Consider the following 116882-nt stretch of genomic DNA (forward strand, 5'->3'; position numbering starts at 1 on the left):
GCACAAACTGGCAGGTAACATATTCTGCCTGGATATTGATCCTGCCTTCCAGAGGCACATGAGCAGGCACACAAGGCACTTTTTATGGCCTCCGTTGCCTCGTGGTATTATCCCTGGCCCCACTGGCTGATCACATGAACAAAGGTGTTGACCTTCCAAGACAATAAAGACACGGAGGAAGCTGATTTTGCCACAAAGGGCACGCGAAGACATGGGCGTGTTTAGGACAGGCAAAGGCCACGCCCAGAACCCCAGGAAGCTTTATACCCTCCCCTCCCAAGATTGGAAAGCTGAGGATGCACCCAGGCAGGTGGAAAAGGTGAATTCGCACACTGAGCTGGTCTGCCAGCTGGGGGAGGGAATCTCGCTGTGGGAATCTTCTGAACCAGACGCAAGAATTACCCACGGGTACGGGCAGGTAATGGAATTATAACCAAAAATGCCATAGCAAAAATCTTCTTTCAGATAAAAATCAAATTCTCTTTAAGAGCTAAAGTTGTAGTCAGAGTTTCTTATAAGATACAGAATGGGCCAAAAGATTTTTTTTTTTTTAAACCAGTTTCTCCAACACCAGGAAAAACACACCAGTAGGATGGATTTCCTCCTGGATATTTTCACCAAGCTGCTAAAATGGGCAGAGCTTCAGACCCATGGCAAAAGACTCACCTTGACGTGACTGCTCCCCTTACGCTCCAAGTCAGAACCTTGGTTTGTTCAGAGGCTATGGAGTATAAGCACCATCTCCAATCTCATTATCTTCATAGGAAATGGAAGAGATCACAAGGACTGGGGGGCACCTGACACTTTCCCCCACAATGTACATGAAAGGGCAGAGGGACCCAAGCTCCTAAATATATGCCCAGCCAGTTCTGGAGCCAAGGGCGGGTGAGAGAGATAAACAGCAAAATACTAGACTTACTCTGGCTTTTCTCTGCTCTGGACACTAGAAGGCCAGTGGGTACCAAACTTTTTTTTTATCAGAATCACCAGGGCATTTAGAAATAACCCTGACCAACTGAATTAAAATTTCTAAAAGTAGAGTCCAGAAAATGTTTTTAAAGTAAGTTCCCCCAGTGATTCTAGGCAGCCGATTTAAGCACAAGAGCTACAGCTGAGGGCACCTGGGTGGCTCAGTCGGTTGATTGTTGGACTTCGGCTCAGGTCATGATCTTGCAGTTCACGAGTTCGAGCCCCACATCGGACTCTGTGCTCTTCAGCATGGGGCCTGTGCTTTAGGTCTTCTGTCTCCCTCTCTCTCTGCCCCTCTCTCTCTCTCTGCACGCCCTCTCAAAAATAAATAAACATTAAAGAGCTATAGCTGATACAGGAAGGAGGGAGGAATGCCAGAGACAGAAAGGCACCCTTCCAGATCAGTGCCATGGACAACACAGGTGGATCAGACCGTGGGTGGGGACTGATTCCTGGCTTCATGCAACTACTGAAGCTTCTAAGATGCCAGATGCTGCTGCCCTTCACCCTAGCCTCCACTAGATATGTCTCTTCTCTAACCGTGAAGTCACCCACTTCATGCTTTTTGTCCTTCCTGGTAAAAGAGTGAGCAATTCCAGCTGATGGGCGTCTCTCACACTTCCTGTTTGCTTCAGAGACTTCCTCTAGCTGACAGTCCTGGCACAGCCTGGACAGTGAGCTGATTAGGGAAACCAATCAGACTCCGTTGACCAGAGGCTGAGAAGGGCTCACTCAAGGTTAGCCCCTGGGGGGGGGGGGGGGAAGGACGGAGAACCAAGTGACCCTGCCCAGGGCCCCCTAAAAGGTGGTCCTGGCCAGTGACTCTTCAGCTATACCCTAGATGAAAGCATTCCTGAATATCTAACACCACAAGAGCTGGGCAAGAAACGATGAGAGCAGAAGCAATGTGTTAGCCTGCAGAGAATGAAAAGTGGGGCACAGGAGAAGAGGTAGTTAGGTTCAAAGGTGAAGCTAGAAGACACTAAAAAGCTCGAGTCAGCCAGGGAGATGATTTACCCACAGGCTCCAGAACACAGGCCTTCCTCAAAGGGGAAAATCACCACTACCAGCACACAGGACCAGAGGGCAGACTCACAGAAGGACTACCGGGCCTCTGACTGGCTGCAGACTCAGAAGGAAGAAAAATCTGAAGCAACACAAGCCATGAGCCACATGAGGTACCCACTCACCATTCCCCAGCACAGCTCACAGATTAGGACTTGGGAGACTGGTTTACTTAGAGCCTGGCTCCACCGTTTACTAGCCGAGTGACCTTGGCCAAGTCAGACAGGCAACTACTGTCAGCTTCAGTCTCTTATCTACAAAACGGTATTGTTTAATACCAATCGCATGGGGTTGTTGTCAAGGTTAAATGAAACAATGCATAGTTCGAATAACACAGTATTAGGCCGAGGGCGAGGCTCTAGCAAATGACAGGTTTCTTACAGTACTAAGGGCCTAAGTAACTAGTTTTGACTCATTGGTTGCCAAAGCTCGAGGTCCTTGAAGACCTCATCCTCCTCTTTCCAATTACAGAGGAAATGAAGTTGAGGTGAGGTGGCCTGCCTGCAGTCACAGTCAGGTGGTGGCAGAACCCAAGCCCAGGACTTGTAATTCTAGCAGGGCTTCCTCGTCACAGATAGAAAACCCGAGAATATTAACAGTGTCATCACAGCCACTACAAATAACAGGGATTCTATGTACAAATAACAGCCTTCTATGTAGGCTTTAATGGAATATGGCTTTTAACAATGGAAAAATGAGTTTGTATCAAACTGTAAAAAAAAAAAAATACTGCTAGACAGGAATATTTTATATCTTGATTTGGGAGGTAGACACACAGATGTACACAAATGTAAAAATCTATCAAGCTGTCCAAGTGAGATGTATAAATCTTACTACATGTAAGTTACACGTCAATACAGAATGTTTCCGGAATCCAATTTTGCATACAACAGTGAGAAAGTAAAGCTTACAAATGCTATGAAACCATTCTAGCTTCCTTGTATAGAAGATATTTTCTGCCTCCTCTTTAGTATAACAAAATTCAGAATAATAAAGACAATCAAAAAGATGGATGCCTGAATTAGAAGAGGACTAAAAGAGGGGAGCCTGGCTGCCTCAGTCAGAGGAGCATGTGACTCTTGATCTCGGGGTTGGGAGTTTGAGCCCCATGCTGGGTGTGGAGATTGCTTAAATAAATAAACACAAAAAAAAAAAAACAAAAAAAAAATAGAGGGGGTGTCTGGGTGGCTCAGACAGTTAAGCGTCCGATTCTTGGTTTTGACTCGGGTCATGATCTCACAATTCATGAGTTCAAGCCCCGCATCTGGCTCTGTGCTGACTGTGCAGAGCCTGCTTGGGATTTTCTCTCTCTCCCTCTCTCTCTGCCCCTCCCCAACGAACGCATGTGCTCATGCTCTCTCTCTCAAAATAAATAAACGTAAAAAAAAATATAGAGGGCAGAGAAAGAACAAAAGTACCCAGCTAACAAGGCACAAGCTAATAGGATTCAATACAAATAGGACTGCTACACACATACTAAGAATATATTTGTACTTAACTGTGGGCTGAAGAATTTTAAAGTTGCTTAAAGCTTCATAATAAAAAGGGAAGGTGACATTTATGTCTTTTCAGTGAGCAGAAAGGTTACCACAGTGACGCTGTGCACTCTCCAATCAGTCCAGAGGGAGTCTGCAGAGTCTGCAGGGTTTAGGGGGTGCAGGCTGGGGGATGGAATCAAACAGAGGGGCATCTTCCCGTGTGACCAGTACTATGGGATTGCAACACAGAGGACCTGTGTCCCACCTGGAGGATAACAGAGGAATCTTGGCCCTGGAAGCCAGAGGCTTAGAAGGCCAGGTTGAGATTTGGGGAGAACGCTGATGGGGTGTGTCAGGCCAGGGCTGGGGCCCCTCATCCCACCACAAAGTAGGGGATTCAGGATCAGGAGAGCTGGCAGCAGGGGAGGAAGGGGTGCCGCGTTTACATAGTCACAGTAAGAGGACTGCCTTTCCAGGGGGAAGGGAAGGAAAGCATCCCAGAGAGCTGCCCAGGGTGAGCTGCGCCCCCTACCACTGCAAGATGCCCTTGAATCTGCCCAAGCCCTTAATCCATCTCCCTTAACTGGGATCAGTTTCAGCTCACTCCCCTTTCAACGAGAACTCTGCTGGGGCTGGCTGCCTGGACTTCCCCACCACAACGGGGCCCTGACACTGTCCACAGGGGCTCCTACTGGAGCCACTAACAGCACTAACATCTGCAAAAGGGGCCAGGGTGCAGGAGCTCCAGGAGTCTGAAACGCTAGAGGCACATGACTAAGCGGTCCTTTCCACTCTCCAGGCAGAACCGGGCTCCACAGCCCTTTCTCCTGGGCAGGAAGATGCCAAGGTGAGTGAGGCGGAAGCCACCCTTGAGGGACAGATCCCCAGCTTCCTAGAGCCCTGCCCCATTAAGAACATCAAGAAAGCCTTCCCTGAGCTTCGCGCTGCTTTCTTGGCTCTCGACAACAGACGATCCTGAGAAGCTGACAGAAGCAGACTCAGCGCTAACTTTCAGGCAGAGGATGGAAACCTCCAGCCCCTGTGCCTATAGGGAGGATGACTGATGGGGGCCGGGCCGGGGGGGGGGGGGGGGAACATCACATATCTGCTGACACAGCTTGGTCACTGTGGGCTGCCTGTACTGTCCACAGAAGGGCCCCAGGAATCATGGGTAGCTCTGAGAGCTACCCATGGGGAGCTCATTCACTGGTCGTGCTGGCCAACAGAGCCAGACTTTCGGGCGGCAGGTAGTGAGGAAGGCCAGACAGACAGGGGACCACCTGCGGCTGCACCAGGCAAAACTCGTCCTGTCTCCTGACCCTAAGAGGCACTAGGGGCCCTAGGTGCTGACACTGACACTCCTAAGAGACTATTCTCCCTAAGGGGACCCAATCTCCCAACTCAGCACACCCCAGTCGGCAAGGTTGCGGTGGACCCTCTGGCCCCAACGGGGCAGCTAAGAAGTCTCAAGCAAAAGCTGGATTGAAGTTTGGTACCTTCTGCGACACAAATCCACACGCAGCTAGCTACAAGATGTGGTGGGAAAAGGACTGAAGCAGAGCAGTGGCTCACGGGCCACCACCCTGCTCTTCACTTGCTAGTGCCAGAGAGAGGATGCGAAGAGAGCCCGCCAAGGCACAGGTTCTTCCCTGCTGTGATCCCAGGACAGAGAGCGAGTTACGTCAAAGCCAGTGAGTTCAGACATGGGAGCCCTGCTGACCCACAAGCCTCACAACTACCCTGTATTTGTTCTGCTGATGCAGTTACTTAATTAATCAATTAATTAATTAATTTACTTACTTATTAATTATTTAAAAAAATTTTTTTAGTGTTTATTTTTGAGATTGAGCAGGGGAGGGGCAGAGACAGAGGGAGACACAGACCCGAAGTAGGCTCCAGGCTCCAAGCTGTCCGCACAGAGCCTGACACGGGGCTCAAACTCACGAACCATGAGATCATGACCTGAACCAAAGTTGGATGCTTAACTGACTGAGCCACCCAGGCGCCCTCATGCAGTTACTATTTACTTAGGACAGTTCTAGCTGGGATCTCAGCAACGCAGAGCCCGTCTTCCCCTCTGGCTCTGGAGGGTCTCTTCGGGGGCCAGGAGCACCAGCCGGGCCAGCTGCCACTTCTGCTCCTGCCACATGCCCAGAAAGATGCCAAGAACCTCTGCTGAATGTCAGGGTCATCAGCCACACCTGTTTGTTGGGCTACTCATACCAACAAGTGACCAGCAACTGACATCCCTCACAAACCCTTCCTGTCTTTACCAAAAAAATGAAAACAAAAGAAAGGCAAGTGAATTCACTGCCCTCAGCTCCTAAATAGACAGCAGAGGGCAGAGACCGTGTTTGAGAAGTAAATGGGGAAAAGAGAATCAGGTATCAGACACCAGCAAACCAAATTCCTCTTGCTCAGACACCACATACACTGTGGTTCAGAGGCCGCCCAACTAACAAGAAACAAGGTCAAAGTTCCCACTGTGAGATCTGAGGGACGAAGGCAACTCTCAAGAGCCTGGATACAAAGCACAGTATTTTAGGCGGGCTTTTTCTTTCTTTTTTTTAAACATTTATTATTTTTGAGAGAGAGAGAGAGAGAGAGAGAGAGCAGGAGAGGGGCAGAAAGAGGGGGGGTAGAGAGGATCCCAAGCAGGCTCTATGCTGACGGGAGCAAGCCTGATGCGAGGCTCAAACTCAGGAACCCGAGATCATGACCTGAGCCAAAGTCGGACACTCAACCCACTGAGCCACCCAGGCGCCCCTGACTTTTTCTTCCTTAATCTTTGCTGAACAAAATGCAGAAAGAGTGCCAGGTGAAGAAACCAAGCAATGAATGAGTCTAAACAAGTTTCAATGAATGAGTTCTACTTCTACTTCCATGGCCCCAAATTATCATAAGACTGGTACAGGTGGCAAGAGGTTGGAGAACTTGGGGGCTTGAGATGAGGAGTGAAGAGGGTAGAGAAATTAAGGGCACTGTTACAGATGAAAAGGAGCACACAACAACATTCTCCAAGGCTGCACTACGGGTTTCCTTTGTTTTAACAGCACATGATATCAAGCCAGACACACAGTAGGTGCTCGTAAACACAGTCTGCAATACACACACAGTAGGTGGTGAACGGAGCTGCAATACAGGCCTGGTTGGGTCTGGCAAGTGATGCGGCAGCCGAAGGCTTAAATCCACATCCACCTGCCAGGCTGCTCACACCCCATCACAAGCCACAGCCCAGCCCAGCCCAGCCAAGGAACCTCTTTACTACCTCAGACAGGACCTCTTAGGTTCCTTCTGCATAGGGGCTAAGAGCACAAGTCTTGGAGTCAGACCAACTCCAGTTCAAGTCCCGGAGCCACCACGTACTGGGGTGACCTGGTGTTGTCACTGGACCCATTTTCCGATACATAAGCTAGAAAGACTAATGCCCATCTCCCAAGGCTGCTGGGAAGAGGATACACGTGAGACTTGGCAGAGGGCCTGGCTCCGAGCAAGCCCTTCATAAATGTTCCTGGGGCGGGGAAGCCCCTGACCCTGGAGTTCCCTACGAAGGAAGGAGATCCTCAATCAGTATGTTCACTCCCTGTTCACACGTTCCTTCTGCTTACAGTCTCCTTGGACCCCATTCTTCAATGTCCCTCATTTGGAGAGAATGCTGAACACATCGACTACGGTCTGAATGTCTGTGCCCCCCCCCCCCCACCGCCGTGTTCATACGTTGAAATCCTAACCCCAATGTGATGGTATCTGGAGGTGATTAAGCCATGCGGGCAGCACGCTCATGATTGGGATTAGTGCCCTTTTAAAGGAGGCTCCAGAGAGCTCCCTTGCCCCTCCAGCCATGTGAGGACATGGAGAGAAGCTGGCCTGGAAGAGGGCCTTCACCACAGCCCAACCATGCTGGCTGCCCCTCTAATCTTGGACTTCCGGCCTCTAGAACTGTGAGAAATAAATGTCCTTGTTTATAAGCCGGGCAGTCTGTGGCATTTGGGTATGGCAGCCTGAACAGACTAAGACGGCGACTTTTAACAGTGTCCTAGAAAAAGGACCAGTTCACCCTTGATGTCCTGTGTCCTGTCAATAACCCTCACCCTGTATTCTCTGGAGACTGGCTTCCAAAGCCACAAGAATGGAGAGGGGACCACCACTATCCGGAAAAATCAGCAGGGTTGAACTCTCAAACAGGTAAACAATAACCCCTTAAAAAAAAAAAAAGAAAAGAAAGAAAAAGCCCCACAAGAGAAAGCATCTCAAAGCCCAAATGCCCTTCCTTCCATTTCAAAGCCTCTTTCAGGAAAGGGAAGAAGTAGTTCAGTTGTGGAGGGGGGGGGGAGGGGGCAGGACTAGGACAGCTGACAAAGAAACCAGAGTTCCTTTTAAAGAACCAGGCTGGAAATGCTAGAGGTTTGGAAATTGGCGTCATTAATCACCACGGCCTCTGAGCAGCTCAGAGAGCAATGTGATGACTCGGAGAGCAGCCAGGGTGAGGAAGGCCACCCACGCCCTCCCCCACTCCCGGGATGCTCTGACAGAGCCACCTGAAGAGGACACACAGGCAGCTAGGAATAGAAGACTAGAGGCTTGTAAACCAACTCCTGTTAAGATCCCAAGTTAGTGTTGCCTGGCTCAAGTTACACATCTTCAGAGGGCTGACAGTACAACAGAAGGATTTAAGCAAGCTATTCAATGATTCAGGATCACAGCTCAAAGTGACAGCCTGCCCTGGGCCTGCCTAGAGCCACAAACCCTCCCAAAGGGGAGGTCTGTTCTTGAATGGCAGCAAAACAACACTGGCCCAGGCCACAGGGACTCCCTTCTAAGGCCGAGTTCTGGAAGGTCTGGCTGGAGCACTTGGCACCTGAAATAGAGGACAGTCTTGTATCTTATCTTCCTAAATGGATAGTGAACTCCGGAGCAAACACCAAATCTGACCATTCGGGGATCAGTCAAGTTGTTGGATCAGTCAAAACATCAGGCAGGGGTACAAGAAGTATGAATGGGTGAGTCGAGAAGCAACAGCCTGCTCCTGGGGTCAACTGCCAGGAGTCTCCCACACACATTTCCCAGGGGCATCTTCACCTTGTTGAACTCTGGTGTCTTCAGTGACTAACCAGCAAGACAAGAAACGAATTGAACCCAGCCACACAGGTCCATATCAACATACTTAGAGGAAACAGGTGCTAAAAAAAAGGCAGTGGTCTTGAAGAGATAGCCGATTCTAGGACTGGGGCAGGAAATATGCAAGGTGAGCCTGGAGCATCTAGTAGTGGCGAAAAATAAAGAAGTGCTCAAAAGGGGCACCTGGGTGGCTCTGTGGTCAAGTGTCTGACTTCGGCTCCAGTCATGATCTCGAGGTTCATGAGTTCGAGCCCCGCATCTGGTTCTGTGCTGACAGCCCGGAGCCTGGAGCCTGCTTCGGATTCTGTGTCTCCCTCTCTGCCCCTGCCCCACTCCCACTCTGTTTGTCTCTCTCAAAAATAAACATTCAAAAAAAAAGTGCTCAAAAAATGAACCCCCCCACCCCAATGATGGGGTGGGTCAAAGGGACCTGAGAGACCTCCCAGTGACCAGACCTGGAACAATCTGAGCAATAAAATAAAGTAGTACTGGATTACAAACCAAAATATAAATATCCATGAGTCCATACTGTTATAAATAAATGAATAAATGGGGGCGCCTGGGTGGCTCAGTCGGTTAAGCATCCAACTCTTAATCTCAGCTCAAGTCATGATCTCACGGTTTGTGGGATCGAGCCCTGCATCGGGCTCTGTGCTTAAGTGCAGAGACTGCCTGGGATTCTTCCTCTCCATTACTCTCTCTCTGCCCCTCTCCTGCTCACTCTCTCTCTCTCTCTCAAAATAAGTAAATTAATTAAATTTAAAAAAAAGAATAAAGAACTGAGGGACAACAAACAAATCTCTCCTATTCCAGAATTCCAAATAATTCACGTAGATACACTGCCCTCGAGGAGAGAGGCACAGTCCCCCACTCGAGTGTGCGCTATACATAATGACCTCCTTCCAAAGAGGACAGTACAGAAAGGGGAGGGGAGACAGCGACTTTCCAGTGGAGAGACCTGACGAACATCACCTCAGCCAGGTGACCAAGGCTGACATCAACAGAGATAAGTCACGTTAACTGCATGTACTCTTGGTGTGTGATGAAAGCAGCACTTTACCTGTGTGGTCTTCCTTCCCCTGACTCATAACCCCAGTATAATCATGAAGAAAACATTAGACGAATCCCAACCGAAAACACACTAAAAAATACCTGAGCAGTATTCCTCAAGATGGTCAAGCTCATCAAAAACAAGGAAAGCCTAAGAAACTGGCTCAGCCAAGAGGAGCCTAAGAAGACACGCCAACTAAATGCAATGTGGTGTCCGGATGGGATCTTGGAACAGAGAAAGGACCTTAGATAAAAGCGAAAGGAATCTGAGTGAGGTGCAGACCTTTCACGAACAATTACGTATCAAAATTGGTTCACTCAGTGTGACAAATGTGCAATACTGATGTAAGAGGTTAATAGTAGCAGAAAGTGAGCATGAGAAAACTGAAAGCTGTGCTACCTATGAAGTTTTTCTAAAACTATTCTGAAATAAAGTTAATTAAAAAAAAAAAAAAAAGGCAGTGGCTCTTATTGTGGCAAAATGAGATCCAAGGACACCAGTGACCATGAACTCATGTTCCTAAGACAAGTGAACTCTCCACGGAGCCACACTGAGGGGTGCATGGGAAGAGGGGTGGCAGGAGCCGCATCAGTGGTCCCGAGGTGCCCCACCCCACAGGCACAGGGCCTGAGAGTTTGAAGGCCATGGGAGTAGGTCACAGAGGGAAGGCTGCTCTCACCACTCCTGTCCACACAGCTGCTGGTGCCACTTTCTTAAGATCTCCCCCCTTCACGAATGAGCCCATGCAGATGTGCAAAGCAGCAGCCCCGCGTCAGAGGTGAAGTCACCCCCAGTGATCTTGCTGAGTCCCAGCCTGCCATTGGTGCCACCTCGCCACAAGCAGCCACCGAAGCACAGCTACTGGGTACACGTGCTGCAGAAGGTGGCCAGCGGAACTGTGGATGGCCAAAGCCATGGCCGCCTATCCCCATGAAACCCTTCACTGGAAAGGTTGGAGACTGGGAGATGGCAACCCTCTGGAAATTTAGTCTGTGACCTGTCCCCACCCCCATGTCATCTGCACTGTAACATTCATCCCATTCACCTGTTTGCTCTCCTGCGTGTGAGCAACTTGTTGGAGGACAGGCCAAAGATATGGGCCAGGCTTCGGGATCCACACTGTGTGAGCTCAGAAAGTGTGTGTTAAAAGACGTGGGCAGACATGTGCTTCAAGGGCACCTATGAATGTCTGCCCTCTTCTTTAACAACCCCAGCAGGGGACCTTCCATGATGGGGACCATGGGAGGCCTGGACACACAGATAAAACAGGACATGACCCTTCCAGGGCTCAGGCACTAGACAAGGGGTACTAAGACCAAAGTGCAGGGAGGGGAAAAGCCCTCAGCCTAGAGGAAGGGAAGGCTTCACAGAGGAAGTGATGTTCCAACGGCCAACTGCGCTTTAAGAGGAAAAGTCAGGAAATGTGCCTCGGAGGCAGGTGAGGTGGAGAAGAGCCTTGGAGGCACAGGGAGGAGCACACAGCCCAGAAATGGGACAAGAGGGGTATCCAAGCACAGACTCGATTCTGACCCGACTGGGAGTTCCCCACCATAACGAGGGGATTAAACACAGTACCACCCTCCTGGGGTTGTCAGGAGGATTAAGGAGTCAGGACATATGAATGGCTAAAAAGGGCGTAGCAAAGCTCAAAAAGTTGCGTTTTTACTTGTATTATTATTCCAATATCAGGAGACGGGGTATTTAATCTGAGAACTACTCTCTTAAAATACCAGGCTATTAATGTGGAAGACTCCTTAAGATATATTCCAATTCTCTGCCATGACTCTTGGAAGCACTATTACCTGGACTTGGTGACATCCCAGTTTATAAATCCTATCCTACAAGGCACCTCAGGTCATGATCTCAGGTCAAGATCTCAGCTCAGGTCATGATCTCAAGGTTATGAGTTGGATCCCTGCATCAGGCTCTGTGTTGATGGCATGGAGCCTGCTTGTGATTCTCTCTCCCTCTCTGCCCCTCCCCTGCTCATGTTCTTTCTTTCTCTCTCTCTCTCTCTCTCTCTCTCTCTCAAAATAAATAGATAAACTTAAAAAAAAAAAAGTATTATAAATCCTACCTGAAGCAGTGCTTCTCAAATAGCCCCAACAAAAGCACCCCTGATTAAAGTCAGGGGAGAGGAAATGCAAAACTCCAGGAATCTGGGAATCGAACCCAAAGCAGCCTGCCACAAACAAAATATTGTCTTTAAGTTTCTTGTTAGCTTAAACTCATGTAAACTTTGCATTCCAATCTGTAATAGATCCATGACTGTTTTAATACAAAAATGCTTAAAACTAAGATGGAAGTGCTTAGAAGATGCAAAGACCCCTCTTAGTCGGTGGCTTGGACTACCCACAGCACAGGACCCCTGCAGGGTCCAAGAACCCCAGATGAAGAAGCACAGTCATGGCCTTAGCATTCTCTTCTGCAAAATGGGATTCTGACCGGTATCTGTGAGATCAGACAACATGTGAAACCATGAAGCAGAGCGCCAGGCGACACAGCAACACTTGGTACAAATGCTGAAGCAGAATCTTCGGGATGAATTATAATGTGCCTTCGAAACCCCACTGATCCATAAAATTGCTATTTGTGGGTATCTGGCACTCCTGTGCCAGGCACCGGACTAGCTCCTCTACCCTGTTTCTAATTCTGCAAAATACTTCGTATCCCCATTTTACTGGAAGAAACAGAGGCTCAACAAGATCAAGTCACAAGTCCAAGGCCAGGCGACTGGTAAGTGGGGGAGTCCAGACAACAACTCAGCTCTGGCTGACTCTATAAAGCTGTGCTTTCCACCCTACCGTAACACCTCTCTGTTTACTGGGCAAGGCTCAGAAGAAGGATGTTTCTAAGAAGGACTTGCTTCGTGGGGCTGAATTTGAATTTTGACCTTGCTGTTTCCATGTAAATTCTAGTGAAAGGAGCTACTGGTGGACAGCCACATTCTTCCCACCCGCAAGCAGAAAGGGGAATCAGGGGGTGAAGCAGAAGCCGCGCTGCTGGCTCCCAACACCCATAACCCGGCCCAGAGAGACCCCTGAGCCCACTCACTTTTACTTTCATTTTCTAGCCATCACGACTTTCCCAGAAGTGAATGCTACAGATGTCAGCAAACTCCCGCCCCGAAGAGTACTGACTTGGGACTCATAACTACCATGGTCCCCAGAGGCCGAGGAGATGGGGGTCATGGAGGATAGGAAGGTGGTGTGGGGGTGGGGAAAAAAACAGAAGCAGAGGAGGGCATCAATGAAACGGACGCTGAAGGGTCTGCAGTGGGACCCCTGCCTGCTCACCCTGCGTGCCCATTCCTTGAAGCAGCCCGAAGAAGGGCCCACTCTTAGGGAAAAAGAGGCACGTGGATTCCTAAATCCCAAGCCCCGGTTCTACCACCTTCTAACCAGATGACCTAAGGCTAGCTACTTTAAATTCCTTCAGCATCATCTCTAAAATGGAGATACAAAATCTCATGATCTCCCAGGACTCTTGTAAGGAACAGGTATGAAAAGAACTTTGTTTCTTGGGAGGATCATGTGTGAAAAAACCCTGCAGCTTTAAAATGATTTCTAAAAATCCATCGTTCCCACCTCTCCATTGCATGAAGGCAGAAAAGGCCAACTAGTTGAAAGAGGCAAGAGAGGAGAGGCTTCTGTGGCACACAGAGCCCTTCCTCTTTTTGCCAAGCAATGTCAGATCTCTGCTTGGACTCTACAATCCCTGGATACCGGAAGCGGCTGCCTGACTACCGGGGGCACTGATGCCTTCCACATCTCTCTGAAAGGGAGAGCTTCTCCTTCAAAAACCTGTTTCAGAATTCTGGCCGGGAGAGCATGTCCAGACAAAGAGGGTCCCCTCAGAAGGCTGGCAGCCTCATCCTGTGACTCTCAAAGAGTTCCAGAAACCACAACCCTCGACAGGCGAGATAAGTTTGGTCAGAGACCGATGGCCAGTGAGCAGTCAGGCCTCTCCAGCCCTGCCCCTCAGAGGCACAGGCTGACCAGATTAGAGAAACTAGACTGGCCACAGAAGTCTCCAATAACCTTCCAAAGAAGACCACACTAGTGGTCCAACTGTTGACCCCAATAAGGTAGGCTTTTTTGTTGTCCAATAAAAAACGAAATGAGTGCATCCCAGGTCTAGCTCAAAAGTTTGTAGGAGTGAGACACTGGTGACTGACTGTCCAGAAGAAGTCAGAAAAGGTCTCAAGGCAAAAAAAAAAAAAAAAAAAAAACAAAAACGATTAGCACCTGTAAGGGCAGTAAAGACGGTGCAGAACACTGAAGAGCTACAGAAATTCCCAAAGACTGCATGGCCTTTCCTCCCTTCCTCGGATGTGATAGCAAGGGTCAGTCATGGCCTCAAAGAGTCAGGCTACTCTCGTTAAGGTACAGTCTTGGCCTGTACTTTGGCCACATAACAAAGAACCTCCCAGGCTGGTCTGAGACAACAGCCATTTCACACACCTAAGTCCCAAGCACTAGACAAGGATCAGATGTCAGTACAGGCTGCCTCTTGGAAAGGCTGGGGGGAATCAGCCCTTTCTGGCATGTATGGGAATCCCTTGGGCTACAAAAATCAGCACATCAAGAAGCCAGAGGTGCCACTGTGCTCTCACCTTGCTCCTCTATAATCTACAATTTGTCCAAGCCCAGAAGGGACTAGAGAGGCCCTAGGACTAGAGTGGCATAGACCTGTTGATCAAGGAGATGTGTGTGTGTTTGAGAGTGGGAAAGAGATGAGCCAGGACCCTTTGATTCCAGATTCTTAATTTTTGGTCTTTTCCCTCCGCCCTAAAGACCAACAGACAGCAGTCCTAGGAGGAGCAGTCCCTCTGAAGCAGCTTGGAAACCACTCACGTGCTCTGGGAGGACAGGGCTGAGCCTGGAGCAAGGGGGAGGGGGAGAGGGGGGAGAGAAAGAAGATAATGAATGGGCAGATCCACCCAGATCTGTGATCTGTAGCTAGGATTAAGCAAACCTCAGCTAAATTTTTCAGAGGCAGGAAGAGAAATACACTCAGAAAACACAACTAGGGAACAATATAACTAGAGGACAGATATGGGGGTGGAGGGGGCAAGACAAGAAGGCAGTTCATCCCTAAAAAGTGGCCAAGACTTCAAATTCTGCTGAGATCCTGGCTGGCTCCCTGGCTCGAGGAAAGAGGGGAAGGGAGGAGCTATGGGAGCCTGTGAGAGTGGAACGCTGTCACCCAGGACCCCTCCGCCCCCCCCCCCCCCCCCCCCCCCCCCCCAGGAAATCGAGATAAAATTTCCCTAGGGCTGGAGGGGACAACTGTTTTTGTGGGACGGTGTGGGCCGGCGGGGAGGAAAACCGCGACAGACAGCACTCCTCGCCACCTCTATAGAGAAGGAAGACCGCCTCCTTCATACCTAGCAAAGATTCCTCCAGTTCTGGGAGCAGAGGGAGCAGAATTTGGGGTCTCTCTCTCCCACAACTGGACTGGACAGGCCAGAGGAGAGCCCTGGGGGTGTCCCAAGGCTCATAAAGGGCCGGTTAGAGTGGGTAAGAAGGGCCCCCCTTTGGCCCGACGCCTGGGGAGCCCCTTAAGAGGGGGCTACGGGTCGGGGGAGGGGTCACTATCCCCCTAAGCCGGGGTTGGGCGGGAGGAAGTGCTGCCCCGAAGAGGGTTCAACGCGAACGAGACACTGGGTCGCGGGACAGGCACACTCACGGCGGCTCCGGGGCGGCGGCGTTACTTGGGGCCGGGGCTCGGACAGGCTCCGCTCCTCTCCCCCCGGCGGTGTCCCAGGCTCCGGCCTCCACTTCCGCCTTTCAGCCGCTCCGGATCCGGATCTCCACCTCAGACCCGCCCCTCAATACTCCTAGGTGACTGACAGGGCGGAGAGACCAATGGGAGGCACTCTTGACCGATTTACAGGCGACGCCTGTGGGGGGCACGGGCGAGGCGGGAGAGCGCGCGCGAGGGACGGCGGGACTTGTAGTTCAGAGAACTGGGAGGAGCCGGTGGCCGCCTGGGACTTAGGGTTAGGGTGGAGCCCGCTGCCGGCGAGGCGGAGCCCGGCCGGGAAAATTTTAAAGCCAGGGCTGCCAAACGCGTCACCCTGGGTTCCAGGAGCCCCGAGGGGAGGCGGGTGGCAGAGCGCTGGAAGAGGGCAGACGACTGTGTGAGCAGAATTGGGAAAGGAAAAATATGGTGTGAATGAATAATGCACATGAGGCCGCAGTCCTGAGCACTGGCTAAACCGGAGAAGCCTCTGTCTGCACAGAGCTGCCAAGTCAGCTCTGGGAGCCCGACTGTTGGGGACATTCTGTAATGAGGAAGGTGACGGAAGTGCTATAGGAAGGGTTCTCTGGAGGTGAACCAGAGAGATCAAAAGGAGAGCTCCTGCCACTGCTCAGCCGTAAGCCAGGACCCTCCTCCTTTGGCTGAACATCAAGACACACCAGGATCACCTCTACCTCTGCCTCCCCCGACCCCGACCCCGACCCCGACCCCAAACCAGCTCCTGTCTCTGATGCCAAATATGGAGCCGGACTACTTCTGCTTTGGCTCTCCCCATCCATAAATACAGATTAGAACCATTTCTGTTTGCCTCCCCCACCTTGACCTCCATATGGATCAGGACTATTTCTATTTTTCTTTTTTCTTTTCTTCTTTCTTTCTTTCTTTTCTTCTTTCTTTGCTTCCCTTAATGTGGATTAGGACCACTTCTGTCTCCGCCCACCCCCCTCCCCCAACACGGACCCGTCTCTCCTCTGCGTTTGCATCCCACTCCCAGGAATACTACTCAAAACTTGTATGGAATCAAAGCTCAGTCCAGAGACAGCTGTGGGCGTTGTTCCTGTGACACCTGCTGACACCAATCATACTTTGGAGCCTGAGCTGAAGAATCAACCTGTCTGGGACCGCCTGCCGCAAAACTGCCCACACCTAGTTCCATCTGGTCACCAGAGCGCCGCTTTCTAACAATAGCCGTAACCCCCATTTCCCCACCCCTGCATCCCTGCAGTGATCATCTGAGAAGTGAAAGCTAAGAGGGAAGAGAGGACTTAAGAGAGCAAAGGAGACGGGCAGAGTGGAATTCCTAGCAGGTTCTTGGCTAGTGACAAGCTTTTCCCCCCAGACCCTGCTGTACCTAGCCTGTAACAGGTACAGGGTTGGTTATACAAGATCAGTGGGGCGTCCCACTGGCTACCTTTCCAGAGCTGGAGGTGGGTCTGAGTCAGGACTCTGTGCCTCTCGCACACTGTGTCTGAATCTGTGGCTGTCATGGGTGGGAGGAGGAGGGGTATAACGGGCCCGCAGTGACTCATTAAGGTTTCTACCTCATCCCTGGGGCTTCTGGTGGCGTGAATGTGGTGCCAAGTTGATTGCTCGGCGCCTTTGCCCTTCCTAGAGACAGCAACAGGGCCCTGGGGTGCGGTGGGGAGTGACTGCCCTGTAGGCTCCTCCAAAGCCCTGGAGCTCTCAGACCAACCCCCAGAAACAGCCAGAGCCAACAACTACAAAAATAAAGCATTTATTTCCTATCCAAAAGTGAGCCTTGGGTGTTGGGTGGCAAAGGAGAACTGGAGAACAGGGTGGGTTTGTGAGAAGTCAGGGCCCTGAGTGAGACCGTGTTGGGTGTGGGGAGAACAGGCTCGGAAGAGGTCTGGTGAGGGGAGGGGTAGGGAGTGCCGTGGGGACTGTTTCAAGTTGCTGGCAGCAGAAAAGACCACCTTCAGGGACAGCCTGCAGAAACAGAAACAGAGATGTTGACAGGCCCAGGCCCAGGGGTAGAAGCTGACATTTCTGGGCCCAGAAAGCACTCTCTGGAGCACAGGAACCCAGAGAGGACACTCTAAGGCAGGAACTGCAAATCCAAATAAATACCTACAGAGACCAGACAAAGAAGTCAAAGGAGGGAAGCCAGCTAAGTGTCAGGAGATGATCCAGAAACGTGGGGACTGTGAAAAAGTGGCGGGCACAGGCCCCATCTCAAGAGGACTGCGGCCACTCGACACCAGTGGATTATCGCCAGGGGAATGTTGGCCCAGGGTTGCCAGAACGCCCCAAGTTTTTTAGAGAAACTGGAATATCTGGATATTTGTGTGAACTCTGATTTTTAGTGTCGGCAACTCATTCGTATTTTACCGCGCGCGCGCGCGCGCGCACACACACACAAATCTGCGAGAACCGAAGAATACATATCTGGGGGCCACCCGTTTGTTTCTTGCGTGGGCTGAGGGATGGGCTGAGCCCCTCCAGCCTGGGCTGGTAGGGGGAGGTCTAAGGAGTCTTGGGCTCCTCGGATGCCAGCTGCGATCTCAAACCTACCTGTCTCAAAGTGACATCGCTTCCAAGGTGTCCAGCAGAATCCAGGGGCTGGGATAGAAGGCCTCACAATATCACTAAGCTTTCTCTGCTGCAGAATCTGCAATCTGTCCCTCTTGCCTTAGACACCAAGATCCTGCCTGCTCTTGCCTCAGTCTTCGTGGGCTTGATCTGGGACCCTCCCCCAACCCCCGGTGCTCCCTGGTATCTACCTGCCTCCAGATCCTGGGGAGAAAGCAGGACATGTCATCTGCCCAGCCGGATCGGCACTGCATTCTGTCTCATGCCTGTTGGGTTCCACAGCCTCAGGCGGCTCCCCCTCACAGAGGGGAAGGATACGGGAGGGTTTAGAAAAGGGAAGAGGGTCCGAAGTAACCAGGCTTTGTTAAAAAGTCCAGAGAATGCAGAGCCAACCAGACCAGCCGGTGGCTGTTGACCGGAGGCAGGAGGCCAAGGGGCCCAGTCCCTCCCTGGATGGCAAGCAGCAGTGCCCACCCCAGACGGGCCTGGGCCCAGGGCCAGGGTCAGTGGAACGTGTCTGACCTGGACCGAAAGCTGTGCTGCATGAGGCTTGGGGTCGGGGATGGGGCCTCTGGCACTGGGGAAGGTCCCAGAGGCTCAGGCTCTGAGGGGAAGGGGGACAGCACGGAGAGCCTCAGGTTGGAGGGGGCGGCCCCCATCTCTGCTGTCCCCACACTGGCTGGGCAGTGGACCTCAGCAAAAGTAGTATCCTGGAGGCTGGGCGGTGGTCCAGATAGGCAGGGTGAGATGCGTGGAGGCCTCAGCTGGGGACCACGAGGGTCTGGGAGCCGAGCCGAGACTACTGGGTGGACTGGGGGACCCAGCCTAGCCTGTAGCAGGCCCATGATGTGTCGAAGCTCCCGGCTCAGCTGAGACACTTCCTGGTTGAGGCGGGAGATCTGTTGAAAACACAACAAATCGTTTCCCAGATGCCACAGCAATCACCGATCTCCCGGGTGCGCCCCCCTCCACTGTGTACAAAACTCTTTCCCAGCCACTCCTGCTCACGGCCACTGCGAGAAAAAGGCAGGGCAGGGGTTATCTTTGTCTAGATGTAAACACTCAGCTTGTTTCCAAAAAGGCTTTGGGAGAGCAGGTATTGCTATCCCCTCTCCTCCACTTTTACAAGAGGCAGAAAAATAGGCTCAAAGAGGCCACAAAGCTGGAAGTGACAGACACAGCAGCCTTACTCTCAGGTGACCCCCGCACACAAGCTCAAGCATCTATTCAGTGTTTTGCAAACTTCAGGGAATACGAATCAACTGAGAAACTTGTCAGAATGCAGATTCCTGGGCCCCGCCCCAGCCATTCCAAATTGGGTGAGGCTCAGGAGTCTGCATCTTAATGGTGCTGACAGACACTCCAGTGTGGGAAACACCACCTAGAACAGTGAGCCCAAGCAGGACTGGCCCTCCATCTGGCCCAACAGGGCCTGGTCCCGCCCCCCAGCCCCAGGGGCTGCCCTCCTGGGATGCAGATGATGTTTATCAGAACCCAGGGAAGGCCCACTCCCTAAGGGTTGGGCCTGACTGTGCCCTGACGACAGCTCAGAGATCCCCTGGGAGGAGGCAGACGCAGAGCCTTGGCATACAAGATCTGGGCTCTTCCTGACCAGGGTTTAGACATGAGGATCCAGGTCTCCCAGGGCTGAAGGCCTCTCAGCCTCCCTGTCCTCTGACCCCTAAGTTTGCTGAGCATTCCCTTCCCAGGGCTGGGGAAGGAAAAGGACTTGGTAGGGGGCAGGTCCCTAAAGGAGAGAACCCCACAGTGGAGGAGGGAGGAGAGGCTGTCTTTGCGGGCTAGATAGCCTGAGCCAGCCGGGAAAGGGTGGAGGCAGCAGGCACTGAGTACTTACCTGTGCCAGGGGCTGGGCCAGGCATGTGAGCACTCTTATATCATGCTCAACAACTCTGGCAAAAACAGGTTATTTTTCCCATTTTTCGATGAGGAAATTGAAGTTTGGGGTGGTTGTGGGACTTGCCCAAGGTCACCCGGCTAGTGTGAATAAGTGAACTCAGGACTCTGGCTCCAAACCCTCAAATGCTCTTACATACGAGGCACATCGCTGATCCCAAGATGCTATCTGCCAAGGTTGGAGGGAAGGAGTCAACCCCAACCTACCTCCTGGTTTAGCCTGCAGACCTTTTCCTTCATCTCCTGAGCCTCAGTGGCCAGTTCCTGGCTGGGCCTGGTCCCTGCAGCCAGAATGGGGTGGAAGGGTGCAGGGTGAGTGCAAGGAGCGGGAGTCTACGGCTTGGACTGGGTCCCCTCCTCTTGCTGGGCAGGCAGAGAAGAGAGGAGAAGCAGCTCTGGGCTCAGGATGATGGGAAAGCCAGACTCTTCCCTGCCCCTTCCCCTGACCCCTGCCCCAGCTGTACATGCAAAAGCTTCTCTTTAGCATCTGAACACAACATGCTCTTCTCTCCTGCCTTTATCCCAACAACTGCCTTGCTCCACCCCTCAAACTCCTACCCAACCCTTAAGACCCCCTACAAGTGTCCCCTCCTCTAAGAAGGACAGTTAAGGGTGCCCTCCCCTCCTACCTCAGAGCCTTGTTCCTGTCTCGGTTGTGGCACTTGACACCCTGTTCTGGAATCGTTTATCTGAGGACACAGGTGTGTCCCCCACTAGACTGGAAGCTCACTGAGAGTGCAGGCCAGGTCTGACACATCTATGCTTTCCCAGCACAGAGTCCGGCACATGGTCAGCCCCTACTACACATGGGATGGACGGCTGAAGGGACGGACGGGTGGACGGATGGCGGGTGAATGCGTGACGGAGAGTGAGGTCTACGGCTGGCCCTTACCTGAAGGAGGGGCCTGTGAGCAGGGCCTAGCGTGCTCATGCCTCCTGCTGAACCGAAAGGTAGGGGCCTCCGCTGTGCTGCCAGAGTCCTCAATGCCATCCACTATCCTGGGATGGGGGCAGTGATCATCAGTCCCATGCGGAGAGGGCAAGGGCCAGAGCAGAGCAGGCGGAGGGTAACTGGGGACAGCAGTGCCAGGGAGCTGGGGAGGAGCAGCAGTCAAAGAGGGGTGGGGTTGCAAGTGTGGTGGATCAGGAAGGGCGGGTGGGCAGATGGGGCAGAGATAGGAAGAGCACTGGTTGGAAGGCTGGGGACAGAGCCCAGAGAAGGTTCTGGAAGCCAGCAGGGGTATGGGGAAGGCAGGGGAGGCTGGCGTCTCACCGGGGACTGAGGTCCGGAGGTCCAAAGGTTCCCAGTGGGGGAATGAGAAGCTGGGGGGGCTTCCAGGCAGCAGAACCCCTGGGGGGGCCATGAGGGGAGGGGCTGTGGCCCCGGCCAGCCAGGGCAGGGGAAGGGAATGGGGACAGGGAAGGGGAGGAGACAAGGGCTGAGAATGGGGGCAGCTCCTCGCCCAAGAGGCTGACCAGGGAGCCCCGGGGCCGCGCTGGGCTGAGGTTGGGCAGCAGGAGGGGCCGGCGGGGCCTGGAACCACCCCCAGACTCCACCCCAGTCTCGGCCTCTGTGATGGATGGTAGGGTCTTGTCTGAGGAGGAGCCAAGGCTTTCAGAGCGGGGCTGTGGGCAGAGGGCAGCTGATGTCAGGACAGTGAACAATAGGCCCCTTCATTAAGCAACAGCCTTCACTGGCAGATGCAGCCACCCATCCCCCCCCGCCCCTTGTCCCTGCAGCAGAGGAGCCACGGAAAGGTGCCTCCAGCTCCCAGACTCCCCCATGCAACCTCAAACCCCACCCCATACCTCCCAGGACGATGGTGTTACCTGGGAGAGGCGAGGAGATCTGGAAAAGCGGCTGAGGCCCTGCGGGGACATAGGGGGGATTCAAGCTGACTCACACCTCCCCCCTCGCCTGGTGCAGCCCTTCCTCCCCATCAGTGCTGTGGGCTTTGAGAATGTGGGGCCTTTTTGTGGAACTGAGTCAGAGATACTTCCAACTCCAACTCAGAGATGTCTGAGTGGCAAAGTAAGTCTGAAAAGCAGTGAAAGACAAAGGCCTAGGGTGTAAACTGTAGACCTGGCCCAGAGGCTAAGCCAAAATGGGGTCAGGAACTATTTGGTGAGTGCCGAAGAGGAAACCCAGGGGATGATGCCCAGTTCAGAGACGGACTTGGAGGAGGAGCACGCGAGGGGGACTCTTTCCAAAGTGAGGTCCCTCTGAGGGGTCTGAGGGGGGTGCTGAGGGGTGGCCAACAGGAAATGATGGGTCAGAGGAGTCGGAAGTAGAAGTGGTGAGAGATGGTCCATGGGGTTGGGTGATGGCCAATGAAGAAGGGTCAGGTGGGGGTGGAAGATGTTAAGCGTGGAAGGGACAATGGAAGGGGGTGCCGGGGATTGAGAAATGATGTTCTCCGGCTGGAAGGAGATGCATGAGACTCTCTCTTGGGATGGGGAGGTCTGCCCTGAAGGAGGGGACCTCGGAGGAGGTGGAGGCCATAGGGGGTCTACATACATTGGTGTCAGAGCCCTGGCGCAGGTTGAAGGTGAGGTCCCGGGGCAGGCCAGCCCGGAAGGCAGCCCCGTACTCAGGATAGAGTCTCAGGACCTCAGCCAGCCCTCTGCTGCTCAGCTGCTGCAGGCCACAGTAGGTCAGTGCCTTCACGTCAGCGCTGGTCTTCAGCACGCAGCTTGGGACTGCCCCTGACCCAGGCTCCTGCCCCGGCTCAGGGATATCTGCCCCAATCAGGTCCCCCTTCCCTGTGGGTAAGGGATGGGGATAGTCAGCCGGGGCAGAGGGACCAAGAGGATATCAGCGGGAAGTGGTCAGTGGAGCTGGGGGATGGTTAGTGTGTTTGAAGGGCGGTCAGAGAAGGATCAATCAATAGGATTGGTGGAAATAATCAATGGAGTTGGGAAAAAGTCAGTGGAGAGTGACTGATGAAGTTGGGAGACAGTCAATGGGAAATGTCAGTATAATCAATGGAACTAGATGATCAGTAAAGAATGGCCAGAGGGGTCAGCTAAAGGGTAAAGGTCAATGGAGTTGAGGGTCAGTGGGGAAGAGTCAATGGAGTTGGGAGATGGTGCAGCAGGAAAGGATCAGTGGAGTTGGGGGAGAGTCACTGGGGAAGGGTTGACGGGTTGATGGCCCATAGGATTAGGGGAGAATCTGAGGGTATGGTCAAAAGGGGATGGTAGTGAGGTGAAGACACCAGGAAAGAGGACCCCCTCAGCAGGAATTCCACATATCCACTAGGGTATCCCAGGCCCTAGATTCCTGGCCACACCCAATGCCTCTGGGGGTAGGTAGTAGGTGGTGGTGGGATCCTCACCCAGGATGGCCAGCACCATGTTGTCTCGAAGCACCTCAAGCGAGCCGGAGCAGACGTAGTAGTGTGCCTGCAGGGCGTCCCCACGGCGCAACAGGTACTCGCCTGGAGCGCAGAACGAGGTCTTGATGTGCAGGGAGAGGGCCCGCAGGCAGCCTCTGCTCGCTGCTGCAAACAGCGGCAGCTGCAGGATCTCCCGATTCAGGTGCATAGCGATGTCAGCTCTCAGCTCGTCTGGGAAGTCACGCAGTAACTGCATAAGGGGCATAGGTCATTCTGGCCATCCCCCTGCAGCTGCTACTTGAGTTCTATAAATGTGCTGAGCTGTCTCCAAGGAGAGAACTCCAAAACTTGCCTTTTGCTTTGAAGTTACCTGTGTTTGACCTTCAAGAAGACCTCTGTGTATCAAACCTCAATTCTGCTTGTGTGTGGACCTCTCAACCCAAGTTCAGGAGCAGAGACTAGGCCTTTTCCTATGTGCCCACTGCCTGTGACTACACACGGTGGTCACTCACACATGTCCTTGGTTACTCAACCCCGTACAAGGATCGGCCCTGGTGGGTCAGCTTTCAACCGGGAGTCAGGAAACTAGAAGTCAGCTCTGCCCCTAAGTCCTTGTGAACCTTGGGCAATCCGTTTGCTCTCTCTGGGCCTCAATATCCCCATCTGTAAAACGCAGGGTTACACAAGACCTTGAACATTACCAATGATCTCTGAGGAGCCAAACAATGTTCATAGTTCTATCCTCATCTTATGGAGCCCCTAGGCCACTTGGGCTTGCCGACCTCTCCCTCTTGTCCCCATTTCCTCCCCAGGCTCCTCTTCTAACTTTCCACACTCTGCCCGCATCATGGCAGCCAGCTCCATGACTTCCCTACTCCCTGTGAGCCTGGAGCCCTACCTATGGGTCTAGACCTGTATTTTCAACTACCGATGGAACAGCCTCCACCTGGATCTCCCATAGGCACCACACCCCCATCATGGCCTAATCCTGGACTTTCATTTTCACACCTTCCTCCTGTGATGCCCCCATCATGCCCCTTTGCCCAAACCAGGGACCTGGGGCCCATTCTGAGCTCCTCTCCTGCAACCAGCCGATCACCGGGTCCTCCGGCTCCGGCTCTCAGAGATACCTCCTAGATCCTCAGGTCACTGCCCAGCCTAAAAGTTTTGCAGAATACAATCTAAATTCAAGACCACCCATGAGCTGGCCTGACCCGCCTCCCCAGCCCTGTCTCTTGCACTCCCGTCTCCCTCCTCCCCTCCACAGCACTCACACACCCAGTCCTGAAGGCTCACTGACTTGACTTTCAGTTCCCTGAACTCCCCTGCTCTTTTGTGTCAACATTTCCGGGTCTGTGTTCCTACTCCTCTTTCTGCCTGGAATGGCCTCTGGTAGCAGGCTGATTTCCTTCTTGCCCCTCACGATGTCCCCTCTCTGTGCCACCTTCCCTGACTCCTCTAGGCCCAGGCACAACGTCCCTTAATTGCTCTGCCATCCCTCCAGCAGAGTCCTATTCACTGCGTAATTATTTGTTTACCTGTCTGCCTCCTTCACCCAACTGGTGTCTCCCTCAGGACAAGGGCTGAGTGTCATCATCTCTGAGCTCCCTGTGTCCCGCACAGAGGCTGGCCCAAAGCGAGCGCTCAGGAAAGGCTGGCTGAGGGGGGTGGGGGTGGGGGATGGCATTAGCTAAGGCCTGAGCTCCCTCTCAGCTCCCGTGTTCTAGTGCCAAGGAAAAGGGATGTGGATGGGGGTCGGTGCCGTGCCCCTTTGAGCAGGGCTTCGCCTCCCGGGACCCCAGGTGTCTCCATCCCAACCCCAGAGAGACGGCGACCCCTCTCCCACTCTGACGCCACGCGCCGGGGTCCGGGCACACTACCTCGTTGGCGTCGATGCCGCTGTTGACAGCCCACGTGGTCTGGAAGGACTCGAGCATGCGCTGCTTGAGCGGCCGCGGCAGGCGGTGCACACGGATGAAGTCCTTGAGGTCCTTCATGCGGCGGTGGTAGAGTGAACGGCGCGAGTACATGCGCTGGATGATGGCCGTCACGTTCCCGAACACCACGGCGTGCATCAGCGCTGCAGCGGCGGCAGCGGCAGCGGGTTAGGGACGGCCACCCCTCCCGCCTCCTCCCCCGCCCCGGGACCCACCCTGCCTGTGGACGGCTCTGGGCGCCTGGGGAGGGAGGCGCAGGAGAGCCAGTGGGCTTGGGTTGGCGCAGGGAATAGCCAGACCTGATGTTCCTCTCCTGCCCTCCAGCTAGGTCATGAACTTGGGTTTCCCATTCCCTTCGCAGAAGGCCAGCACGGCCCCCCCGGGGACCAGCATGTAGTAGATGCTGAGGAAACGGCTATGAATGAATGCACGACTGTCTGGACGTGGGTGGACATCTTGCCTTCTCTGAGCCTGTTTCCCCATCTGCACGCTGGGCTTAGCGGGGCCACCCTGGGGCATGGCGGGCCCGGCCTCACCGCCTATGAGCATGGTGCAGATGGAGAAGATCTTCTCCGCGTCGGTGTTGGCGCACACGTTGCCGAAGCCCACGCTAGTGAGGCTGCTCAGCGTGAAGTAGAGGGCAGCGATGTAGGCACTGCGCCGCGATGGGCCGCCCGCCGAGCCATTGACGTAGGGCTCCTCCAGCCGCTTGCCCAGCTCGTGCAACCAGCCTGGGGTGGGGGGGGGGAGTGGAGGGAGGCAAGGAGCGGCGGCCCAGGCAGTGGAGAGCTGGCCTTCCCTGAGCTGCCTGCGCTTGACTTTGGGCAAGTGTTTACAGAGGCGAGGGGAGGTTTGCACCCGCAGGGACAGAAAATGTCCCCGGTGGTCTGGGCCTGGGACTCCCCACAGTGAACTGGTTACAGCTGCAAACTTCCTAAGCTCCTGAATGTTTGGGGGGACCCTCCTCCCTCTAACAGTTTACTGAGCACCCCTGTGCACAGGGTGCTGGCACTTGACCCCACCATTCTCCCTGCCCTGATGGAACCTACCGTCTGGAGGGGAAAGACACATGAAATAAATGACAGGTGGGCAGTGAGCTACTAAAAGGGAAGTACGGGGCGTCCTAGGAGCCATAATGGGTTAGGGAGAGTTAGCTTAGTGGTGATTGCAAGGAATAGAAAAGTCACTTAGGGGAAGAAGGGAGGGAAGACAAAGGGAGAAGATTCCCAAGAGGAAAACAGGTTCAAGGCCGTTGTGAGAAAGCAGTGCATCCCGGGGAGCTGGAAGGAGGCCAGCGTGGCTGCAGCACAGGGCACAGGGAAGAAAGGGAGACCAAGTGGGGAGAGAGAAGGCAGCAGGGCTATGCAGGGTGTGGATTGAGTGGGGACTTTTTTTTTTTTTTTTTGAGTGTGGACTTTATTTTGAGGGCAGTGGAGAGCCACTGAAAGGGTCGGGGGGAGAAGGAGCACTACCTCTGCCCCAAACACCCTCCTGACCATGAGAGTGTTTCCAGTACTGCTTTGATTGCCTGTCACCGGTCTTGCTCCCCTGCTAGGCTGTGAGGTCTGCCCAGGCAGACCCCTGGTCTTCACTTCACTTCAGTACCCCCGTGCCTGACCCAGAGGGAAGAATGTGGGGTGGTGGGTGTGGTGCCAGAGGAGGCATCAGCCCGGGGGCCTGAGTGGACAGGGCAGGCGGACGGATGTCAGCAAAAGCCTGGGGTCGGTGGCTCACCGATGTCCCAAAGCAGCGGGTCATTGGCTTCCATCTCCCGGCGCCCGATGACGTACCAGATGCAGGCCATCCAGTGGGCGAGGAGCGCGAAGACGGACATGAGCAGTGTGAGGACCACGGCGCTGCACTGTGAGTATCGCTCCAGCTTCTGCAGCAGCCGCAGCAGCCGCAGCAGCCGCACCGTCTTCAGAAGGTGCACCAGCGATGTCTGCAGGGGTGTGGTGGGGGAGGCTGGGAGCAGGCACGCCTCCGCCTCCTCGGAGCCCCTGTGTCCCCTCCCAGATGCCCTGGAGCCAGGGGAAGCTGCAGCAGGGGAAACCGTCCCTGCTGTCCTGAGAAAGTGACCAGGGAATGTGGCCAGGAGAGAATAATACTAAAACCAATAAAGGCTAACACTTACTATCTGTGTACTTGCTTACTTATGTAAGTACTTACTATATGTGTGTCAGGCTCTGGGCTAAGCACTTACGATCCTCATGACACACTCATGCCTTCAGTTCAGTTATCATCATTGTTCCAGTTTGCAGATGAGTAAACTAAGGCTCAGAGGCAGGGGAACAGACACAATGATCTCTGGCCCCTGCTTGAAGCCCTCAAAGTCTTAGGCACAACCAGCTGTGGACAAGAGCTGGTTGTTGGCGATGACAGCAGTTGTGATGGGAGCCGTCCTCAACCCACAGAGTAGCAAGGTAAGGCGCGAACAGGCAAGAGGCTTGGGGACAGGGGGAGGTTAGGGGCCATGGCCATGGTGGGTGAGCTGCTGATGAGAGGCGCATACCGAAGTGCTGGGGGAAGGAGAGCAGAAAGTGAAGGAGCCTGGGTTTCAAGGTCTTAGCCATTGTGGGGCTTAGGTGGGGGTTATGGAGCTGGTGGCACCTCGTAAGCATCCTGTGTTAGCTAATATTACCACCACGACTGATGTCATTGTGGTCACCAGTGCTTCAACTAGCCCTCCAAATCTTGGAGACGAGGAGCAGGTACGGAAACTTATCCTCTCACTACTCTGGGAGGGGGCAGCTTGGAAGCTAGGGCTGGGGGCTCTGGGGCAGCGCCGGGGGAACTTGGTATGAAGGCCCTCTCAGAAGCCTCCGCCAGCATCCCCCACAGCCCTGGCCCGGCACGGCTCCTGAGCCACCTCCTGTCCTTTTCTCTAATTTTAGGTGAAGGAGCTGGAAAGGAGGTGGCCCTGCTTCCTCCACATGGACCGTCTCCAGGGCTTAACGCCTGCCTCCAGCTCCCAGAGCTTCTGCTTCCAAACTTGAGTCCTTCAGAGCTTCTCCTAGTCACCTGCCTCTGAGCTCCACTCCCTTGGGGCCCTCCTCTCCTTCTCCTTGGACCAGAGTGTCCCAGGCCTGGCTCCTTCAAGTCCACAGCTCTGCCAGTGCCTACTCATCCTCTATCTTTGCTCTGTCTCCCTCCAGCCCCACACTGCTCCTCCTCCCCCCTTCTGCCACATCATCGAGTTGGGTGCATGGGGTTCCTGAGAACCAGGGTGGTACGTTAGAAAGAGGAATAGACTAGGAGTCTGGAGGCCTGGTTCCAATCTCCTGCCTGCCGCTGCTAGCTGTGTGACCTGCGGCAAGTCGCTTAACCTCTCTGAGCCTTTGCAGCTACCTCTGAAAAAGAGAATCTGCCCTGAAGGGTTACTGTGAGGCTCCTATGTGATGATGTGGGCGAAAGGACTTAGTAAATGTAAGATGCTCCTTAAGGTATCAGAGGAGGGGGACTGCCTGGGAGGAGAGACAGGGGATTCTCTGTAGCTCTCCCCAGGACAGCTGTCCGGCTGGCTGACACAGCCTGGTGGGCACGGGATGGGAGAGTGCAGTCACAGGGAGGGGTGGGAGCTCTGCTCGGAGTGGCCGGAGCCTCAGGGCAGACATACACACATGCACGTGTGTGGGAGTGTGCACACACGTGTACCCAGCCAGGAGAAGAGGCCCACAGCCCGTTGGCGGCTAGTTAAATCCGGCTGCGTGTAGGTGGTTTCCCACTATAGCTGAGTGTGGCAGGGAGAGGAGCGCACAGGGAAACTGCTCTCCACCTCCCCACCCAACAGCCAAGGGGGTCTGGGGACACAGGGTGGGACTCCCTCACCCTGGACTCGAGAGCACCTGCTATCTGCTGGCTGGGTGCAGAGCTGACCACTCAGGGCACCTCCGGGCAGTCCCCGGGGAGCTGAGAGGGCCCAGGACCTGGCACTGTCTGCCTCCAAATCCACCCCACAGCCTCTGCCTCCTTGTCTTGGCTTACAACGCTCCCCCCAGATGCTCTCTCCCCATCTTCTGCCAGCCAAATCCTGCTCTCTGTCAAGGGTCTAGCTCTGCTCTGTCTCCTGCAGGAATCCTTCCCAGACCACCCCTGGCCTTTTTCCAACTGCAGTGCTTTGGCCTCCCAGGTGCTGGCTAGATTTCAGATCATTTGTACGTACGCCCACTTTCCTGCCTGGAACTCCAAGGTCGGCTAGCTCCTGCCCAGCTGCCAGCAACACCTGGGCCCCATCTTCCTCTCCATTCACCTCTTCTGTTCCTGCTGTCCCCTCCACCAGTCCTGCCCCCTCACCAGCTTAGCTGCCTGGAGGCTGAATCCTTGTCCCTTTTCCCCACCGTGACCATGCTCCACACAGTGCTTTGCAGACAGCTAAATGCTCATCGGTTGTTTGTTAAATAAAAATGTGAAAAGTACCACTCATTTGGCATCAGACCAATGCCGCCTTGGTAGCCCTAGTTAGCTTTTGATTTGTCTCAGCTTCCCTCAGTGATTGTGAGCTGAGCTCCCCGAGAGCGCAGACCCTCCCAGCTCCTTCTGAGCAGCCCACGGCAGGTGCCTGACAACTACATGCAGATGGATGGATGGGAAGGACTGAGTCTGAGTTGGGGTCGGTGCCTTCATAGGAGATGCTGGGCTGATTTGGGAGGCTGGGCTGCAGGGTGGCCTGGGGGTCACTCACCACGGTGATGTTGAAGACATAAAGCAGGTCAAAAGGCAGAGCAGCAATAAGGTCAACGAAGAACCAGGTGGCCAGGTAGTGAAGACCGATGGAACGAGGAGCAGAGACCACCTGGCCGGACTGGGACACATAGGTGGTGCGGAAGTTCAGGATGATATCTGGGGGGTGCAAGAGGCTGTTGGTTACTAGGGGGCTTTGTGCCCAGAAACTCAGGCCGAGGGGCCAAGGAAATGAGTAAGCTGGGAACAAGCCTGAGGCCCAGAATGGAGGTGGGGGCAGGGAAGAGGAAGAGAGCTCGGGCTTCTGGCTGGTCTCCAGGGAGGAGTGGTCTAAAGGTTGAAGGCTGAAGGGGTCAGAGGTCAGGGCACATGGACCATTAGGACTTAAAGACCCAGAAATGGTTGGGCTCTGAATGCCTGGGTACTGCAGGCCCAGGATCGAGCAAAGGTTGGAGGAGTGGGGCCCTCCAGCCCGCCCACCAGGGTATGTGGGGCAGAAGGTCTAACCCAGGATGAAGAGCATCTCCACGGCGATGTCGCTGACAAGGGTGTGTCGGGAAGTGATGGGGGTGTCATCATCGCCCAAGAAGCAGACATTGTAGGGAACGGTGACCGCAACGTAGAAGGTGGCGAGGAGGATGAGGCCGTCCCACACGGCCTTGGGGACGCTGTAGTGGAGGAGGAGGCAGCGGGACCCCCCCACGGAGGCCACCTTGTACTCGGGCACTGATGGCTTTGGCTCAAACACGTTCTAGGGGGAGAGGGGTGGCGGTTGGGGACATTTAAGGGAAAGAGGAGCCGAGGCTTGGGGAAGGGAGAGGCAGCGGATGGGGAAGGGGGGAGTGGGTGCTGCAGGCATGACCACGACAGGAGATAGAAGGTGCAGGGGAGGGGGCCAGGGGCTGGCACCTAACACTTCCTTCCTCTGCCAAGCAACTGCTCAGGCCCCCTGTTGATCAATCATGTTTTGAGAGGGCGGTTTTATAAGGATGGGCCTTCCCCCTACTTGAGAGGGAGATTACGACAAATCAGGCACACGCCTTAGCTTGAAGGGTCACTAACATCTCCCTTAAGTTTCTCTTGGTGTTTGGGGGCCCTGTGGGGGACGGGGATATCCCAGAGATGAGGGGAGGCTGGCACGGCGCACCCCATTCCCTGTAGCCCTCAAAACAACACAGAGGGTTGGACAACTGATCCCAAGGCTTTATCAGGGTCCTAGGGCTAGACAGCAGGACCCCACTGGGGGCTCTCTCCCTAGGACCACAGCTTGTGATTTCACTCCTCCCCCGCAAAGGTAACTCTATCATCCAGAGGTAGGTGATGTAATTGCTGCTAGGTCCCTGCCCTTATGATATCATCATAGTAGAGTAACGTCAATCAGAAGGAAGCAAGGGAAATGGGGTTGGAAGATGTGAGGGGACACGATGGGACACAGCAGAGTCATACATGAGAAACGGGTGGACAGAGGAATAAGCCATGGGAGGGAGATCAGATAGGCAGGGAGACGGGGAGACAGTAGCAAGGCTGTCTCAGAATCACAGCTGGGAGACGTTGGGGTGCAGACAGGACTCACATTATTGGTTTTCATGCCTCCCTGGCCCCGGCGGCCAAAATGGCCAGTCAGCCGGTGTAGGACAGTACGGCTCTGCCTCCTGGCAGATCGAAGTCTTGAGCTGGCTCTCCTCCTACCAAAACCGCCCGAGTTTTCTGTTGGGAAGAAGGGTGCAAGATAAATGGGGGCGCATCCCGTGAGGCCCGGTAGGGAGAGGTCTTGTGTGACCTTCAGCAAGGACCACTGACCATTAATGCCTCCTCCCCAGGCCTGCAGTTACCATGATTACTGTCACCATGGCCTCCTGAGGGGCCAAGTCCTGGGCCTCCACTCTGAGTGATGTCCTTGAAGGAAAAGAGGAAAAGCACGACCTCTCCCATCTCATTCTTGATGGGCATCATGTCCAAGAGGCACCAAAAGGCTGAGCCTGTAGATGTGGAGAGGTGGAATGGGAGGGTGAGCAGTCCATGGCACCCCTTTCCCCTTAACCTCCCATGGTTCCTGAGCATAGTCAAAGGGCTTGGCAAAGGTTTAGATCTGGAAAGAACCCCAGAGATTATGTTAGCTGACTCCTTCCCTTCCAGATGGGAGAACGAAGTCCTCGAGAGGATCAGGGATGTACTTGGCGTCACCTAGTCAGCCTGTGGCAGTGGGTGGACCAGCACCCAGACTTCTGCCATGCCAGGCAAATTCTGGGTAAGGCACCTAGGCAGGGCTGCGGGGCTGCAGGACTGCAGGGCAGGCCAGGCCTCCTTACCATCCTTTCGATAGAAGCAGATTTCAGCCCGGTGCTCCTGATGGCCCTCCAGGGCCTTGTGCAGCCTCTGCAGTGCTGGCTCGCTGGTCTCCGGACCATAGAGGAAGCGGCAGCTGCAGGTTTTCTGCATGACCTCGGTACGGCCGTAGCCTGTGAGCTCACAGAATCCGTCAGAGCAGTACACAATGGGAAAGCCCCGTGGGCCCTGTGCGTTGGCCAGCAGGAAGTTGCTGTCTGTGGGAAGAAGAGGTCAAGGTTAGGTCAAGGCCAGGAGGGGAGCTTAGCTTCAAGGTGGGTAAGTACCTCCCCCAGGCTGTGGTCAGAAGTCAGAGCCAGAAGCTTCCCAGGCTTCATTTGATTCCTGGGTCCCCTTTGGGATATTCTGAAATGAGAGTGCGAAGAGATAGAACAAAAGGACAAGGATGTAAGGGTGGCCCAGAACCGGCACAGGGATCACTGGGGGGTTGGATAAGGTCATGCAGTCCTTCTGCCTGCATTCAGGCTGGTGAGCTTATACAGAGGACCTATAGTAGTAAGAGCATGGGCTCCAGCACCACATCCCTGCCGCTTTCCAACCGTAACCTTGGACAAGTTAATGAGCTCTCTTCTGTGCCTCAGCTTTCGTATCTGCAAAGTGGGGGATAATATATCTTGTTCACATGGTTGTCGTGAGAGTTATATGAGTTACCTGGGGAAAACAGATCCTAGCACTCACTAAGTGCTACACTGACAAGGTACGACAATACCCCCCCACCTCCCACCGCCCGCCGCATTCCCACAGCCTGCAAGACACATGCATAGCTGCTACCCTGTCATCCTATTAGAGAGTGGACAGGGCAGAGATTCTGGTGATATCACACCCATTGTATTGATAGGAAACCAAAAGATGGAGATTATCCAAACTCACAAATCTCCTTTGTTGGGGGAGAGAGACAGTGATGAGTAGTGTCCTCATTCTCTGCCTTCCAGGAAAGGTCCTCTTTTTAGCATCTCTTTAGGTAATTTCAGGGGGTCTGTCCCAGTGCTCAAAGTCGGACAGGACTGGGCGCTGAAGTTTAGTCCAGCAACCCCAGCAGCAGAACCTGAGCTGGCTCCCTATGGCTCCAATGGGTGGAGGTCGAAGAGGGGCTCTGTGGGCCATCCAGGGGCAGAGTCTCCACTGAGAGAAGGGGCCTGAGACACAACCAGTACTGGGAGCTAAGAGGGGTGACTGTCTGGGGGTGGAGTGGCTGATGGGGGCTGAAGGTGTCTGGGAGGCTTTGGGCCCTGGGCAGCAGCCTCCCTCTTCCATCCCAGGGCCCGTTGCCCGGGTGATGGGAGCTATGGAAACAAGGGAGGTGTCTGTGGGGGGAGAGTGGGGAGGCGGCTGAGGCCCCGGCGGCTCGGTTTCCGCCCGCGGGTACCGCTCCCGCTACCTTCCAGATACTGGCTAGGGTACCCCAAGGGGGCAGGGGGAGATCTCTCAGCTCCAAAGTAAGAAAAGGGAAAGGCGGGAGAAGTGGCAGAGAAGGAGGAATGTGGCTGTCCAAGGTGCTGAACCTGGAATCCAAGCTGGGGGTGGGTGAGCAGAGAGTTCCCTCCGTCACAGGGACCACCCCCTCCTCCTGCCTCACCTCCCTCAGATGCAGACGCGCCAAGATTTGGGGGCGCGTGACCTTAATCCAAGCAAGGTGCTGCCTAAGTCTGATCTTTTCTCTTTCTGTTTTCTTTTTTTTTTTTTTCCTGGGGAAGGAGATGCTGGAGCCTTCTGGAAGTAGACTCCAGAGCGCCTGACCGCTTCGTTCCACCTCTGCGTCTCGGATATCCCCCCATACGTCCCCAGCAGAGCTCTGCCCCGCAGCGGGAGGCTCCCACGGCCCCCTCCTCCGTTTTGCGGCACAAAAAGCATTTCCTGACTCAGTCACACTCCCAGTCTTAGCCCCCTGCACTCTTGGCCCTTTCCTCGCCTCCCCTCACAGGGCACTGCCAGTCCTGTTCCTTTCCCGGCGACTTCGGGAGTTCCTAGACCGTCAAGTCCACTCTCCCCGCCTCGGGTGTCACCATATCCAGGAGACCCGGCGCCGGCGCCGAAGCCAACTTGGCCCCAGCTCCAACACCCAGCCCCAGCCTCGCCCCACTCACGAGTGCCGTCGAAGCGGGTGGCGATGGTGTCCAGAAAGGTGTTTTGCGGGGCCAGCAACCCCTTCATGACCGGCATGGCCTCGGGGCGGGGGTTCGAGGCGCGGCGCTGGGGGGCGTTCAGCGCGGCGGGGCCGGAGGGGGCGCGCTGCCGGCGGAGCCGGGGCGCCCCATGCGCCCGCCTGCCTCCTCCCCTCCTCTCAGCGCCGCCGCCGCCGCTGCCTCTCGGTTCCGAACCTTGCAGCTCTCGGCTAGGCTTGGCGCCGCCTCTGTCCCCCCACCTCCCCACGGGCCAAGTTCTTTCCCCCGGGCTCGGCCCGCACCCGCCACGTGGCCGGTACGGGGAGGGGCCGCCAGCGACACCCTCACCCTTCTCCGCGTTGCTCCTCCCAGGGGGGAGCGGCCCACGCGTGTCTCTCCCAGAGAGATTTCGGGACCCGCCCACCTGGAGCAGAGACCACGGAGGTGGGGCGGGGCTTGGTTGGCAGACACTCCCCTTTCCGGGGTGACCACGCCCCCACGCGTGGTTCCCAGGCGACTCCTTGTGGCTCCGCCCTACGGGTTTCCCCGCGCGCCGCCCACGCTGCGGATGGTGTTTGGTTCACAGTGCCGCCTGCTGGAATTGGGATATTTCAGTTCCCTGCGCTCCAAAGTGTGATAGCAAGGTTAAAGAGATTCGTTTGGCCGGTGGGGGGTCGACGGGACGGCTGGAAATGAACTTCTAGAATAGCTTAACCCTCACTCGCGCCCCAGTTTAGGTAGGGAACCTTGGCGAGCTCTGTCTCTGAGTGCAGCCTGGTGGATGAAAAGAGCTTTGGAGTCCATGGGGTAGAATCCCAGCTTTGCTACTCACTGATTGTGTGATTTAGCCTCGTCAAGACTCCCTTTCCTTATCTGTAAAATTGAGCTAATAATTTTCACCTCATGCGGTTGTGAGAATTTAATAGCATAATGCATGTTTTTGGTACACAATAAGTGTGCTGGACAGCAATTGTCTCTCTCTTCCTGTAGTCTTGATTTAACCTTCCTTCTCTCAGCTGCCATTCAAGTGGAAGAGAGGCTGGAGGCAAGTTGGGGGCTGAGAAAGATAGTTTCAAGTTAGGCAGAGTCAGTTTGCAAATCTTTAAAGGTGTATTGGTGGTCTTTGAGCTCCATCTTCTCCAAGAGGGAACCAGTGCAGCAGCAAGAAGGACCCAGGTGAGACCAGACATCGGACTTTTTCACTACAAAAGCAGAAAAATCACCGGGCGGGGGTGGGGGGGGTGGGTGGGGGGCAGCTGAGGGTGGTGGCTTAGGGTGGCTGCTTTCCAGAACAAAGCAGCTAAAGCCAGTGAGAATGGGAAGATAGGCTGGTGGTCATCTCAGGCCCTCACCAGTGCTCCTCATCCCCAAGTCTGACCTGGGCATTATCTGGAATGTTAGATTGCTTAAAAGTCCCACATCCTTCTGTGTCTCTACTTTTGGATGTTATATTAGTTTCCTAGGGCTACTATAACAAAGTACCACAAACTGGCTTAAACAACAGAAATTTATGTCTCAGTTCTGGAGGCTAGAAGTCCAAGATCAAGAGAAGGCAGGGCTGGTTCCTTCTGAAGGCTGTGAGGGAGAATCTGTTCCATGCCTCTCTTCTAGCTTCTGGTGGGTTGCTGACAATCTTTGGTGTTCCTTGGCTTGTAGATACATCACTCCACCTCTGTCTTCATGTTCACATGGGTTCCCCCTGTGTGTGTTTCTGTAAGTCCACATTCCCCCTTTTTATAAGGACACTGGTCATATTGGATTAGAGGTCCACTCTACTCCAGTATGACCTCATCTTAATTATATCTACTATTTCTATATAAGGTCATATTATGAAGTGCTGGGGGTTAGGACTTCAACATATGAATTGGGGGTGAGGAGGTGCATTCGGCTAAAGTTGCAGGAAAATCTTGCCCCATTTCTGATTAAGAACTCCTGACTCCCAGGTACCTACAGAATGAAGTATAAAGCCTTCACAGTCCAGGCTGCAGGAACCTAAGAGCCTCCCCTCCAGCGTCTCCCCGCGCCCCACACCGTCAACCCCGTGCTGCAGCCACTCGGGAAAATTCACGTTGAATCTCAAATTCTCGGTCTTTTGAGCAAGCTTGGCTCCTCTCCCTTTCCAGCCAGACTCCGCTTCTCTGTGCAACATTCCTAGCTACCTCCCATCCCTGTCTGTCTGTAAAGGTGGAGGTACAGAATGACGAGGAGAGAGCATTGAGAGATGAGTCTGCCCCCCCCCTCCTCCTCCTCCAAGCGTGCACACGTGCGTTTCTCTCCGTACCACTGGGCCTAGCACAGTTCCTTGCTCTGTGTTTTGTGTTCTACCAGCCAGAGCTGAGGTGCTCCAGGGCCGGGCTGCCAGGCCCTCGGGCTCTTTACAGACTCTCACGCCCCCTGCAGGACGGGATGCGACAGCAAAGGAACAGAGACCAGCTTCACTAACAGAGACTCGTCTTTATTGCCCTTTTTCTGAGGGCTGACACCCGGCGGGCAGCGAGGAGAGGGCAGGGTCAGAACCCGGCCAGAGCAACGGCTCAGACTCCAGACCGTCCCCCAGGCGCCGCAGAGGGAGCGGCCAAGGCAGGACATCTACGCCCGGGGCAGGGGCGCGGCGCTGGCTCTGCGCCTGCGCGGCGGCCCATGGTCAGGATGCCGGCTGCGTGGTTGCCGCTGGCCTGCAGGAGGCGCTGCAGCCGGCCCTGGAGGCCAGGGGGTCCCGGCCGCCGCTTGCCCAGCGTGAGGATGCCGGCCGCGTGGTTGCCCGCGCCGTGCAGCAGCTCGTAGAGGCGGCAGGAGCACGTCTTCTGGCGGCAACAGTCGGGCAGGGGCTGCGCTGCCGCTCCCGGCGACAGGAGCGCGGGCGGTAGCAAAAGCAGCAGCAGCAGCAGCGTCACGGCGGCCCAGGGGACCTAGGGAGACGCGAGGCCAGGTGCTGGGGTGGGGGGAGGGCGGGGGGGGGCGGCGGGTTTCCCGCCGCGCCCACCTTCAGCCCCCTGGCCCAGGCCCCGCCCACTTGGTTCTACGCCCCCTCCCTCCTGCGGTCCTAACACTCTGCGTTCCCTAGTTTCCCGGCCTCTGTCTGCAAGACTGTATTGGAGGGCTCCTCTCTGGCTCTTTTACCTGCTCATCTCCTAAGCCCCAGCACACCATCTCCTCCAGGAAGCCCTTTGAGACTCCTGGGCAGAGTGATTCCCTCTTTTCTGGGTACCCTTAAGTCTCTCGTTACCCCCATTAGAGCGCTTACCACTCCACCTGAAAACAGGGTGTGTGAGTCTGCACCGGAAGTTTGTTCACTCAGGGAAACAGACCCAGTATAGCCCCAACATGGGCAAACCAAGGACTGGGGTGCAGTCAAGGACCGGCAGGATCCAGGTTGTCTTGTCTGCCTGTTCCCTCACAGGGGAAACTGCATTCTGTGGCTTCTGCACCAGTTTCCTACCCTCTTATGGGCACAACTTCCTCACTTGTAAACGGGTTAAGTAATTCCTATAGTGCAGGCTGCCAGGAGGAGGACATAAGAGACTGCAAACAGCATCTGATACATGAGCTCTCAGGAGCTGGGCACAGTCCCATGCTAGCAGAGGTCGACCCTCCGCCAAGGCCCCACCCAGTCCCCTGCCTCCGCGCCCTGCCCCCCCCGCCCCCCCCCCCCCGGGAAAAGACCAAGAGTAGAGACATCTCAGACTTCTTTCCAGCCCCCTGAGCAAGCAGTCTCATTGCCCCCCTGGGATGATGAGTTACCCCTCCATCCCCAGGTATCTTTACCTTTGTAGAGGGAGGGTTCATGGCGTCTGGAGCTCAGAGTGGGGTAGCCAAGAAAGGTGTTGTCTGCAGTGGTCCAAATAGCCAGGAACTTTGAGGCCGTTGACTGTGACCACTGATCAAGGGCCTGGGGTTTATAGCGCTCTGAGGTGGTGCAGGACAGACGGGTACTTGCGTCTACTCTGGGGCCAGACAAAGGCAAGTCTAAGATTAGCTTCCCACAGGGCAGCCGTCTCCAGGTTGGGCCCAAAGAATGGCCACCAAGGCTCTCAGAAGCGGGAGTTCGATCACTGTGCCCAGGGTCCCCCCCTTGTCTGTCTGGCTGCTCCCTGGAGATGGGGCGGTCTCCGGGCATTAATGAGGCCACCTTGCACCCAGGAATCTGGGAGCACAAAAGAGGCCCTGGCTGGGGCGCTGGCCTGGGACAATGTATGTGTGTTTGGGGCGGGTGGGGGGGGGGAACAACTGCTAATTAGGGCAGGAGAGAAGGCAGCTGTGAGACCCACTCTCCACATGGTGTATGTGGTGGGGGGAGGGCAGCTAGGCAGCAGGCCTAGCTCCTGGTTGCTGTCCCTGGGGTCTGTCAGGCTCCACGGCCCTCTTCCTTAATGGAAAAGTCTTCTTACACCTCTCCCTTCCCCCAGTTCTCTCCTTCCCTCTGCCCCTTCCACGAACCTCCGAGGGGGAAAAGCTTGAAAACTCAACCTGGGTAGGGGGAGGAAACAGCCAAACCTGGTGTTGTTCTTGGACCTGCCCAGTTTTCCTCCTGTTCAGGTGGCCTGGAGTAGGGGATAGAGTCCCAATCCCACCATAGGAGAGAGTGAACGACCCGGGGCGGGGAGGACCGCGCCATCTCCAAGCCAGAGTCTCTTTTATTTTGGGCATGTCCATTATGCACCTGCTCTCAGCCAGGCCCTGCACAGCACTGGAGGGACAGTGTGCATCAGACATGGCCCAATTTTCCAGGAGCTCCAAAGTCCAGATGGGGAGGCAACCTAGCATAATGATAGCTTCATGGGAGAAAGGACCCCAAAAAGGCCTTGCATGCCAAGTAGATTTCCATCAGCTAAGACAGGGGAGGAGGCATTCCACAGAAGTCACAGCTTGAGCAGAGACCTGGAGGTGACAGTGCTTAGCTCATGCAGGATAGTAGGGTGTGGTCATCATAGCTGTGGCTTCCTTCTCAGGGGAGAGGTAGCTGGACAGGTAAGTGAGGGCCAGGGTGGGTCAAAGGGTCTTGCAGGCTAAGCTGATTGGTCTGAATCCTGTGGCCACTGGGGAGCCACAGGAGGGTTTTACCAGGAAGAAGTTGTGGGGTTGATGGGGGGTTGGGTGGCCTGGATGTGGGGCATGGAATCCAGCAGTAATTCAGAGGTAGAACTGGTGACTTGGCAACTGATCAGGAACAGGGACTGTGTTACTTAAGAGGAGCCTGTGGGGCCTTGGGCAAGCCTCACAGCCTCAGGAAGCCTCAGTTTCACCACTGCTAAGATGGACAGTTAACCCAAATGGTCTCTGAGATTGCTTCCTGTTGTGATACTTCCTGACTTGCAGTATAGCCCCTGCCCATGGAGGTGATTTGTGGGTATTGGGCCAGACAGGCACCTGTGCTAAGCCAGCTAAGTTGAGGAGCAGTCCTTCCCCATTTACGGTAAGCTTGGAGTGGAGAGAGGGAGGAGGCGTGGGCTCTGGGTCTTCTGGGTTGACCTAGGCCATGGTAGGGGTCCCCAAGACCTACCCCAACCTGGAGTGGAGCGTGGGGGGAAAGCCTTGGTGTCCAGAGCTGAAGGTGGGGGAAGCCAGCCTGCAGCAAGAGCAGGACGAATGAGACTACTACAGTTTCGCCAGAAGCAGACCCTGAGTCCAGAATCTGGGTGCAAGTGGTTTATTTGGGAGGTAATCCTACAAAGCACATGAAAACATGGGGATGGGCAGGGTGGAAGGAAAACCAGTAAGAATTGTGTTAATCAGAGGGTTACCACTACGGGCAACCGGTGCAGAAGACACTTGAGAATTGTACTCAGGGACAGTGACGCTGAGGTCTCTTTCTCTGACTCCTGTCTCTTATTGACTGAGGGCCGCTCCTGGGGAACATTAACGGTTAACACGTCCAGCCTGCCCAGTGACTGGGCCTGGAGACACAGGAGACATCGGCAGTATGTGGGAACTCTAGCAGTGTCCTCCGGAGGGCGCCACGGGACTTCAGGGAGGGCACTGCAGGGGCCAGTTGACGTGGGCTCCTCAGAAAGGGCTGAACAGCTTAGACCTCCCTCAGGCCTGGGGTTCTGATGGGCAACTGTCACGTGACACAGAGTCGAAGACCCTGGCCAAGACTTCCCATCCAGAGAGGCCACAGAGGAATGTACCAAGTGGCCTATGAGGGGGATGGGGCAGTGGGCAGGCCTCTCAGCTCAGGACACCACCCTTTTCTGCAGACACTGGGCCAGGTGCCTGTGCCTAAGGACCCGGGGCATCTCAGGAGGATAGAGGGACGAAGGGCAGGCTGCAAGGGCCACCCGGAGTTCTCTGAAGGCCCCTTGCCCCACCAGGTGGACTCTGGCAGGGCCCACGCTGCCCCAGAACCGCAAGGACTTGTAGCGGGGAGAGACTTCCTGAAGGCAGTGGTCAAGCTGGAAACAGAACGGCCTGAGTGAGGCTGGTGTGTAGCTGTGTGGCATGTGGATGAGGGATGCCTGATGGTGCCCAGGGTATGTGTGGTAGGTGTTTCATGTGTCCATATGTGTCTGTGGAATTCATCTCTCCCTTCCCAGAGCCTCAGGGAAGCTCTCCTCCCCACCCCCCTCCTCCCCATCACTCCACTGCGCCCAGGGCACCTGGAGTCATGCAGGGTAAAGGAGACACGCAGTCCCGTCCTGTCCTATCCCTGTCTTGTTTACCTTGTCTCGATTTTCCTCTGACAGGTTTCTCAGGCCCCTCAGCGCCACAAACACCTCATAGTGGGGAGCCGAGCCCTCGGAGGAATCTGCAGACAGACCCCCATGTTCACACACTTTTGTCAACAGGGCAGCTCCCAACGCCAATGCCGGTGCTCCTACCTGTTCCACCTTACTCTGAGGTTCATGGGAGAAGAGGAATCCCTTGGTAGAGAGGAGGGTAAATGGAGAGGAACCCAAAACCTAATCGTAAATATGAAGCAGGCCGGGAAGGGAAAGGGGGAGAGACTGCAGCAGGAGGGATGGGAGTTAGACCTGAGTGAGCTAGGACTTGTGTTAGGAGCAACCAAAGAGGCCACGTCTTCTGACGTCTTTTCTAAAGTTCTTCCATCCGCATGGAATGGCATGGGGGGCAGCCAACTCAAGAATGGGGGGCAGGAGCTGATGGAGAAGCTTACCCAGAATGCTGCTCTCCACACAGCTGTGGTCCAACAGTTTCGCCCCTGGCCACTGCCCGACAGCCCGGCCCAGGGCCTCAGAGAACACATCCTCTCGAATGTCTTCTCCTCTCACACTCAGGGCCTGGCCCAGCCTGGGGAGGAGGAAGGAGACAGAGGAGCCTAGGGCACAAGGACGGCCCCTCAGCTCCCCAGGGGGTCACGTACCTGCAGACGAACCTGACGACTGGACACCGATTGTAGGCACCAACCACCTGTACTACATCACCCAGGCAGCACCTGACAGGTGGAGGAGTGGGGGGCGAGATCAGCCCCAGGGGCCCATTCACTCATATCCCTGGCCTTCGATAGGGTCCCAGAGGGGTGGGCAGGCCATCACCTGGTAAGGCTGATGTGGTCGGTCAGCACCAGCTCATACTCCTTGCCCTTCTGGGCCTCGGCCAGCAGGACGGTAGAGGCAGCCTCTTCCTGGGCTCCTTTGTTGACTGGGAGCAGCTCAATAAAAGGAGCTCCAGGGGGCAGAAGGTAGAGCCCGCGGGGCTGCTCTGGCCACAGGTTCAGGCCCACCACCCCTGTGGGGAGCAAGCAGCCCTTCAGTGGCCAGTGCCCTTGCTCTCTGCTAGGCAGTAGCCCCTCCCCCGGGCCCCCAGGCCCCAGTTCTCTGAGCAGCTGTTCCCACTGCTGCCCTCCCACCCCTCCTTCCTGGCTCCCCCAGGCTCAGTGTGCCGTCTCTGAGGCCCTAGTTGGGAGGAGGCGGTGGTTCGGCGGGTGGCAGACCTGGCGCCAAATGCTGGCGCCGTGTGAATTTGTGCAAGTTTCTTAACCTCTATGAGCCTCAGTTTCTGCATGTGTATAAGCGGAGCTGTTGGTGTTGGGGGGATTAAATGATTAGGTAGGGCTCAGTGTTTCGCAGCTAGCTGTGTGACCTCTGCCCCCTGCCCCAGCTCACTAGCCTTGAGTCCCGCTGACCTCCAGAGGCAGAGTAAGCCGGGGAGAAGAAGGCTAGCCCCTGGCACCACAATGCCTCCAGGGCAGCCATAGCCTCGGCCTGGCCTCCTGCGTCCAGAATCACCACCACCTGTAGCTTCGGCCAGAGCCGAAGGGCCAGTCCTCGGGGCCCCTGCTCTAGGGCCTTCCGCAACTCAGCTGCCCGTCTGGGGAGAGGCACCCCCGGGTTCCCGGCAGCTATTGTCTCAGCTAGCTCTTCGCCATCCGCCTCCAGGCCCACAAAGACGTCCAGGAGTTCGGCTGCTGTCCCACCTTCCAGTGCCCGCAGCCCTGGGGACCTCAGTGCCTTCAGCAGCAGGGCCCCAGGGTGCTTGGCTCCAGGGGCGCTAACCTGGCCCAAGGCACGCCAAGGCCAGGGGAGAGGGCAGGGCCAGGGGGACGTAGGGGTCACACAGGCAGTGCCTCCTGGAGCCAGCACTTCTGGATAGGCCTTGTTTAGGGCTGCCAGACCCAGCAAGGTGGCCTGGAGGGAGACAAGAGAGGGTGTTGGCCCTGGGCCTGAGCCAGTCCCTGAGCCCCCAGTTTGGGGGTTCTTTGCCCACCCTGCTGGGAGGGTTGGGCTGCAAGTAGGGGTCTCTAATGGGGCTAGGCTCCAGCCTTCTCCGTTTACCTGCAGAGAGGCCTCCCCGTAGTACTGGGTTGAGGTAGGAGGCGAGAGCTGCCCCTCACTTTCTTCCTCTTGGGCCTGGCTGGCCTTGGTCAGTGGGAGATGGTTCCGGAAGGTGCTTATATCTGTAGCCCAAAGACATCATAAACTCGTCCTGAAGCCACAGGTTCCCAAGAGTTTCAGGCAAGATGGGTGAGACCCTTAATAAGGAACCCAGCATAGGCTTAGGCTGGGCGGGGCTACTGGGGCCCAGGAATGGAAAATTCATCTTGAACAATCCTGAGCCTGGGTAGGGTCTTTGCGTTGGGCCCCTCTGTGCTGGCGGTAGAAGGTGAGAGGGAATCCTTGGGTTCTGAAATCTGACTATCCTGTGGGGTTTCTATCTGTTTGGGGCCACCTCCCCAGCCCCTTGGAAACACACCTGTGTTCCCCCTGAGGGGACCGCGGGGCCCCTGGGCTCCCTGCAGACACCACTTCAGGGCCTGCTGCTGGCTCTGGCCCGCGTGCAGTGTGCTCTGTTCTAGTCTCCACTGCTGCCAGGCGGCCGCCCAGCACAGGGTCCCTGCTGCCACACGGTGCTGGAGGCCAGCAAGCCAGGACAGCCTGGCATCTTGGGGCTGCCGCTGCCAGAGCACGGCCAGCAGTGGCAGCAGCAGCAGCAGGAGAAGGAACAGCAGCAGCAGCAGCATCTCCAAGCAGCTCCTGGGAGGAGGAAGGGACCCAAGTTCTGGTCCTGGAGGGGAGGAGAGGATAACCCATTTCTCCCTCACCTTAAGCCCCCTGTACCACACGAGAAACCCAGGAAAAAGGAAGTCTGGGAAGAAGCCAGGACCCATCAGGCAGGTGATGCAGAGGAGACAACATCAAGGCCTTGGAGTCACACTGACCTGAGGTCGGACACTGGCTCTGACACTTGGTTAGCCGTAGGGCCCTGGGTAAGTCAGCCAGCTGCTCTGGGCTCCGTTCCCCTGTCTGTAAAATGGGAATAATAACAGCTTCGCACAAGATATAGACAGGGTTTGACACAGTGCCTGGCACACAGCGGCTGCTCAATGACATGTCCTGCCCACTCCTGGGTGGCTCTGCTGCATCCCAGGATCCACCCTGTCCCCGCTCCGGGCCCCTCCTAAGCCCCGGGGAAGTGGTTCCATGTCCCACGTGCACCTGTCATAGCCCACTTGCGCAGACTCTCAGCACCCAGGGCCCCCTCGGCGGTGGGTACTTGGGTCTCTGTACACAGCCAGTCAGAAAGATGGAGCCGTGGCTTTAAAGGGAGGGGCCCTGATGGGGAAATCCGGTCACGGGCCTGAGGGAGGAGATGGGGGGGGGGTGCTCTTAAAGGGACAGCTTGCCTAAGGGTCCAAGCCCAAACTGGCAGGTGGGAGGAAGCTACCACGGGAGACTTCAAACTCCTGCTGTCTTCAAACTCCTGCAGGTGAAGGAAGAGAAAGCTGAGTGTGGGAAAGAGTTCAGGAAGCAGCTTGAGTTGGGAGAAGGGCGCACCCCAGGAGAGCAGGTTCAAGCTGGAGAACTGTTAAAAAAATTTTTTTTTCTCCCAATCCAGAAACCATGTCCACAAAGATCTACCAGCTTTCTCTCACAAAGGTGGTAGAGAAATAAATCCCCACCCCTGGCATAAGCAACCACAAATCTAGTTGCTCTCCATATAGATTTGTCTGTTCTGGACATTTCATATAAATGGAATCAGAACACGTGGTCTTTTGTGCTGGCTCCTTTCACTTAGCATGTTTTCAAGGTTCTTCCACTTCGTACCGTGTAGCAGTAGTTCATTTCTTTTTATTGCCAAATGTATTTCATGGTATGGATATGCCACACCACATTTACTTATCCGTTCATCAGTTGATGGGCATTTGGGGTCATTTCCGTTCTTTGGCTACTATGTGTAATGCTATTACGGATATTTGTGTACAAGTTTTTCTGTGGATATATGTTTTTATTTTCTTGCATAAAAATGTGATGAATGCAAGGGATTTACTGCATTCCAATGAATAGAATAGCTGGGTTGCATAGTAGCTCTGTTTAACTGTGTAAGGAACTGTTAAACTGGTTTCCATAGTGGCTGCACCATTTTACATCCCCACCAGCAGTATATGAGGGTTTCAAATTCTCTACATCCTTGCAAACACTTGTTATTACCCAACTTTTTTATCACAGCTATCGTAGTGGGGTGTGAAGTGACTTGAGTCTGTTTTAATTTGCATGGTCCCCCATGACCAATGACCAAGCATCTTTTCATGTATCTATTGGCCATTTATACACTTCTATGGAGAAATGTCTTTTCAGATCCTTTACCCATTTTTTACTGGGCTATTTGTCTTTTTATTATTAAGCTGTAAGAGTTCTTTATATATTTTGCAGTCAAGTCCCCTGTCAGATAGATGATTTGCAAATGGATTCTTCCATTCTGTAGGTTGTCTCTTCATTTTCATGATAGTGTCCTTTGAAGCACAAAAATTTTAAATTTTGATGAAGTCTAATTGTCTACTTTTTCTTTTGTTGCTTGTGCTTTTGGTGTCATATCTAGGGACCCATCGTCAAGTCCAAGGTCATGAAGATTTACTCCTATGTTTTCTTCCAATACTTTCATAAAATTAGCTCTTACATTTAGGTCTTTGATTTGTTTTTTCTTGTGGTAAAATATGCCGAAGATTTACCATTTTAACCCGATCAGGTATCCACTTCAGTGGCATTAAGTACATTCACACCATCGTGCAACCATCACCACCATCCATTTCCAGAACTTTTTCTTCTTCCTACACTGAAGTGTGACTCATGAAACACTAACTCCCCATTCCTCCTCTCCCCAGCCTCTGATGACCATGATTCTATTTTCTGTCTTCATGAGTTTGACTCCTCCAGGTAGCTAACATAGGGGCATCCATACAATGTCTGTCCTTTTATGTCTGTCTTATTCATTCAGCATAATGTCTTCAAGATTCACCCATGTTGTGGCATGTGTCAGAATTCCCTTCGTTTTTAAAGCTGAATGGTATTCCCTTGTATGTCTAGACCACATTTAGTTTACCCATTCACCCACCGATGGACACTTGTGTTATTTTCACCTTTTGGCTTTTGTGAATAACGCTGCTATGAACACGGGTGTACAAATATCTGTTTGAGTCCCGCTTTCAATTCTTTTGAGTATATACCCAGAAGTGCTGGATCACATGTTTAACTTTTTGAGGAATCTCCATGGTATTTTCACAGCAGCTGCTACTTTACATGCCTACCTGCAACGCGCATGGGTTCCAATTTTTCTGCATCCCCTACAACAGTTGTTTTTTTGTTTTGTTTTGATAACAGCCAATCTAATGGGTAAGAAGTATTTCATTGTAGTTGTGATTTATATTTTTTTTTTTTAGAAAAAATTTTTAAGTTTCTTTTTATTTATTTTGGGAGAGATACAGAGAGCAAGCGGGGAGGGGCAGAGAGAGATGGAGACATAGAATCTGAAGCGAGCTCCAGACTCCGGGCTGTCAGCATAGAGCTCAACTCGGGGCTCCAACTCACAAACGGTGAGATCATGACCTGAGCCAAAATCAAGAGTCAGATGCTTAACTGACTAAGCCACCCAGGTACCCCATGATTTGCATTTCTAACGACTGAGCATTTCTTGTGTATTTATTGTCCACCTGTATATCTTTAGAGAAATGTCTACTCACATCCTTTTCATTTAAAAAAGGGGCACCTGGGTGGCTCAGTCGGTTTAAGCGTCTGACTTTGGCTCGAGTCATGATCTTGCAGTTCGTGAGTTCTAGCCCTGCATCGGGCTCTGTGCTGACAGCTCAGAGCCTGGAGCCTGCTTTGGATTCTCTGTCTCCCTCTCTCTGCCCCTCCCCAGCTTGTGCTCTTTCTCTCAAAAATAAGTAAACATTAATTTTTTTGTTGTTGTTGACTTGTAGGAATTCTTTATATATTCTGGATATTAATCCCTTATCAGACATATAATTTGCACATATTTTCTCCCAATCTGTGGGTTGTCTATTCACTCTAACAGTGTCCTTTGATGCATAAAGGTTTTTGTTTTGATGAGGTCTACTTTTTTTAAAAGTTTATTTATTTATTTATTTATTTTGAGTGAGAGAGAGCACGAATGGGGTTGGGGCAGACAGAGAGGAGAGAGCGAGAATCCCAAGCAGACTTTGCACCAGGGCGGAGCCCAATGAAGGACCCAACCAACCAACTATGAGATCATGACCTGAGCCAAAGTCGGATGCTTAACCGACTGAGCCACCCAGACACCCCGATGAGGTCCAATTTATCTTGTGTTGCCTGTGGTGTCATGGCCAAGAAATCATTGCCAAATCCAATGTCATGAAGTTTTCTATGGTTTCTTCTAAGATTTTTATAGTTTTATCTCTTACATTTAGGTCTTTGATCCATTTTAATTTTTGTACATGATGTAACATAAGGCTCCAACTTTATTCTTTTTTTTTTTTTAATGTTTTTATTTTTTTGAGAGAAAGAGTACGCCCACGTGCATGGTCAGGAGAGGGGCAGAGAAAGAGGAGGACAGAAGGATACAAAGCGGGCTCCACGCTGACAGGCTGACAGGCTGACAGCAGCAGCCCGATGCAGGGCTCGAACTCCCCAACTGTGAGATCACAACCTGATCGGGCACTCAACTGACTGAGCCACCCAGGCGTCCCTCTCCACCGCCCCCCCCCCCAACTTTATTCTTTTGCATGTGGCTATCCAGTTGTCCCAGCACCACTTGTTGAAAAGACTATTCTTTCCCCATTGCATGGTTTTGGCACTCCTGTGAAAAATCAGTTGACCACGGACACATGGGTTTCCTTCTGGACTCTGAATTCTATTCTATGGATCCATACATCTATCCTTATGCCAGTATTACACTATGTTGATTATTGTTGCTTTGCACTAAGTTTTGACCTACTGTGACATGTGACTACTTCAACTTTATTCTTTTTCAGTTGGTTATTTAGGAGTATATTGTTTAACTTCCATATATTTGTGAATTTTCCAGGGCTTGTCTTGTTATTGTTATTTGGGTAGTGAGTGGCTGATCATTTTAGTGAGTCCATATACTTCCCACCCCCCACCTCCCTACAGTGCAAAGCCTCTGCTATTGCTCATTCAGGGGGTGCAGACTTGAGTATGCCCAGTCACCCTAGCATGACAGTGATTTTCACCTCTTTCCCTGACCACACCCAGCTGTTAAACTACACGAATTGTTGGCTAATTGCTATATATTTTCCAACAATGCTTTGGGGGAAGAAATGGCTCCACAAACTGATCCAATCAAATTCAGGTTTCTTTGAAGGGACAGTTTCACGGCCAGTGTTTGAGATTTGTTCTGACCCCGAGAGAGCTCCTCCCGGCCGTCTCTTTCCCCATCTTTCTCTAGCACACTCGCTAGCCCAGCTCAACCTCTACCTCCGATAAAGCTATCATTCTCCTGCCACTTGCCTTTCACAACCTCCAAGGTTTCAGAGAGCACCCTTAAGTTTGAACTTCCCTTGCAAATGAAGTCCGTTCTTTTGAGGAGAGATTCGAAGTTTTCTGTTTCAGAGCCTGCCTCTCTGTCCCGCCCCCCTCCCCTCCTCCTCCTCCGTATCTCTTAGCCCTGATCATTCTTAAGCTGCACACCCACGTCTCCTTGGACATTCCAACGTATCCGGATTTGTACTCAATCTTCCTCCCAACCTGCTCCTCTCCCACATCTTCCCCTCCCCATCTCACTGAGGAGCATCTCTATCAATTACTTCCCAAGCCAGAAACCTGGAATTACTCTAGACTCCAATCCTGCTCTCCAGCATTGGTCACAATGTCTGCATAGTAGGCCTCAGGGCCACTGCTGTGGTATCCTCATCTAGAACCTCCTCTCCTCTGACCCACACTGTTGAAACAGCCTCCCCGGATCCCTGCCTTCCTGTTTTGCCTCCCTTCAATCCATCATACACAGTGTCACTATAGAATTTCCTAAAATGAGACTCTGGCCATTCCTTTGCTTGAAGTCTGGTAAGGTTTCACTTGCCATCATGCTCAGGTGAAGTTTAAACTCTTAGCCTGGCACACTAGGCTTCATCACTGGCCACAGTTCTCAAAGTGTGGTCCTTGCCCCCGTATCACCTGAGAACTTGTTAGAAATGCAAATTCTGGGGGCGCCTGGGTGGCGCAGTCGGTTAAGCGTCCGACTTCAGCCAGGTCACGATCTCGCGGTCCGGGAGTTCGAGCCCCGCGTCAGGCTCTGGGCTGATGGCTCAGAGCCTGGAGCCTGTTTCCGATTCTGTGTCTCCCTCTCTCTCTGCCCCTCCCCCATTCATGCTCTGTCTCTCTCTGTCCCAAAAATAAAATAAAACGTTGAAAAAAAAATTAAAAAAAAAAAAAAAAAGAAATGCAAATTCTGGGGCACGTGGGTGGCTCAGGAGGTTCAATGTATGATTTCAGCTCAGGCCATGATCTCATGGTTCGTGAGTTTGAGCCCCCAAAGGGCTCTCTGCTGTCAGTACAGAGCCCGCTTTGGATCCTCTCTCTCCCCCTCTCTCTGCTCCTTTCTTGCTCACTCTCTCTCAAAATAAATAAATTAAAAAAAAAAATGCAAATTCTGAGGCTGAACCCCAGGCCTACTGGCTGGGACACTCTGGAGAGTCGTCCAGCGATCTGCACTTTAGCCAGTTTTCCAGGAGATTGTGATGCAGGCCTGAGCTGAGAAGCAGACATCACCCTCTATCCAGCCGTATCTGGCCCTCCTGCATCTCCAGCCTCTGCCTGTGCTGGTGTCTCCACCTGAATGCCTCTCCTAACTCCCATGTGTTCTTTAGGGGTCAGCTCAAGCTAACTGGTGCCCTTCTTCCATGTTCTCTTGTATTCCCTTATGGCCTCAGGACAGCTTTATTGCAGCGCGAGCCAATCTCCTATCATGTTTGGTTATGTTTGTCATCTTTCCTGGGCCACGATCCTCTTGAGGGCAGAACAATTTCTCCTCCCACTCACAATGCCCAGCTCAGAGCAGGCAACTCGAAATGTGCTTGAAATTTAAGGGTAAGCTTTGTAATGGGAACAGTGTGGAATCAGGAGGCTAGGAGGTACAGACGATTACTCTAATTTTTAAAACATCATATGAACAGGAAGGTAAGAAATGCCCCCTCTGCCATCAAAGCTAGGACACACTCTCGAGGCCACCAGTTCTGTTTTTCACAGTCACACTGATGATCGCAAATATTTCCCTATCAAAGCCACCCTCCCTCACCACCTCGATGGAAAAAAAAAAACAGAACTCAATATTGTCCCTTCAGAGGAAGCCTTTATTGTAACATAAAATACACAATTTTGTGACTGCCCCAGATTGTACACAATACTTTTTTGGTGGCTACATACTAATCTGCCTCAACACTAAAATATGTATCTGAATAATTCACAAAGTTTTAAAAAGAAAAATTATAAAAAGTATACTTCCACTTTAAGTTCTATTCACTTTTAGTCTCCCCACCCCCCTACAAAAACCCGGCACATACCACACATTGAAACATTTGATGACTTATGTGTGTGCGTGTCTGGGGGCAAGTGAGAGGCAGAGGAGGTCAAGACTTGCCACTGCCTCTTTTGTGGTTTGCAGGAACAGGGAGAAAAGAGAAAACACAACGCAGATAGCGAGCATACCTTTCAGTCAAACATCTCTCCCGTCTATCAGCGCAGCCTCAGGAAAACGGAGGACAGGTCAGCGACCGTACCAGCATGGGACCCCTCTGCTCGGGGCAGCCACGCTCTTCGGCTCCTGTCCCCCCAATCTCCAGTGCCAACTGTCAAGGGCAAGCTCTGCCCACAGCACACCCTGGGGCTGGGTCCCTGCCAACGTGAAAGTGTGTCAGTCCCGCCCCGTCAGGGCCGCTGAGCTCCCGGCCGGCCTGCCACGGCACTCAGGGCACTCAGGGGCCGGTGCTGGTGAAGTCCAAGGGGCAGGCAGGGAAGGGCTCTTTATGACTGGGTCCGAGAGTGGTCAGGCCGCCTCCTCCCGCTTCCCCAACACTCATCCTCATGGGTGGAATTTTAATCAAATCTTGAGGGGTATGTAAAGGGCTTAGCGACACCCTATGTCACCGCTGGTATCATGGAAGGGTCGGCCTGCTCCTCAGAGGCAGAGAGATTCTACTGCCTGGCATAGAAAAATAAATCAGTGTATGAAACCAAGCCAGGGCAAACAGCAGCTTTTAAAAAGTCATCTTCCAATAAATAATTTACCACAGAGGAATATTTTCCTTTAACATCAAAACACTGATAAATTCAGAAGTCATTTTTGTAAAAAAAATATGTTTATTTACTCACATGTATAAAAATAAGGTTTTTAGGGCCATTCTCTCCTGGTGTGGTCATTCCTTCTTTTGGAGAAGGGGGCCGGGGGTGAGTGACCTTTAGGCCTACCCCGAAAGCTATACCTGCTTCCCCCTCTTCCCACCTGACTGCGATAGACCGTTCCTTCCTTCTGGGGTAAAGCTACGGAAGAAATCGTGGACGTTGTACTGAAGCTGTTTTGTTTGGTTTCTGCAGCTTACCAAACTTCCTAGGAAACCCACTGACTGTGTTGCCCCAGATTACCAACGCTGACACCCAGTGGCCCGTACCAAGTGGGCAACAACGTCGCTGAGCACGCTGGCCCTGGGTTCGAACTGCACGCCCACCGGCCCCTCCCTGAGATGGCCCGTGTGGACAGTGAAGGGAATCGAGGTGACCTGGGTGTGAATGGCACAGGACCTGCCACAGGAAGAAAGGGCTGTGATATCAGATTAGGGTGGGAAGAGCAAAACAAGAAGTCCCGATTTAGAAACAAAACACCAGTCAGCCTGTGCGAGTGGCCACCATCAGTAAACCGTGGGGTAGCCGCGCTCGGGCGGAAGGACGGGCAGACCAGAGGGCAGCTGCTCCGGGTGGCAAGGCAGCTTTCTCAGCGCCTGTGGGCCACGGCCTGGCCTTCCACTCTGGCTGCGACACAAAGGACATCAGCACTGTAAGCTGCGGTTATGTGACCCTCTTTTCTTTTCTCTGGTTCATCAAACGTGTCTGTGCACGTGCACACACACAGAACTGAGGGGCAATTCACACAGTGGATGGAAGGAGGGGGAAGGAGAGAACATGTAGATGGGTTCAGTGTTACTTAAAAAGCAACTACCCATCAGACAACCCGTGACTTCCCTTGCCCCAACAATCACTGTATGTCCCCGCTTTTTCCCATCCCTACCCAGGAAAATGGGAGTCAGGGAGAGGGAAGGAGGGAGGACGGCTTTCTTTTTCAAAAGGCAATTTGTACATTTCAGAGGAAAGCAGAGACAATCACGGTTATATATCAGTTGCTTGGTAGACACAGTGACAAATCTCACAGGAGAGGTGCTTTCTCCTCCCTTTGTCCTTCTCTGACTTGAACAGCCACATGTCAAAGTTCAGCCACCCTCTGGACACATGGCCAAGTTCCAGGGTTCATGGAACTACTGCCTTTTACACAAGGTTAAAACAACCACAGCCACTGTTTATGGCCCCAGTGCTGCAACTAAACTCTGGACAGCAAGGGGGAGAAACAGCCCAATGTGAAAACTCACCCACACACACACCCACACACCCTCACACTCACACACTCACACACGTTCCCTTCACTGGTGCCACCATGCACAGAAACACTAAAGTCACAACTAGTATTAACACTTCACATTATGAGTATTGTTTCCAAAGAGAAGCGATTCATGGAATTAAAACATCCACAAGAGTAACTCCTCTGGCGAGGACGAAGAAGCTAAAGATGGAGATGGAGGCGTCATGACTGCGCGTGAGGGATCCACTGACTGTCCATAGGTCGGCCCAAGAGCTCTTCCACACGCCGCGCCACATCCATTGTGTCATCCAGATCAAAGTCTCCATCATTGTCAAGGACAGGGTCAGGGCTTGGGAGAAAAAGATAAGAGATAAAGGGAAGGGGAAGGTTGCCCAAGGCCAATGATGAGCCACAGAGACCACCCCAAGCCCCACACCCCACTGGGTGAACAGCCCAAGATGGCCTGTGCCCTTGGCCTAGGCTTCAGGGGAAAGATGCTCCTGATCTGGACAGTGGGGAGTAGAGTCCTTTGCTATCTGGACGGAGAGGCTCAGGCTGGAACACCCACCCCAGCTGTCCCTAACCCTGGCTGTCCACACATGTAAAGCCCATGTGCTCCTTATACAAAGCAAGAAAAATCTACATTTTGAGAGAGAAGAGTAGTTGACATTTGCCCAACCCCATTCTAAACTACCAATACCTTCTGTTCAAATCTCTGTCTCCCACCTGGGCATATGCTGGTGCCTGGCCTGGGTGGTCTCAGACCTACAGGAGCTCTGGGTCCCTTTGTCCACCAGCCCCCCGGGGCCCAGCCTGAGCCCCAGAGAACACAGCCCCAGCCCCAGCTCCTCCCTGCGGAGCCCCAGAGAACACAACCTACTTCTGTGGGTACATGTTATAATGAGCCTGGGGGCACACGGCTGGGGAGGGGGCCTGGTCCATGTAGGTGGCGCTGGCCCCGGCAGAGTCTGTAGACACATTCACAAACCTGCAGGAGGAACAGGAGAAGCCTCAGTGACCTCAGGGCAGCGGCTGACTTGGGGAGGGCTCAGGGGGCATGTTTACATCTCTTTGGGGTGTGGAAGCACAAAGCGCCCCCTGGGCCTGGGGGTCCGGCTGCGGGAGTGGGGTCCTGGGTCCTGGTCCCATTGAGACTAAGCTCAGTTCCCTCTCCGGGGGCTGAGCCAGGTTTCAAGGGGCCAGGGGGTGCTGGGCCCTACAGGGCCTGTAAGCGGGAGGGGCAGCGGTGAGGGGCGGAGGGGGGGCGGGGGGAAGGGAAAGGAGGCAGAAGACCAGGGCTGGACCCTGGACACTTACTCAGGGACCACTTGCTTGATCTGTGGCTTCACGTATCCGTCCACCGCTTTAGCTGCCGAGTGGGGGGATGGTGATGAGAACCAAAGTTCTCAAAGAAATGAAAATGCAATCTCCCTTAAGAATCACAGCTTTTCTCATGACAGGACACAAGCACCTAATTCTATCTTAGGATCTGATACAAGCACTTAATATTTGAATCTGTTAGGGGGACCTGGTGTAGGAGAAGCCTTAATATTAAAAATGCAAGTTAAGATATCTTCCGAGTTGGCTTGGATGTGTTGATAAATTCTTCAAGCCACAGAAAATGTATGCTCCAGGACAAATCTAAACCAAACATTAATTGCACACTAAGTGTAAAAAGAAAATATATCTTAAAAGTTTAAAGTCACAGATGTGGCCGGGTGGCAGGATTTGCTTTGTGTCTCAGGCAACAACACTGGGAGGAGATCAGAAGAGAACACAAAAGGGAACACATTGTCAATCACAGAGAGAAGAACAACTGTCGTAATTAGAACTGCCCACAAAAGAAACGGGTTGTCTTGGGAAAAACTGATTTCCCGACCCCTGGAGATCTTCAAACGGAAGGAGTACAAACACTTGTCAGGGGCTGCACAGAGAAATCAAAGAAAGGAATGAATTTGACTTGGTGGTCCCTGGAGTTACTCTGACTCTGAGAATCTCCTCTTTTAGGAAAGGGAGTGTCATGCAGGTGTCTGTGTGCTCTTTTGTGTCTGTGGGCTTTCTACATTTGCGGGTAATCTGATGGTCACTCATCCAGGTGAGTGCTGTCCATGCCCTGTGGCTGGTTAACAAGAATGTCTGTGTGTCTCTCTTTCACTCTCCCCAGAATCCCCACTGGGATGTGGGAGGCTAGAGGACAGATCGGAGAGTGGTCTGGTCAGCCATAGTTACCTTTTTAAGAGGCTGACTGTAGAAACCCAGTTAAGTGAGTAGTAGGAATGTGATAGTCTGAAGCCGGTGAATGAAGTCTCATTTCTTGGGTATGTGAGTATGGGAATACATATAATCCTAATGATGTCAGACAATGAAGACGACACTAAGGTCAAGAGGATAAAAAGTTTGTCAGTGAAACAGTCCAAGATAATGAAACGGCACACGGGGCACAAGTTGCTTGTTACCCTAACCTGCTTCTTCTAAGCCTTCAAATGTCAGGAGCTGCCTTTTTATAATACTGCATACTTTTTGTGCTTTACAGTTTCTTTCTTTTTTTTTTTTTTTTAACGTTTATTTATTTTTTGGGGACAGAGAGAGACAGAGCATGAACGGGGGAGGGGCAGAGAGAGAGGGAGACACAGAATCGGAAACAGGCTCCAGGCTCTGAGCCATCAGCCCAGAGCCCGACGCGGGGCTCGAACTCACGGACCGCGAGATCGTGACCTGGCTGAAGTCGGACGCTTAACCGACTGCGCCACCCAGGCGCCCCTGTGCTTTACAGTTTCTAAAGAATTTTATGGATTGGCAAAAAAGATAAAACCCAAAGAAATGCTGTAAAAAATAGGATTTAAAAACCTAAACTAGCTGTGCTAACAGAAAAAGAAACCATGGTAGATTTAATCCAAAATACTGCATAAATCTGAAAAATTTTGGCTTATATTCCCACCTAGAAATAGAATCATCCTTGCAGGGTGGGAAGGCATGATATAAAAGGCTCTATACAGGAAATAGGTTGATGAATGATTAGGCTGTATAGAAAATACAAGTTTTGCACTTCAGCAAAATAAAACTTAAATGTTAAAAGAACAATGACATACTGAGAAAAATATTTGCTATTATAATAAAAGGCTTATTTACTATATAAAAGTTCTTACACCTTATTAGGAAAAGATGGAACCCCGAAAGAAAAATGGACAAAGAATAGAAACACACTTCACAGAAAAAATAGAAACAGCCAGTAACATGGAAGTGAAGAAATAGACTCTGGAGCTAGACTCTTTGAGCTCAAACCCTGGTTGGTCACTTTCTAGCTGTGTGGACTTTGGCAAATTATGTTACTTCTCTGTGCCTCAAGTGCTCCTATGTAAAGTGAGGAGAGTAACAGACGTACCTCCCAGACCTGTTCTGAGGATTAGATGAGATACTATATGAAAGCTGCCCAGGAAGGGCCCAGTGCACAGGAAGTACTCAACAAATGTCAACTGTTATTACTCTAGTTACAATTTTGCTATTATCATTATGCGAAAAGACATTTGATCTTGCTTAGAATCAAAGAAATGAAAATAAGAACCAAGACACCATTTTTATGCCAGTCAGACTGGCAAGAATGAAGCCAATGAACAGAATCTATGACTGGCAGGGGATATGGAGGAGCAGGTGGTCCAACAGACATCGGTGGGAGTGAGAACGGATTCCCCATTCTGGAGGGTGATTCTGCAAAGATCTGTCAAAATGCTTAAAAAGCATGTATATCCTTTGATACAAATTCCACTTTAGGAGTTTATCCCAGGGTAATAGTTGAACAAGATTAATATACCAGGTTATCTCAATATTTTTTATTTCTTTATTTTTATTATTATTAGTCTTTAAGTCAGCTCTACACTGAACACGGAGCTTGAACTCATGGGCTCGAGATCAAGAGTCACACGCTCCACCAACAGAGCCAGCCAGGTGTCCCCAGCTTATCTCAATATTAATTCACAACAGAAAACTGTGAATAACTTAAATTGTCGGTCTCAAATATCCTATGACTTCACTCATAGGAGGACTTTAAGATACAAAACAGATAAACATAAGGAAAGGGAAGCAAAAATAATATAAAAATAGGGAGGGGGACAAAACATAAGAGACTCTTAAATATAGAGAACAAACAGAGCATTGCTGGAGGGGTTTTGGGAGGGGGGATGGGCTAAATGGGTAAGGGGCTTAAGGATTCTACTCCTGAAATCATTGTTGCACCATGTGCTAACTTGGATGTAAATTATAAAAAATAAATTATAGAAAAAGAAAAAAAATTGTCAGTCTCTCAAATCAGTGACATCGAATCACTCACTGTACGTAGAATTCCACGCAATCATTATAGTGATGTTGTAAGATTATACTTACAGACCTGCAACTCTGCCTATGGTATATATAATTTTTAATTTATTTAAATGTTTTATTTATTTTTGAGAGAGAGAAAGCGTACAAGCAGGGGAGGGGCAGAGAGAGAGAGAGAGGGAGACATAGAATCTGAAGCAGGCTCTGGGCTCTGGGCTCTGAGCCCAATGCGGGGCCTGAACTCATGAACTGCAAGATCATGACCTGAGCCAAAGTTGGACGATTAACAGACTGCCTATGGTACCCCTGCCTATGGTACATTTTTAAGTGGAAAAAAAATCAGATCACAAAAGATGATGGATAATACGACCCAAACCGTTTACTGAACTCCAAGCCTGACATGATCTGGCACCCCTATTGCTCTGCCCTAACCTCCCACACTTTCCTGCTCATTCAGCTCTGGCCTACTGGGCCCCCCTCGTGGGGTTTTTCAAATACACCAGTCTTACTCCCACCTCAGGGTTTTTGCACTTCTTCTCTCAACCTAGAAGGTTTTGGTCTAGATTATTGTATGGCTAGCTTCCTCATTTCATTCAGCTCTGTGCTGACAGCACCTTCTCAGAGAGACCTTGCCTGACCACTCTACTGAAATGCTACCCCCATCCTCCTCCCTAACCCGTCTCTACCCCTTGACTGTGCTTTCTTGTCTTCATAGCATCCATCGCTAAATACATGTATTTGTTTGTTTGTTGTCCTTCCACTACTAGGTTGTAACCTCCACACAGGAAGTCCCCAACAAGCATCTTGTGACTGACTGAAGAATACATATCTGCACAGACAGGGAGAATATTTGCTACACTTATTTTTGGTGGTCAATCTCTGAATGAGAGATGCTGTATGTATTTTCTTCTCCATACTTTTCTGGAAATTTTACAATTAATACAGAATACTTTTACACTCAGAAAACAATAAAACCATCTCTGTTTTGAAGAACAGATTTCACCTTTCTAATTTTATTTGATCTAAACTTGTTTTAAAAGCAATTTGAGGGGTGCCTTGGTGGCTCGGTTAAGCGTTGGACTCTTGATTTTGGCTCAAGTCATGATCTCGTGGGTTTGTGAGATCAAGCCCTGAGCTGGGCTTCACACTGACAGCATGGAGCCTGCTTGGTATTTTCTGTCTCCTCTCTCCCTTCCCCTCCTTCCACCTGTGTGCTCTCTCTCTCAAAATAAATAAAACATTAAAAAATAAATAAATAAAAGCAATGTGAAAAAAGATAATAAATTTGTTCCCTTCAATTTGATATTTGGGGTCAGCAGCAGATATGTTTTCTATATGACTGAAGAATATAGCCAAGGATTTACGACTGCCTTGAATAATACTCAAACAGCAATAACTAAATACTGGTTGTGTAGGTTTTCATGCAAGACAGACAGACAGACACACACACACACACACACACGTACACACACAAAAACCAAAAGAAAACTCAAATCGTAACAAAACCAGATCAGAATGCGAACATTGTTACCAGTGGCAGGCTCGCATGGGACTGGTGTGTAGTATTTGGAGTACACTTCATCTTTTGGCCGATCAGGAAACACGTAGATAAGGTAATTCAGGTCCCCTAAGCGGTCAGCCAGGGACCGGATGGAGAAGTCTCTGGTGGTAAAAGGCATCAGATTCCAAAACATCCTTTCCTCTAGAGCAATAAACAGAATAATCGTATTCTAAACATGATTTCTGAACAGGAAATCTTAAAAAATCCAAACATGCTACAAATTAAAGACTCTCCGTTAAAACTGTCCCAATAAAGATCTGTATTTAAAATTAACCACAGGGGGCGCCTGGGTGGCGCAGTCGGTTAAGCGTCCGACTTCAGCCAGGTCACGATCTCGCGGTCCGTGAGTTCGAGCCCCGCGTCGGGCTCTGGGCTGATGGCTCAGAGCCTGGAGCCTGTTTCCGATTCTGTGTCTCCCTCTCTCTCTGCCCCTCCCCCGTTCATGCTCTGTCTCTCTCTGTCCCCAAAAAAATAAATAAACGTTGAAAAAAAAATAAAATAAAATTAACCACAGGTTGTAGTTCAAGTCATTTATCAAAGCCACGGGGGAAAAAGCAGGTAATGCATATGGCACTTCCCTAGAGAGCCAATGATCTCAGGTAGTTTCAAGTTCAAATGGTTTTTCAGTCCCTCTGTAGAAGAAATAGTTCTTATGGACTCCAATCCTTGATTACTGTACAAAACCATCTGAGTGAGACAGGAAGCCTGCCGACAGCCAGAGGCTGCAGAGAGCTGTGAAAGGCTGGGAATATCTTTAAATTGCAAAAAAACTAGCAAGCTACTCTTATCTTATGTTGAGGATCAGTGGAAAAAACTGTTCTTGGATGGAAATAATCTGTGGCCATGCCTTTATGTGGATTAGGAGAAAGGAATAATTAAAATGACTCCAACTCATCCAAGTAATTCTTCATTGAAATAAGCTCAGGGTCGAATAAGGCGGCAGACATTTCAAAAGGGAAGCAGCTGAGATTGTGGACACAATGCTGCATTACAGGTAACCATGTCAGGGTTACACACTTTCGTTTCTCAAAATCAGTTAACTGTGTTTCCCGTGATGTGATTCTACAAGGGCTGCCTTAGCAGCAGCAACTGGGTCCTGGTGACACCTTTGCGCTCCCTTCCTCAGAGCTGACCGCATCACGAATATTCAGTAAGTCATTTGTCAAAGTAATTTTGCATCAGAAGCAGCTAACTAGAGCCGAGATATGTTTTAAAAAGGGAGGAACTCACGAGAATCAAACTTCCAAGCAATGGTGATGCCACCGATTTCAGAGTCGCTGAATCTCAGCAAGAAGGTCCCATCAGGCTTGTTAATGAGTAGGTCATGGGCCTGTTGCTTGTTCACGAAACCCAAAATGGCCCTGGATTGCAAAGGCCAAAGGAACGAGGCAGAGTGTGATGTTTTAACAGAGGAAAGAAGAGCTTCAACCTCTATTGACTTAGGAAATAAGGATTCTCACCCATCATTCCAATGAGGCTTGAGATGTTTTTTTAACACTTCCATCACACCATCAAACCACTGCCAGAAAGTGTAATTTCGTCCTGGCAAATTCTCCTGGTTGGAGATACAACAGTGAACACAAGAAGGCCAAGAGTAACACTTGGAATATTGCCTGCATATCATTTAACTGAAAAAAATCAAATGGAAAACAAACATCTACACTGTCAGAATCGTACAAACATACATGCCTGTCCGAGTTTTACCAAATGGTCCTACAATCAAAAAGCTGAAGAGAGAGGAGGAAAGAAGGAAAAAAACAACGATTACCAACACCCAGGGGACCCCTGCTATAAACACCTCCACCTGGATCTGAGCTTTCTCTGCTGTTTTTGAATTAGGTCATGTAAAACACCTGGGGGGTGGGGGCCGTAAGCAAAGAAACAAAAGTTGGATTTAAAGTCAAAGATGTGGGGCACCTGGGTGGCTCAGTCATTTGAGCGTCCGACTTCAGCTCAGGTCACGATCTCACAGCTTGTGAGTTCAAGCCGCATGTTGGGCTCACAACTGTCAGTGCAGAGCCTGCTTTGGATACTGTCCCCACCCCCTCTCTTTCCCACCCCTGCTTGCACTCTCTCAAAAATAAAATGCTTAAAGTATACATACACACACACACACACACACACACACACACACACACACACACAAAGTCAAAGATGTGATAGGTGACATTTGAATTCCCCGATGCTAGAGGAGAAACTTCCTCTACCAGCATTCCCTTTTGTGGGCTGAGGGTCTTGGGGGGAGTCTGGTTTTGCAGGGTCACACAGCAGCGAGCACCAGCGAGTCCATGGGAAACAGCCATGGACTTCTGGCCACAAAAGCTTTACTTCTTTTGAGATATGTTACCTTTTGCTTTGCTCTGTTTCCTTTATAAAGGAAAAAAATGCACTAGCTGCACACAAAGCCCAGCTTACTTAAATATTCAAAGATCTAGTTTTCTACATAAAAAAAGCTATGTGCTTATCCATCTATTCAGAAACTGGTGATTACGCTGGGCACATTTTATTAGCATCATGAAGAACAAGTGCCCTGGGGCAGGAAGACTCTGGAAGGCATCTGGTTTGGAAGGACTGATCTAATGGCAGCTGGCGGCAGGTCCCTCACCCTGTTGAACTGGGACCAGGACACGGACATGCCATTATAGTCTTCAAGGTGGCTGCTGCTGCTGTTGAACAGTTTCTGTGCCAGGAACACGAGGTTCTCCTTGGTCAGGCCCCGGTTGCTCTGCACTTCGGCCTTGAATTTCATGTTGAGCGCCTCACACAGCTGCGGCCACAGCACTTTGTCGGGCACGGCAAATGGCACCCTGCCCTGCGAGGGACAGAAGCCAGGATCTTAGGAGAAAACAGTTGCATGATTTATTCATTCCACCCACAAAACAAAAACAGTGATGGCTCAATGTAGTCACACACATTTGTCTTGCTGAGCCTGAGGATAAATTCTAACTTTTATGGCATATGCAGCTCTGTGAGATGCAGAAGGTTCCATTTTGCCTTCTTTACACACAGCCTAGAAGGTAACCTCACACTGTCTATGGTGTTTTGTAAATGAGCTGCTGAATGTACAGTTTAAGCCTACGTTCGAAAGGCCGCAGAAACAAAACGTGACCAAAGGTCTGGTTTACTCCGTAAACCCCATGGGAACAGAAATCTGAAAGACTGGTTCTCTAAGGGCAGGCAGAAAGAATGGGTGTGTGCTCACGCACGTATGTGCACAGGTGTGATCTTTGCCCTTGAACTCCAGCTCAAACTGAAAAAATTTCATGCGGAAGAGTGGAAACTGTGAGTTGGACCACTTTATTCAGAAACAGTTTACAACATTAATTTTTAATAAACTGTTTTTTCATCCTATTCGGCCATAGTTCCTCCTCTTCTTTTTTCATTATTACAAAAAATTGTTTTGGAATAGGCAATTCCTTCACATGACATAAAATTTAAAAAGCATGGGAGGGTATCTGATGGAGTCACTTTCTTAAACCTGTGTCCCACCCAGCAGGCCCAGAGCATGTAATCTAGTTGACCGTGTATGCCTCCACAGGTATTCAATGCTTACCAAGAAACACACATTTTTCCTTTCAAAAATTATAAGTAGTAGCATAAAATCCACATGTTCTGCATCTTCCTTTTGTTCACTTAATTCTATCTCTGCAAGACCTTACTTATAGCAGCACATTCAAGAAATTTCTTTTTGTGGCTGCTAAATACCCCACAGTCTTGGAAGAACAATACGATATTTAACCAGGCCTCTGTAGACAGACATCTGTGTGTCAGCCTAGCAATCTTCAGCTATGACAGACAATGCTGCGATGCACGTGAGTCATCTGACACATATGCAAATATATCTGTAGAATAAATCCCCACAAGTATGTATTTATTTTAAAACAGTGTGAGATGTACGCCAGTCATTAACACAACTGAAAATGTTAAAAATGCTTATTTATTTAGGCCAGGCCTAAATAAACTTAGGCAATTTATTCAGTAACGGCATGCTGCAGGAGATGTTGAAGTCACATGGGGAGCGAGCTCGGTGGGCAGGCAGGGAAGGGAATGAGAGAAGAGGGGCACTTCTATCCAGGAGGCTTATTAGGAAGCAACGCAGGCAGAGAGTTTTGAGAGGAGACTCAAACTCAAGATTTGTAGAATGGGCACAGTAGGATTTCTGCTAAAAACCTCGCCTTTTGCAGCCAAAATATTGTTCTTTAAAGAGGACCATTGAGATAACTCGGTTAGACTCTTCACCTTAGAGTCACGTTAGACAAGCATTAGCTTTTATGTCCTGAATACCTACCATATGGACTACTCTCCACTGTAAATGTACAACATCTACAACTTTCCCTGATGAAATGTTCTGAAAATGCTCAACAAGCACACACTAGTGGTTTTATGATTTGATGTATAAGTCAATAAAACCATATTCATTCCCTCAGACAAAGCACCTCATTCTTGGAGAGACGTGGGATGAATCACATAACCTAAAATTTGGAGCACATTGAATGGCACCCTCATTTATTGGAGGGAAGTTGACAGGAAGCAACTGCTAAGCTAAAGTAACCTCCTGAGAGGTCTCGCTTCTGGAAGGAAACTGGGAGTCCCAAATTCCATTCATGGTCTCACCCAAAGATTCAAATTAATATTTACTAAGTATCGACTATATGACAAGCATTTTGTATTTCGTATGTTACCTAATTTCATTTCTTTCTTTTTTTCTTAAGTAAACTCTATGCCCAACATGGGGCTTGAACTCATGATCCCAAGATCAAGATTTGCATGTTCTACTGACTGAGCCAGCCAGGAGCCCCTGAATGTTACCTAATTTCATCTTCCTAACAGCACTATGAAGCATTATTATCCCTGTGGTGCAGACACTTAGGGAAACTTAGGCTCAAAGAGGGAAAGTGAACTCCCCATGGTCACAACATGAGGAAACGGTACGGCGTGAGTTCAGCCCTTGGCCAGACTCCAAGCCTATGCTCTTTCCATTCTCCACATACTCTCTACCCGCCCACTGTAGAAAACTACAGTTTTCTATGCTTTCCTGGGGAAGAACACATAAAAGAGATTCAGGACACCAGCATCAAGATCTTGAGACCCACAAGTTCGAGGGATTGACTCACAGGCTCTGCAAAAGCATTGTCCCAAAGAACAGTGGCCGTCGCATTGTTGTCTTGGCTGCCATGGACAATCACCACCACCGGGAGGGAGAGAGTCTAGAAAGACAAAGGAAAAGGGCTGAGCACCCAGAGCGGCACATTCCTGTCTTGCTTTTGTTTTCCTCTATCACAACATATTCATTCTCTCTTCAAGTTTCAGTAAATGTCACCCGTGAATACAGAATCTCAATGGCTCCAAGAATCACAGGACTTTACACAATGGTGCAATCTTAGAGATTTTCGATATTTTATTTATTTTCTTAATGTTTATTTTTGAGAGAGACAGAGCATGAATGAGAGCGGGGAAGACAGAGATGGAAACACAGAATCTGAAGCGGGCTCCAGGCTCTGAGCTGTCAGCACAGAGCCTGACGTGAGGCTCAAACTCACGAACTGTGAGATCATGACCTGAGCCGAAGTCAGACACTTAACTGACTGAGCCACCCACGCGCCCCTTAAGTTTAGTTATTTATTTTCCGAGAGAAAAAGAGAGAACGCAAGCAGGGGAGAGGCAGAGAGAGGGAGAGAGGGAATCCCAAGCAGGCTCTACACTGTCAGCGCAGAGCCTGACACAGGGCTCGAACTCACGAACTAGGAGATCATGTCCTGAGCTGAAATCAAGAGTTGGACACTTAACCAACTGAGCCACCCAGGCACACCAATGTTTATTTATTTTTCCCTGTGCAAGCAGGGAAAGGGCAGAGAGAGGGAGACAGAGGATCTGAAGTGGGCTCTGGGCTGACAGCAGAGAGCCTGATGTGGGGGGTGAACTCACAAACCCGGAGATCATGACCTGAGCTGAAGTCGGATGTTTAGCTGACTGAGTCCACCCAGGCATCCCCAGATTTTAGGTACTTTAAAAGAGATGTTGCTACGACTTCACTCATATGAGAAATTTAAGATACAAAATAGATGAACATAAGGGAAAGGAAGCAAAAATAAAAACAGGGAAAGGGACAAAACTTAAAAGACTCTTAAATACAGAGAACAGAGGGTTGCTGGAGGGGTGGTGAGAGGGGAGATGGTCTAAATGGGTAAGGGGCATTAAGGAATCTACTCCTGAAATCATTGTTGCACCATATGCTAAATTAAACAATAAATAAATATTAAAAATAAATAAATAAATAAATAAATAAATAAATAAATAAATAAGATGTTGCTTGGCTATTTCTGAAGGATACACTAAGTTTCTCAAATGGAGAACAAGAGAAAAGAGAAAGAATATAGAGACATTTCTAGGAAAAAAGAGCAAGTAACAAATGTCTAAAACTTACTACAAACTGTTACTCAAATTCATCTGGAGTGATGTTTCTCGAGATTCATTCCTACCTATTTCTCCAGCTATTTTAGTTTGTTATTACTGTAGCTCCTAAGAGAATCTAAGAGATACAGTTTTAAGGATGAAGTCTCCCCAGTTTCTGTTCATTAACAGTAAAGACACTATGTGATCAAAACAACTTTTTTCTTATATAAAGTACACACACACACGCACACACACACACACACACACACACACAAACCACAGCTGAGGGAGGCCTTTACCTTGACCTGAAAAACCAGCTCATTTCCACCAACACTGAACTGTGATTCGAACAGGATTGTAAATTTTTCTTCAGTCACTGACTCTGCTCCACGACGGTCAGACCTCTTAATTCGCTTCAGGGACTGCAAAGGAGAGAAATAAGAGGACAAAGCCCACAAACAACCAGGGAAAACGTGTTCTTCCTCTTCTCCCATCCTCACCATGTTCCTGAAGTGTGCGCTCAGGGTGCCGGTGGCTTGGTGGTATTCCATCACACAGCAGTTGTTCAGGATCTCTCCACTGTAGTCGCTGCAGAGAAGAGAGACACTCGACTCTAAACTCATGCATCTCGGTAAACGTGGGGTAGAAATTATATGGGGGGGCAATAAAGAACGTTGTAAAAACCGACGTCATATAGAGGAAATGGTAGCTGCTGAAATATACAAGAAATAAATATACATTAACATAAAGAAATTTTCTTGATTTATCCCTAGTAAATGGAAGATAATCATGCTTCTTTTCACAGAAGTAACTCCTTACACTGTTTCTCTGAGAGCTGGAAGGGGACAGCGGGGCTAATGGGGCTCGTATAATGAATGGCGGAGTCCAGCGTGTGGGCTAGGAGGCCCAAGCACTTCTTCCTGTAGTAAGGACGGAGAAAAGAAGCAGACAGGGGGAAGGGCACACGTACTTGCGGGTGTTCTCATTCTTGAGCAGTGACTTGGCCTGCTGCTCACTGATGATGGTGGCCTTCACCTGGGGGGGGGTTCATGTGCACGTTCAGCTTCCCGCCCACCAGCAGGCGCACCGTCGCTGCAAACTTGGTCTGGGTCTTCAGGACCTGAGGGGGCTGCTTCTCGATGATGAATGTGCTGCGGGGACACAAGTGACCACACCAGACATGATGCCGGCTCAGGGCACAGGGTCTGGTTCCCCTGTGGAGGGAGGCTGCCGGGGCTCAGCAGGCAAATGAAGGCACATGGCACCGCCCCTGTTCCCAGGGAGGCCACTGAGAGTCAGAGGAGATGGCTGGAGGGGAGGCAGTGAAACGACTCAGCAGCTGGCATGGGCTGCGGGGGACAAGGGCAGTCCACATGGTGTCCACAACAGAAACTGGGCAAGGTCAACAGCAAGCAGCTAAAGCAACTGAGGACAGAGCGGGGACGGGGACCCGAGGCAAACAGAGACAAGGACTCAGGCAAGAGCCCACCCACCCCCACCCCCACCATCAGCAAAGCACCGCCTGCCTCCCCCGTGCCAACCGCACGGGGGCTGGGTGTGGCCCGAGGCAGGAATTACCTGGTCACCAGGGCTGAGATGATGTCTGTGATGGTGGCATTGACCTCAGCTAGCATCTCCTCCACTGGGCCAGGGATGGGCAGCTGCTGGCAGAGGTGCTCAGCTCTGCGGATCTGCTGCCGGTTCTGCCAGATGATCTCGGCCAACTTCTCGCACCTGCACGGGAGCCCCAGGCCAACGGGAGGACAATGGCATCACGCCATCCCCCCGGCTCGAGGCTGGGAGGCTCCAGTCCGAGGAGAACGCCCCAAGACCCAGCTCCAGCCTCACCCAGGAAGGCTTTGCGCCTAAGCCGCCACTCCCGGCCACGGAGCGGAGCAGAGCAGAGCGCCCGCCTTCCAGAAACACAGAGAAATACACAGAGGCAGCAAGCCTGAAGTGGGTCCAATCGGCCCGAGCGTCACTCTGCACACCCAGCCCTGCCCCACTCCCCAGCACGGTGACTCCCTTTCTGGGCAGGGGGCACAGACGGGGGCCCCAAAGTCCGCATCAGGAACCAGAACCCCTAGCGAACTAAGTCTTGCCGCAGGACAGAGGGAGCCGGCTGCTCATGGAAACGCAGGAGGCACCACGAGCAGCTGGTTGCACCACTCCCAGCCCCTGCCGCCCCCTCCTGCCCCCCGCCACCCCCCACACACCATTACCAGGACTGCAGCACATCCAGGCTGCCCTCGGGGGGCCCTCCGTTCCCCGCCAGCTGCTGCCGCCGCTTCCACTGGATCAGTTCATCATCCAGAATGATGGTCTGCTGCTTCCGCAGCAGCTGCAAGGTCTTCTGGTGCTTCTCGGCCAGCTCCTGAAGGCAAGTGGGGAGAACACGCCCAACTGCAGGCCTCGGGAGGCAGGGCTGGGGGCCAGGGACCAGGCCCCAGGCCCAGGCCTTCCCCTCTTCCCAACCTGCTCTGCCCACATGCCCCCCACGGGAGAGAACGATCTGGCCTCCAGCTCTGCTGGGTCCTGCTCTCTTCCTGGCTCTAGCCCTCTCTCGGCTTCCCCGCGCCCCTTGGGATGTGCACCTCAAGGCTTGGGAGGAGAGGACGCGGATCCCACTCACCACACGGTACTGCTGCAGCGTCTGGGCCTCCCGCTGCAGCCAGGCCTCCAGGGACACCTGCTTCTGCTGGAGGGCCGTCTCCCGGCTCAGGCGCTCCTGCGGATTCAGCTGGGCCAGCTGGGCAAACTGAGCTAGAGGAGGGGACAGGACACCCATGACCATCATCTCCCAGCTTCCTGCAGGAAGCCCAGGGGAACGCACACACCTGGTCTGGAGGCCAGACCCTCAAGGGACACATCTGACCGATGGCAAGCTGGGCTTCCGGCAGCCAAGGGTGCCAGAGATGAGCAGGCTCTGGTCTCTGGCCTCTCGCCTTTGATCTCCCCTCCTGGGGGTGTGTAGGTGGAAACCTGAGGGTATAGCTGAGGAGGACCCTGCCCCACGGCCTCCCGTCCCACCTCAGTCTACACAGCTGGCTGCCCAGACCTCCTCACGCCACACGGGGTCCAGCTTGGAGCCTCACTGCCTGGTTTGATGTGTGCCCTCACCGTTTACTAACTGGGTGAACTCGTGCATCACGCTTCTGTGCCTCAGTTTGCCCGTGTGCAAAATGGGAGAATCCTGGCCCCTGCTTCGGTGGGTGGCTGAGGATTAAATATGTGGGAACACAGAACACGTTCAAGGAACTGCCCGGCACGCACACGCTGCAGGGATGAGCGTGTCCTTACTGGTCAGGGGGTCCCAGGGCAGGCTTAAAGGGTGACAGAGACCAGTAGCCGCTCAGCCCCACCCCACACATCAGAGCCCCCTCAGGGCAGCCCCTGCCTGCTGGCTTTGTCCCATCTCCAGCTTTGTCCCATCCCCGGGAGCACAGCAGTCTCTCCTAGGGAAGAAGGCATTTCTCTAGGTGCTGGGAGGTGCCTAACGTGTTTGTTTGTCCAGGGTGGGTCACCCTGAGCTCAGCTGACCAACTGGAAGGAGACAGAGAGGGAGAGATGGGGGGGGGGGGGGGGGGGGGGGGGGGGGAGGGGGAGGGAGCGGGCGGGAGAGGGAGAGGGAGAGAAGGGGCGAAAGGGAAAAGGCGAGGGAGACGGGGAGACAGAATGTCCAGGGCCCACTGGCAACACGAAAGCAGCAAGATCCTCTCAGGACAGGGAAGGTTCTAGCACCCAAGGGTGCCAGAGAGGGAGGCAGATTCTCTCCACACTAGCTGCTGGGAAGCTCATCCATGGCAGGAAAGGGGAGTCGGTGAGGCCTCAGTACCCTCTTACAAAACATCTATTATGAAATTCTCAAGACCCAAGGAAGGCAGAAAGAATGATGCAAGAACACCTGTCTTTCAGTAACCCGGCTTAAAGAAATCAAACATTTCTTGGGGTGCCTGGGTGGCTCAGTCATTTAAACGTTTGACTTTGGCTCAGGTCTTGATCTCACGGTTTGTGAGTTCTAGCCCCACATCGGGCTGTCTGCTGTCAGCACAGAGCCCACTTTGGAAACTCTGCCCCCCTCTCTCTGCCCCATCCCCGCTTGCATGCACATGCATGCTCTCTCACAAATATAAACATTAAAAAAAAAAAGAAATCAAACATTTCCACGTTGAAAACTACCTGTACATCCTTCCCTGCTTGCACATCTGTCCCTGCCTCCAAAGGTAACCACTATCCTAAATGCTGGGGTTATTATGCCTTGCCGATCACCTATTTGAACATCCCAGTGTCGGGTGCCTGGCTGGCTCAGTCCATACGGCATGCAACTCTTGGTCTCAGGGTTGTGAGTTCAAGCCCCATGTTGGGTGTGCAGTCTATCTAATTTTTTAAAAAAAGAATATTCCAGTGTCCTTACTTGGGCCTGAGTCAAGAGGAGGTGAGCATCAGCACGTCTTGGGCAAGTTCCTGGCAGGCCGCTGAGGGCCCTCTCACATGGACCTATGTCCTGCCTCATGGACACACAAGCTGGGACACACAGACTAAAGCAACTCTAACAGTCAGGAAAAGCCCAGAGCTAGAAGACAACTGGAAATATGGTTTGGATTCCACTCTCGGGGACTGAGAGAGAAGAATACTGTCCAGGCCTGGAACACAGCAGAGCAGTCTGGAGCCACCTTGGAAATCCTGCCCCCATCTCCAGGGAGGTGGTGGTGAGCCCCACACCTGGGCCCAACCTCCCTATGCAGGTGACCCACTTAGGTCTCTCCTGGCACTTTGCAGAAACTTCTGGGAGGGAGGCCAGCAGACATGAGGCAATTGTCTGCTCCACTGGAGGAAGCTGAGCCTCCCCTTGCACAAATAGATCGATAGTCTGTGTTTCTGATGGGTGAACTTGATACATGAGACTGAACTGACATGGCATGATGGGTACAAACCCAAACCAGAATCAAACCCAAATCCATAAATAGGAAACAGAAAACCCAAGAATAGGGTTGGAAGTACCATCAACCAGTCAAAGGCTTTGGGTAGAACTAATAGCCTGAATTCTCCCGTTCCCTAATCTAGGAAGAGGGCCACCCTTTCTCTTGCGTCAGCCTGAGATGGATTCAGATGGAAGAAAACATGCTAGAATCATCTCGTCAACACTTATTCATACCTACTATGATTCAGCCAATGTGCCAACCTCAGGGTACAGAGATAAGCCACAATCCCTTCTCAAAAAATTTATAATTAGTATGGAAGACTGAGTTAATAATAATAGCAATATCGCTATAAAATTGAGCCCACAAGCACGGTATTAGAGGCGCACATGCTACATAGATGGGTATGTGTCTGTACAGCTGGTCAAGCAGAGGCTTTTCTGGGCTTCAGCTGGGCATGCTTGCAGGGAGACAAAATTAGTATTAAAGTATTAAAGTATTAAAGTCACTCTGCCAAATTCTTAACAAGGCCAATAGGGGGCGCTGGTGGGGTTCCAAGCGTCAGCCTCAAGACTGAGGTTTTCAGTACTTAAGTACCTAGCAGGATTTATACCAGGAAAGGGACCCTTTGCTTATCAAGGCTAACTGAGGTGCATTAGCAGGCTCTGTGTCAGGACAGCCTCTCTGAATAACTGCATAAAACATTAACGGTTTGTCACTACAAACACAGCCCTTAGCCCCTATACTTTCCCTGCTTGGAGAATTTAACAGTTCAGCAAAGCAGCATTTATGAAACACCAATTATATACAAAAGTACTGTTTACTAGACTGTGAGCTTCTTCCCACAGGAGGAAATTCTTCCCCAGCAGACCAGGAGCTCCCTGGGTGTGGGAAGCCTGAGTGAGACCCACACTCTCCAAAGGCAAGCTCGTGACTCCTCCCCTTCCTAAGTCTCATCCTCCCTGCCAGATCTTTTTTTTTTTTTTAATTTTTTTTTTTAACGTTTATTTATTTTTGAGACAGAGACAGAGCATGAACAGGGGAGGGGCAGAGAGAGAGGGAGACACAGAATCTGAAACAGGCTCCAGGCTCCGAGCTGTCAGCACAGAGCCCGACGTGGGGCTTGAACTCACGGACCGTGAGATCATGACCTGAGCCGAAGTCCGACGCTTAACCGACCAAGCCACCCAGGCACCCCTCCCTGCCAGATCTTTAGTGCACATGGTTTCCGGCTACTCCACAGAAAGGGGAGTGCCTCTGAACAGAAACCCCATTCTCTTCCAATTTGACCTGAATTTCCTTGTAGCCCTCACGACACACACCGCCCAGGCGGCCCTGGCCTCACCCTGGATCCTCAGGCTCTCCTGATACTGGATGATGAAGTACTCTTGAGTCTGCTGCAGCTTCTTCAGCTCATTCTCTGTGTCCTGTGTGACCAGTCGCAGCTCCTCAAACGTCTGGTTGATCTGGAGGTGTTTCTGGGACATGGTGTCAGCAAGACTTCCAACTGGAGAAGTACCCTGAGGACATATCAGGGGAGGAGAGTGTGGGCGGAAGTGAGCTGGGCAGTGAGGATGGTAGAAAACCTCAGGCCTTGGGGCCCCTGGGTAGCTCAGTCGGTTAAGGATCTGACTTCAGCTCAGGTCATGATCTTGTCATCCATGAGTTCGGGCCCTGCATCGGGCTCTGTGCTGACAGCTCAGAGCCTGGAGCCTGCTTCAGGTTCTGTGTCTCCCTCTCTCCCTGCCCCTCCCCCACTCACACTCTGTTTCTCAAAAATGAATAAATGTTAAAAAAAAAAAGAGAGAGAGAGAGAGAAAGAAAACCTCAGGCCTTAATCTGAAGAAAAAGCCAATGCTAGCACCTATAACCTAGCGAAAACCCCAAAAGCAAAATTGTGAGTCAGAGGAATTGCAAACATCATTTGTGAGAACTGGTGTGGAGGGGAGATAAAAGGAGGGGGAAATAGGTGACCTGACCAACTGTGGCACCTTCATATGCCATAATAGAAAGTTCTTTCACAGTCTGGCCTCCATCAGAGTTGCCCAAACAGGGTCCATCTAATTCCCTTCAGAGAGACTAGAAGTGAACACATCCAGGATATACCTGGGTTTTTCTACTAATGATGATGACGCCTCATTCCATATTCACGCACTGATCCAGGGCTATGGACCATGTGAGGTGCTGGGGACACAGTGGGGAAGAAGGCTGTGTGAACGTACATCATCTGTGTCTTCACTCAAGACCTTATTCTAACTGAGGGAAGAGGCTGAATCTCTCACAAATGGTATCATGGAGACCCCAAAGTTCTAGGGCAGGCACAGCAAGGATTTTATGGATCCAGCCATTTAAGTGACCTGGTCTGAGCCAGTCCCTCTATGCTTGACTAAGAGAGGGCTCAGCAGAAATCCCTCTTAAGTAATCTCACCTGAACATGAGCATGCCTTTACTCAAAAACTGTTCAGTTGGGGTTAAATTATTTTGCACTTGTTCACATTGTTTTGTGGTGGTAATCTCACCAAGGTCATGAATCAATTAAGATCAGAGACTAGTGTTCTATTTCTTTTGTGCTCCTTAGGACAATGCTCTGTTTATAGAAACATCAACAGATGCACACTGAGTTGTCTTGAGAGATCTGGGTCCAGAGAGAGGGGGCAAGGAAGGACTTCCCAGCTCTTCTCCCCACATCCATGGGACACTCACATTGTTGGCTTCGCGGACCAGCCTCTGCTCGTTGTACAGAATATGCCGTATGCAGCGGACCAGCTCCATGGGGCAGCGGTCATACGTGTTCTGAAAGAACCCAATAGCAGACATCACTTTGTTCCACTCTGTGCTATGGGGCCTAACCCTACCTCAGAGCAGGGGTAAGATTTTATGATGAGGGGACTCCTGGAGACATGATGACATAATCATGAGCAATATGGCTCCTCCAATACTAATGGGGGACAAGAAAAGCACATCACAGGAAACCCAATTACAGTGAGAAGGTAAGGTTATTTTATTTCTTGCCTCCTAATTTGCCTAAAGTACTAGGGTGTCATTCTTGGAAACAGGATACATAAATTTCAAATTTCTCCACGTAAGAGGAGAAATGACACCACCTCGACCGAGCAGTCAAAATTACTACCCCCGGTGCAAGGAAGATGGATGGTGTATGTCTTCAGATGTGATACCCTGGGAAGGACACAACATCACTTACTCAGGATTCTCATCAGGGATGTGTAACCTGAATCTAATCAGAAGGAGACATGACACAGACCCAAAAAGATGTTCATTTTATCTTTAAAAAAACAGATGAGTTGAATTATTTTAAAATATCAATGTAAGAAAAGGCAAAGAAGGTTGAGAACAGTTCCAGATTAAAGTAGATTAAAGAAACATGACAACCAGATGCAATATATGGTCCTGGGCTGGTGGGAAAAAAATGTCCTAGAGGACTTTATTGTGACTCAACTGACTGTTGACAAAATGGAAACACAGATACAAGATTACTGAAAAGTGTTCTATCAATGTTAAATGCACTAAAGATGATAACTGCACTATAACTATGTATAGAAAACGCACACTAAAGTACTCAGGGGCAAAGGGACACGACGTATGCAACTTACTCTCGAGTGACAAAAAAAATGTGTGTGTACGTGTGTGTAGAGACAGAATATGACAAAGCAAATGTTAACAACGGGTGGATCTGGGCATATGTACGGGTTCTTCGTATCAATCCTGCAACTTCCTATAAATTTGAAATTGTTTTCAAATAAAAAGTTTAAAAACAAAAGGCTACAACCACAAAGCCAAACAGTAAGAACGTTATACGGCGAACATGTAAGTCCACAACACTGGGTTCCAGAGGAGAAAGAAAATCTCTACGGGAAGCACTGAATGAAGGAGAGGATTAAGTGTGACCCAGCCTTCACACCCACCTGGAGCTGCGTGGCATAGTGCCCCAGCTTGATCTTCAGTAAGAACCCATCTTCCCCCACTTGGTGCTCCGCCTTCTTCTGCAGCTCCTGCACCAGGCCCTCCAGGAGCTGGGTGGCCTTAATGTTCTCCTGTGGATTATCAAGATCTATTGAGTCCCTAGGGGAAAAAAATTACATACATATGTATACATACATGCACATGAGCCTGTATAAATGCAGCCTCAACGCATCACGCCTTTTCTTTAGCTAAAGTGATTTCTTCATAATGCTCACTGCAAATTTTAGGAAGCAGTTCAATTCAAATCGACTAGATGCCTAATCGACTATGTTAATCTATCCCTAATCCACTAATTAGCTTAGTGGACTAGATATTTTCTTTTCTTCTTCTTTTTTTTCTAAACAACGTACTGCCCTTTCTCCTTCCTCCTACTGACTTCTCTGGTGCTTATGCTATCTGCTTCTAGAAATGAAGGGAAAAGGAAAGTGCTTCGTGTACTCTGAAGGAAATAAGGGCTCTGATAACTTCCTATTTATAGTTACCCCTTAAGGGTGTAAGGGGGCACAAGGTCAAGAATGTTCTACATGCTTTTTCCAGCCTTGACTAGTTCTATGTGCTAATTCCACATATAGTATTTCTTAAGTAAAGGCAGGTGAAACAACACTACTATTTCTAAGGAGCCCTGGAAATGAGATATTAGGACAGAAAGTGCCTGCAACTATGTACACAAATCAGACATTTCTATCTATCACCAGTTGCAGATCTGGGACCTGCAGGCAGTGCTAACTCTTCTAGTGAGGCAGAGAAACCACTCCATGGACTTTGTATTCATTCAGAGGCACTGAACTGGTGACAGGGGTTGGATGGCTTCTCTCCCTTCCTGCCTTCCCTCTTTTCCCCACTCCCTTCTCCAACTCTTTATTTTTTGAAACAATTTAGGCAACAATTGCTACTGGGCAGTACGAAATCGCTTAACTCAGCTCACTGAAGAAACCGAACAGCTGTCAGATTGAAATAACATTCAATTATTGCTGACCGGGTCTGGAGCCAAGCAAGAGATCTAGAGGTAGCTAAAAGGCTCCGTCACCTCGAAACCCCTGAAGTCAGTTAGCAAGTAATTTCAAACAAAGGCACAAACAGGTGTGCCACAACACTGATAATGTAGTTCATCACATAATACGCCCAAATCTGCACTCTAAGCAAAGACAGTAGAGAAAACCAAATTTTAAATACGTGTGCTCTCTGAACTAAATAAAATATGTACTAAATAAAAGCTGGGAGGAATGGAGGGCAGCTGCACCTCTGTTTTGGTTGGCAATAATGCTCCTTGTCTGAGGAACCCACTCTTGAGAAGATCCTGTCTCTGAGCAAAACTCATGGAAATCAAGTACTGGTTCTGGTACTTAAAAACTTAATTCTCGGGGCGCCTGGGTGGCTCAGTCGTTTGGGCGTCCGACTTCGGCTCAGGCCATGATCTCACAGTTTGTGAGTTCGAGCCCCACGTCAGGCTCTGTGCTGACAGCTCGGAGCCTGGAGCCTGCTTCGGATTCCGTGTCCCCTTCTCTCTCTGCCCCTCCCCAACTTGTGCTCTGTTATGTCTCTCAAAAAATAAATAAATGAAAAAAAAAAATAAAAAAACCCAATTCTCTGCTTAAAAGAAAAAAGAAAAGAAAGGAAAAAAAAAAGCCTTTCTTAGCTTAAACATGAAGAACTGAACATTTTTTTATTGAAATCTTTATGTTCTTAAGAAAACCAAAATAAATAAAATTCAGGCTTTCCTTCATAGCAACACAAGTCTTTTAACATTCATTCGGTGAGAAACTACATGGGAGATCTACTAAATGAAATTTTAAATCACCAGAAACTTTCTACTAACAGTTTTCTGAACTCTCCAAATCATTAAAACAGAAACGAAAATGAAAAGGAAATGGAAAAGCACTAAGCAAGGTGCAGCCGACATGCTTATATTTAGCTCTTTTTTTTTTCTTATCACTTCATTACACGAGGCTGAGATTTTTTAAATTGCCCAGAAAATTGCCTTCCTTTGGTGCTCTCTAGTTTTCAAACAAATCTGTTACTAACACATAACCTCAATTATTCCAAGGCAGCATTACTGACAGGTACCCAGCTCTCCCCAGACAGTCGCATAGTGGCCAGCTTCTCCTGGGCTCTGCCAGAGAGGACCCCACCCCGCCATGATGGTGGGGGGCCTGAAGTAGCTGATGAGCACGTCAGATCAGACAGACAGGCTGGTGGCCTCCCAACATGCTCCCAGACCCTGAGCAGAGCAGCAACAGCCTGCAATAATGTTGTCAATCTACTATATTATACTAATTATGAAAGAATTTAAAAACAATTTTATCTCTGCGCATATAAGCAGGAATTCGGAAAATAAAAATAAACACGCTTGTTAAATCTGCCACCAAGACATGACTATTGTTAATATTTTGGTGTACTGGCTTTTAGCCTTTATGGGTATGCATAAACTTTAAAACATAGGGGCACGTGGGTGGCTCAGTCGGTTAATTGTCCGACTTTGGCTTGGATCATGATCTCCCAGTCGGTGGGTTCGAGCCCTGCGTCGGGCTCTGTGCTGACAGCTGAGAGCCTGGAGCCTGCTTCGGATTCTGTGTCTCACACTCTCTCTGCCCCTCCCCCGCTCACACTCTGTTTCAAAAGTAAATAAACATTTAAAAATTTTTTTAAAAACACCAACATCTCCATTGTTAATTTGTTATCAATACATTTTATTAAGTGATATGCATATGCATACCTTAGCTGCCCCATTAAGCACTAAATTCTTTGCGGACATGGGCTTTTCTTTTTTTTTTTTAAGTTTATTTATTTATTTGTTTTAAGAGAGAGAGAGAGAGAGAGAGAGAGAGAGAGAGAGAGAAAGAGTGTGTGCACGAGTGCACGCCAGCAATGACAGGAGAGAAAGAGAGGGAGAGAGAGGATCCCAAGCAGGCTCCTCACTGTGGGAGGACAGTGGACAAGGGCTTTATCTGAACACAGGGCTCAACCCCATGAACCGCAAGGCCATGACCCTGAGCCAAAACCAAGAACCGGACGTCCAAGTGAGCCGCCCAGGCATCCCTGTGGACAAGGGCTTTATATGTTCCTATCTTACACCCTATAGGCACTCAAAACATATTTGTTAACTGTTGTTTATTAGCAGCAATACTCTAATGCTTTTAGCCAGAGTTTACTAAAGGGGGGAAATCCTATTTTAAAAATCCTAAGAGTTATCCCACCTGCTTAAAATCTAAGCTAGGGTTAAATACCTTCTTATGGGTCATGTCGTTGTTTTTTTTTTTAATTTTTTTTTCTTAATGTTTTTATTCATTTTTGAGACAGAGAGAGACAGAGCATGAGCAGAGAGAGAGGGAGCAGGCTCCAGGCTCTCAGCCGTCAGCACAGAGCCCGATGCGGGGCTCGAACTCGCAGACTGTGAGATCATGACCTGAGCCAAAGTCGGACGCTCAACCGACTGAGCCACCCAGGCGCCCCCACGTCGTTTTTAAAAAAATGTACAACTTTTAAAGTCTCCATCATGTTTTCCTTCCCATATGCCCATGTTTCACTAAATCTGATAGAAAAAAACTCTGTTCACTTACCAAGCTTGGCTTTCAATCCACTGGGATAAATAATGTCGCACCTCAATGGGGAAATGCTGACCATATAATGCTTGCATCTGATGAAGGGCATCGCCTTGGAGCTGCTGGGCTTGTATCCACACAGCCATGGTTTGCAACCTGTTAAACAAACAATCAGTGGTTTGGGTGGGGTTTTTGGTTTTTTTTCCCTTCAGCTTTTATTCACAGTTATAAATATTCACAGTTATAAAACCTAGAGACAAATGCTTTTAAGCCCTTCTTGGTAGATCAGTATTTTTGAACTGAATTTTAGCTTTAAAAATGTTTCAAAATGTACACATTCAACGTGGCCGTGGGAAGGTATATAACTGGGTCTATGAAGCTCTGACTATAAAACAAACTGAAGTCCTACAAGTAAAAGTACAAAGCCAACATTAGGGGAAGAACTGCCTATAGCTTTGATATCACATATTCTTTACTTTTGTTCCAAACTTGAAGTAATAATAAGCAGTATTTCTGGGGCGCCTGGGTGGCTCAGTCGGTTAAGTGTCTGACTTCGGCTCAGGTCATGATCTCACGGTTCATGAGTTCAAGCCCCACATCGGGCTTGGTGCTGAGAGCTCAGAGCCTGGAGGCAGTTTTGGATTCTGTGTCTCCCTCTCTCTCTGTCCCTCCGCCACCCTCTCTCTCCCTCTCAAAAATAAAGAAACATTATAAAAATAATAATAAGCAGCATTTCAACAGGATAAATAATTAGCAAAGGGATTTTTAAAAGAATCACTTGTTTTGGATCTGGTATTCTGACTTTTAAGAAATATAATAAATGTGCTATTTTGAAAAAGACCCAGTAAAAGAAGAGTGAAAATATCTAAAGCATGAATTGAACCCTATGTGTTATTACTAGTTACCTAAGCTGCAATGCTTTACACATAAAGGGCACAGATTTATCTGGAAAAATGCCCCAAGTGTCACTTTCTGAGTTACTGTGAAGGAATTTATGAAACAATCTTCTGTTATAGTATTTAAAAATCTCTCTGACATAAAAACAATACATTCCAGCTAAGAATGTATTCTTAAACAAAGAATACAAGAACCATTGTATTCCAATAGTAGGTAGATTTTTAAAACATGCTCTTGACTCTAGAAAAGGTTTTATAAAACTACCAAGATGCCTTCTCAGATTTACCAAAGAATTTTTTTTCAATATATGAAATTTATTGTCAAATTGGTTTCCATACAATACCCAGTGCTCATCCCAAAAGGTGCCCTCCTCAAAACCCATCACCCACCCCCCATCAACCCTCAGTTTGTTCTCACTTTTTAAGAGTCTCTTATGCTTTGGCTCTCTCCCACTCTAACCTCTTTTTTTTTTTTCCTTCCCTTCCCCCATGGGTTTCTGTTAAGTTTCTCAGGATCCACATAAGGGTGAAACCATATGGCATCTGTCTTTCTCTGTATGGCTTATTTCACTTAGCATTACACTCTCCAGTTCCATCCACGTTGCTATGAAGGGCCATATTTCATTCTTTCTCATTGCCACGTAGTACTCCATTGTGTATATAAACCACAATTTCTTTATCCATTCATCAGTTGATGGACATTTAGGCTCTTTCCATAATTTGGCTATTGTTGAGAGTGCTGCTATGAAAGCATTGGGGTACAAGTGCCCCTATGCATCAGCACTCCTGTATCCCTTGGGTAAATTCCTAGCAGTGCTATTGCTGGGTCATAGGGTAGGTCTATTTTTAATTTTTTGAGGAACCTCCACACTGTTTTCCAGAGTGGCTGCACCAATTTGCATTCCCACCAACAGAGCAAGAGGGTTCCCGTTTATCCACATCCTCTCCAGCATCTATAGTCTCCTGATTTGTGCATTTTGGCCACTTACCAGAGAATTTTTAATTCATTTGGCAGAAACTCTCTGGGATCAACCCGATTGCGGCAGCAACATCACTTTCATGTACACAAGGTAGTAAAACTGAATCTTGCTCTAATACTATGATCCACAGTGTAGAATTTGATGTCAGGCAAGGCTAACTTGAAATCCATCCAAAATGATTTGGCTACTGATTTGCACAATTCTCTTAAGTATATTACGGTTAGGGTGCAGTAAATCAAATCTTGATTTTGTTGAGTACCAGAGACTACACATGTGTGTTAGGAAACAAAAATCCCTTCTCTGTTAGTTGTAGTTGCGCGATCGTATAACACTGAGCTATTTATGGGACAAGTCAGTTAGCCAACAATGAGGTGTGGGGTGGATGCCAGTTACCTATTTTAGACTTGTGCAGTGCTATAGAACACTTGAGCGGTGTACAATTTTATTTAGGGCTTTGGGCATTAAAGCTGGGATCACTGTAAGATCATCCAAGACATCAAATTTCAATGGCTGGGAGTTTACTAGGAGAAAGACTCGGATAAAAGAGCTCTCTCCAGAAGCAATCCCATGTTATAATCCAACATCTGGAAGACATTTAATTGTACAATATAATTTTTAATTAAATGAATCATATCCCAAGATTTTGGAAAATTGGAAAAGATATCAAAGGCTTGTTTTTTGGATAAAAGGTGAAGGGATGGATGGGTTGGGTGGAGGTTCTTAGGCACTGAAGTGTATGGAAGAACAATGAAGGAATAAAGAACTTAATTCAGGCACTCATCTCTTTTGGTGGTAAAGCCCTGGAAAGAAGTAGGACCTCACTATAGCAGTCTTAATGAGTATGTGAACAATACCAACAGATACAAAAATTTTCTTGAATCTTCCATTCATTAGCTGAACTGACCCAAGAGACAAAAGAACAAAAACTGGGGGGAAACATTGATCTCCTCAGAGGCCCCTTAGGCCACTGAAAGAACGTAGTATTTTCTGGTCCATTGTATCCTCTTGGTCTACTTGACTTTTCTTCACATGATTTATCATTCCCGACATTTATCATATATTTGTTTACTGTCTTCTCACTACGGTGAAATCACCATGAACACAATGACTTTGTTTTGTTCACTGTTTCTCTTGGGCCTAGAACTGTGCCTGGCACAGAAGCATTCCGTAAATTTTTGTTGTTGGTGAACAAATAAATGTATACACACAATTTGGTCAAATACATCAGGTCTTTTTAAAGTTATTGTGGAACAAGGTATCAGTATAAAATACCAAGGTGGGGCACTTGGGTGGCTCAGTTGGTTAAGCATCTGACTCTTGATTTCGGCTCAGGTCATGATCTCGTCGTTCGTGGGATCAAGCCCTGCATCCAGCTCTATGATGACAGCATGGAATCTGCTTGGGATTTGCTCTCCCTCTGCCTCTCCCCACCACACTCATGCTTGCTCTCACTTTCACTCTCAAAATAAATAAACATTAAAAAATTGAAGAAAAAAAAAAAAAAAGGAAAGAAATACAGTACCAAGGCCAGAAAAGGGAACAGATTTTACAACTCAGATGAGTCTGTATTAACAATACTCTATTTGTCCCTTAATAACATATGCCACAATGTATAATTTTACTTTTTAGTTTTTGTTAACTTATTTTTGTTTATCTTCCCCACTGAAGTCTAAGAACAGTGAGTAAAGGGAGGGGGGCCTCGGTGGCTCAGTTGGTTAAGCGTCCGACTTTGGCTCACGTCATGATCTCACAGTTCGTGGGTTTGAGCTCCACATCAGGCTGTGCTGACAACTCAGAGCCTGGAGTCTGCTTCAGATTCTGTGTCTCCCTCTCTCTCTGTCCCTCCTCTGCTCACGCTCTGTCTCTCTCAATCTCTCTCTCGAAAATAAACATTAAAAAAAAAAACAAAACAGTGAGTGAAGGGAGCACATTTATTTACTACTGTGTTCCCTAATGCCTAAGTATAATGGCTGCCATGGTAAGGAAGTAATCAAGACATATTTGCTAGTGAATAAATACATACGTGGTAAATATTTCACATACCCTGCTGGTTGAGCATATTCCAAGTATCCATTATTGCTTTAAGAAAGAAGTACAATGGTAATATGCCATATATATAGGGGTACTATATAAATATCATACCATTGTGTCTTAAGTTTTATATTAGTTTTCACTTATTATCAAAGAGCAGAATGCTGAACTCTTAGAATCTGTCAGAATGTTTTTTATGGTTCTAAATATGAACATGTTGTAATATTTTCTAAAATGCTATTTGAAGAATAGCTGGTAAATATAAGGTGGTAACCACCTTATTTTGATAAGTACAAAATACTTTTAATTTCACTACGTAAAAATGCTTTGATAGAGCTGGAGAGTAGATTTTGCCTACTAATCAAAAACATATAAAATAAAGGTACAATAAATAGTACAGCATCATTTTCATTTTACTTTTTAACTAAGAATTATATATGCATGGAATAGAAGATGAATTACTGCAATTGTCATGTAACAATTTAAAATATACAATTTGGAGAAAAAAACCCACCCCACCCCCACTGTATCAGTAGAACCTAGAACCTAAGTAGCGCTTTCCCTCGTACATGCCCAAACTCTTCACACCCATCATTAAGCTATGCCTATGCCTGGCATGAGCCGAGACCCTGTCCTTTGTCACCAGTATTCATTCTGCCACCAAATACTACTCTACATATGCAGTAACTGTCCTCAATACAGGCTTTCTTTTGCTTATTTACAGGCAGCTCTGTCTTCAACGTGTGATGTTCTGACAAGGAAGTGGTTTGTATCTTTGGTAAATCATCACAGGGGCTTCTCTAAAGACTGGGAAATGGATTCACAATCTTATTTTTAGCCAAAGATGAGAATCAGTTGAGTTTTGCTTAGTTGCATTCTTAGTGTTCATAAGCATTCCAAACAACCCAAATTAGCCTTGGATGCAGAATGTCATACTTCCCAAAAGCCTAACATGCGGAAATCAACCTTATATATTTGGATATATCCTAGGAGTCTCAAATAAAGCAGACTGTCAGGCACTTGTTTAAAAAAAGTTCAAAGTCTAATAGCTCATAATGTTACAGTCTTACTGAAAACCATAAAAATGAATGTCCACTAATAAATGGTATGTGTGAGTGGGATTTAGGAATAATCTTGTCTCAATAATAAATACACTCTTATTAGATGCCTTCCCTTTTAAAAGTAAAATATGAACCTTTGTCAAGAAAAATATCACTCTAGGGGTGCCTGGGTGGCTCAGTTGGTTAAGCATCCGACTCTGGCTCAGGTCATGATCTCGTGGTTCATGAGTTCGAACCCCATGTTGGGCTCTGTGCTGGCAGCTTACAGCCTGGAGCCTGCTTTGGATTCTGTGACTCTCTCTCTTCTCTGCCCCTCCCCTGCTCATGCTCCCTCTGTCTCTCAAAAAATAAATAAACGTTTAAAAAAGAAGAAGAAGAAAAAGAAAAACATCACTCTCTCTGAAGACTTCTAGAACACTGTGGCCAAGGTCATGGTGCCAAGGTCCTCCAAGCTAAACTGTGGAGGAAGATAAGTATAGAGTACATGACAGTTGAAGGCTCCCAATGCATATACGCCAACTGAGTGAATATATTCTAGTTTGGGGTGGGAGCGGGAGGAGTTAAAATGTGTGTAGGGATCTGTTGCACTGGGCTTGTGTGCATAATTTTTGTTTTTTTTTTTTTAAGAGAGGAAGAGAGAGCACGGGCCTGTATGCAAGCCAGGGAAGGGCAGAGAGGAAGAGAGAAAGAGAATCTTAAGTAGTCTCCATGCTCAGTGCAGAGCCCAATGCAGACTTGATCCCACGACCTTGGGATCATGACCTGAGCTGAAATCAAGAGTCGGACGCTCAACCGAGCCACACAGGTGCCCCTCATGTGTACCTTAAAGCATTTAAAAAAAAATTTTTTTTAACATTTATTTATTTTTTGAGAGACAGAGACAGAGCATGAGCAGGGGAGATGCAGAGAGAGGGGAAGACACAGAATCGGAAGCAGGCTCCAGGCTCTGAGCTGTCAGCACAGAGCCCGATGTGGGGCTCGAACTCACGAAGTGTGAGATCATGACCTGAGTCGAAGCCAGTCGCTTAACTGACTGAGCCACCCAGGCGCCCCTCTTAAAGCATTTTGTAATTCCTACTCTCCATCCCACCACAACCACCACCCCATCACATCATATCCCGGGACTAAAGTCTCTAAAATGGGAGTTAGAGTTTTGCAGATCATGGCAAATTCACCTAAATAGAGTTCTGTGAGATTCAACTTCTTGTACCTCTCTGTGCCTCAGTTTCCTTATTTATAAGACAGTGCTAATAATACATCCCTTGGGGAGTTGTAAAAATAAGTTAATATGTATAAATGCTTAAAACAGTGCCTGGTTCATCATAAGTTCTCAATTATTATTCTGACTTTACAACCTTAAACTTTAAAGTTGGCTTCCTTCTCCCTGTGTCCAATTTTTTAATGTTTATTTATTTAAGAGTGAGTGAGCACACTGAGAGGGCTGTTCTCCCACCACTGAATTAGAACCCCAAGAATTGTGAAGGGTAGTGTAACAAGAGCAAGACTGAGTATAATAAACTCAAAAAAGAAAAAGAAAGAAAGAAAGAAAGAAAGAAAGAAAGAAAGAAAGAAAGAAAGAAAGAAAGAACATCCATTCCAATGTGCTTTTCTGACAGAGAAGACCAAGCCAGCAGGAAGTTGTGCCTTTTGCAAGGACACACCTGACCCCTACTAATTAAAGTATGAATTGTTAGCAACAAATATTTTGATTCATCTAATAAATAAAAATAAATTTCAGAAATCAGATCCAAAAATGAATTAAAATAACATTTACTACTGTTATTATCCACCATCCAGATTTATCATTTACTATCATTTACTGGATATCTACTATATTATTTATAACAGGGGCACCTGGGTGGCTCAGTCGGTTAAGCGTCCGACTTCAGCTCAGGTCACGATCTCACAGTCCGTGAGTTCTAGCCCCGCGTCGGGCTCCGGGCTAATGGCTCAGAGCCTGGAGCCTGCTTGCAATTCTGTGTCTCCCTCTCTCTCTGCCCCTTCCCCATTCATGCTCTGTCTCTCTCTGTCTCAAAAATAAACATTAAAAAAATTATATTTTATAGCAGTAAATACTTTTATGAATCTACTCATTTAATCCTCACACAAATATTAGGAGGTAGGCACTATTATTATCCCCAGTTTACAGATGAGGAAATCAAGGCTCAACAAATTAAACAGGATTGTAAAATGGCATAACAACTTTGGAAAACAATCTGGCAGTTCTTCAAAGGTTGAGTATGGAGTTACTATATGACCTAGTAGTTCAGCTCCTAGGTAAATGCCCAAGGGAACTGAAAGCATTATGTCCAAAAAATTTTGTACACAAATATTCAAAGCAGCATTACTCATAATGGCGAAAAAGAGGAAACAACACAAATGTCCATCAACGAAGGGATGGATGATATGGATATAAGTGGAAAAATAAAATGGATAAAATGGAATATTATTCAGACATAAAAAGGAATGAAATACTGACACACGCTACAACATGGATGCACCTTAAAACATTATGCTAAATGAAGCTAGACACAAAAAGCTACCTATTATAAATTCCATTATATGAAATGTCCCAAATAGACAAACCCATAGACACAAAGAAAGTTGGTGGTTACCAAGGGCAGCAGTCATGGGAAGTGACTCTTAATGAGTATGTATTTCTTTTGGGGATGAAAAATTTGCTCCAGGTCCCACACCACTGGTCTGTGTTGGATCTGGGGAGTCTACCGCTTTATTGGGTGGCCTTTGCCCTGAGAACTTGTCGTGGTTTGTCATATTATTTTTTGTACTTTTCTGTATGTTTGTTATATTTCATAACTTAAAAGAAAAAGAAATTAGAGTAAGAAACCTAATATGATAAGGCTCTGATTTGGGCAAAGGCTTGGACTAGTTGGCAGATGAAATAAGAGATACATAAACATTGCTTCTGATCTGAAAAATCTAAGGCAAGGAATCAGGATTCAAAACTGTTAACTATATCAGCACCATTTAATACTTAAAGACTTTGGACAGAATATAAAGAGCAGTTCCTTAGTTATGTTTACTGCATTACTGTCAATACCAACATTATTACATATACTAAGTGGCGGTGGTCACCTAACCTAGTAGTAGAAACTTGGAGGGACAGAAAAATGTGAAATAGCAGTAACAGTGGATTAAAACTTTACTCATATTAAACTGAATGTCAAGTAAGGTTTGAGTAAAATGATCCCATCTAAAAGTAGGTCAATACCAGAGCCATCTGCTCTTTAAAAAAATTTCTAAACACTACTTTATAAGCAATCAGGAAGGCAATTCTCTAACAAAATCAGATTATTAAACAGATGGGAAGAGAACAGAAAGAATCAAAGCATTTGGCTCACAAAGAAGCAAACAAGGAAAAATTTGCCCAGGCAACATAGAGATGATAATATTCTGGGAAGACAATCAGTCATAAATCTTCATGTCACAGCCAAATCATTACGTACTACTCTGGGAAGCAGAGTGAGAGGAAAGGGGGTGATGGAGAAGCAGAGGAAAGGTAGAGAGAGGGAGCTATCTGTGAAATATACAGATCAAGTCTTAGTGGATTATCATATATTTAAAATGCTCACCTAGGGGCGCCTGGGTTGCGCAGTCGGTTAAGCGTCCGACTTCAACCAGGTCACGATCTCACGGTCCGTGAGTTCGAGCCCCGCGTCGGGCTCTGGGCTGATGGCTCAGAGCCTGGAGCCCGTTTCCGATTCTGTGTCTCCCTCTCTCTCTGCCCCTCCCCCGTTCATGGTCTGTCTCTCTCTGTCCCAAAAATAAATAAACGTTGGAAAAAAAAATTTTAAATGCTCACCTAAATATAAGGCATCTTAGTGAAAAACGCAACCTCAAAAATAAAGAGAGTAGACTCAGACAAGGATCATATCATAGCAACTAAAACCATTAGGTGGTACTTGTTGGGGAATAGGATATTCACAGTCTCAAAGTGTTACCTCACCTATTACTTATTATTCACAAAGGGAAAAGTATATTTTCAGTGGAAGAAAATGACGAACAACCAAATAATCAAATATCCTCAATCATGGAACAAACTGACATTAGAGTAGTCCCCCCCACTTACACGCAGGGCATATATTCTAAGACCCCTCGGTGGATGCCTGAAACTACAGATAGCAGAGAACCCTATATATACTATGTTTTTCCTATACATACATGTCTATGATAAAGATTAATTTATAGATCAGGCACAGTAAGAGATTAAAAACAATAGCTAAAAATAAAACTGAACAATTGTAACAATGTAGTATAATAAAAGTTATACGAATGTGGTCTAAGTATCTTATTGTACCACACCCATCCATCCTGTGATGTTAATGCCTACATGAGATGAACTGAGGTGAATGACGTAGGCAAGGTGATGTAGCATTAGGCTACTATTAACCTTCTGACAATATGTCAGAAAGACCGTGGGTAACTGAAACTGTAGAAAGTGAAACTGTGGATAAGGGGGGCTGTTGCATATGCCTCCAAATGTGATCTATTGAAAAGAATACACAAATTAATGTTTCACTTCTACTCATGTAACAGTCAGACAAATCCAAATTGTAAGACTCTTATGAAAGACAGAAAAATGGTAAAGGAGACTAGGAGTGACTGGGTGGCTCAGTCAGTTGAGCGTCCAACTTTGGCTCAGGTCATGATCTTACAGTTCCTGAGTTAGCCGCGCATCAGGCTCTGTGCTGATAGCTCAGAGCCTGGAGCCTGCTTCGAAGTCTATGTCTCCTTCTCTCTCAAAAATAAATAAACATTAAAAATTTTTAGATTAAAGGAGACTAAGGGGCATGATAACTACCTAGGGCATAACTTTAAAAATAAAACAAACCACATCTCTAAAGGACATTACTGGGACAATTAAAAATTAAAATTTTAAATTCAAATTGAATTTAAATATAGCCTATAGATTGGATATTACTCTGTCAATATTAAATTTCTTGAGACCGATAATGGCATTGAGGTGATACTGGACTTGTTCTTAGTGGATACATACTCAAGCATTTAAGGATAAAAAATGGTCATGATGGCTGCAGCGGGCTTTCAAAGGAAAGAGGGAAAGGAAGGTGGTGGTAGGAAGGGTGATAAAGGGAAGGTAACAATTGATCAATGTAGGCAAAGTGTACATGAGCGTTCGTTCATTGTTCTGTCCTTCCCATTTTTCAGTAATTTAGAAGTTTTTCAAAATCAAAATTAAGGGCAAAAATTGCAAGAAAGAAAAACAAAAAACAGAGCAGAGGTTTGACTGTCATCTTGAAATTGTCCCTGGCAGTACATAAAAGTCTGGACTTCTGAGACATTGTGCTGAAGCTGGTAGGACACTGTTATACAAACTGGACTCCTTCATGCCACGCTGGCCTACGGCTCGAATACACGTGCATTATCATCTGTGTTGAAATCCATTAAGCAACCTGAACAACCCATTTGGGAAGAAGCTACATCAATGCCATTTTCCAGATAACTAAAAACATTTTCTGTAGCCCACAAATAATGACCTTCTGCATTATGGAAAGTAAGAAATGATGTGAGACTGCCATGTAGCCCTGTGTTAGCCTCAGAATTTCTAATAAATGCTTATAGCTGTACCCATTTTATACTGTTAATCAAGACCAACTCATCTTAGAATGTGGCTTTTGTATAGTTTGAGTTAGTTCAGGAAATAAAAATTCCTACCGCAATATACTCAGTTTCTGTACCATTTAAATGAAAGATAATCCCTTCCTTCTTGTTTTGATTCAAAAAGGGCAATTTATTAATAAATTTATATATGTTCCCAACATTTTCCTCATTAAAGTTCACATCTTCCCTCTTACCATTGAGAATTACAGTAGCATTAAGTTTCCATTTAACAAAATTTGCTCTGAAGAGCACCTTACACTAGGGCAATTCCCAGGGGCAAGCATTAGTTAAATCAGATAATATACAACAGTAAGAAACTGGAAACAACCTAAATTCAACATAGGAGGATGGTTAAACTATAATATATTAATCTGATAGAGTATTGTGACAATTTAAATAAAGTATGTCTCCCTCTCTCTCTGCCCCTCCCCCGTTCATGCTCTGTCTCTCTCTGTCCCCAAAATAAATAAAAACGTTGAAAAAATAAATACATAAATAAATAAATAAATAAATAAAGTATGAAGACAATATTGAGATATAAGGCAATGTACATATATTTTTTAAATATAAAGAAAAGAATATTAAATGAAAAGTATACACAATGTGTATGTTAAAGAACAAATAACAGAGCAAGGTCAAAGAGAACTATAAACAGTTGTTCCATTTAGGTGAAGGCATTTTGGTACAATTTTTTTAATAAAGTTTTTGATTTATTACATTTTGTTTAAAATGTAAATTTGAAATATAAATTTAATGAGCATGAGCAATTGGTACTACTCATCCCACAAGAACCAACCACAAAGGGACACACAAAAGACATAGAAACAAATACTTCCTACATGACAATATCCAGGTTATGGCACTTTCTTACAAGTTAGGTAGACTTAAGTAGGGCATGAAATAATAAAAATTCAGAATTGCAATTCTTTCAAAAGAAGCACAATTCTATCACTTTCAAATACACAGCAACACAATGTGTTTTCAAGTAGTAGTTCAAGACTATTAATGGCTGAGATTAATTTGTAATTTTGACATCTATTTATATTTTATTTAAATCCCCTAAATTGCCTTGCATTCAATAACTTTATTAATGTTATTCTTTCGTTTAACAAACCCTTCTTTTAAAAGTGGTATAAAAGTAAACGGCACAAAAATATACCTTGAAGTATTTATTTCAAGTCCAGAAGAAACCAAACAGTGTGTTTGTGGAGAGTAGAAGAAAAAAGGTTAAGAACACTTTGGTAATTTTTGAACTTAAGGGATGAATTTATGGATATTCATTATATACTATTCTCTTATTTTGTGTATGTTTGAAAATGTTCATACCAAAAAGTTCAAAGTACCAATAGGGCAAAAAATGGGTAAACCAGAACTTAGACCAGGTTGAATATTAGTGGTCTCAGGGGTAATGGAGTTTGAATTTAGAAGGCTTTATCGTGACTTCTGAAAGAAACATGGAAAATTGAAAGAAAAAAAAAAGAATGGGAAAGTCATATTTCAAGACAAGAAATACTAGACTTAGGTTCATGTTTGGATGATTTTTCATCCACGATATGATTAAGTGTCCCTCCAAACTTGTACCAATTATTAAACAGAATGGAATACACAGAAAACCACTCACAGCAGTGCAAGATTTCCCTTTCAAAAACTACACTTCTATTATCCCTAATGATGCACCTGAACACAACTGGCCTAGGTGAAGGCCCTTGATAGTTCAAAGGTAACAATTCAAGGCTATAGAAGATTAAACTTACAAGATCAGATCCCGGAAGGCCTTAGCCATCAGTTCCTCACTGTGCTCCTAGGCCAACAGAACTGGGGGAAAGTCTTCCTATTATGTTGATATTGACTGACTTTGTGTCAAGAACCTACACCCAAAGCCTAAGCAAGGTTTGCACTCCCTCTGGGATTCTTCACTATCTCAGGAAGGTTGAACAGATCAGACCAGTTTCCAAGAACAGAAAAGAAGCACTGTAGGGAAATCCTGCTAAGGAAGCCCTGAGCTAATTCTCCCTCCCTACACCTTTTCTGCACGTCAACACTAATGCTCACCTATCAACAGTATCTTTACTATCAACAGTAAACACTAGGAGAGAAACCAATAATATGTTGGAAAAGCACACCTATCCAGTGAACCCCAACTAAATGGAGAACACCGTATTCTGCCCTCTTTCCATGTAGCTGTATTCTTTGCATTTACCAATAATCATAATCAACTTCATTTTTGCTTACAGTTACTTAAATATAAATCATTTCAAAAAACAAAACAAAACAATGAACCTAAATATGCTTTGGTTTGGGGCGCCTGGGTGGCTTGGTCGGTTAAGCATCCGACTTCGGCTCAGGTCATGATCTCACGGTCCGTGAGTTCGAGCCCCGCGTCCGGCTCTGGGCTGATGGCTCGGAGCCTGAAGCCTGCTTCCGATTGTGTGTCTCCCTCTCTTTCTGCCCCTCCCCTGTTCATGCTCTGTCTCTCTCCGTCTCAAAAATAAATAAACGTTAAAAAAAAATTAAATATGCTTTGGTTAAAATAAGGGAAGACTAAAATCTGCTCTTTAAGAGAGAAATGTCCCATCAGTTGGTTCCTTTGTTACTCACTGGCTGATAACCCATTTATGAAGCCCGACTGCAGCTTTTGGAAAATGATGTCAGTATGTGGGGTAAAATGCTCACTGTGTTTAAGTAAAACAAGTTCTGTAGGAAAGGTGGTCCCACAATGGATAGCAGGTATGTTAAGAAGCTAATTCTAATTCTGAGGGTAAAATGACATTTAAATAAAAGCTCACACTGGGGTACCCGGGTGGCTCAGTTGGCTGAGTGTCCGACTCTTGGTTTCGGCTCAGGCCATGATCTCACAGTTTGTGTGTTTGAGCCCCACATCAGGCTCTGTGCTGACAGTGCGGGGCCTGCTTGGGATTCTCTTTCCCTCTCCCTCTCTCTGCCTTCCCCTGCTCAAGCTCTCTCTCTCAAAATAAATAAATAAACTGAAATAAGTAAGTATATAAATAAATGCTCACATCTCAGAAAATCAAAATGCAAAACGTTTGTTCTCTCAGGAAAAAAGGTTGTCTGGTATAAGAGGTAATACTGATATCAGAACGTTCAACACTAAGAGGAGTTAAAATTGTGCACCAAGTAATTGTCCACGTATACCACAGCATTAATGTCTCTGCAATACAATTACTTTTGCTAAAACAGACTACTTTTTCTGGAAAAGCATTCTCTCTCGCTATGTACTGAGGAGGGTATTTCCACACAACTTAGCACCGTGAACTTGAGTGCACAGAACAGAGGCAGTGAAAGCATAACAGCTTATGCCCCAAGACATCAGCCAGGATAACGGCAGAACCCTCCTGTGCACATATGTTCTTTCACAGGCTGCACTGTTACAGGAAGAAGCAAAGAGCAGCGATTTCCTTCCAAAAGGTCAGCTGCCTCAGACAGACCAAACAGAAAGCAGTTAATTCTTGCCAACTTCCCCTCCTGCTTCTGCAGCTAGTACGCAAGAGCATTTGGTTTCCAGTAAAGCTCCAAAGAAAAACAAAGCAAATGTGACACCCAGAACTGAGGCAATGTAAAGTGTCTCACTTGACTAAATTAAAGACAATAAGATCACACAGAGTTACACTTTTTAAACGGCAATGGAACCGTTAAGAACTACCAGATTTAATGTGGACTTAATATGAGGAAAAGAACAGACTTGGAACCATCCCAGATTTTATACCAATGCTCCAGAGTTCTCCACCTAAAAATAAAATAGTATTTTGGCTACAATAAATGTGACAACATATAAGCTCCCTAGTTGATTGATATAAAAATAAATCTTTAGCTTTCCTTTTCTCAAACTGAAGTCACATCAGTTGCCAAACATGCTAAGGCAATGGCCAGGTTCAATGCTGACAATCAGCAGAAGCGCATATATGATTACATAGTTTCTTAGATCAGACATGGGGGGAGAAAAGGCTATACGACTAATAACAAAAAGGGGAAGAGGACAGAAAATATGATTTTAAATCCTCTTTAGGTAGTAACCCCTAGCAGTTATGGAGAAAGACTGAATATTAATTCTGTAATTAACTACTGAATAATTAATATTAATGGAATAATAAGACTGAAGTCTTCCCACTCCCAAAGAAACAACACAGCATTCTCATGTAGGCTTCTTTAAATTAAGCAAGCATCCATACTTTCAATCTTCCTAAAGGCAACAAAATTAGACCCTTTTGAGAATAAAAGTGAAGGAGAAGGAAGGAAAAATGAAAACTTCTTTAAGTTTTCTCAACCAGATGGATTCCTGGCTTAACTACCTACGTACAGCCTAGAAGAAAATGTGACGGGTCCTTCGCAAGGGCTCCTACAGCATGTCATAGGTCTCTATGTGGTTTCTACCTCGTTAGTTTCAGATTGTGGTGGCAACGGAGACAGGAGGCTTTTTCTGAGACAAACTCTTGTTCTAAAGATTCTAGGCTTTGATGATGAAGAGAATGTAACCCACTCTTGACAATACCTCGCTTGAAACGAAGACAATTTGGGGTTTAAGGAAAAACTTATTAGTTTGTTACATACGCTATAACCTAACTGCAGTTAGGTTATAAAACTGTTTCATGTTGGAAACAAAAACTGTTTCATGTTGCAACCAAAATAAACTATTAAATTCCCACGCCTTTCCTATACTTAATCATCAAAACTTAAATAATAACAAAGGAATTAGCTTGGGAAAGGAGAAAAAAGAGGGTCCAAGCCATAGGAGTAATAAGAATAATTAACAATAGTAATGGCTAACGTTCAAGGAGCTCTTACTACATTATGCACTGCTGTATGCATATCACATACTCATGACAAACATGAGGCGGTATGATTAGTATCCCCCTCCTATAGATGAAACAGGCTCAAGAGGGAATTTGCCCAAAGTCCTGCGTCAAGCAAGTGAAGGTGCAGGGATTAGCACCTAGGCTGCCCACCTTCGGGGCTCATGCTCTCAATGGTCCACACCTAGCTCCTGACATGATACCTGTGGCCCAAGACTGCTTTATGATAAACACTACAAAATGAATTAACAAAAAGTACAACTCACAAGTAGGTGTGAAAAATTATTTGACAATCCAAAAATGCTTTAAATGGGACTCCCCTTTCCTAAAGGTCAGAGAACATCGAGATGACAAGCCTTCAAACAAATCAAAAGAAGCCATGTTAGGTGTTTGGGGGCTCACCTTCACCCCTCTAACTCAATCAGAAATCAGCTAAAAGCTTCAGATTGTAAAATGGAGTGGGAGGAGAATAACGAGAACTGTTCTGGAGGGGAATAACTTTCCAAAGAGGCCAAAACCTAGATCCTGACCACCTGTGGTCAGAAATTAGCACTGTGACATTTCCTATAAGCAGCAGAGTGGTTACATTTGTTACATGTGTTCCTGAATTCCTCAGTTGGGTTTCCCTTAGATACGTCACCATCCTTCATCAATATTTACCAGAGATCATCCTAAACTCAGGTTTTTTCTGCTGGAAGAAAACATTTCTCATGAAAGGGACAATATCATTAATACAAATGAGACAACAACTAGTGAAATGTTCTAGGAGGTAAGACAGGATCTTAAAAGCTACTGAAGTCAGTTATGTTGGTAACTGTTTACATTGTATCAATAATTAAACATCGACTTACCTAACACTGATGCACACATGAAGTTACAAACAAGGTACAAATGATAAATTCCTGCAATAGTTGACACATGCTAATATGACAAATACAGAAACAATTATGTGAGTGTGCACAGTGCACAATAAATATTAATTCAATGTTAGGAGATCATGTGGGTTCACTAAGCCACGCCATTAAGTAGTAGTTACTCTGATGTGAAAGACAACTTCTGAATTTAATAGTGCTGTGCAATAAATCAAGGGAAAATCTGGGACAAGGACACCTGGCAATTCCATACTCTTATGAAAGGTGCCCCATACAGTCTTCAATAACTCTAGCTGAAAAGAGAATCAACATAATACTTGTATCCTAATGCCTTTTATCATTTTGATCATCCTATTTTTAAAAAGAGGCAATGCTTTATCTCTCTAGAATTAGAATTTACCTTATACTCTGGACATAAGAACCAAGGCAACTTTGAGTTATCTGTTGTTCAACTACTAGACTATATGTTGTCCCAGGGCAGGAACCATGTCTCATTCATTTTGATCTCCTCAATACAGTACATGGTGCATAGTAATCAATAACTGCATGTTAAATATAATTTTTGTAGAATTCTGTGTTACCAGAAAAACCCTAAATTGGGGGAAATGAATAGTAGGTCAGTTATTTCCTTCAGACGTTATTTTTAACACTGTGGAAGTCATTAACTTGAATCCTTATTACGGGAATAATGGGACTGAATCACACTTTATAGAAACTGTGATGGAGGTTTTGACTCATCATTGGTGCTAATCAAGGTAAATATAATCGCAATGTACCATTCCATAAATATCGTGACAAGTTTGTAAAATAGAGCCAACACCTCATTGCAGCAATTTCAAAGAGAATTACATGAAATATGATGGTGCTAATATTAAGCTGAAATTCCAAAGAAAGCTTCTCCTTTATGCAAACCAAACCATTTCTTTCCTTTAATTATGTGTCAAGAAAGAAGTTGAGTATAAACGGAAGGCACAACGTTTATCAACAATTCGTTCCTTCGGTTACCATGCATACTACCAAAGACAATCCAGAAAGGTTTTATTATTATGCCAAAACAAGATGATGAGGCTCTACATCCAGAATGTAGATTAACGTTAGAAGGATGACTCAGGACTAATGGCATCGGTCTGATAGACACTGAACCTATTTTTCAATCTCCTGAGAATTCTTCAACTATAGGACTGAATGCCAACTCAGGAAGATATTTCTGTAAATACAGCCACCTTTGGCTACAGACTATTTTTTATTTAAGATGTATTTCCATGGAGCAAAGTAAATTTAGTAAGTGAAAATATAGTCTTGAATTGCTATGGATGTCCCCTACCCCTGCCAAAAATGACAAGCTGCTTGCTCAAAAGCTGTCACTAATTAGCAGCTGCTGCTGTAAAGAAAACCAAAGTAAGGCCAATAAAAGCATATTGAACTGCAAGAGGGCCCTATGACAAGAAATAGGAAATGCAAAAATCTACTTATGACCAGTAAACTAGAAATACTGGCAATCTAAATTTGGGAGAAGTGGGGGCAGGGCAATAATGGCAACATATAACCATTAATACTTCTTTAAATGTTTATTTATTTACAAGAGACAGAGAGAGAGGGCACACAGAGGAAGGGCAGAGAGAGAGGGGGACAGAGGATCCAAAGTGGGCTTTGCACTGACAGCAGCAAACCCGATGCAGGGCTCGAACTCGTGAACTGTGAGATCATGACCTGAGCCAGAGTCGAATGCTCAACTGACTGGGCCACCCAGGGGCCTCTATATTCATTAATATTTAAACAAGAACTGGAATATTCCCCCAACATCCTGAAAGTCACAGAAATCCCAGAAGACAGTTATTGAATTCCATGACAAATATTTCCACCTTTCTAACAGGAACTAATCTTGGTTTTGGATAATTTCTCATTGTCGATACTTCTGTCTCTGGCATAGTAACACTTGCATTTGCAGATTAAAAAAAAAGTTGAATTTAAAAAATACCTTCCAGGGGCACCTGGCTGGCTCAGTCAGTAGAGCATACAACTCTTGATCGCAGGGTTGTGAGTTCAAGCCCCATGTTGGGTATAGAGATTACTTAAAAATAAAAATTTTAAAGTAAATAAATAATCAAAATGGCTTTCATATTCTAATGGCTTCGGCCCAAACTCCGAAGGTTATGAACCTAACTGGTGACCCTCTATTTTACAAGTCGAGAAAACGGAGTCAAGGATAGCAGAAAAGATCTGCCCAGAGTCAGTGAGCAAGGCATACAGTGGTAGAAAATCTCTTTACTGGCTCTATGTTCTATGTTCTGTTTAGGAGGCTCTAAAACAGTACTACATTAAGATTAAGATCCTACTTAAAATTTAAATTGCACAGGTTGCAGGGCACCTGGTTGGCTCAGTTGGTTAAGCATCCGACTCTGGCTCAGGTCATGATCTCGAGGTTGGTGAGTTCGAGCCCCACATCGGGCTCTGTGCTGACAGCTTGGAGCCTGGAGCCTGCTTCAGATGCTGTGTCTCCCCCTCCCATGCTCATGCTCTGTCTCTCTCTGTCTCTCAATAATAAATACACGTTAAAAATTTAAAAAAATAAATAAAGAAATTGCACAGGTTGCTTTTCAAATCATTCTCCAAGGCTATCCCTCCTCTCTCTTTCTTTCTTTACCCATCAGACAAATATAAATATACTGGGAGCAGTATATTTCTCTTTTCTCTCAACACACCAGGTTCTGTCCTTTAAAAAACTTAGGGATATTTCCTCCTTCAGATTAGTTCCCTTACTCTCTTTCTCCCTCTCCTTCCAGGTAGAATGATAGAAAGCCGTGGACTGTTTTATTTATATTTGGGCCATAGCATCTGCTTGTCTCTGCAGCAACTACTCAGGAAAATAATAATGAAAAAGAAAGAAAAAAGGAAGGAAGGAAGGAAGGAAGGAAGGAAGGAAGGAAGGAAGGAAGGAAGGGAGGGAGGAAGGGAGGGAGGAAGGGAGGAAGGAAGGAAGGAAGGAAAGGAGGAAGGAAGGCATGGAAAGGAAAGGGAGGGAAGGAACGAGACGATATAATGAGAATAGAAAACAGAAAAGAAACAAGTTATGAACATGATTTTTTAATGAAGCAACAATTAAACCTCTCTCAGAGCTGTTGTCCCTTAGAGTTTGTCTTAATGTCGGTATAAACAATTACAACAATGTACCAGTAATTTTCCAGTTCATCATCAGGCTATAAGAAGAGAACACTTTGCTTTATGAAACATGAAGAAAGACTAATCTCTGCTATTACTGTCAGTGCAGGTTTATCAGCAAGCCCTGGAGGAGATAAGCCTACAGACATAAAGATTAGGAATCACATTTTCAAAGCTTTAATAACCCCCTAATGGTATGCAACAAGCTGCTGAATTAAGTTGTCTGGATACTTATTTTGTATGCATCACTGGCTAGGTCTAGGTACAAAGCAAAAACTAAAAACTCAGGGGAAAGACAAAAAAAAAAAAGACACAAAGGGACAAATGTTATATGATTCCACTTATATGAGGTACCTAGAATAGTCAAACTTCTAAAGAAAGTATGTAGAATGGTGGATACTGGGGACTGCAGGAGAAGGGAATGGGGAGTTACTATTTAACGGATACAGTTTCAGTTTGGGATGATGAAAAAGTTCTGGAGATAGACAGTGATAGGTGCATGACAATTGTTGCAAGACAATGTAAATGTACTTAATGGAACTGAACTAGTTAAACCGGTAAATGAAATCCAAAGGAAATATAGGGAATTGGCTTTCCCCTCTCTTGTTTTTCTTCCACAGTAAAAGGCATACACTTTCAGCCCTACTGAGGGCTGAAGCGGTCTCTGGATACACACCCTGTCCATTGAGATTAAAGGGGAATAAATGAAATGGAATTAAGGTATCTTCAACACCAGCCAGTGTTTTTGGCTGTCTACTGTATGTCTACTGTATCTGTCTACTGTAAACAAAAGTGGATCAAACCCCCTCACAGAAACAGTAAGTATTTATAAAGAGCACCTGTTAGATGCCAGGTTCTGTTCTAGGTACTGAGGATACAGCAGTGAAAAAAACAGACATGACTTTTATTAAACTTAGACTCTAGTATCAGATATTAAACACTTGAAAATTCAAATAAACACACACTATGCTATACTTCCTAATTTTGGCTTTTAATTTTTTCCTTTTTTTTTTTTTTTTTTTTCCCGTTGGGTGTAAAGGATACCACCTGACTATTACAAAATCTTACAAGTAAACACTAAAAGTCTGTGTATTCAAACCAACATTTGGGGGAAAGTTTGAAAAGCATCTCTACAAAATCAGATGGAGGTTGAGGACTGGCTTTTGTGAAAGGCCTGGCAATGTGAAAGCAATTTCTGATAAAACCAGGACATCTGTTCATCCCTGTTGAAAGCTGGTCATCTCTACGGAGCTATGTAGTACATGCAAAACAAATCAGGTCTAATAAAGGATTCCACAGTTAAGATCATTTCAGTGTGGTATTAGTCTAGCTTTTTTTCAAGATATTCAGTTTGATATAGAGGATAGCTTTCCTGCCTGATACAATCAAATCAAATCATTTATCTTTCAAAGATGATTTGCAGATTCCATCTCTACAAGGTACTAAAAATATAGGGCAGAGAGTTAAAAACTCCATAGGACTCAAGTTTCTACCTATCAATGCATAGCAGCACAAGATGGCAGGTGAGTAGCAAACACTTCGTTTCTTCTTTTTCCCACGGAATAAAATATAGGTCACATTCTACTAAAATAACAAGTACCATTAGGGTGAAAACCTAGGTATAACAAAAGTATTTTGAATACTTGAAAATGCCCCACCTGTTTCTCAATTCAACACAACAATCTTTTGTGCAACATAATGAGAATGAATTTTATTTTATTTTTATTTTTTTTTTTTATAAATTTTTTTTTCAACGTTTATTTATTTTTGGGACAGAGAGAGACAGAGCATGAACAGGGAAGGGGCAGAGAGAGAGGGAGACACAGAGTCGGAAACAGGCTCCAGGCTCTGAGCCATCAGCCCAGAGCCCGACGCGGGGCTCGAACTCACGGACCGCGAGATCGTGACCTGGCTGAAGTCGGACGCTTAACCGACTGCGCCACCCAGGCGCCCCAGTAGAATGAATTTTAAAACAAAAGAATCAGACTCCCTGAAGCATAACAATTTTTTAAAACTTTCATTTTTAAGGAAATATCTTAAATATTCTAAAATAGGCTGTCATACTTGGAAAAAAGGATTTTTTTCTTTATGGAAATAATCCTCAATTTTATTGAGGAATAATTTATATTCAGTAGACTTTATCAGGATGTTTAAAATATATATATTTAATATAACTAACGTATTTAGACACCAAACTAAAATAAAGGGGTTCCTAAGGCCTACCTAGTAGTAAGAGCTAGAATGTTTTATTAAACATTAAGAAGCCAACTAAGGGGCGCCTGGGTGGCGCAGTCAGTTAAGCGTCCGACTTCAGCCAGGTCACGATCTCGCGGTCTGTGAGTTCGAGCCCCGCGTCGGGCTCTGGGCTGATGGCTCAGAGCCTGGAGCCTGTTTCCGATTCTGTGTCTCCCTCTCTCTCTGCCCCTCCCCCGTTCATGCTCTGTCTCTCTCTGTCCCCAAAATAAATAAACGTTGAAAAAAAAATTAAAAAAAAAAAAAAAGAAGCCAACTAATATGCCTTTGAGGTCAGCCAATATTCAAAGCAACATAGAAGTTCCATCCATTTCTTCAAAGGTTCCTTCTATAATCAGAAATCTAAAAAGATCATTAAGATAAACTAAGTAGAAAAGACTGAAGAATGGAAGGAAGCAGGGCTTAGGCATTACTAGGTTCTAGAATCGATAAAGTCAGCCTTCTGAAGCTCTGTTTGTTCAGTCTTTCACACACAGTTGGAGTTATCATCTCATCTCCAGAGAACAAAAAATTACTCCCCTCCTTAGGTTATCTCCAAAGATTAAACTAACATTGGAGAACTCTCTTTTGAAAGGAAAAAATTTCATCTGTAACCAGAAGATCTCAAATTCCAAGCACCAACTTTATGTACACCAGAAAAATGAATAGTAGCTAAGATCAAAAAATTTTCTTTTCTAGGAAAATTCAGTTTAAACACCACCACCACCACCACCACCACCACCACCACCACACACACACACACACACACACACACACACACACACACACACACACGGAAAACAAAATAATGAAAAACTCTACCTAAAAGTGATTTGATAGCTGAGTTATACCTACAACAGAATGAGCTGTTTTATGTTTTAGTTCCAGGGTTGTAGGGTCATAGAGGTGATGAGACAATTTAGGTCAACGCATCAAAGTTCAATACTCAGGCCCTTACACCTTTCTGTAATAAAAACAACAGGCAACTCCCAACATCTTCCCCATATCCTCTTCCTGATCACCTTACAAATGGACTCATGTTCCAAAACTCATTTGCACATGTGTTGTTTGGAACATGGAACATTTTCCCATAGGGAACAAAGTTATAGTGAGATGAAAAATACCTAGGTAAACCCCAAAACCTCAGTTGATCTACAATCTTAGAAAACTTAGTTACCCTTTATACTTTTGTTTCTGAAGGAAAAGATGTTAAAATTTCTAGTCAGGAATACCATTAAGTAACAAAATAATTCCTCTACCCCTGTCTATTCTCCAGCCCAGCTACCACACAGCACAGACTAGTCTCCTGTTCTCAAAAAAAGAGAAGGACTTCCAGGAGGTAGATAATGCTTCAACCATGCCTCAGGGTAGCAGTTTAACAAAAAGGAAGTGCATATGTGTATGTTTCTGTGTACTTTGGGGTGGGGGTCTGGTAGGAAGTTTTAGGAATACCATCTTCTTCAGGTAAGAATAGCTTCAGTTCCCAGAGGGCACGAGATCCTATTTGTTTTTGTTTTTTAGTTTTTTTTAAGTTTATTTATTGTTGAGACAGAGACAGAGCATGAGGGGGGAAGGGGCAGAGAGAGGGGGGAGACACAGAATCCGAAGCAGGCTCCAGGATCTGAGCTGTCAGCACACAGCCCGATGTGGGGTTTGAATTCACAAACTGTGAGATCATGACCTGAGCTGAAGTCAGATGCTTAACTGACTGTGCCATCCAGGTGCCCCAATTTCTTTTTTTTAACGTTTATTTATTTTTGAGAGAGAGAGAGAGTGTGCAAGTGGGGGAGGAGCAGAGAAAGGGGGTCAGAGGATCCGAAGCGGGGTCTGCACTGACAGCAGAGGGCTGGTGTGGGGCTTGAATTCACAAACTGTGAGATCATGACCTGAGCTGAAGTCGTCAGACGCTTAACCATCTGAGCCACCCAGGCGCCCCAGCAAACCTAAGCTTTTAAGTTAAATTAAAAAAACAAAGTTTTACTATACTTACTGAAATGTCAGAATGAAATTACACTATTTGAGTTGAGTGGACAAAGTATTGTTTTTAAAAAATTACTTTTCTGTTACCATCTCTGTAGGAAGATAGGTTTAAGACTAAATCTAGTGTTATCTTTAATGGAACTACTGGTGATTATCTACCATCTACTCAAAGAATGTGAAATTCACTTTGAGTCAGATTAAAAATCTGTCCTAATGCATATTTTAAAGGAGGTCCAGGGGCACCTGGGTGGCTCAGTTGGCTAAGCATCCGATTCTTGATTTTAGCTCAGGTCATGATCTCACAGTTCATGGGATAGAACCCCACGTTGGGCCTGCACCGACAGTGTGGAGCCTGCATGGGAGTCTCTCTCTGCCCCTCCCCCGCATTCTCTCATTCTCTCTCTAAAAATAAATAAACATTAAAAAAAAAAAAAACTTAAAAAAAAAAAAAAGAACAAAGAAGTCCATGAAAATTCTCACCTGACTTCTCTGAAAAAAAATGTAATGATCCAAATAAAATGTCCAATAATTACAACAATGTGGTATATGCAGAGACAAACTGATCTCTGGAACAGGAGAGAGAAGCAATGGATCTGAACAGATATAAGAACTTAGAATATATGATAAGCATGTGCTTTATCAGTAGAGAAAGAAGGAGCTGATGGGAAATGGTGGATTTTTTTCTTTTGATAATTGGCCAGATATTTGGAACTGATTTAGGTTAAAATTGTTAATACATGTAAAACATTTAGCTCAGTGCTTGGCACATGGTGAGTGACCACTAAATATACTATTTTCAGGAAAACAAAGCTACAATTCCCACCCCGCTTCTTACAGAGAAATAGGTTCCAGATGGATGGAGAAACTTTATGCAAAAAAAAAAAAACCAAAAACCAAAAACAAAAACCAAACCCAGAACCACACAACATTCTAAAAGAAAATACAAATGAAAATTTTATAATCTCTCAGTAGAGATGGTTTTTCTAAGCATGTCTTAATAACCAGATCAGAGAAGAAAAAGCTGTTAGACAACATAAAAATTTAACATTTTGTACTGCAAAAAAATACTATACAAAGTTGAAAGCCAAGAAGAGAAAAAACTGGGAGGAAATTATTTGTAATATGCAAGACAGAAAGATCTTTGGGAAAACTCAAACAGCTATATAGAAAAACAGGCTAATTATTTACAAGGGCAAATCACAGGGGCTCTTGGGTGGCTCAGTCTGTTAGGCATCTGACTCTTGGTTTTGGCTCAGGTAATGATCTCATGGTTTGTGGGATTGAGGCCTATGTTGGGATTTATGCTGACAGCACAAAGCCTGTTTGGGATTCTCTCTCCTCTCTCTGCCCCCCCCCCCCCCCCCCATAAATAAACGTTAAAAAAAAAAAGGCAAATCACAAAGAAACAAAGTGGCCAATAAACATGTGAAGCACTATCTAACCTTGCTGGAAATCAAAGAAATACAAATATGAGAGACTAGCAAAGATATGAAGGTTACCAACGCTCAGTTATGGAAGATGTAGGGAAATGGCCATCCCCTTCATGAACTAGTTTTTGTTAGGCATGTTGACTGGGGTGGTCTTTTGGGAGGGTGGTTTGGCACTATCTATGCAGAGAGCTCAGCAACTCCACTTGTAGAACTTACATTAAGAGGATGGTACAGTAAATGCAAAAAACACACTCAGACTAAGAATCTGCACCACACTGTTGTCTATAAAAGAGAAAAACTGGAAACAACTTAAGTATCTTTTTTTTTTTTTTGAGAGAGAGAGAGAGAGAGAGAGAGAGAGAGAATGAGAATGCACGCAAGCAAGCAGGGGAGAGTCAGAGGGAGAGACAGAGAATCTCCAGCAGGCTCATGACCAGCACAGAGCCTGACATGGGCTTGATCCCATGACCGTGTGATCATGGCCTGAGCCAAAATCAAGAGTCCAACGCTTAACCAACTCAGCACCCAGGTGTCCCCAACTTAAATATCCATGAATAGATATTAGTGGATTAACTAAATTATGCTGGGGCTATCCAATGGAATACAGACCTTTAAAATGTTGAAGTAGATTGATATTTATTGAGTTCCTGGGGGAAAATAAGTCCCTCTTGAGTCCCCAGGTAACAAGATCAGACTAGAGGTTTCTAAGTCAGTCCACATTTTATAAATTTAGATCATCTATCTCTTCTCCATATGTGTCCACCTCCACCACCTGTGTTAATGGAGGGCTGGTTGTTTGTTTATATTAGGGGCTTGTAGCCTAAGTCCATGGACCTCTTGAAATGTATGCAAAATTTTATGTTTATGTGTATTTTACTGGGAAGAGAGTCAATGGTTGCATTAGAGTCTCAAAAGGTCCCCTAATCCCCAAATGGTTAAGAATCTCTGGCAAATATAGTTTAATGGGGTATCTTGTCTAATTTTGCCTTAAAAGCATATGTGATTATACAGCCCATTCATTTACCAGTCAACAAATATTCACTAAGTTTTATCCTGATTGGTAGCCCAATTACTGGAAAATTTTGGAATAAATTTCTTTACTCACTTTGGAAGTGTATTTATTTTTATTTATTTTATTTTAGAGAGAGAGAGAGTATGCATGAACAGGGGAGGGGGGAGAGGGGGAGGGAGAGGAGGAGGGAGAGAGACAAATATACAGAGAGAATCCTAAACAGACTCTATGCTCAACACAGAGCCTGATGCAGGGCTCGATCCCAAGACCCTGGGATTATGACCTGAGCTGAAATCAACAGTCAGACACTCAACTGACTGAGCTAGCTACTCCAGTCGCCCCAGAAGTGTTTTTAAATACACAGATGTACACAACCTCAAAAAGCCCTCTGTGGGAATGCAAACTGGTGCAGCCACTCTGGAAAACAGTATGGAGGTTCCTCAAAAAATTAAAAATAGAACTACCCTACAACCCAGCAATTGCACTACTAGGCATTTATCCAAGGGATACAGGTGTGCTGTTTCGAAGGGGCACATGCACCTCAATGTTTACAGCAGCACTATCAACGATAGCCAAAGTGTGGAAAGAGCCCAAATGTCCATTGATGGATGAATGGATAAAGAAGATGTGGTATATATACATACAATGGAGTATTACTCAGCAATCAAAAGGAATGAAATCTTGCCATTTGCAACTACACAGATGGAACTGGAGGGTACTATGCTAAGTGACATTAGTCTGAGAAAGACAAATATCCTATGACTTCACTCATGAGGACTTTAAGATACAAAACAGATGAACATAAGGGAAGGGAAGTAAAAATAATATAAAAACAGGGAAGGGGACAAAACATAAGAGACTTAAATATAGAGAACAAACAGGGTTGCTAGAGGGGTTGTGGGAGGGGGGATGGGCTAAATGGGTAAGAGGCATTAAGGAATCTGCTCCTGAAATCATTGTTGCACCATATGCTAACTTGGATGTAAAGTAAAAAATAAATTATTGATTTAAAAAAAAGCCCTCTGGCAGCTAAGAGACAAAAAGCAGATTACAGAGTTTCAAACAAAATTATAATGTTAACTTCTGAAGGAAGTAATTTTTCTACAGACTTTTGAATCTTACATATATTTGAACTCCATTAGAGAGGTAACCGTAAGACTTACAGACTTGGAAAAGAAGTCTTTGTGAGGATAACCAAGCTCTCAAAATCAGATAAAGACTAGAACACAATCAAGTATCTAGTTCTAAATGAAGAAAGCAATGAATCATTTTGTATATTAATATTCAAATATATTCTACAATTTACTGATCCCATATTATAAAATATATATGCTAAATTTGAGGCCCTAAATTTATAGGATTTTCAAAATATCTCATGATTTGGTAAAAGTGATTCAGGTACATAAAAGAAGAAAGAGAATTATTCTAACTGGTCATAATAATATCACAGTGATAAAACAGATTACAGAGAAAATCAGCAATGATAAATGAACTGAAGCCAAAGGAAAACATAGTTTTGGGTTAAATAAGATTGATCACATTTTCAGGAGGCAGAGGAGGTAAGAATAAGCAAAAAGGAACCATAATATCAACAGGATCTATTTATGAAGGCATATTGAGCAATATGTTTATGGTTTTATCTTTAATACACAAAAATATTTATTTGTCTTTATACATTTGAACTAACTACTTATGGATTTAGGTTTAAAACGCACTAAAAAGTACTATATGATTTCTTTTATGTTTTAGTTTTCTCAAAACTGACTTAAAGTTCTGTCACAGCAAGTTCCATTATGATAAATTACAAGGCACAATCCAGGTGAAGTAAGATTTTTACCAAGTTGTATTATACATAAAGTAAGTAAGTTGGGGGCACCTGGCTGGCTCAGTTGGTAGAGTGTGCAACTCTTGAAATTGAGGTTGTGAGTTCAAGCCCCACGTTGGATGTAGAGATTACTTAAAAAAATTTTTTTTAATTAAAAAAATAAAAAAATAAGTAGGTCATCTTCTAGGCTTATTATATATAAGCCTAGAATATATATATACATATATATGTATATGTATGTGTGTGTATATGTATATATATTATACATATATAATATATATACATATACACACATATACCTATTGTATATACATACATATATGTACATATATGTATACAGCCTTAAAAATCATATATAATCTTTAAAAATCATATATATGTGCATATATATGTACATATACAATCATATATAACCTTAAAAATTATATATATGTACATATATATAATTTTTTAAGATTGTAATATTATTTGCTGCAAAAGTGCTAAGACCTAAATACTTGTACTCCAGAATTCTCCTAAAACATCAAGTTGTAACTTATTTTCATCTTTCTTCTTTAAACTTCTTAAAATGTTAAAATGCTTTTAAACACTAAATTTAATTACAAAGAAACTACTTAATGTGAATTTAATTAAGGCAGAACACAAGTCTCTTGTATTAGCAATGACATATACCCAAGAGAAAGTATCTTTCACTAGAGATTTCCTTTACCAGATACTCCCAAATGAACACATAATAAACATTTAGAGAAGTCATTAAGCATGACTAATGGAATTACAAGGACAAAAATCCATAAACCTAGCAATCTTTGTAGGTATCATCATGACAGAAAAAGCAACACAAAAGCAAATACAGAAAATATACTGAAATAATACAATGTTTAGGGTCACCAGAACTTAAAATAAACTAGACCTAAATTTTTTTTTCAAATGTTGAAAAAAAACAAACACATCTTCAATATGAAATGAGTAGTAACTTAGTAGAGCTCATACACAGGTAAAGCAATATAATCTCTTTATCACATTTATAAAACAATATAATTCACCATCAGCTTATATATAAAAATATGGACCATTCCGAAGTATAGGAAATAACTCAGTCCTCAAGTCAAATTATTTTAACTCTGAAAACATTAAATGTAATTAGAATGATTTTAATACAGTTCTTCAACAAAAGATGTCATAAACCATACCAAATAAGTATACTATGCCAAATATTTAACACAAACATCACAAACTACGTATTTTCTGCTCCTAAAAAGGAAATACTAACTGAAAATAAAACAAGTTTCTCATTCTAAATCAACACACAAAATTCATTTTATTTTATTTTATTTTTTAAATTTTTTTTTCCAACGTTTATTTATTTTTGGGACATAGAGAGACAGAGGATGAACGGGCGAGGGGCAGAGAGAGAGGGAGGGAGACACAGAATCGGAAACAGGCTCCAGGCTCTGAGCCATCAGCCCAGAGCCCGACGCGGGGCTCGAACTCACGGACCGCGAGATCGTGACCTGGCTGAAGTCGGACGCTTAACCGACTGCGCCACCCAGGCGCCCCACAAAATTCATTTTAAAAATAACTTTTTCCTCTAGCTTTATTGAGATATAACTGACATAAAACATCATGTAAGTTTAAGGTACACAATGTAATAATGTGATACACATATATATTGCAAAATGATTGTCAAAATAAGGTTGGTTAACCGATCCAACACCTCACATAGTTACAACTTGTATATGTGTGCCTGTGTGGTAAGAACTTTTAAAATCTCTCTTAGCAACTTTAAAATACACAATACAGTTAACTATAGCCATCATGCTGTACATTACATACTCAGAACTTACTCATCTTATAACTGGAAGTTTGTACCCTTTGGCCACTTTCACATAGTCCTCTGCCCCCTGCCTCTGGCAACCACCCATCTGCTTTTTTTTTTTTTAATGAGTTTGATATTTTTAGATTCCACACATCAGGGAGAACATACAGCATTTGTCTTTGTCTGACTTATTTCACTTAGCGTAATGTTCTCCAGATTCATCCATGTTGTCATGAATGGCAATGAAAGATTTCCTTCTTTTTTGTGGCCAAATAATATTCCATTATACATATTTCTCTCATATTTTCTTTACCATTCATTAAAACTAACATTTTTTCTTGACTACAAAGTATTCCCTGTTCATTATTGTTTATTACAGAAAAACAGGAAGATACTAGAAACCACACAATACACACACTCAGAATCCTAGAACCCAGAATAATTTTTTAACGCCTACACTTTTTTCCAAGTACAACTTGTATGCGATTGTTTTGCAATTTGCCTTTTCATTTAGTAATATATTGTAAACTTTACCTAAGTCATTAAATATTGTTGTATAACATGACTTGAAATAGCTAAATAGTATTTCATTATATAAGATATCCTTCAATTTAGTTAATTAATCCTCTAATGCTGAACACTGTAGTTGTTTCCAATTTGTTGTTATTTTCAATAACACTATGAGGAACATCCTTATATAGTAATCTTTGCACATATTTCAGATTATGTTATCTAAATGGAACTGTTAGGTCAAAGGATATGTACACTTTTAAGGCTTTCAATACATGTATATATATCAAACTGCTCTTCAAAAAAAGCACCAATTTACATCTGACCAACAAATATGAAGGTACTAGTTTCTCCACATTCCCAAGCAACATGGCTTTTATTTCTTCGATATTTTAGTTTTGTAAATCTGTTAACTGGAAAAGTCATGTCATTGTTTTTATTTGCATTTCTTGATCTCTAGTGCAGAACATAATTCTATATGAACACTGACCATTTGTATCTCTTCTTTTTTCATTTTCTCTTTGGGAGATCATCTTTTTTCTTATTTTTTTTATAGTATTTAAAAAAATTATTTTTGAAAGAGAGACAGACAGACAGACAGACAGAGTGTGAGCTGGGGAGGGGCAGAGTGAGAGGGAGACAAAATTCCAAAGCAGGCTCCAGGATCTGAGCTGTCAGCACAGAGCTCAATGTGGGGCTCGAACTCACGAACCATGAGATGGTGACCTGAGCTGAAGTCGGACGCTCAACCGACTGAACCAACCAGGCATCCCAACTTTTTTTCTTACTTTTGGTATATAGCCTTTATATATAATAATATTAACTCATAACCTTTTGTCATATATGTTTACAGTGTTTTTCTTATTTTGTCATTTATCTTTGGCTTCTGGCATTTTTTTTCATATAAGAAAGTTTTTAATATTTATGCACTTATGTATTTTTTTCCTTTCATGAGTTATTCCATAAAAGCCACAAGGTTGGTATCTCTTATGTTTGCCTTTTTCAAATTTACCAATAGAACAGGAACATAATGCTAAGTTCTTTTCAAACTAGATCTCTCACATTTGGGTAATAAAATTCAAAACCATAAATTTTGACAATGTCACATTTCTAGGACAAAATTTAAAATGTGTGCTTAAGGTAATAACTTACTTAAGGACCCATTCCTTTCAAATTATGTGCTCTGCTCTGGTATTGCAAAATCAAGAAATCATGCTTCATCACCAACTCAGCATGTAAGTTGTAGCCATGTCATTCAGGAAGCCAAATATTTTCTATTTTGTTTTAATACCTTCAACAGTTAAGGGGGAAGGTAAATCTATACACATGACAATGAATTTAGTGTTTTAACTTGGTATTTAAACTCGTTACAAGATAAACTCATCCTTAAAATATGCTTAGGATATATATGTTTCAGGGTTTCCATATATCATTACAAAATGGAAACAGTAACAACAACACGAAAAGAAGGAATATGTGCGTTGCATCTCTAGGTATTAGACCTTCCATACCTTTTGGAATAAGGCTCTATTATGTCCAATTTTCACTATAATTCTCCCTCACTTTCTACCAGAAACAGATCATAAATTGTGAAAACATAAATCCACAAGGTGGATCGTCTCATTTTATAAAGAGCTGTATAATGCTGTAGATCTCTAGTTTGCTATTTTTCTCAAGCCTAAAAGATTACCAATATATTTTAGATACATGAAGCAAAACAAAAACATAGAATTAACATTATTTCTGAGAGAATGGTTTACCTAGTTCAAACTACAAATGACTGTATTATAGAATGCTGTATTACAAACCTGATAAATTCTAATTTTTAGTACTTTAACAGATTAAGGGCTCAACAGTTTCTATTTATAAATGGTACAATGACATTTGTGAATGTAGCTTATTTAAAACATTTTCCCCAGGTTGAATTTTTAAGTCCCATTCTTCATAAAAACATAACGATCTGCACAGGTTACAGGCTCTGAATTTTAGACAACACAAAATAGTTTTTTCACAAACTTTCTAATTTACTCTCACCTAAAGGCTGGAAAACCCCACTGAAGGTTTTTAAAAACTCACCAGACATAGAGAAAAAAAAAAACTGCTTTAATTGTAGGATCTCACTGACACAAACATAAGGAAATTCTGAGTTATAGATACTTCACATTAAGCTTTTTCCACTGACATTGTAACTTCTGTCAACATTCAAAGAAAATTCAACCCTGGTCAAAGGTGACAGTTTGACAATCCTGGAAGACAACATCCTCTGTTTATTTGAATAAGTTTATACTCTCTGCTCAGGGAATTGAAGTTTTTCTCCTCCCTGACTTGACCTCTCAAATTCAAATCAGCACACTTTAGGGTAATAAATTTTGGCCCCAAAATTTAACTTTACAATCTACCTCCAAGGAAAAATGCTGAGACCATCACATATAAAATAGCATACATTTCTGAGACTAGTTTCCAATGGCCTTTGCATAGCTCTAAAACACAGAATAATTGCTTTGGTTGCCTTAAAAATTAACTTCCCAAATTAAAACTCTTTAGTCCTTCTATCTCAGAAATCACAATTAGTAACTCTAAAAAGCTTCAATAAAACAGGAAGAGGGCTGCAAACCCCTTCAAAATAAAGTTGTAAGTAAAATGAGCTGGATACTTGCATTTTCAGTCAACAAACACATGTTACATGCTAAACTGGCATAAATGATCCTTTTGTTTGTAATGAGAGGCCAAGGAGATAGCTTACAGCTCTTCTCCCATGATGTATATGGTAATGTTAGTGGAAGAACAACAAAGGAAATTTATAGTTAGAATTAAGACCTTCTCTGTTTTTACATAATTTCCACTAGGATTATATACATTAGTTGGAAAAATACTTACAATTACCTTCATAAACTTTAAAAATTTCTAAATACATATAATTTTTTTTCTATTAAAAACAAACAAGAGTCCATTTGCGAACACAAATAAAGAAACAGAAGTCTCAAAGAAACCAAATGTCCTTTTGCAGTGCAGTGGTCAGGAACACAGTCTCTGGAATCAGCTTGGTCTGGGTCTGGATCCAGCTCTGCCATTATTACTAGCAATGTGACCTTGGACAAGTTACTCAACTTCTCTGTTGCCACTTCTTCATCTTTCATCTGAAAATAATACCCTCCCTCTGAAGATCATGAGTTAAAACATGGCAAGAGCTTATAATAGTCTCTGCTTGGCACACTGTAAATGGACAATGTCAGGTATCATTTTTATTATCTTTCTACTTTTAAGTTTTAGACCTAATTTGAAGTACTTTTTAACTAATTTTCTGATCACTTTTTTTTTTCCAACGTTTTTATTTATTTTTGGGACAGAGAGAGACAGAGCATGAACGGGGGGAGGGGCAGAGAGAGAGGGAGACACAGAATCGGAAACAGGCTCCAGGCTCTGAGCCATCAGCCCAGAGCCTGACGCGGGGCTCGAACTCCCGGACCGCGAGATCGTGACCTGGCTGAAGTCGGACGCTTAACCGACTGCGCCACCCAGGCGCCCCTCTGATCACTTTTTGAAAGAGGGCATAATTATTATATAGATAACTAGTACATCTTCCCAGATGAGCCCATGGTAGGTCGAGCTATAGCCCACAGTGGTAAATAGTTGTTTTTAATACAAACCATGGATGTGGCTGTTATTAGTAACTCTGGCTTGATCTCCCATATGCAGAAAAAAATCCCCTACAAGGGGAAAACAAGCAGTATTAGAAAATACTTGGGTTTGTCCTACACCATTGCAGGGTAAAGCCAAATTCACTTTACTAGCCTGATGGGCATTGAAAATATTAGTCATCGGAGCGCCTGGGTGGCTCAGTTGGTTAAATATCCGACTTTGGCTCAGGTCATGATCCCACGGTTCATGAGTTCGAGCCCTGTGTGGGGGGCTCTGTGCTGAGAGCTCAGAGCTTAGAGTCTGCTTTGGAATTTGTGTCTCCCTCTCTCTCTGCCTCTCTCTCTCTCTCTCTCTCTCTCTCTACCTCTCTCTCTCTCTCTCTCTGCTTCTCTCTCTTTCTGCCTCTCTCTCAAAAATAAATAAAACATAAAAAGAAGAAAAAAAAAGAAAATATTAGTCATCAAATTAATCCCAACAAATAACAATAATTGATTGGCTCATTGATGTATTTCCCCTTGTCTTCCCCAACATTTCTCTAACTAGTCAGAAAGGAAAGTTTTCATATTTTCTGAGAATCTCATTACTGCTCTCAAACCATACTCTATATCTTAGTAGAATTTAAAAAATGAGTCAGCACAAGCACCTCAAAAAACTAGCAGTGCATAGAATGTGGAGATATTTCTCTTCATAACAGAAATCTGTAAAACATTTAAAAAAAAAAAAGAGTTAGAGTGCCAAAAGCAATGGAAGAATAAATGGAGGGTGAGTGTTGGAATAGATCTTGCAAGCTAGCTTCCAAAAGATAAATGTTATGAATCAATATATGTATTTTTCATCTTAAAAGTATTATAATACATGGGAAATAGATGTAATTGTTACAAATAAATCCAGGGAAGAAAATATCCAGTGTGTGACAAATTATTACTCTCCTTTACTGAATATGGGGGGGGGGGGGAGGAGTGGGAGGTCAAGACACTCTGTATTAAACTCGACTACAAAGTGCACTATGCATAACTGTGCAACATGCTAATGCAGTACTGCCTTCAGTAATGTGATCCAAAATAAAATTTAGGAGAGATAAACTGTCCCTAAACTGCAAACATGTTTGAATCCCAATTTAATTAGGAGTCTATTTAGTCATTTATACTTCTTAGAATAAAGTTAGTTGAGGGTCAGGAAAAGGCCACTTGCTTTAATCACTGGAACAATACTATATGTACTTCTTTCAAGGATGTACTTCTCAAGGCTCCACATAACTTGTATTCCAACATTTATATTAAAGGTGACATACTGTGTAAAAATTATCTGGGAGGGTCAAGGAAGAGTTTTATGGCTGAGGGTGATTTCTCCTAAGTTCTATTACCATACCCTAAATTTGTCCTAATTCTTATTTAAATTCTCCATGACATTCTGTACGACTTAAGTTGGTCAGAAAAACTGCTATAGTCACTAGTTAATAGGCGGGTTCTATATTACATAAGCCCAAGGCAACCCCTCTTTAAAACTCTGACCTTTAAGACTCCACAGAACACATTTCAACTCTTAGTACTATACATTATGTAGGTACCTGGAAGGAAATGGATAGCTACAGCCCCATTTTTCTGTTCATTGCACCTTTGTTGTAGTAAGAGCCCTTCAGTTGGGAAAAGATTCAGGAATGTCCTGCCTTCCCAACTGGGTATTTAGTCTGAGTTCGGTAAGGGAGTCATAAAGCAGTACAATGGACAAAGATAACCACATGGCATCTGATGCTTTATATGTTTAAAATAAAAATGTGACACTACAAGAAAGTCAATATGTGGACCTAATTTTGAAAATACAAACAGGAAGCACCCCCACCCCAATATTACCATTAAAAAAAAAAAAAAAAAGGAAACCAAACCTCAAAGATACCTTCCAAGGAAGTCATGGGTGTGACCAAAACTAACAAAAGTAATAAACGTCATCTAAAACCCTGAAAACACCAAAAGTGAGGGTATTTAACCACCTAAAAATCTAACTCCTGTAAAGTACTCCTCTCTTTGATCAGTAAAAATAGCATAGATTTACATACATAAAGTCTTCTCCAAACTGGCTTAAGTGTTTCAGTAACAGGATCATCATAAGAAGAAAACATCCGATGTCAATATTCTACTTAAAATAAAGACAGAATTATTAAAAATGAATATAATTTTTTAAAAAAGTTTTTACCACTGTGATACTCATGACTTAAACGTACAGAAAACTGTCTGATCAATGGAAACTAGATTGTTAAATTTGACTTTCTTATTCCCAGAAATAAGCATAAAACTGTTGTGTTTCCAACATTGCAGGGGAAAAAATACTTCTGATTTTAGAACATTTCTATTAACAAAGCCAAGACTTAAAGAATTTTTTTTTCCTTTAACCACTACACAAACTTGGGGACAGTGACACTTGAGAGCTAACTTTTCAAGATAATTTTTATTAAGTTCCGGAGTCAAAGTATTCTGCCACTTTATTATGAACTCAGTAACCTGGAACTGTCAAATTAACTTGTTAAAAGAATGAGTTTCAAATACTCAAAACAAGTTAATAAAAACTGGAAGTTTTTTGCTTCCTTTTTTTTGTAGGAATAATGCGGTAATCTACTACACTCTAATAGAAGGGGAAAAAATGTCTCACTTGGCAGGTAGCACATCCAGAGATCTGTGAATACTTTTATGAGATACATACATGTTTACAGGGCAGTAGTAAGATTCCTTTGATTCTACCTTCAACCTGCAATCTAATCTTGCATGTGCTATTTACCTATTTATAACATATTCCTTTTACAAGACTGCTTCTATCACCTACCTACATAAAAACAAGCCAAATGAACCACCACACGCACGTTCAGAAATATAAACCTAACACAAATCACAAATAACTTGAAAACCAACACTAACATGACTTGAAAAACTTGACATAAGTACCAAAAGAGCAATAATGACACCCTTTGCTAGTCTTGATGTGGTTTTTGTATATGTAAAGAACATTTTAAAAAATCAATTGAGAGCAAGCAAATGAAGATGAAATGAGAAGTTGGGGCACAATAGGAAGTGCTGACCAAAATATTTATGTTGTAACACTTCAACGTTTATTTATTTTTGGGACAGAGAGAGACAGAGCATGAACGGGGGAGGGGCAGAGAGAGAGGGAGACACAGAATCAGAAACAGGCTCCAGGCTCTGAGCCATCAGCCCAGAGCCCGACGCGGGGCTTGAACTCACGGACCGCGAGATCGTGACCTGGTTGAAGTCGGACACTCAACCGACTGCGCCACCCAGGTGCCTCTATGTTGTAACACTTCAAACAATGATAGCACTTCCCCCCCCCCCCACCTTCTATCACATATATCACGGAGTACCCATTGAAGAAATACATCCACCTTAAATTTCTTAATACAATCCATATTAATATCCTGTTGGCAAAAACATGAATGCTGAAAAGGCCAGGACTAGGGAGAAGGTGGGATAATTTATTGAGTTGGATATACAGCAAAGATTTTATGTAGTTCAGCTCCAAGTTATGCAATAACCAAACTGCTAGTGATAGAAATCAACTTTTTTTTTTTTTGCTTCTGAGGTTTTGCTTTTTTGAAAAAAGATCTCTCCATTCCTTCCCTGTATCTCAACCAGGTGCTTGAAATTTTCATCTTCCTAAGGCTACGGAACACAAGCAATCTACTAGATAACGCTTACCTGACCAAAGGTGTGGTGGTGTTTTTTTGTTTTTTGTTTTTTTTTTTTAATTTTTTTTTCCACGTTTATTTATTTTTGGGACAGAGAGAGACAGAGCATGAATGGGGGAGGGGCAGAGAGAGAGGGAGACACAGAATCGGAAACAGGCTCCAGGCTCTGAGCCATCAGCCCAGAGCCTGACGCGGGGCTCGAACTCACGGACCGCGAGATCGTGACCTGGCTGAAGTCGGACGCTCAACCGACTGCGCCACCCAGGCGCCCCAGTGGTGTTTTAATTGAACGTGACAGACATCACAAATTGTCTCATGGTAAATTTTTCTTAAAATTGGCAGCCCCTTCTCCCATTTATACTATCAATTCTAACAACTGTAATCTTCCATGAGATGGAAATTGGTACCAAAACAAATAAAAAACCCAAAGCCTTGATATAAAGTCAGTCAATAGGATTCCACCATGTGAAATGATCAGAACTGATCCAATGTTCACGGTGTTCCGACATAAAATTAGAAAAATGTGAAAGGTACACAAAATAAAATGCATTGTTTTCTAACAGCCATTAAATATAAACAATATAATATAAACAAATGAACCATAACAGAAGAATGTTGAAGAAAGAGGCAAAATTATATTATCTTCATCGAACAATAACAGAATTATTTGAGGTAATATACACAACAGCTGAAAGCTTATTATGGCCCAGGCAGCTATCCAACCACTTTGGAAACCTAAGATATCAGTGGATGAGAAACATCATTTGAAGACTGAGAAAATGACATAAAGCTCAGTTTAATAATTTGGTGACACACGGCCCTTTCAAGGGGCATTTCCCAAGGACATTCCAGAGACAATTAATGGAACTGTATTTAGGCAAAAATCCACTACTCCACAGGGTTTGGGGCAGAGCACTGATCTAAGAGTCCTCAGACCGACATTTCAGTCCCAGGACGACTGAACGGCTGCGTGAACCGAGCAGATCACCTTCTCCATCCACCAGGGGCCTCAGTTTCCTCATTTGTACAATAAAAGAGAGCGCCATCATTGCCAGGGTCCCTTCCAGCTCTTAACATTCCATGACCCACTTTCAGTACTATCTGTTTGATATAAAGGTCTGACAGGAGCATGGGGGACAAGAAGAAAAAGAACTGGGCATGGTTCTCCGGGAAAGAGAGGATCGCTATCTCTTTTTGCCTTTAACATTCTTGTGGTTTTCACTAATCTCATCTTCCTAAAAGCTGACACTTGTTTTTCTTCCTCGCCTTTTCCATCACTGCTGGCTACAAGTGTTTGCAAACGCCTCTTGCTCCACACAAGTTCTTTCCTCTTTGATCAGCGTGACCATCTTGCCAGATTCTTTCAGCCTCAGACCAGCTTTTGTGACACCACGACTCCCCTTCCGACTCTCCATATCTACCCCGACACCAGGCGCACTTTTTTACTCTTTAGCCCTGGCTAGCAAAAAAAAAAAAAAAAAAAAAAAAAAAAGGGCACGCCACATCCCACCGCCACACGCACCAGCCCGGGCCTTGGCGGGTCCTGATGTGGGATCCCGCACCCCAGAGCCGTATGGAAACACTCGTATTTGTTGTCTTGACTCCTTATAAGGCACTGTTCCTCGAGGCTAGGCGAACACCTCCCACCCCACCGGGCACCCCCCGAGCTCATCCCACCCCCGGGAGTCGCAGATCCTTCTTTCGAAAAAGGAGAAAAAGCAAGGGGACGCCAGCGGCTACTTGGCACTGCAACCCGGAGGTGTGAGGTGGCCCACAGCAGCCCCCTCCGCTGGCGGGGGTCGGCGCCGGGGCCCTTCACACGCCCACCCCGACACACGCGCCCGCACGGTCCCCACACTCCACACCCTCGGCCCGCCACCGCCGCGGCACGACGCCCCTCGCGCGCCCCCAGCGCCCTCGCCCCCTGAGCCCCCCGCCCCCGGCGCGCAGTCACCGAGGCCGCCTCCCGGCCCGCGGAGCGATGGCGGCGG

General features: G+C 46.8%; 5 protein-coding genes and 1 long non-coding RNA gene across 11 annotated transcripts in view; all 6 read right to left on the bottom strand.

Annotated features, from left to right (window-relative positions):
- Positions 1–15472, bottom strand: part of RAB5C (RAB5C, member RAS oncogene family) — a 26666-nt gene extending 11194 nt beyond the window's left edge. Inside the window, exon 1 of the mRNA XM_040497578.1 lies at positions 15373–15472. The gene's annotated coding sequence lies outside the window, so the exon portion shown is untranslated. The remainder of the gene's footprint in view (positions 1–15372) is intronic.
- A 1694-nt stretch (positions 15473–17166) lies between these two features.
- On the bottom strand, positions 17167–34810 carry KCNH4 (potassium voltage-gated channel subfamily H member 4). Of its 2 annotated transcripts, XM_040497582.1 has the most exons (17): positions 34297–34793; positions 32176–32409; positions 31699–31845; positions 31440–31573; positions 30374–30617; positions 29868–30025; positions 26921–27128; positions 25723–25917; positions 25130–25329; positions 23250–23499; positions 22430–22674; positions 21742–21780; positions 21185–21537; positions 20804–20910; positions 20119–20192; positions 18189–18896; positions 17167–17394 (listed from the first exon to the last, which is right to left on the bottom strand). In XM_040497582.1, exons 1-16 carry the CDS (start codon positions 34370–34372, stop codon positions 18501–18503), a joined length of 3060 nt encoding a protein of 1019 aa, XP_040353516.1. In that variant the 5' UTR covers positions 34373–34793; the 3' UTR covers positions 17167–17394; positions 18189–18500. The 2 variants fall into 2 exon arrangements, with proteins under 2 accessions (XP_040353516.1, XP_040353517.1); XM_040497583.1 differs by lacking the exons at positions 17167–17394; positions 18189–18896; positions 20119–20192; ... (1 more) ...; positions 21185–21537; positions 21742–21780 and adding an exon at positions 21787–21949 and having other exon boundaries at positions 34297–34810.
- A 1938-nt stretch (positions 34811–36748) lies between these two features.
- Positions 36749–38188, bottom strand: HCRT (hypocretin neuropeptide precursor). The gene is made up of 2 exons (XM_040497590.1): positions 38080–38188; positions 36749–37223 (listed from the first exon to the last, which is right to left on the bottom strand). The coding sequence occupies exons 1-2, from the start codon at positions 38098–38100 to the stop codon at positions 36849–36851; spliced, it is 396 nt and encodes a 131-aa protein (XP_040353524.1). The 5' UTR covers positions 38101–38188; the 3' UTR covers positions 36749–36848.
- On the bottom strand, positions 38164–44319 carry GHDC (GH3 domain containing). Of its 5 annotated transcripts, XM_040497587.1 has the most exons (10): positions 44208–44319; positions 43931–44015; positions 43465–43745; positions 43047–43168; positions 42398–42899; positions 41808–42000; positions 41636–41707; positions 41429–41562; positions 40974–41059; positions 39946–40706 (listed from the first exon to the last, which is right to left on the bottom strand). In XM_040497587.1, exons 3-10 carry the CDS (start codon positions 43730–43732, stop codon positions 40488–40490), a joined length of 1596 nt encoding a protein of 531 aa, XP_040353521.1. In that variant the 5' UTR covers positions 43733–43745; positions 43931–44015; positions 44208–44319; the 3' UTR covers positions 39946–40487. The 5 variants fall into 5 exon arrangements, with proteins under 5 accessions (XP_040353520.1, XP_040353521.1, XP_040353519.1 ...); XM_040497586.1 differs by lacking the exons at positions 39946–40706; positions 44208–44319 and adding an exon at positions 38164–38258 and having other exon boundaries at positions 43465–43776; positions 43931–44201; XM_040497585.1 differs by lacking the exon at positions 44208–44319 and having other exon boundaries at positions 43465–43776; positions 43931–44201.
- Positions 44320–50311: 5992 nt separating this feature from the next.
- Positions 50312–77785, bottom strand: STAT5B (signal transducer and activator of transcription 5B). Its single transcript, XM_040497591.1, is given in 19 exon segments — positions 50312–52954; positions 53486–53593; positions 53923–53974; positions 58448–58618; positions 59708–59838; positions 59938–60032; positions 61083–61289; positions 63592–63684; positions 65170–65292; positions 65371–65458; positions 65841–65914; positions 65916–66021; positions 66449–66604; positions 67093–67244; positions 67503–67633; positions 71135–71309; positions 72493–72582; positions 73713–73869; positions 77328–77785. Coding segments are annotated over 19 exon segments (2364 nt in total). The 5' UTR covers positions 77456–77785; the 3' UTR covers positions 50312–52827.
- A 31858-nt stretch (positions 77786–109643) lies between these two features.
- LOC121045022 (uncharacterized) lies at positions 109644–111473 on the bottom strand. Its single transcript, XR_005797570.1, has 2 exons — positions 111097–111473; positions 109644–110869 (listed from the first exon to the last, which is right to left on the bottom strand). It is a non-coding gene; the product is annotated as an uncharacterized LOC121045022 (long non-coding RNA).
- Positions 111474–116882: the final 5409 nt, after the last annotated feature.

This window comes from Herpailurus yagouaroundi, unplaced genomic scaffold (genome assembly GCF_014898765.1).
Source record: "Herpailurus yagouaroundi ecotype Mexico unplaced genomic scaffold, PumYag 189, whole genome shotgun sequence".
NCBI lineage: Eukaryota > Metazoa > Chordata > Mammalia > Carnivora > Felidae > Herpailurus > Herpailurus yagouaroundi.

Bases quoted from the DNA above. Each gene is read 5' to 3' on its own strand.
- GHDC (XM_040497585.1), bottom strand. From the start codon at position 44,102: ATGTCATTGAGCAGCCGCTGTGTGCCAGGCACTGTGTCAAACCCTGTC. The intron at 42,900-43,046 runs GTAAACGGAGAA...GTCTCCCTCCAG, and splicing joins ACGGGGAGGCCTCTCTGCAG to GCCACCTTGCTGGGTCTGGC. The intron at 41,708-41,807 runs GTGATGGCCTGC...TCCACCTGTCAG, and splicing joins GACCACATCAGCCTTACCAG to GTGCTGCCTGGGTGATGTAG.
- KCNH4 (XM_040497582.1), bottom strand. From the start codon at position 34,372: ATGCCGGTCATGAAGGGGTTGCTGGCCCCGCAAAACACCTTTCTGGAC. The intron at 30,026-30,373 runs GTTAGACCTTCT...TGCACCCCCCAG, and splicing joins GGAGATGCTCTTCATCCTGG to ATATCATCCTGAACTTCCGC. The intron at 25,330-25,722 runs GTGAGGCCGGGC...CCGCCGCTGCAG, and splicing joins CTGCACCATGCTCATAGGCG to CGCTGATGCACGCCGTGGTG.
- HCRT (XM_040497590.1), bottom strand. From the start codon at position 38,100: ATGAACCCTCCCTCTACAAAG. The intron at 37,224-38,079 runs GTAAAGATACCT...GCGTCTCCCTAG, and splicing joins TGAACCCTCCCTCTACAAAG to GTCCCCTGGGCCGCCGTGAC.